The sequence below is a fragment of the Mercurialis annua genome, linkage group LG6 (assembly GCF_937616625.2).
Source record: "Mercurialis annua linkage group LG6, ddMerAnnu1.2, whole genome shotgun sequence".
Lineage (NCBI taxonomy): Eukaryota > Viridiplantae > Streptophyta > Magnoliopsida > Malpighiales > Euphorbiaceae > Mercurialis > Mercurialis annua.
The window spans coordinates 18,081,409-18,225,587 of NC_065575.1; positions in this window are offsets into that span (position 1 = coordinate 18,081,409).

A 144,179-nucleotide genomic window follows, 5' to 3' on the forward strand; every position below is an offset into this window, starting at 1 on the left:
AGCCAAACAATTAAAACATTATGAAACCAATCCAAACGTTTAAAACGTTATGAAACAAATCCAAACGTTTCTCCTTTTTAGCGATTTAAGCCAAACGTTTACAAACATTACGAAACAAATCCAAATGTTTCTCCTTTTTAGCGATTTAAACCAAATGTTTAAAACTTTACTAAACCAATTCAAACGTTTAAAATGTTACGAAACAAATTCAAACGTTTCACCTTTTTAGCAATTTAAGCCAAACGATTACAAACGTTACGAAACAAATCAAAATGTTTCACCTTTTTAGCAATTGAAGCCAAACATTTACAAATGTTACGAAACAAATCCAAACGTTTCACCATTTTAGCGATTTAAGCCAAACGTTTACAAATGTTACGAAACAAATCCAAATGTTTCACTTTTTTGGAGATTTAGGCCAAACGTTTAAAACGATACGAAACAAATCCAAACGTTTGAAACGTTATGACTCATATCTAATTCTTTCTCCATTATAGCGATTTAAGTTAAACATTTACAAATGTTACGAAAACAAATTCAAACGCTTCACCTTTTTAGCGATTTAAGCCAAATGTTTAAACGTTACGAAACCAATCCAAACGTTTAAAATGTTACAAAACAAATCCAAATGTTTTACCTTTTTAGCGATTTAACCCAAACGTTTACAAACGTTAAAGAACGAATCCAAGCGTTTCACTGTTTTAGCGATTTAAGCATAACATTTAAAACGTTACGAAACCAATACAAACGTTTAAAACGTTAACAAACAAATTCAAACATTTAACCTTTTTATCAATGTAAGCCAAATGTTTACAAATGCTACAAAAGAAATCCAAACTTTTCACTTTTTAGCGATTTAAGCCACACGTTTACAAACGTTACGAAAAAATCCAAATGTTTGACCTTTTTAGAGATTTAAGCCAAACATTTAAAACGTTACGTAACCAATCCAAACGTTTAAAATGTTACAAAAGAAATCCAAACATTTCATCTTTTTAGCCATTTAAGCCAAATGTTTACAAACGTTACGAAACAAATCCACCTTTTTAGTAATTTAAGCCAAACATTTAAAATGCTACGAAACAAATCCTAACATTTCACCTTTTTAGCAACGTTACGAAACTAATGCAAACGTTAAAAACGTTACGAAACAAATCCAAACGTTTCTAGTTTTTTAGCTAAACGTTTACAAACATTAAGAAACAAATCAAAATGTTTCACCTTTTTAGCGATTTAAGCCAAATGATTAAAACATTACGATACCAATCCAAATGTATAAAACGTTACGAAACAAATCAAAACATTTAACTTTTTTAGTGATTTATGCCAAATGCTTACAAACATTACGAAACAAATCAAAATGTTTCACCTTTTTAACGATTTAAGCCAAACGTTTACAAACGTTGTGAAACAAATCCAAATGTTTTCACCTTTTTAGCGATTTAAACCAAATGTTTAAAACGTAGCGAAACCAATCCAAATGTTTAAAACATTGTGAAACAAATCTACACGTTTCTCCTTTTTAGCAATTTAAGCCAAACGTTTACAAGCGTTGCAAAACAAATCTAAACGTTTCTCCTTTTTAATGATTTAAGCCAAACGTATAAAATGTTACGAAACCAATCCAAACGTTTAAAACGTTACGAAACAAATCCAAACATATTACCTTTCTAGCGATATAAGCCAAATGTTTAAAACGTTACAAAACAAATACAAACGTTTCACCTTTTTAGTGATAGAAGCCAAATGTTTATAAACGTTACGAAACAAATCCAAACGTTTCACCTTTTTAGCGATTTAAGCCAAAGGTTTAAAACTTTACGAAACCAATCAAAATGTTTTATCTTTTTAGCGATTTAAGACAAACATTTACAAACGTTACGGTCCAAATCTAAATGTTTCTCCTTTTTGCCAATTTAAGCCAATCCTTTAAAATGTTACGAAACCAATCCAAACGTTTAAAACGTTAAGAAACAAATCCAAATGTTTCACCTTTTTAGCGATTTAAGTCAAACGTTTACAAACGTTATGAAAAAAATCCAAGCGTTTCACCATTTTATCAATTCAAGCTAAATGTTCAAAACACTACAAAACCAATCCAAACATTTAAAACGTTACGAAGCAAATCCAAATGTTTCACCTTTTTAGCGATTTAAGACAAACATTTACAAATGTTACGAAATAAATCCAAACCGTTCACCTTTTTAGTGATTTAAGCCAAACGTTTAAACGTTTTGAAATAAATCCAAACATTTAAAATGGTATGAAACAAATCCAAACGTTTCCCCTATTTAGAGATTTAAACCAAACGTTTACTAACGTTACAAAACAATTTCAAACGTTTCACCGTTTTAGCGATTTAAGCCAAACATTTAAAACGTTATGAAACCAATCCAAACATTTAAAACGTTACGAAACAAGTCTAAATATTTCACCTTTTTAGCGATTTAAGCCAAACATTTACAAACGTTACAAAACAAATCCAAATGTTTCACATTTTTAGCGATTTAAGCCAAACGTTTACAAACATTACGAAACAAATCCAAACGTTTCGCCTTTTTAGCAATTTAAGCCAAACGTTTAAAACGTTACGAAACCAATTCAAACGTTTAAAACGTTACGAAAAAATACAAACATTTCCCCTTTTAGCGATTTAAGCTAAAAGTATACAAATGTTACGAAACAAATCCAAACGTTTCACCTTTTTAGCAATTTAAGCCAAACGTTTTAACGTTACGAAACCAATGCAAACGTTTAAAACATTACGAAACAAATCCAAACGTTTCTCCTTTTTAGCTATTTCAGCCAAACGTTTACAAACATTACACAACAAATCTAAACGTTTCACCTTTTTAGCGATTTAAGAGAAACGTTTAAATGTTACGAAACCAATCCAAACGTTAAAAATATTACGAAAAAAATCCATATGTTTCACCTTTTTAGCGATTTAAGCTAAACGTTTACAAACGTTACGAAAAAATCCAAATGTTTCCCCTTTTTAGCAATTTAAGCCAAACGTTTACAAACGTTACAAAACAAATCTAAATGTTTCTCCTTTTTAGTGATTTAAGCCAAACATATAAAATGTTATGAAACCATTCCAAACATTTAAAACGTTACGTAACAAATCCAAACATTTCACCTTTTTAGCGATTTAAGCCAAACGTTTAAAACGTTACAAAACAAATCCAAACGTTTTAACCTTTTAGCAATAGAAGCCAAATGTTTATAAACGTAACGAAACTGTCACGACCCAAATTCATAGATCGTGACCGGCGCTAGGGTATGCGTATGGTTGTACCAAAACCCGTAGCAAGTCTTGCGGAAAACAACCAATCAGATAAACCTGCAGAAAAATCCAATACTCGGGGGCAACCGAGACTCCAATTTAAACTAACAGTTTAAATATAGTTACCTCCATTGAATAATGAATCACCCGAGTTAAACAATAATAATGCCAAAGTATTAAATAAAGCCAGTCAGACCAATCCGACAAGTAAACTAAAATAATAAAGACTTCTAATTTACTATTGCGGTCTAAGAATAAAATTTGTTTAACAATTTATTAAAATAAAATAAACCTCCGAGGAATAAAGATTCGGAGATTAGCAGACTCGCTCAAAATAATAAACCTGGAAAATTTGGGAAAACAACGGGGTCAGATATACTGAGATGAGTTCGCAATACTATTTACAGTTATTAAGTTTAAAACCCTTAAATCAAAACCTTTTATACTAATATAATATGATTATGGAATAACAGTATTGAAATGATCCCAGTGTAAGTATGACATAGCATATTGAAAAAAAAAAATAAACCCAGAGTGGACGGGAACAAATCCTCGTCAAATCACCAACGTAAGCAAGACCATAGTCTGCCGATCCCAGAGTATATACCGGTGCACACAGTCTCAATACAAGCCTATCGAGTAGCTCGTTTCAATCCAGATCCATAATCGCTTAAAACAATTCAAAAATATTTATAATACTAAAATATGATGCGGTACTTAATAAAGCGGTAAATATGCTTATCCACGTGAAACTTTGACAAGCAGCTAACCCTGGTTCGACTCCGGAGCGCGAGTAGTCAAAGAGTCTATAAATAAATTATAAGTTAAAATCACTCCAACCCCTAACTCTAAGAGTACTAGACACCACGTAGGACTAGCACAATTAATAAGTTAGATAAAATAACAGAGAAACACAATTCTCAAATAAATTATAATGTCGTAAATAATTCAAGACTATTGAGTTCACACTTAAAATCCAATCCGAAAATATTATTAAATACTATTTAAATGATCGCTTAAAATAAATTCCTCAAATAGTGAGTTAGCCGAGTTTCTAAAACTACCAAGCTAAACCACATGTCGGGTGAACCAAGTCTAACACGACTCAACCATTAATCCATAATTATAAACCATAGTTATAATTATAATTTAAAAATATTAATCAAATATCAATATGGAACTCAATAGCTTGAAACCCAAGTAATCGAATATCACCGACAAAATACTTCTCTAAAAAAATTAATAAACAATTAAAAGGCTAAACTATAAATTTAGCCAAATTGGCTCGCTAAGCCAAAATCTCAAAAATAATAATTATCACCCGAGAATTTATGAAATTATAGATTAATAATAAATATACACTTTTAATTTATATATAATAATCAAAATAATTTAAATTATAATCGATACTAATATTATTATTATTATTATTTAAATTAAATAATATTATCAAATAACAATTTAGACATTAAAAGATAATTGAAAGTCCGGTAAAGTCGGTATTTAACCAAAATTAATAATTTCAATTTTTATTAATTTAGCATCACAAATAATAATATAAGAAATAACAATATGCATGCATGGTAATAACATATTTGAGTTAAGAGCCAATAGGATTAACACACATGAACACAATTTCATAATCAATTAACGAATTAAATAGTCATTAATTATGAAATTTGCGGGTGGCCAATCTTCATCCTGCCAACATGAGTTCAATAACAAACCAAATTAAGACCCTCAGAGTTGCAGAAATAAACCCAGGAATCATATAACAATAATGAACAACCATAAGACACGAATAATAAACCAATTCCAATAGATCAATTACACAAACTATGGCAGCCACATGAAATATCAAAAGAACATTAACATAACAAATTGGCATGCAGCAAGAACTCCATGGAGAAGCAGCAGCCAACAAATTCGAGGGGAAAGAAGAATAAATCAACAGGAGTCACCACAATCAAAATAAATCAAATAACAATAATCATACATGAGATTTTAATCTAAACCAACGTGAATCATAACAGAAAAAGAGTGAACCATCGGCAGAACATCACTAAGGCAAAACAGCTAATAAAATCTATTAAAAATGCTAAAACGACGACGTTTAGTACGGAGAGATTAACGTACCAAATTTGATTCCAAAGCTAAGGGATTGTAGAGGATCGAGTCTACTACGGCTGAGACGAAACGGATATCCAAACAAAGCTAAAATGAATGAGATATCGCTTAAGAACGAAGGTGTCGATATATAACTAAAACTGAGATTTAAGATTTAGAATCTTACCGAGTTGTAGAGGAAATTGAGAGGGATTTGGAGAGTATATTTTTCAAAGGTTTGAAGACAAGGGTGACGGCTAGCGTTTTGTGTAAAGTGTGGGGAAGATTTAGGTTAGAAACGTACCTAATAAACATGGAAATATAGAGGACGCAATAAGCCACCGTGAAGTGAAATAGATACAAGGTATTCACTGTTAAGTGAATAAAGTGCATGGGCCCGAGACACTTTAATAATTCATGGGCTTTGCATGAGTTATCATGGCCTTGCATGGATTTAGTAATTTATGGGCAAAACCCACTTAATCCAAGTCGAAAGTGAATCGAACCACGCACGAATCAATGAACGACTAAAATAAAATTTAATAAAAATATATATAATAATAAATTACCTAAACTTGACGGAATGCAAAAATTTAAAATTAAAATTTGAAATAATTTAATAATAATAAAAAGAAAAATACGGAATATTACATTCTCCCCAACTTATAAAAAATTCGTCCTCGAATTTACCATAAACCAAAGTAATATAAAATCAATTATATCACGCAAAAAAAAGAAAAAAGAAAATCACACGTAACTCAAAAATACGAAGCAACACATTCTCAACGGAATGAATGAAAACAACTAATCGTAACAATTTCAGATTTCCAAAATCACTTTACGACCAGGTGACAATTTAACGGAAACAAAATAACACCGCCTAATTCAACCTAAGAAAAACACAACCGCAATCTCATTAGATTAAACAAACTCTCATCAAGGGTAATCCTACCACAATGAAAACTGAGGAGAGTCAAAGCGAAACGAAACATAAATCAAACGAAAACACGCTGAATAATATATGGGGTATTACATTCTCCCCAACTTAGAAAAATTCGATCTCGAGTTTAAAACTGATTTAAAAACTCGAATGGTCACCACACACATACGCGAAATAATTCTTAGTTCACCAATTTGGTACATCAACAACTTCTCAAACACCACGGGTGAACGAATTAAAAATTTATTTTCTAACCGGGAATAACTAAAACGCTATACGAGGAAAAATTTCAAAAATAACAGGCTCAAGTCTCAAAGACTGCCAAAGCAACACTACACGTGTAGGAAAAATCCTAAAATTCAAGTCGTAATCTTACTAAGCCAAACTCTAATGCTACAAACCGAAACATACAGACACTCTCACTGAAAATAATCTTACATCTCTTAACGCCTATGCACTATATCATCCCGTGATCACAACACCAAATACCTCATGAGAAACTTAAAACTCCCATTAACAAGCATACAACAACCAAAAATGTCTTCCTGATTATATAAGCTCTCACAACTAACGGCTGAAAATTAAACACCACTAAAATCGTCTCCGTTCAACTAACTAAAATCAGTTCAACAATATCATCAACTTCGTGAACCAAGATGTACGAAAACACATAAATTTATAAGGAAATCTTAACTTAAACTTCTGATAACAAAATTTTTCATCCTCAAATTTTTTTTATCAAACACATAACCTCGAATTCTATAAAAGATCATTTAGATCAAATCGCAATTAATCGGATTATTTGTTATGCTCAAAACAAATTTTTTCTAGAAAGGAACTTTCCGTAAACACAAATATACAATAACAATGTTCACACAAGTTTGTCACGACCCAAAATATTTAATAATATCATCCGCCTTTAATTTGAAATTACTAACATCTTTAGTTTAATTTCATTTTCAACTGAAAATAATTAACCCGATGAAATATTTTTTTTGTTTCGTATACGCATCCACAAAATAAAACACTCTCACTTTGAAATCATAACTAAACCTTACTTTCATAATAAAATTCACGATTTTATAAAATTATTCATTTAGAAAAAAAAATTAAAATCAACTTTTAGTCAAAACTGACAAAATTTCATCTCTTTCTCAATAAAATAAAATTTTGCAAATAAGAATCCCTTCGTTTACGAAATATTCCCACACTGGTACCCAAACTTTTTAAACAGAAATCGAATTTATAAAAGCAAAATTCCTTTTAAGTTTTTCAGTGTAAATGAACACGCAGAGCATAACCAATTTCCTTAAAACAAAAATCCCCAACTTATATACTCTAAGCTGACACAATTCTTTAATCTGAACTCAAAATTTTCCCGCACTTACCACAACCAAACCTCGAGTGCGACCTTATAACCATAGCTCCTATTTACCAAACACTGATACTCCCACAATATAGAACAAATCCTTACAATGCACCTTTTAAATCACCACCGTCATCATAGAGTATTTGTCTAGACACCAACTAGATAAAATTTTCAAAATCATTTGATATTTATCAACTTTTTATAGACCATTTTCACAATGTAACTCGAGAGTTTATAACAAAATATTTTTCTCAAAAACCTTACTGATAAAAATATATTTTACATAATTGTGCACCAGGGTGATGACAGCTCTCATCCCCAAAGAGTTGCATTCAACCCTAATCATTTAATGCCGTGATGAATGTACTAAATGCATGTATCAATTATTTATTTCTCTTTTAATTAGTGATCATACTCAATGCTCAATGCAGTTTCCTATTAGTGGCATTTCAAATGCATGCTCATGACATGTCTGGGCACAATTATGTGATAAGAACATTTCAATTACTTTAACAAGTTACTATTTGAAATCAATTTCCTTCGAAAAATTTTCTAGACATTACACTCTGTGAGACGTGCACTCGTCATCTTGACATATTTTCCCATCTCCATTATCCTAGTCCACCAATTTAAACTGTTAGTAGCGAAATGACCCAAATCAACAATGAAACTAAAATTTACCTAAAACGAGTTCCACCTCAAATCAAATTGAATTTTTTTTTTCTCCAAAGACTTCAAAGCAACACGATCGCCTTCACAGCTCCACCTTTAGTTTCTGTATTTCACCGATCCACCTAATAAAAAATACCAGTGTATTACTACACAGATCAGCCTCGAAACGGAGTTTCCACATCCTTCTCCAGAATGCTAAAAGATGAAAATTTTTGATACACTAAACTTCCACAACGGACCCGATTTTTGAAACGCCTAATGCTCGAAGCTTAACGCGCGAGGCAAACACTTACAAGTAGAATTATTCCATCGGTGCTGAGTGATATAACTCAAATCACCTTCCTCTAACAAAGATAGGTTCTTAAACAAGATCTACTACTGATCCGAAAAGTCGCTCCTCAAATTCCTTGATACTAAATTCAAACACCTAAAATCTCTAGAGTTCAAACTATAGATTTGGCTAAACCAATTACAACATGTAGAAATAACCGCAGGGTCTAAACAAAGGTTCGAATCGCACATTGACACCAACGCCAAAGTTAAGCCAAAGAAAAACTAGCGAGAAAAATCCTCCCGTGATACTCCACACAACGAGGCCAACGAGGACAAAAACTTATATGACATAACTTTAATTAAACATGAGAGACAAACATAATAACACTTAAACATCTCGTAGTAAAACAATTACTCATTAGGATGGATAAACAATATAAATATCAAAGGATTGAGCATAGAACATCTTATATGATCAACAGATTTCCTATCGACATGCTAACAACTCAAACAACCCGGAAATGATCAAAATATGAAATCATATAATAACATGCTCAAAATGTCAAATCAAATCACAATAAATTAAGATATTGATCAAAATTACTTATCAAAACCCATTTCGAAAGATAAAATCAACAAAATAGATTTCGCGTTCTTGTCGAGCTACACAGTTTAAAAGTTATTTTCCGAAAAACCTCTTTACTAAAAAAATGGTTAAAAATTCATTTCCAAATGCCTAAATTTAACATCATTGAGTAAGCCAAGTGATTACAACTTCCAAACTCAACTCCAAATTTGGGTGACCCAAGTCAACTCACAATAGCCGTTTATAAGATGTAAACCACACATTTTTAAATCCGGAAAAATGTATTATAAAATAAATATTTTCAAAATAGGTAGCTCGACGTCACCCAATAACAACATCAGACTCATTACCCAAGTGAGAAAACAACTATTCTTTAACAACCTTTTCAGAAACAAAAGCTTCAGTCAAAAACTAGTAAATCGAGCACCAGACCAACAACACCAAAGTGTTGACAAACCAAAAATATGGTAAAATTACAAAAATGATAAATTGTCAAATCGGTATCGCCTAAAAAAATTAATTTTATTTCAAAATAATCATTTTGAAAACACCAAGCTAGACGTAACATTTTAATTTTAAGAATACGAGAAATTCATTTTATTCCAAAAGAACAACCTTTTTTTCAATCCTTAGTCAAATATAAAATTTTGAAATATATGAATTTCATTTTTATTGGCAAGATACTAAAAATAATATTTGAGGGTGTCGTGTCCAGGCTACCCATTTAACTTTTTGCGTTTAAACACTAGTTAGAAAAAAATAATTTCATTAAGGTAATTTAAAACTAATACATGGCCAACAACGTAATTCACAAAACATGGAAAAGATTTTTCGGTCAAAAATCATTTAAACTCAAAACATTGTCAAATCCTAACAAAATATTAATTTTTTAGAAATCAAAGCTCGCGGTCAAAGCCAAAAGTACTCACAAAACAATTCAACCTCAACAATTTATTAGAGGCATAAAAGTCAGAATACTATCACCTAGTAAAACGCATCAACAACATGATAAGAAAAAAATAACATCATGCCCAAGCATGAATTAAAGCAATTTATCAAAATAAGATTTCCCTAGAAATCAAAAGAAATTAAAATCACCCAAGTGAAACGGCATCAACAGCAAAAATACTAGCATCAAATCAAGACATAAAAATAACTGACTCGACATGTTCCTATCGGTTAGGCAAAAAGTTTAAAATTAAAAGATGACGTTTCAAAAGACAAGACATGAATCCTAATTCCGCAGTAGTACCTATGACTTACTAACAAACTTAACAGAGTAAACACATAGCATGCAAATGGCCTTGGTTTGAAACCAAAGCTCTGATACCAAGTTTGTCACGACCCAAATTCATGGATCGCGACCGGCGCTAGGGTATGCGTATGGTTGTACCAAAACCCGTAGCAAGCCTTGCGGAAAACAACCAATCAGATAAACCTGCAGAAAAATCCAATACTCGGGGGCAACAGAGACTCCAATTTAAACTAACATTTAAATATAGTTACCTCCATTGAATAATGAATCACCAGAGTTAAACAATAATAATGCCAAAGTATTAAATAAAGCCAGTCAGACCAATCCGACAAGTAAACTAAAATAATAAAGACTTCTAATTTACTACTGCGGTCTAAGAATAAAATTTGTTTAACAATTTATTAAAATAAAATAAACCTCCGAGGAATAAAGATTCGGAGATTAGCAGACTCGCTCAAAATAATAAACCTAGAAAATTTGGAAAACAACGGGGTCAGATATACTGAGATGAGTTCGCAATACTATTTACATTTATTATGTTTAGAACCCTTAAATCAAAACCTTTTATACTAATATAATATGATTATGGAATAACAGTATTGAAATGATCCCAGTGTAAGTATGACATAGCATATTGAAAAAAAATAAACCCAGAGTGGACGGGAACAAATCCTCGTCAAATAACCAGCGTAAGCAAGACCATAGTCTGCCGATCCCAGAGTATATACCGGTGCACACAGTCTCGATACAAGCCTATCGAGTAGCTCGTTTCAATCCAGATCCATAATCGCTTAAAACAATTCAAAAACATTTATAATACAAAAATATGATGCGGTACTTAATAAAGCGGTAAATATGCTTATCCACGTGAAACTTTGACAAGCAGCTAACTATAATTCGACTCCGGAGCGCGAGTAGTCTATAAATAAATTATAAGTTAAAATCACTCCAACCCCTAACTCTAAGAGTACTAGACACCACGTAGGACTAGCACAATTAATAAGTCAGATAAAATAACAGAGAAACACAATTCTCAAATAAATTATAATGCCGTAAATAATTCAAGACTAATGAATTCACACTTAAAATCCAATCCGAAAATATTATTAAATACTATTTAAATGATCGCTTAAAATAAATTCCTCAAATAGTGAGTTAGCCGAGTTTCTAAAACTACCAAGCTAAACCACATGTCGGGTGACCCAAGTCTAACCCGACTCAACCATTAATCCATAATTATAAACCATAGTTATAATTATAATTTAAAAATATTAATCAAATATCAATATGGAACTCAATAGCTTGAAACCCAAGTAATCGAATATCACCGACAAAATACTTCTCTAAAAAAATTAATAAACAATTAAAAGGCTAAACTATAAATTTAGCCAAATTGGCACGCTAAGCCAAAATCTCAAAAATAATAATTATCACCCGAGAATTTATGAAATTATAGATTAATAATAAATATACACTTTTAATTTATATATAATAATCAAAATAATTTAAATTATAATCGATACTAATATTATTTAAATTAAATAATATTATCAAATAACAATTTAGACTTTAAAAGATAATTGAAAGTCCGGTTTTAAAGTCGGTATTTAACCAAAATTAATAATTTCAATTTTTATTAATTTAGCATCACAAATAATAATATAAGAAATAACAACATGCATGCATGGTAATAACATATTTGAGTTAAGAGCCGATAGGATTAACACACATGAACACAATTTCATAATCAATTAAGGAATTAAACAGTCATTAATTATGAAATTTGCGGGTGGCCAATCTTCATCCTGCCAACATGAGTTCAATAACAAACCAAATTAAGACTCTCAGAGTTGAAGAAATAAACCCATGAATCATATAAGAATAATGAACAACCATAAGACACGAATAATAAACCAATTCCAATAGATCAATTACACAAACTATGGCAGCCACATGAAATATCAAAAGAACATTAACATAACAAATTGGCATGCAGCAAGAACTCCATGGAGAAGCAGCAGCCAACAAATTCGAAACGTTTCCCCTTTTTAGCAATTTAAGCCAAACATTTACAAACGTTACAAAACAAATCTAAATGTTTCTCCTTTTTAGTGATTTAAGCCAAACATAGAAAATGTTATGAAACCATTCCAAACATTTAAAACGTTACGTAACAAATCCAAACATTTCACCTTTTTAGCGATTTGAGCCAATCGTTTAAAACGTTACAAAACAAATCCAAACGTTTTAACCTTTTAGCAATAGAAGCCAAATGTTTATAAACGTAACGAAACAAATCCAAACGTTTCACCTTTTTAGCAATTTAAGCCAAACGTTTACAAACGTTATAAAACAAATCTAAACGTTTCTCGTTTTTATAGATTTAAGCCAAACGTATAAAATGTTACGAAACCAATCCAAACGTTTAAAACATTATGAAACAAATTCAAACATTTCAGCTTTTTGGCGATTTAAGCCAAACGTTTAAAATGTTAACAAACAAATCCAAACGTTTCACCTTTTTAGCGATAGAAGCCAAATGTTTATAAACGTTACGAAACAAATCCAAACGTTTAACCTTTTTACCGATTCAAGCCAAAAGTTTAAAACTTTACGAAACCAATCCAAACGTTTCACCTTTTTAGCGATTTAAGCCAAACATTTACAAATGTTACAGTCCAAATCTAAACGTTTCACCTTTTTAGCGATTTAAGCCAAACCTTTAAAACGTTACGAAACCAATCCAAACGTTTAAAATGTTAAGAAACAAATCCAAACAGTTCCCCTTTTTAGCGATTTAAGCCAAACGTTTACAAACGTTACAAGAAATCCAAACATTTCACAATTTTATCAATTTAAGCTAAACGTTCAAAACATTATAAAACCAATCCAAACATTTAAAATGTTGCGAAACAAATCCTAATGTTTCACCTTTTTAGCGATTTAATCCAAACATTTGCAAATGTTATGAAACAAATCCAAACGTTTAACCTTTTTAGTGATTTAAGCCAAACGTTTAAACCTTTCGAAACAAATCCAAACATTAAAAATTTTATGAAACAAATCCAAACGTTTCACCTTTTTAGAGATTTAAGCCAAACGTTTACTAACGTTACAAAACAATTCCAAACGTTTCACCGTTTTAGCTATTAAAGCCAAACGTTTAAAACCTTATGAAACCAATCCAAAGATTTAAAACGTTACGAAACAAGTCCATACATTTCACCTCTTTAGCGATTTAAGCCAAATGTTTACAAACGTTATAAAACGAATCCAAATGTTTCACCTTTTTAGCGATTTAAGCCAAACGTTTACAAACATTACGAAACAAATCCAAACGTTTCCCCTTTTTAGCGATTTAAGCCAAACATTTAAAACGTCGCGAAACCAATCAAAACGTTTAAAACGTTACGAAAAAAATCCAAATGTTTCACCTTTTTTGCGATTTAAGCTAAACATTTACAAATGTTAGGAAACAAATCCAAACGTTTCACTTTTTTAGCAATTTAAGCCAAACGTTTAAACGTTATAAAACCAAGCGTTTACAAACGTTACACAACAAATCAAAACGTTTCACCTTATTAGAGATTTAAGCAAAATGTTTAAACGTTACGAAACCAATACAAACGTTTAAAACGTTACTAAACAAATCCAAATGTTTCACCTTTTTAGCGATTTAAGCCAAACGTTTATAAACGTTACGGAAAAAATCCAAACGTTTCCCCTTTTTAGCAATTTAAGCCAAACGTTTACAAACATTACGAAACAAATCCAAACGTTTTCCTTTTTAGCGATTTAAGCCAAACGTTTACAAACGTTATGAATTAAATCCAAACGTTTCTCATTTTTAGTGATGTATTTCAAAAATTTAAAATATTAGGAAACCAATCCAAACGTTTAAAACTTTACGAAACAAATGCAAACATTTCACCTTTTTAGCAATTTAAGTAAATTATTTACAAACGTTTACGAAACAAATCCAAATGTTTCAACTTTTTAGCGATTTAAAGCAAACGTTTACGAACGTAACGAAACTAATCCAAACGTTTCACATTTTTAGCAATTTAAGTCAAACGTTTACAAACGATACGAAACAAATGCATACGTTTCACCTTATTAGCGATTTAAGCCAAACATTTAAATGTTACGAAACCAACCCAAACGTTTTAAACTTTACGAAACAAATTCAAAAGTTCCATCTTTTTAGCGATTTAAGACAAACGTTTACAAAAGATACGAAATCTTAACGTTTCTCCTTTTTAGCGATTTAAGCGAAACATTTAAAACGTTATAAAACAAATATTAACGTTTCCCCTTTTTAGTGATTTAAGTCAAACGTTTGCAAACGTTCTGAAAGAAATCCAAATGTTTCTCTTTTTCAGCGATTTAAGCCAAACGTTTCATTACGTAATCAATCCAAACGTTTAAAACGTTAGGAAACGAATCGAAACGTTTCTCCTTCTTAGCAATTTAAGCTAAACGTTTACAAACGTTATACAAATGTTTCTCCTTTTCAGCGATTTTAGCCAATTGTTTAAAATATTACAAAACCAATCCAAACGTTGAAAACATTACGAAACAAATCTATGTGTTTCACCTTTTTAACGATTTAAGCCAAACATTTAAAACGTTACGAAACAAATCCAAACGTTTCAACTTTTTAGCGATTTAAGCCAAACATTTAATACGTTATGAAACCAATCCAAATGTTTGAAGCGTTACGAAAGAAATCCAAAACTTTTACCTTTTTAGCGATTTAAGCCAAACGTTTACAAACGCTACGAAACAAATCCAAAGGTTCACCTTTTTAGCGATTTAAGCCAAACGTTTCCCTTTTTTAGCGATTTAAGCCAAATGTTTAAAACATTACAAAATCAATCCAAACGTTTAAAACGTGACGAAACAATCCAAAACGTTTCTCCTTTTTAGATATTTAAGCCAAACGCTTACAAACGTTACGAAACAAATCAAAACATTTCAACTTTTTAGCGATTCAAGCCAAACATTTAAAACGTTACGAAACCAATCCAAAAGTTTAAAATTTTACGAAAAAAATCCAAAAGTTTTAACTTCTTGGTGATTTAAGCCTAACGTTTACAAACCTTATGAAAGAAATCCAAACATTTCACCTTTTAGGCGATTTAAGCCAAACATGTGACTTGTTAAAAACGTTACAAAACCAATCCAATCGTTTCACTTGTTTAAAACATTACGAACCAATCAAAACATTTAAAACGTTATAAAACAAATCCAAACATTTCTCATTTTTAGTGATTTAAGCCAAACGTTTACAAACGTTGCGAAACAAATCCAAACGTTTCTTCTTTTTAGCGATTTAAGCCAAACGTTTAAAATGTTACAAAACCAATAGAAACGTTTAAAATGTTACGAAACAAATCCAAACGTATCACCTTTTTAGCGATTTAAGCCAAATGTTTACAAATGTTGCGGAAAAAACCAAACGTTTCTCCTTTTTAGCGATTTAAACCAAACGTTTAAAATGTTACGAAACCAGTCCAAACGATTAAAACATTATAAAACAAATCAAAACGTATCATCTTTTTAGTGATTTAAGCCAAACGTTTATAAATGTTACGAAAAAATCCAAACGTTTCTCCTTTTTAGCGATTTAAGCCAAACGTTTAAAATGTTACAAAACCAATCCAAACGTTTATAAAGTTACGAAACAAATCCAAACGTATCACCTTCTTAGCGATTTAAGCCAAATATTTACAAATGTTACGAAAAAATCCAAACGTGTCACCTTCTTAGCGATTTAAGAAAAATGTTTAAAACGTTACGATACCAATGGAAACATTTACAAACGTTACAAATAAAATCCAAACGTTTCACTTTTTTAGCGATTTAAGCCAAACGTTTACATACCTTATGAAACAAATCCAAACGTTTCTAACGTTACGAAACCAATCCAAACGTTTAAAACGGTACGAAACAAATCCAAACGTTTCACCTTTTCAGCGATGGAAGCCAAATATCTAAAACATTATGAAACCATTCCAATCAGTTTACCATTTTGTTGCGTAATGTTTGCAAATATTTGGATTAGTTTCTTAATGTGTGAAACGTTTGACTTAAATTGCTAAAAAGGTGAAACGTTAGGATTTGTTTCGTAATATTTTAAACATTTGGATTAGTTTCGTAACATTTTAAACATTTGGCTTAAATTGCTAAAAATGTGAAATGTTTGGATTTGTTTCGTAACGTTTTAAACGTTTGGCTTAAATTACTAAAAAGGTGAAACTTTTGGATTTGTTTCGTAACGTTTGTAAACGTTTGGCTTAAATCGCTAAAAAGAGTAAACGTTTGGATTTTTTTCGTAACGTTTTAAAAATTTGGATTGGTTTCATAACGTTTTTAAACGTTTGGCTTAAATCGCTAAAAAATGAAATGTTTGGATTTTTTCGTGACGTTTGTAAACGTTTGACTTAAATTGCTAATAAGGTGAAACAGTCGGTTTTGTTTCATAACGTTTGTAAACGTTTGGCTTAAATCACTAAGAAGGTGAAACATTTGGATTTGTTTCGTAACGTTTGTAAATCAATGGCTTAAATTACTAAAAAGGGGAAACGTTTGGATTTCTTTCATAACGTTTGTAAAAATTTGGCTTTAATCGATAAAAAGGTGTAATGTTTGGTTTTCTTTCTTAACATTTGTAAACGCTTGGCTTCAATCGCTAAAAAGGTAAAATGTTTGGATTTGTTTCATAACGTTTGTAAATGTTTTGCTTAAATCGCTAAAAGGAAAAACGTTTGGATTTATTTCGTAACGTTTTAAACGTTTGGATTAGTTTCATAATGTTTTAAACGTTTGGCTTAAATCGCTAAAAAGGTGAAATGTTTGGATTTGTTTCGTAACGTTTGTAAACGTTTGGGTTAAATTGCTAAAAACGTGAGTTTAGATTTGTTTTGTAACGTTTGTAAACGTTTGGCTTAAATCGCTAAAAATGTGACACGTTTGGTTTTCTTTCGTAACGTTTGTAAATGTTTGGCTTAAATAGCTGAAAATATGAAACATTTGGATTTGTTTCGTAACATTATAAACGTTTGGATTTGTTTCGTACCGTTTGTAAACGTTTGGCTTATATCGCTAAAAAGGTGAAAAGTTTAATTTTGTTTCATAACGATTGTAAACGTTCGGTTTAAATCGCTATAAAGGCGAAACTTTTGGATTTGTTTCGTAATGTTTGTAAACGTTTGGCTTAAATCACTAAAAAAGTGAAACGTTTGGATTTGTTTCGTAAAGTTTGTAAAAGTTTGGCTTAAATCGCTAAAAAAGGGAAACGTTTGGTTTTGTTTCGTAACATTTGTAAACGTTTGGCTTAAATTGCTAAAAAGGTGAAACATTTGGATTTGCTTCGTAAAGTTTTAAACGTTTTGCTTCAATCGCTAAGAAGATGAAACGTTTGGATTTGTTTCGTAACGTTTGTAAACGTATGGCTTAAATTGCTAAAAAGGTGAAACGTTTGGATTTGTTTTGTAAATTTATTTCATAACGTTTTAAACGTTTGGACTGGTTTCGTAACGTTTTAAACGATTGGCTTAAATCGCTTAAAAGGGGAAACGTTTGGTTTTGTTTCGTAACGTTTGTAAACGTTTGGCTTAAATCGCTAAAGAGGAGAAACGTTTGTTTTTTTTTTGTAACGTTTGGCTTAAATCTCTAAAAATTTGAAACATTTGGATTTGTTTCGTAACTTTTTAAACGTTTTATTTTGTTTTGTAACGTTTTGTAATATCCCATATTTTTCTTTTATTATTTTTAAATTATTTTTTTAAATTAGTGCATTCCGTCGAGCTTTAGGTAATTTATTATTATTATTATTATTATTATTAAATATATTAATTTTATTTTATTTGAGTCGTTCGTTGATTGGGTCGTGATTCGATTCGTATTCGGTTGAATTATTAGTTAGGCATGTGCGTTGATATTAGTTAGCTATGCAATTGTTATTTTGGCCCATGAATTGTTAATTAGGCCATGCATTGTTTAAACCCTACTGGCCCATGCATTGTTATACTATCCAATTTCATGCAGCCATATATTCACGCGAAACTCTTTTTTTTTTAGTTTGTTATGAGCAGGTCTTGCTCAAAGATAGAATTGGAAACAGAATCACGCAAATTATGCTGCAACCGTTTTTTTTATTCTTTCTTATTTAAATTGGTTTTAAACCCTAATTTCATTAGCAAACCATATCCGTCCTCCCTACTCCAAATCTTTATGATTTCTTGTGCAAATCATCAACCAAAGTCTAGTGTTCATCGTGTATTTTCAGTTCTGTTTCGTCCTAGCGATTGTAGACTCACGCCTCTACGATTCTCATCTTTGTTTTTTCCAAACGACTCGTCGACTACACGTGCTTCGGAGTCGAACCAGGTTCTTTCGCTTGCCAGGTTTTCACGTTGATTCGCAAGCATTGAGTTTGTAGTGCTATTTACCGCTTTATTAAGTACTATGAATGTTTTTGAATTGTTTTAGCGATTATAGATCTGGATTGAAACGAGCTACTCGATAGGCTTGTATCGAGACTGTGTGGACCGGTAAGTACTATAGGATCGGCAGACTAAGGTCTTGCTTACGCTGGTAATTTGACGAGGATTTGTTCCCATCCACTTTGGGTCTTTTGGTATGCTATGTCATACTCACGTTGGGATCATTTCAATACTGTATTCCATAATCATATATTATTGTCACGACCCATTTTCATGAATCGCGACCGGCGCTAGGGTATGGGTAATGTAGTACCGAAACCCGTAGCTAGCCTTCCATATAATTCATAAACACATAAACCTGCAGAAAACCAATGCTCGGGGGCAACCGAGACTTCAACCTAATCTAGCAGATATAATAATCAACAGTTAATATAACATGCTTATCCAATTCCGAAACTAAAATAGATTTATCATAAATAAACCAAAATAAATACATAACATGCCAGAGCAATATAACTAGTCAGACCAATCCGACAAACAACTGTAATAGTAATAAAGACGTCTAGTCAACTACTGCGGTCTAAGAATAAAATAGTTTGACAGTTTATCAAAATAAAGGAACCTCCGAGGAAAAGTAAATGCGGAGATCTCCAGACTCTCTCAGATCACAACCCTGGGAAAATTGGGAAAACAACGGGGTCAGATATACTGAGATGAGTTCATACCACTATTTACATTTATTAAGTGGAAAACCTTTAAAACGTTTAAAACATTTAATAACGATATTACAGATAATAGTTGGAACCCTAATCCACAATTCTAAATAATAATCATACTCCAATAGGTCTGGTCCCGAGAGCTGAGCTACACCGAGTTACCACTGACCACACTTATACCAGAGTCCCGAGAGCTGAGCTACACCGAGTTACTCTACCTGGTCCCGAGAGCTATGCTCACACCGAGTTACCACATTTCCACATATACCTTACCCAGATCAACACCGGTGCGCACGCAGTCCTAATGATGCCCATTAGGTAGCACGTTCCAACTAAGAGCCATAATATAAAAACAGTTCGAAATATACGTACAATATATATATTTAATATTAAAATAACAATTTACTTAATAAAGCGGTAAATAGTAAATATAAACTCACTGCTTGCTAATCCGCGTGAAATACCGGCAAGCAACTAACTCTGGTTCGCCTCTGAAGCACGAACAGTAGACGAGTCTATACAAATAAAATAATTATTAAAATCAGACCCTAACTCTAGAGAGTACTAGACACCACAGAAGACTAGCACAATTAGCACGTAGTAAATAAACAATCCAAAGTACACAAATATATCCAAAAGGTAATAAAACCCAATTAATATAAGTCTATTGAGTTCTCACTTTAAAATCCAATTTATAAATATTATTTAATAACTTTAAATAATAAATAATTTACAAATAGTGGGTTTGCCGAGTTACCAATAACTACCAAGCTAACCTCACTTGTCGGAGGACCCAAGTCTAATCCGACTCAAAACGTTTATCAAATATAAACCCGAGTTTATATTTATAAAACAATTTAACAAAATATTAATCTATTTTAAAAGCGGAACTCAATAACTTCAATTCCAAGTAGCCCAACTTACAAATCAAAAACTTACATTTTAAGTTCATAAAAGTTTAGGGACTAAATCGTACTTTAACCAATTAGGGGCTAAACTGTACTTTTGCCAAAAAGGGACTAAATTGTACTTTAGTCAATTTGATATCCGAAATCAATTTAATTGCTTTTGTTTATAATTACAACAAAACATAGAATTACTAATTAAAAACTTAAGTTAAATAAGTTTTAAAACGTTTAGGGACCAAATTGTAATTTAGCCAATTTAAACCAATTTGAAATTTGAATTTAATTATAATTACCCGAGTAATTATATTAGCTAAATTTATAAATAGCAATCGTTTTCAATTTTATAACTATAATCAAATTTAAATTTAAAAGTTAATATTAGACAATTGTTAAATTCTAACTTTAAGGGTTTAGTTGATTTGGTCAAAATAACTCAAGTAATCAAAATGGCTATTAAGCCATCTTCTCCCTTTCAAAAGAAAAGGAATTCCCCCCCTTGCCTAAACCCAAGCTGCCATTGCCGAACCTTACCAACCTTCTATGATTCAACACCAAACTCAACCCAAAATACATAAGCAATCATAAGGGTTCACTATAATCACCAAGGGTGGGAATAAAGCCATGGATCCTATGAACTTAGAATCAAACAAAGCAACACAGTAACTTAAAAAAAAACGAAACCGAGAATTGTGAACATGACGGTTACGAAACTATGGATTCAACCCACAACCGAAAGCTAAATACAACTAACTGGCATTCCATGATTCACAATCATGATCTTAGCAAAATCAAGCCAAAGAAGAAGAAGGCATACGGCAGAAACAAGAAAACTAAAACAGAGATTAAAAAGCTTTAAAACGTAAACCGTACGGCGATTGAAACGAGATCGACGGCGTACCGTTCAGCGAAATTGAGGTAGGGAAACGTAGATACGTGAGTCTAGATCGTCTGGAATCAAACGGTTCTGATTTCGATCTAGAAACGAGAGAGAACGAACCAAATTACGTAATGTCGTTCATTAGAAAAATCTGGAAATCAAAGAATCAGAAAACTTACCGAACATCGATCTTTGGAAGATGATAACAGCTTCGATACTCAGCGAAATGACAAGCGGAAAACGGCTAGGGTTTCAGTGATGAGTGGTGAAGATTTTCTCTTTAGAAGTCGACTTTAAATATCGAGGGGAGATGGGTCGAAAATGAGTACGAAGTGGGCTGGGCGAAGGGGTCAAAAAGGAAGGCCTGTTCCCGAACGGGAATGGCCAAATTTGGCCTGATCCCGTTCGAGAAAGGGCCTGGTCCCGAACGGGATCAGGCCTGAAAATGGGTTCTCGTTCGAGAATCCTTGGATTCTCGAACGAGAACCACAAAAATTACTCAGGTCTCGATTTGAGGCCTGAGTTAACCAGAAGTGGTTCAACCACTTCGGTTGAACCACAAACCAAGGAGAAATCATTTTTTTTTAAAACCGAACCAAAACGAATCGAACCACGAAAATCTACGAAACTTCAAATACCCCTCAAAATACATCCGGAACCACGTCGGAAATTACAAAAAATAACATTAAAATTTTACGGGATATTACATTCTCCCCAACTAATTAAAAATTCGTCCTCGAATTTAACACGATAAGCAATTACCATCAGAACAACGCGTAACACAAGTAAAAATCATAAAAGTCACATAAATCAAGATATTGTACCTCACGGAAATAGAAAAGGATAGCGATTCCGCATATCCAACTCGGTCTCCCAAGTACACTCCTCTACAGAATGATTGCGCCAGAGAACTTTGACCATCGGAATCTCCTTGTTCCGCAATTTACGCACCTGCGTATCAACAATCTCAACTGGCTGTTCCTCATAGGACAGCTCCTGGTCAATCTCAACACTCTGAGGCACAATCACGTGTGAAGGATCAGAAATGCACTTTCTCAATATAGAAACGTGAAACACCGGATGTACTAACGACATGTCTGGCGGTAGAACCAGACGATAAGCCACAGCTCCAATCCTCTCCGAAATCTCATAAGGACCAATATACCTCGGTGCCAACTTTCCCTTGACACCAAAACGAACCACGCCTTTCATAGGCGAAACCCGAAGAAATACGAAATCACCGACCTGGAACTCAATGTCTTTCCTCTTCGGATCAGCATAACTCTTATGCCGACTAAAAGCAGTCTCTAACCTCCGCTTAATCAACGGTACCTTCTCAGAGGTAATCTGAATAATCTCCGCTCCCGAGAGTTTACGCTCTCCGACCTCCTCCCAACAGATAGGAGATCTACACTTGCGCCCGTACAAAGCCTCATACGGCGCCATCTCGATACTCGCATGATAACTGTTGTTATAGGAAAACTCAATCAACGGCAAATGAGTATCCCAGCTACCCTGAAAATCGAGAACACACATCCTGAGCATATCCTCCAACGTCTGAATAGTCCTCTCAGACTGACCGTCAGTCTGAGGATGAAAAGCTGTACTGAAATCCAACCGAGAACCCAAGGATTCCTGTAACGCTTTCCAAATCCTCGAAGTAAACACAGAACCTCTGTCTGAAACAATGGAAACCGGTACACCATGCAAACTGACAATCCTGTCGATGTACAACTGAGCCAACCTCGAAGCAGTATACGAAACCTTAATCGGAAGGAAATGAGCTGACTTGGTCATACGGTCAACTATCACCCAGATGGAATCGTATCCCTGTCGAGTACGTGGTAACCCAACCACAAAATCCATAGCAATTCGCTCCCACTTCCACTCTGGAATAGGTAGTGGCTGCAGATAGCCAAAAGGTCTCTGATGCTCCAGCTTCACCTGCTGGCACGTCAGACACTTAGAAACATACTCAGCGACATCCTTCTTCATCCCGCTCCACCAGTAGGTACCCTTAAGATCATGGTACATCTTGGTAGAACCCGGATGAACACTATAAGCAGACTTGTGCGCTTCTTCCAGAATCTGGTCCCTCAAACCATCTGAATCCGGAACACACAATCTCGAACCATGTCTCAGAACGCCATCCACAAAAGTAAACTCAGAATTTCCATCCTGCTGAACTTCCTCAATAATCCGTTTCAACTGTGGATCCTCAGCTTGTAAAGCTTTGATCCGATCAATCAAAACGGGTTGCACTTGCAACTGTGCTAACAAACAACCAGTCTGAGAAATCTGAAAACCATAGCCCGAAGCTATCAAACTGTGCCACTCTCTAACCATGGGTCTACGGCCAATCTCAGAAATATGAGCCAAACTGCCTGAAGACTTGCGACTCAACGCATCGGCTACCACATTAGCCTTACCAGGATGGTACTGAATAGTACAGTCGTAGTCTTTCAGCAACTCTAACCACCTCCTCTGTCTCAAGTTCAACTCTCTCTGATCAAAGATATATTTCAGACTCTTATGATCAGTGAAAATCTCACAAGTAGCACCATACAAATAATGTCTCCACATTTTCAGCGCAAAAACCACAGCTGCCAACTCTAAATCATGAGTAGGGTAATTCACCTCATGCTTCTTCAACTGTCTGGAAGCATAGGCAATCACCTGTCCATGTTGCATCAGAACGCAACCCAAACCAATCCGAGACGCATCACAATACACTGTGAAACCATCAATGCCAGAAGGCAATGCCAAAACCGGAGCTGTAGTCAAAATCTCCTTGAGCTTCTCAAAGCTCGCCTCGCACTTGTCAGTCCACTCAAACTTGACACCCTTCTGTGTCAGTTTAGTCAAAGGTGCAGATATTCTGGAGAAATCTTGCACGAACCGACGATAGTAGTCAGCTAAACCCAGAAAACTTCTGATCTCGGTAACTGACCTTGGCCTCTGCCAATCCATGACCGCCTCAATCTTCTTCGGATCAACCTTGATCCCATCTTTCGACACCACGTGTCCTAGAAAGGTAACCTGATCCAACCAGAACTCACATTTTGAGAACTTAGCATACAACTGATGCTCACGCAACGTCTGTAGTATAGTCCTCAAATGATAAGCATGCTCCTCCTCACTCCGAGAATAGATCAAAATGTCATCAATGAAGACGATAACAAATTGATCCAAAAACGGCTTGAACACTCGGTTCATCATATCCATAAACGCTGCTGGTGCGTTCGTCAGACCAAAGGACATAACCAGAAACTCAAAATGTCCATAACGAGTCCGAAAAGCAGTCTTAGGCACATCTGCATCACGGATCCGTAGCTGATGATACCCAGACCTCAAATCAATCTTGGAAAAACACTTCGCACCCTGCAACTGGTCAAACAGATCATCGATGCGAGGAAGAGGATATCTGTTCTTGACAGTAGCCTTATTCAACTGTCTGTAGTCGATACACAGCCGAAAGGAACCGTCTTTCTTCTTTACAAACAGAACTGGAGCACCCCACGGAGAAGTACTCGGTCTGATGAACCCGCTATCCAACAACTCTTGTAACTGGTCCTTCAACTCCTTCAGCTCTGCAGGAGCCATCCGATACGGCGGTATCGAAATCGGAGCTGTACCAGAAACCACATCAATGCAAAACTCAATATCACGATCAGGTGGTAATCCAGGCAATTCCTCTGGAAACACATCAGTGAACTCATTCACTATCGGAACACTATGCATATCACCACTACTAGTCTCCAAATCACGAACCACAGCAAGAAAACCCTGGCAACCCTTGCCTAACATCCGCTTCGCCTTGATGGCGGAAATCAGATTCTTAGGTGTCTCTGCCTTTTTTCCCTGAAAGGAAAAAGGTAGACCACCTGGAATCCTGAACTCGACTGACTTCCCTCGACAGTCAATAGAAGCATAATGGCGTGACAACCAGTCCATCCCCAAGATAACATCAAAAGAAAGAACGTCAAGCACAATCAAATCAGCACATAATTCTCTACCCTGAATAACCACTGGACACGAAAGATAAACAACGTCCACTACTACACCTTCAGACATAGGTGTAGACACAGCTAGAGGTTCACTCAAAACAGATGGTGCTCTACCCAATTTCCCAGCAAAACAAGTAGAAACAAACGAATGGGTCGCACCCGCATCAAATAATACCAAAGCATCAGTAAAAGAAATCGGAATGGTACCTTGCACCACAGCATTTGATGCACGCGCATCCTGAGGAGTAAGTGCGAACACTCTGGCCTGACCCTGCGGCTGCTGCTGCGAACTCTGTCCAGTACCATAACCGTTGGAACCTCTACCTCCGTTACCACGGCCACCAAAACCTCTGCCACCAGTACCACGGCCCCGCTGGCCACCAAAAGATGTTGCAGGTTGAGGGTACCCTACAGACTGTGTAAACGCAGGTCTCTGCTGCTGATAAGATGACTGCGCCACACTGGAGTTAGACATCTGCTGCCCAGATGTCGGACACTCCCTAGAAAAATGACCCGGCTGGCCACAAGTGAAACAACCTCCAGGAGCTAACTGGCACTGACCATAATGCCTACGTCTGCAATTCTGGCAGAATGGAATATTCGATCCACCACTAAACCCGCGTCCTGAACCACGGTTGCTCCCACTACTACTGGAACTGTACGGAGCACTCCTGGCACTATGCCTCCCTTTGTTGTGAGTCCGTCGACTCCCCCTGTTGGCCTGAGAAGAGCCACTGTAGTAGTTCCCACTACCATGCTGCACTGGGGCCTGCTGCCCCCCACTAGGAACGTCATTCTTCCCCTTCTGATTCTGGAAAGGGTCAGAGATCGTCCCAAACTGAACCATCGAATTCTCCATCCGCCGCGCACTATCCACTAACCGGGCAAACTCCATGTTTGTCCCTATCAGCAAAGGGAGAAACTCCGAGCCTAAACCCCTAATATAACGGTCGTTCACTCGCTCTTGATCGCCCTGTAGATCTGTAGCAAACCGCCCCAAACGTACAAACTCAGTAGTGTAGTCTGTCACCGATCTATCCCCCTTCTTCAAAGTGAGCAGCTTTTCTCTGAAACTCTCAGTAACCGAGAAGGGTAGATAGTAACCTCTAAACCTGATCACAAAATCAGCCCAAGGCAAAGTATCCATAACTGGCCTGATGTTATCGCGATACCAATCCTTAGCTGGACCCTTCAGCGACATTTCCACAAGCATCACTGATTGACGATCAGACGCTTGAATCCTCTGTCTGTTGTACTCAAATTCCTCCAAAAAGTCAAGAGCATCCCCAGTACCATCAAAAGAAGTCGGATTCAACTTCAAGTAGATCATCACCAACTCTCTGTCAGTCGGAATGTGACCGACACCAGCAAGTCCACCATCACCAGCTACAGCACCAGCCTGAGGTTGCTGTTGCTGCGCTAACTGACCCAGTATATTACACTGATTCTGCAGTAGAGCCTGATTGTTCTGCATCTCGACGACGCCAGCCAAGAAAGTAGTGAAGTCGAACGCTTGCATATTTGGTGCCTGCTGCACCCCTGGTGCTTGCTGCACGTTCGGTGCCTGCTGCACATCCGGTGCCTGAACGCCTGCCGCACCACGTCCTCCAGCTCCACCTCTACCAGCACCAGCTCCTCTGCCTCTACCTCTACCTCTGCCAGCACCTCTACCCCTACCACGTCCAGCATTGGCCGGAACTGGTGGTACGTTCTGATCGACTTCCATGGAAATCGCATCATCAGCCACAGCTTCTTGCTCTGCCGCAGCACGAGCACGAGTACGAACAACGTTGTCCATATCCTAAGATTTAACAACAACAATTTAAATAACACATAATTCATACCCAAGTATGAAACAAAATAGTTAAAAAATTAGGATTTCCCGAGAAATCAACAGCAATAAAATACTCACCCAAGTGAAATAGCATTTACAATTTACAGCATCAAATCAACAAATAATGACTGACTCGACGCAATCCTATTGGTGTAGGCAGAATATTTTAAAATCAAAAGATGACGGTTTTTAAAGACATGACAGAATCCTATATCCGCAGTAGTTCCTAAGACACAACCATACTTAACAGAGTAAACACATAGCAAGCAATGGCCTTGGTTTTGAAACCAAAGCTCTGATACCAAGTTTGTCACGACCCATTTTCATGAATCGCGACCGGCGCTAGGGTATGGGTAATGTAGTACCGAAACCCGTAGCTAGCCTTCCATATAATTCATAAACACATAAACCTGCAGAAAACCAATGCTCGGGGGCAACCGAGACTTCAACCTAATCTAGCAGATATAATAATCAACAGTTAATATAACATGCTTATCCAATTCCGAAACTAAAATAGATTTATCATAAATAAACCAAAATAAATACATAACATGCCAGAGCAATATAACTAGTCAGACCAATCCGACAAACAACTGTAATAGTAATAAAGACGTCTAGTCAACTACTGCGGTCTAAGAATAAAATAGTTTGACAGTTTATCAAAATAAAGGAACCTCCGAGGAAAAGTAAATGCGGAGATCTCCAGACTCTCTCAGATCACAACCCTGGGAAAATTGGGAAAACAACGGGGTCAGATATACTGAGATGAGTTCATACCACTATTTACATTTATTAAGTGGAAAACCTTTAAAACGTTTAAAACATTTAATAACGATATTACAGATAATAGTTGGAACCCTAATCCACAATTCTAAATAATAATCATACTCCAATAGGTCTGGTCCCGAGAGCTGAGCTACACCGAGTTACCACTGACCACACTTATACCAGAGTCCCGAGAGCTGAGCTACACCGAGTTACTCTACCTGGTCCCGAGAGCTATGCTCACACCGAGTTACCACATTTCCACATATACCTTACCCAGATCAACACCGGTGCGCACGCAGTCCTAATGATGCCCATTAGGTAGCACGTTCCAACTAAGAGCCATAATATAAAAACAGTTCGAAATATACGTACAATATATATATTTAATATTAAAATAACAATTTACTTAATAAAGCGGTAAATAGTAAATATAAACTCACTGCTTGCTAATCCGCGTGAAATACCGGCAAGCAACTAACTCTGGTTCGCCTCTGAAGCACGAACAGTAGACGAGTCTATACAAATAAAATAATTATTAAAATCAGACCCTAACTCTAGAGAGTACTAGACACCACAGAAGACTAGCACAATTAGCACGTAGTAAATAAACAATCCAAAGTACACAAATATATCCAAAAGGTAATAAAACCCAATTAATATAAGTCTATTGAGTTCTCACTTTAAAATCCAATTTATAAATATTATTTAATAACTTTAAATAATAAATAATTTACAAATAGTGGGTTTGCCGAGTTACCAATAACTACCAAGCTAACCTCACTTGTCGGAGGACCCAAGTCTAATCCGACTCAAAACGTTTATCAAATATAAACCCGAGTTTATATTTATAAAACAATTTAACAAAATATTAATCTATTTTAAAAGCGGAACTCAATAACTTCAATTCCAAGTAGCCCAAGTTACAAATCAAAAACTTACATTTTAAGTTCATAAAAGTTTAGGGACTAAATCGTACTTTAACCAATTAGGGGCTAAACTGTACTTTTGCCAAAAAGGGACTAAATTGTACTTTATTCAATTTGATATCCGAAATCAATTTAATTGCTTTTGTTTATAATTACAACAAAACATAGAATTACTAATTAAAAACTTAAGTTAAATAAGTTTTAAAACGTTTAGGGACCAAATTGTAATTTAGCCAATTTAAACCAATTTGAAATTTGAATTTAATTATAATTACCCGAGTAATTATATTAGCTAAATTTATAAATAGCAATCGTTTTCAATTTTATAACTATAATCAAATTTAAATTTAAAAGTTAATATTAGACAATTGTTAAATTCTAACTTTAAGGGTTTAGTTGATTTGGTCAAAATAACTCAAGTAATCAAAATGGCTATTAAGCCATCTTCTCCCTTTCAAAAGAAAAGGAATTCCCCCCCTTGCCTAAACCCAAGCTGCCATTGCCGAACCTTACCAACCTTCTATGATTCAACACCAAACTCAACCCAAAATACATAAGAAATCATAAGGGTTCACTATAATCACCAAGGGTGGGAATAAAGCCATGGATCCTATGAACTTAGAATCAAACAAAGCAACACAGTAACTTAAAAAAAAACGAAACCGAGAATTGTGAACATGACGGTTACGAAACTATGGATTCAACCCACAACCGAAAGCTAAATACAACTAACTGGCATTCCATGATTCACAATCATGATCTTAGCAAAATCAAGCCAAAGAAGAAGAAGGCATACGGCAGAAACAAGAAAACTAAAACAGAGATTAAAAAGCTTTAAAACGTAAACCGTACGGCGATTGAAACGAGATCGACGGCGTACCGTTCAGCGAAATTGAGGTAGGGAAACGTAGATACGTGAGTCTAGATCGTCTGGAATCAAACGGTTCTGATTTCGATCTAGAAACGAGAGAGAACGAACCAAATTACGTAATGTCGTTCATTAGAAAAATCTGGAAATCAAAGAATCAGAAAACTTACCGAACAGCGATCTTTGGAAGATGATAACAGCTTCGATACTCAGCGAAATGACAAGCGGAAAACGGCTAGGGTTTCAGTGATGAGTGGTGAAGATTTTCTCTTTAGAAGTCGACTTTAAATATCGAGGGGAGATGGGTCGAAAATGAGTACGAAGTGGGCTGGGCGAAGGGGTCAAAACGGAAGGCCTGTTCCCGAACGGGAATGGCCAAATTTGGCCTGATCCCGTTCGAGAAAGGGCCTGGTCCCTAACGGGATCAGGCCTGAAAATGGGTTCTCGTTCGAGAATCCTTGGATTCTCGAACGAGAACCACAAAAATTACTCAGGTCTCGATTTGAGGCCTGAGTTAACCAGAAGTGGTTCAACCACTTCGGTTGAACCACAAACCAAGGAGAAATCATTTTTTTTTTAAAACCGAACCAAAACGAATCGAACCACGAAAATCTACGAAACTTCAAATACCCCTCAAAATACATCCGGAACCACGTCGGAAATTACAAAAAATAACATTAAAATTTTACGGGATATCACGCAAATTATGCTGCAACCGTTTTTTTTATTCTTTCTTATTTAAATTGGTTTTAAACCCTAATTTCATTAGCAAACCATAGCCGTCCTCCCTACTCCAAATCTTTATGATTTCTTGTGCAAATCATCAACCAAAGTCTAGTGTTCATCGTGTATTTTCAGTTCTGTTTCGTCCTAGCGATTGTAGACTCACGCCTCTACGATTCTCATCTTTGTTTTTTCCAAACGACTCGTCGACTACACGTGCTTCGGAGTCGAACCAGGTTCTTTCGCTTGCCAGGTTTTCACGTTGATTCGCAAGCATTGAGTTTGTAGTGCTATTTACCGCTTTATTAAGTACTATGAATGTTTTTGAATTGTTTTAGCGATTATAGATCTGGATTGAAACGAGCTACTCGATAGGCTTGTATCGAGACTGTGTGGACCGGTAAGTACTATAGGATCGGCAGACTAAGGTCTTGCTTACGCTGGTAATTTGACGAGGATTTGTTCCCATCCACTTTGGGTCTTTTGGTATGCTATGTCATACTCACGTTGGGATCATTTCAATACTGTATTCCATAATCATATATTATATTAGTATAAAAAGGATTTGATTGAAGGGGTTTTAAACTTAATAAATATAAATAGTATTGTGAACTCATCTCAGTATATCTAACCCCCGTTGTTTCGCCATTTTCCAGGTTTATTATTTTGAGCGAGTCTGCTGATCGCCGAATCTTTATTCCTCGGAGATTTATTTTATTGTAATAAATTATCAAACTAATTTTATTCTTAGACCGCAGCAGTAAACTAGAAGTCTTTATTATTCTAATTTGTTTGTCAGTTTTGTGTTACTGGCTTTATTTTATGCTTGGAAATACTGATTGTTTAACTCTAGTTATTCATTATTTAATCTAAGTAATTATATTTAAGTTGTTATATTATTTATATGTTTGAGTGTTTATCCGCGAGGCTTGCTACGGATTTTGGTACGACCATACACATACCTTAACGACGGTCGCGATCCATGAAATTGGGTCATGACAAACTTGGTATCAGAGCTTTGGTTTTAAACAAAGGCCATTTTCATGCTATGTGTTTACTTTGTTAAGTTTGTTATTAAGTCATAGGTACTACTGCAGAATTAAGTTCATGTCTTGTCTTTGAAACGTCATATTTTGATTTTGAAATTTTTGCCTACACCGATAGGATTATGTCGAGTCAGTCATTTTTATGTCTTAATTTGATTCTAATATTTTTGTTGTTGATGCTCTTTCACTTGGGTGATTTTGAATTGCTTTTGATTTCTCGGGAAGTCTTATATTGATAGTTTGCTTTAATTCATGCTTGGGAATGATGTTGTTTTCCTTATCTTGATGATGTTGCGTTCACCTGGTGATAAATTTTTGGCTGTTTTATGCCTTTAATGAAATTGTTGATGTTAATTTATTTTGTGAATACTTCTGACGTTGGCCGAGAGCATTGATTTTAAAAAATGATATTTTTTCAGGTTTTGACATTGGTTCGAGTTTAAATGATTTTTGACTGATTTTTTTTCCACGTTTTGTGGATTACTTTGTTGGCCACGTATTGGTTTTAAATTCCTTAAGAAAATTATTTTTGGCCTAACTGGTGTTCTGACGTAAATAGTCTAATGGGAGTCTAGACATTACACCCTGTAATATATTTTCAGTATCTTGCCAGTAAAAATGAAATTTTTGTATTTTAAAATTTTACATTTGACTAAGAATTTAAAAAAGGTTGTTCTACTGAAAAAAAAAAGAATTTCTCGTATTTTAAAAATTAAAATGTTACTTCTAACTTGTTGTTTTCAAAATGATTGTTTTGAATTAGAATTATTTTAAAAGGTGTTACAGTTTTAGTAAATTAATATTACTTTTGTAATTTTACCATAATTTTTTATTTGTCAACACTTTGGTGTTGTTTGTATTATGCTCGATTTACTAGTTTTTGACTGAAGCTTGTGTTTCTGAAAAGGTTGTTAAAGAATAATTGTTTTTCTCACTTAGGTAATGAGTTTGATGTTGTTATTGGGTGACGTCGAGCTACATATCTTTAAAATATTGAGATTTGTTTTGTAATGCGTTTCTCAGGATTTGAAAATGTGTGGGTTACGTTTTATAAATGGTTATTGTGGGTTGACTTCAGTCATCCAAATTTGGAGTTGAGCTTTGAAGTTGTAATCACGCGGCTAACTCGATGATTTTAAATTAAGACGTTTGGGAACAAATTTTAGGCATTGTTTTGTAAAGAGGTTTTCCGGAAAATTATTTTTTGAAACTGCGGGGCTCGACATAGACTTGAAATCTATTTTGTAAATACTATCTTTCAAAATTGGTTTAGATGCGTACTTTTCGATCAATATCTTTATTTTTTTTTATTATGATTTGACGTTTCGAGCATGTTATTTTATGATTTAGTGTTTTAATCATTGTCAGACTGTCTGAGTATTTGCTATGTCGGTAGGAATACGTTGATTGGATAAGATGTTGTTTGCTCAATCATTTATGAATTATATTGTTTACCTACCCTAATGAGTAATTGTTTTACTGCAAGATGTTTAAGTGCTTTTCGGTTGTGTGAAAATTCATGACCTATATTATGGTGTTGTTATTTTTGTCTCTCATGTTTGGTTAAGCTATGCCACAGTAGTTATTGTTCTCGTTTGCCTCATTGTGTGAAGTATCACGTGAGGACACTACTCGCTAGTTTTTCTTTGGCTTAACTTTGGCGTTGGTGTCGATGTGCGATTCGAATCCTTATGTTTTGACCCTGCGATCAGCTTAGATGTTCTATTTGGTCTAGCCGGATCTAACGTTTGGACTTTGGAAATCGAATTGATTTATTTTGTTATCAAGAAATTTGGAGGAGCGATTCTCAAGAGCTGTTCGTTAGACTCGAATTCCGATTCTGTCCTGGTCAGAGGGAGGCGGTTTGAGTTATATTACTCAGCACCAGTGGAATAATTCTTCTCATGAGCATTTGCCTCATGCGTGAAATTTTGAGCGTTATGCGTTTCTACGTCAGGCTTGTTTGTGATAAATTGTAGTATCCAAGTTTCGGATGTTAGCATTCTGGAATTAGATATGGAATATGTGAATCGAGGTTGATCAGTGTAGTAATACTGTCACTACCCATTTTTATGAATCGTGACCGGCACTATAGCATGGGTAATGTAGTACCAACACCCGTAGCTAGCCTTCCTTATAACATACAAATCAATTAAACCTGCAGAAAACCAATTCTCGGGGGCAATCGAGACTTCAGCCTAATTCTAGCAGTTATAGTATTCAACATTTAAATATAACACGCTTTCCAATACTGAATTATAATTAGGCGTAACATAAATAATTCTGAATAATTATATAACATGCCAAAATAATAATAATTCAGTCGGACCAATCCGACAACAACTAGAATAAAATAAAGACGTCTAGTCAACTACTGCGGTCTAAGAATAAAACAATTTGACAGTTCTAGTGAAATAAATGGAACCTGCGAGGAAAAGTAAATACGAAGATCACCAGACTCTCTCAAATCATAACCTTGGGAAAAATTGGGAAAACAACGGGGTCAGATATACTGAGATGAGTTTATACCACTATTTACATTTATCAAGTGGAAAACCTTTAAAACCATTTAAAACATTTAATAATGATATTACGAATAATAGTTGGAACCCTAATCCACAGTTCTAAATAATAAACATAATCCAATAGGCCTGGTCCCAAGAGCTGAGCTACACTGAGTTACCACTGACCATACTTATACCATATCCAGATTCCCGAGAGCTGTGCTACACCGAGTTACTCTATTTGGTCCCGAGAGCTATGCTCACACCGAGTTACCACATTTCCATATATACCTTACCCAGATCATTACCAGTGCGCACGCAGTCCTAATGATGCCCAATAGGTGGCATGGTCCAACTAAGAGCCATAATATAGAAATAGTTCGAAATATACGTACAATATATATATTTAATATTTAAAATAACAATTTACTTATTAAAGCTGTAAATAGTAAGTACAAACTCACTGCTTGCTAATCCACGTGATAACCGGCAAGCAACTAATCCTGGTTCGCCTCTGAAGCACGAACAGTACACGGGCCTAGACAAATAAAATAATTATTAAAAATAGACCCTAACTCTAGAGAATACTGGACACCACATAGAACTAGCACAAATAACACGTCGGAATTAAACAATCCAGAACAACACAAAAATACCCAATAGGTAGAAACGCCCAATTAATACAAGTCCATTGAGTTCTCGCTTTAAAATCCAATTTACAAATATCATTTAAAAGTCTTTAAATAAAAATTAATTTCCAGATAGTGGATTAGCCGAGTTACCAATAACTACCAAGCTAACCTCACTTGTCGGGTGACTCAAGTCTAACCCGACTCAAACGTTTATCAAATATAAATCCGAGTTTATATTTATAAAATAATTCTATAAAATAATAAACCATTTTAAAATCGAAACTCAATAACTTCAATTTCAAGTAACCCAAGTTACAACCATAACTTAACCATTCTAAGTTATAAAAGTTTAGAGACTAAACTGTACTTTAACCAAATTAGGGACTAAACTGTACTTTAGCCAATTTGATATCCGAAATCAATTTAATTACTTTTGTTTATAATTAAAACAAAATATAAGGTTACCAACCAAAAGCTTACTTAAATAAGTTATAAAAACGTTAAAGGGCTAAATTGTAATTTAGCCAATTTATGCCAAATTGATTTTCTTAATTAAATATAATTATCCGAGTAATTATATTAACTTAATTTATAAATAACTATCGTTTTCAATATTTAATTTATAAGTAAAAATAAAATGCAAGTTATTAGTTAAAGTTTAACTTTACAGATTTATTTTATTTAAGTAAAAGACTTTGGTGATCCTATAGAGTATTTAACCATCTCCTACATTCAAAACAAAAACAAACCCGCCATAGCCTACAATCACCATCTTCATCAAGGATTCAATTACAGGAACAAAGAATTTCTCAGTTTCAAAACAACAACTCCATAACTTTCAAACAAACCTATAACTAAGCAAACTTGGTAATCCATATGCCCCCTAACATCAACAACACAATAACTCATTTACAAAACGAAACCGAGAATCGTCAATTATCAATAGATCCAAATTGATGGATTCAACCCACAACCGATAGCTTAAACAACAATTAACTAACACCCCCTTAAGACTTATAATCATGAATATGATAATTTCATAGCCAAGGAAGAAGAAAAATAATCGGCAGTAGCTAAATCAATCAAGGAGCAGTTTATATAACTCTAAAACGGTAAACAATGCAGCGATTAAAACGAGGTCGATTACGTACCGTTTTGTAAAAATGAGATAGAGAATCGAAGGTACGAGAGTCTAGAATCTCTAGGAGGAAAAATAATTAATTTTGATCTACAAACGAGAGAGAACGATCAAAAATTCAAAGGTATCATTTATAAGCATAAACTGAAATTAACTAAAACGGTAAAACGGCGATGGCTCAAACGAATAAAATAACGTACCGTTTCCGATTCCGAAACTTTAGAATCGTAGAGGATCGAGTCTACAATCTCAGGGATCAAACGATTTTGATTTCGATCCAAAGACTAAGGAGAATGAATTAGAAAACTAAAGTAACATTTTAAGCCAAAACAGAAAATAAGAGACGAGGAACTCATGATGAACACCAAGGTTTTGAGAATGATTTGCAGCGTTAATCTCTAGAGCATCGATTGAAATAAGACGGCTAGGGTTAGTTTGTTGTATGGTGAATAATTTCTGTTTAGAAAACGTTCTTAAATACCGAAAGAATCTAGGTTAAAATCGAGTTGGAAAGGGATAGGAAAACACGAGCCAAACTGCTCGTTTGTGCAGTTCAAGTCTCGAACGAGACCAGGCCAAAATCATTAAGGTCTCGTACGAGACACACAAATAATCAGGTCTCCTTTGAGACCTGATTTAAAAGGGGTGGTTCAACCCTTTTAGTTGAACCACAAACCGAACCAATTACCCTTACCACAAAAAAAAAAACAAAAACGACCAGAAAACTATTGGAAATTTATCGGAAAATAAACTAAAATTTTACGGGATATTACAAATACACTAGTGTTTTCTTTAGATGGATCAGTGAAATATCAAAACTCATAGTGGAGTTGTGAAGGCGGTCGTGTTTCGTTGATGCCTTTGGAAAATTTTCAATTCAATTGAGGGGGAATTCGTTGTTAGGTAAATTTTAGTTTTGTTGTTTATTTTGTTAATGACAATGCAAATTGGTGGACTAGGATAATAGAGATGGACAAATATGTCAAGATGGATGAGTGCATGTCTCACAGAGTGTAATGTCTAGAAAATGTTTCGAAGGAAAATTAATTTCAAATGTTAACTTGTTAAAGTAATTGAAATGTTTTAAAAACGCAATTGTGCCCAGACATGTCATAAATATGCATTTGGAATGCCACGAATAGGAAACTGCATTGAGCATTAAGTATGATAACTAATTAAAAGAGAAATAAATAATACATGCATTTAGTACACTGATCACGACATTAGATGATTAGGGTTGAATGCAACTCTTTGGGGATGAGAGCTGTCATCACCCTGGCGCACAATTATGTAAAAATAAATTTTATCAGTGAGACTTTTTCAAGAAAAATGTTGTGTTATAAACTCGCGAGTCATATTGTGAAAATGATGTTTAAAAGTTTTTAAATTTCAAACGGTTTTGAAATTTTTATCTGGTTGGTATCTAGATAAATACTCTGTGATGACGGTGGTGATTTAAGAAAAAATTGCATTGGATGGATTTGTTCATATTGTTGGAGTATTCATACTTGATAAAGAAGAGCTATGGTTATAAGGTTGTACTCGAGGTTTAGTTGTGGTGAATGCGGAAAAATATTAAGTTCGGATTAAAGAATTGTGTCAGATTCGAGTATATAATTTGAGGATTTTAGTTTTAAGGAAATTGGTTATGCTCTGCGTGTTCATTTACACTGAAATATTTAAAAGGAATTTTGCTTTTACAAATTCGATTTCAGTTTAAAAAGTTTTGGTACCAGTATGGGAATATTTCGTAAACGAAGGGATTTTTATTTGCAATTTTTTTTAAGAAAGAGGTGAAATTTTGTCAATTTTGATTAAAAATGGATTTTAAAATTTTCTAAATGAACGATTTTCTAAAATCGTGAATTTTATAGTGAAAGTAAGGTTCGGTTATGATATCAAAGTGAGAGTGTTTTATTCTGTGAATTCGTTTACGAAACTAGAAGAATTTTTCAACGACTTAATTAATTTTGGTTGAAAATGAAATTAAACTGATGATGATGTTAGTAATTTCAAATTAAGGCGGATGGTATTATTACATATTTTGTGGTTGCGGAAAGCATTTTTCTATAAATTTTTCCTTTTGAGCAGAACCAATAAACCGATTGATTGTGATTTGAATAAATGATCTTTGGTAGGATTCGAGGTGTTAGTGATTGAAAAAAAATTGAGGATGAAAAATTTTGTTATCTGAAGTTTAAGTTAGGTTTTCCTTAGAAATTTTTGTGTTTTCGTAAATCTTAGTTCGCGAAGTTGATGGTATTGTCGAGCTGATCTTAGTTGGTTGAAGCGAAACGATTCTAGTGGTGTTTAGTTTTTGGTCGTTATTTTGTGAGAGCATATTTGATTAGGATGACATTTTGATTTGTTGATAAGTTTTCTCGTTTGAGGTAATTGGTGTTGTGACCACTAAGTGATATAGTGCTTAGGCGTTAAGTGATGTAAGATTAATTCCAGTGAGAGTGTCTGTATGTTGTATGTTGTGGTTTGTAGCATTGGAGTTTGGCTTAGTATGATTACAATATGAATTTTGTGTTTGTCCCTACACTTGTAGTATTACTTTGGTAATCTTTGGGACTTGAGCCTGTTATTTTAACATTTTACTCGTTTAGCGTGTTGATTCTTTCCCGATTGGAAATAAGTTTCTAATTTGTTCACACGTGGTGTTTGAGAAGTTGTTTGAGGTGACAAATTATTGAACTTAAAAATTTTCGCGTATGATTGTGGTGATCATTCGAATTTTCAACTCAGTTTTAAATTTGAATTCATATTTCAATAAGTTGGGGAGAATGTCCGTAATTGTTTTTTAGAATGTTTTTGGTTAAATTATGTTTCGTTTCGCTTTGACTCTCCTCAGTCTTCTTCGTGGCAGAATTATCTTTAGGAGAGTTTTTTTTAAATCTTTTGAGATTGCAGTTTTATTTTGCTTAAGTTGAGTTATGCGGTTTTTATTTTGTTTCCTTGGGTTATCACCTGGTCGTAGAGTGATTTTGGGAATCAAAAATTTAATTTGTTGTTGTTTCTTTCGTTCCGTTGGGGATGCGTTGTTCCATAATTTGAGTTACCTGTGATTTCATACGTGTTATAATTAATTCTATATAATTTTTTTGTTGTGATAAATTCGAGCACGAATTTTTAATAAGTTGAGGAGAATGTAATATCTCGTATTTATCTTTTATTATTTTTAAATTAGTGCATTCCGTCGAGTTTTAGGTAATTTATTATTATTATTAAATATTTTTATTTAATTTTATTTGAGTCATTCGTTGATTGGGTCGTGATTCGATTCGTATTCGGTTGAATTATTAGTTAGGCATATGTGTTGATATTAGTTAGCTATGCAATTATTATTTTGGCCCATGAATTGTTAATTAAGCCATGCATTGTTTAAAGGGCTTTTTATATGTTTTACGGGATTTCTTAACCCAATAACTTTTATACGGGCCAAAAATTTTCTTTACTTTTCATACAGCCTTTTATTACTTTCTTGACCTAAATTTTTAAATTCTTCTCTTTTTTATGAACTTCTTTCTTAGCTATCTGATATTGCTGATTTCTTTTTCGTTTTTCTTTGAAAGTAGCGGTTTCTTTTCTTCTTCTCCCCACGATTTCTTCTTGTGATAGTCGTCGACTTTCATCAAGTCTCAGTGTCGCTCCACTGCCGCCTTCGTTGTGCCGTCGTTGTTCTTTTATTTTTGTATTTTCTTTTCAGATCTGAATCGGAGTTTATTGTCGGAAGGAAGAATATATATCAGAAGTTTTTAACAATTTTAAAAAGTTTTTTAAAGGCATATCATCAGATTTTGAGACAAAAAGATTCACTGTTCTTCTTCTTCTTCTTTCTCATTTTCAGATCTAGAAATTGATTTAATAACTGTTTTTAAGTCACAATAATTTTTTTACGATTAAACATGTGTAAAGATTATCTTTAAGGAATGTAATACTAATTTTCATGTACATAAAATAATTTTATAATTTTATGGAATGAAAATATGTCATTTCTGCAGTTTTACTATGTTATTTATGCGTTTTTTTAATTCTGCGGCACGATTTGTTGATGATGGTAGATTGATAAAATTATTGTAATGTTTCAGTGTTGTTGATTTTATGTTAATTTTATGTCGATAATCAGTTGATATTTATTAATTTTAACATTGACAAATAAGATAATGATGTCCGTGAAATAAACTAAAAAAATAAAAATTTAATTGAGATTAGATAATGATATGTTAGCATTGGGAAAGTAGACAAATAAAAATATTGAATTATTGTAATGTTACTATGTTGAAATTGTGTTGATTTTCGGTTAATATTTTGTTGATTTTAACATTGGTGAAAAAGACAATAATAATATTGAATTATTATAATGTTATAATGTTGATCTTGTGTTGATATTGTGTTGATGTTATGTTGATATCAACATATATAATAAACTAACTGATTTAAATTTTTAATCTTTTTTATACTAATTTTTATTTTTTCAATTTAATTTCAATTTTTTTATTTTATTTTCACATATAATGTGTTCTTTTTCGTTAATGATAAAATGAACTAAATATCAACATAATATTAACGCAATATCAACATAAGATCAACATTGTAACACTATAATAATTTAACATCATCATTTTCTTTTTCACCAATGCTAAAATCAACAAAATATCAACAGAATATTAACATAATGTCAACACTATATTATTACAATAATTCAACTTCATTATTTGTCTTCTTCCATGATGCTGTCATATCATTATCTAGTCTCAATTTAATTTAATTTAATTTTTTAGTTTATTTCACAGACAATATTATTTTATTTGCCAATGTTAAAAAAAAAAACAGTCGATATCAACATAATATCAACATAAAGTCAACATAAAATCAACAAAACTGTGATATTACAATAATTCAGTAGTCAATCATCATCAACAAATCGTTTTGCAGAATTAAAAAAACGCAGAAACACAAAAAAAATGCAGAAATAACAATATTTTATTCCATAAAATCACAAAATTATTCTACATAACATGAAATGAGTATTAGATTCTCTAAAGATATTCTTTTATACATGTTTAATGGTGAAAGAACAGTAAAAAATTAACAAATTACAGATCTGAAAATGAAAAAAAAGAACAAAAAAATTCAGATCTGAAATCAAAACGATAAAAGAAAGATGACGGCGAGACGAAGACGGAACGACGGAGGTGGCACAACGGAGTTGGAACGACGGAGGTGGAACAATGGAAGAGAAATGATGGAAATGGAACAGCGGAGACGGATTGGTGCGAAGAACAAAAGGTGAGTTGAGAGAGAGAAAGGAGAGAGAAATTTGAGGAGAGAGAAAATTATTTGGTTTATGAGGTTTGACTTGGAGTAGTATATATATTTGTTCCGTATAAAAGTAATAATCTGCAGCGTGGATGGTAGTTTTCATATTGAAAACTCTTACCCGTATAAAAGTAATATTTTTGCAAATATTAGATGTTTATGTAAAAAGCCCTTGTTTAAACCCTATTGGCCCATGCATTGTTATTTTATCCAATTTCATGCAGCCATATATTCACGCAAAACTCTTTTATTTTAGTTTGTTATGAGCAGGTCTTGCTCAAAGATAGAATTGGAAACAGAATCACGCAAATTATGCTGCAACCGTTTTTTTTATTCTTTCTTATTTAAATTGGTTTTAAACCCTAATTTCATTAGAAAACCGTAGTCGTCCTCCCTACTTCAAATCTCTGTGATTTCTTGTGCAAATCATCAACCAAAGTCTAGTGTTCATCACGTTATTTTAAGTTCCGTTTCGTCCGAACGATTGTAGACTCACTCCTCTACACATGCTTCGGAGTCGAACCAGGTTTAGTCGCTTGCCATGTTTTCACGTGGATTAGGAAGCAGTGAGTTTGTAGTGCTATTAAGTACATCAATTTATTTTTGTATTATGAATGTTTTGAATTGTTTAAAGAGATTATGAATATGGATTGAAACGAACTACTCGATAGGCTTGTATCGAGACTATGTTCACCGATATATACTCTGGGATCGGCATACTAAGGTCTTGCGTACGCTGGTAATTTGACGAGGATTTGTTCCCGTCCACTTTGTGTTTTTCGGTATGATATGTCATACTCACGCTGGGATCATTTTAATATTGTATTCCATAATCATATATTATATTAGTATAAAAAGGCTTTGATTTAAGGGTTTTAAACTTAATAAATATAAATAGTATAGCAAACTCATCTCAGTATATCTGACCCCCGTTTTTTCCCCATTTTCAGGTTTATTATTTTGATCGAGTCTGCTGATCTTTGAATCTTTATTCCTCGGAGGTTTATTTTATTGTAATAAATTATCAAACTGATTTTATTCTTAGATCGCAGTAGTAAACTAGAAGTCTTTATTATTCTAGTTTGTGTGTCGGTTTGGTCTGACTGGCTTAATTTTATGCTTGGGAATATTTATTGTTTAACTCCGGTTATTCATTATTTAATGTAAGTAATTATATTTAAGTTGTTATATTATTTGTATGTTTGAGTGTTTATCCACGAGGCTTGCTACGGTTTCTGGTACGACCATACCCATACCGTAGCACCGGTCGCGATCCATAAAATTTGGTCGTGGAACGTTTGTAAACGTTTGGCTTAAATGGCTAAAAGGGCGAAACGTTTGAATGTTTCATAACAATTGTAAACTTTTGGCTTAAATCGCTAAAAAGGTGAAACGTTTACGTTTTAAATGTTTGGATTGGTTTTGTTAGGTTTTAAACGTTTGGCTTAAATTGCTAAAACGGTGAAACACTAAGATTTATTTTGTAACGCTTGTAAGCGTTTGGCTTAATTCGCTAAAAAGGTGAAGCGTTTTGATTTGTTTCCTAATATTTTAAATGTTTGGATTGGTATCGAAACGTTTAAAGGTTTGGTTTAAATCGCTAAAAAGGTGAAACATTTGGATTTGTTTTGTAAATTTGTTTGTAAAGCTTTTTAAACGTTTGCATTGGTTCCCTAATGTTTTAAATGTTATGCTTAAATCGCTAAAGAGGTGAAACATTTGGTTTTGTTTCTTAGCGTTTGTAAACGTTTGGTCTAAATCGCTAAAAATATGAAACGTTTGGTTTTATTTCGTAATGTTTGTAAGCATTTGGCTGAAATTGCTAAAAATATGAAACGTTTGGATTTATTTCGTAACGTTTTAAACGTTTAGTTTTGTATCTTAACGTTTGTAAACGTTTGGCTTAAATCACTAAAAAGGTGAAACGTTTGGATTTGTTTTGTAGCGTTTGTAAACATTTGGCATAAATTTCTAAAAATGGGAAACGTTTGGATTGTTTCGTAACGTTTGTAAACTTTTGGCTTAAATCGCTAAAAAGGTGAAACATTTGGATTTATTTCATAAATTTTTTTCGTAACGTTATTAACGTTTGGATTGGTTTCGTAATGTCTTAAACGTTTGGCTTAAATCTCTAAAAAGGTTAAACGTTTGGTTTTGTTTGTAAACGTTTGGCTTAATTTGCTAAAAAGGTGAAACGTTTGAATTTGTTTCGTCATGTTTGTAAACGTTTGACTTAAATCGCTAAATAGTTGACAATGTTTGGATTTGTTTCGTAACATTTTTAAACGTTTGGATTGGTTTCATAACGTTTTAATTGTTTGGATTGTTTTCCTAACGTTTTAAGCGTTTGGCTTAAATCGCTAAATCATGTGAAACGCTAAAAAGGTGAAACGTTTGGTTTTGTTTCGTAACGTTTGCAAACGTTTGGCTTAAATCGCTAAAAAGGTTAAACATTTGGTTTTGTTTCGTAACATTTGTAAATGTTTGGCTTAAGTCGCTAAAAATTAGAAATGTTTGGATTTGTTTCATAACGTTTTAAACCTTTGGATTAGTTTCGTGACGTTTTAAATGTTTGGCTTAAATCGCGAAAAAGGTGAAACGTTGGGATTTGTTTCATAAAGTTCGTAAACGTTTGGCTTAAAATCACTAAAAAGGGGAAACGTTTGTATTTGTCTTGTAACGTATTAAACGTTTGGATTGGTTTTGTAACGTTTTAAACTTTTTGCTTAAATTGCTAAAAAGGTGAAACTTTGGATTTGTTTCGTAACGTTTGTAAACGTTTGGCTTAAATCGCTAAAAGGGGAAACTTTTCGTAATGTTTGTAAGCATTTGTCTTAAATCGCTAAAATGGTGAAACGTTGGGATTTGTTTCATAAAGTTTGTAAACGTTTGTCTTAAAATCACTAAAAAGGGGAAACATTTGTATTTGTCTTGTAACGTATTAAACGTTTGGATTGGTTTTGTAACGTTTTAAACTTTTTGCTTAAATTGCTAAAAAGGTGAAACTTTGGATTTGTTTCGTAACGTTTGTAAACGTTTGGCTTAAATCGCTAAAAAGGGGAAACTTTTCGTAACGTTTGTAAGCATTTGGTTTAAATCGCTAAAAATGTGAAACGTTTGGATTTGTTTTGTAACGTTTTAAATGTTTGTCTTAAATCACTAAAAAGGTGAAACGTTTGGATTAGTTTCGTAAAGTTTGTAAACGTTTGGCTAAATCGCTAAAAAGGGGAAACGTTTGGATTTGTTTCGTAACGTTTGTAAACATTTGAATTTGTTTGGTAACATTTTAAACCGTTGGATTTGTTTCGTAACGTTTGGCTTAAATCGCTAAAAAGGTGAAGTGTTTGGATTTGATTCATAACGTTTTAAATGTTTTGATTGGTATGGAAACGTTTAAAAGTTTGGCTTAAATGGTAAATAGGTGGAACGTTTGGATTTGTTTCGTAAATTCGTTTCGTAACGTTTTAAACGTTTGGATTGGTTTCGTACCCTTTTAAACGTTTGGCTAAAATCGCTAAAAAGGTGAAACGTTTGGTTTTGTTTCGTAACGTTTGTAAACATTTCGCTTAAATCGCTAAAAAGGTGAAACGTTTGGTTTTGTTTCGTAACGTTTTTAAAGGTTTAACTTAAATCGCTAAAAAAGTGAAACGCTTGGATTTGTTTCGTAAAAATTAAATGTTTGGATTGGTTTCATAATGTTTTAAACGTTTGGATTGGTATTGTAAGGTTTTAAACGTTTGGCTTAAATCGCTAAATCAGATGAAACGAAAAAAAGGGGAAATGTTAGGTTTGGTTTCGTAACGTTTGTAAAAGTTTGGCTTAAATCGCTAAAAAGGGGAAACGTTTGGTTTTGTTTCGTAGCGTTTGTTAACGTTTGGCTTATGTCGCTAAAAAATGGGAAACGTTTGGATTTGTTTCGTAACGTTTTAAACCTTTGGATTAGTTTCGTTACGTTTTAAATATTTGGCTTAAATCACTAAAAAGGTGAAACGTTGGATTTATTTCGTAACGTTTTTAAACGTTTGGCTTAAATCGCTAAAAAGGTGAAACGTTTGGATTTGTTTCGCAACGTATTAAAAGTTTGGATTGGTTTTGTAACGTTTTAAACTTTTGACTTAAATTGCTAAAAAAGGGAAACGTTTGGATTTGTTTCGTAAAGTTTGTGAACGTTTGGCTTAAATCGCTAAAAAGGGCAAACGTTTCGTAACGTTTGTAAACGTTTGGTTTAAATCTCTTAAAATGTGAAACATTTGGATTTGTTTCGCAACGTATTAAAAGTTTGGATTTGTTTTGTAACGTTTTAAATGTCTAGCTTGAATCGCTAAAAAGGTGAAACGTTTCGATTTTTTTTCATAACGTTTCTAAATGTTTGTCTTAAATCGCTAAAAAGGTGAAACGTTTTGATTAGTTTCGTAACGTTTTAAACATTTGGCTTAAATCGTTCAAAATGTGAAACATTTGAATTTGTTTCGGAACATTTATAAACGTTTTGCTTAAATCGATAAAAAGGTGAAACTTTTGGATTTGTTTTGTAATGTTTGTAAACGTTTGGATTGGTTTTATAACGTTTTAAATTGTTTGTATTTGTTTCGTAACATTCTAAACGATTGGATTGGTTTTACAACGTTTTAAACTTTTCTCTTAAATTCCTAAAAATACGTTTTTACTTAGCGATTTTAGCCAAACATTTAAACAGTAACGAAACCACTCCAAACGTTTAAAACGTTATGAAACCAATCCAAACGTATAAAACATTACAAAAAAAATCCAAACGTTTAAGACCTTAAGAAACAAATGCAAACGCTTTACCTTTTTTGTGATTTAAGCCAAACGTTAAGAACGTAACGAAACAAATTCAAACGTTTAAAACAGTACGAAACCAATCCAAACGATTCACCTTTTTAGCGATTAAAGCCAAACGTTTACAAACGTTACGAAACAAATCCAAACGCTTCACCTTTTTAGCGATTGAAGCGTACGTTTACAAACATTACGAAACAAATCTAAACGTTTCATATTTTTATCCATTTAGGCCAAACGTTTACAAACGTTACGAAACAAATCCAAATGTTTCACTTTTTTAGCGATTTAAGCCAAACCTTTAGAAACATTACGAAACAAATCCAAACGTTTCACCTTTTTAGCGACTTAAGCCACAAGTTTAAAACATTACAAAACAAATCCAAATGTTTCACATTTTTAGTGATTTAAGCAAACATTTACAAACGTTACGAAACAAATCCAAATTTTTCCCATTTTTAGTGATTGAAGCCAAACGTTTACAAATGTTACAAACCAAAACTAAGCGTTTCACCTTTTTAGCGAGTTAAGCCAAATGTTTACAAAAGTTACAAAACAAATCCAAAAATTTCACATTTTTAGCGATTTATGCCAAAAGTTTAAAACATTACAATACAAATCCTAATGTTTAAAACGTTACGAAAAATCCAAACATTTCACCTTTTTGGTGATTTAAGCCAAACGTTTACAAACGTTACGAAACAAATCCAAATGTTCCCCCTTTTAAGAGATTTAGGCCAAAAGTTTAAAAAGTTACAGAACCAATCCATACTTTTCAAACGTTACGAAATAAATCCCAACGTTTCACATTTTTAGCAATTTAAGCCAAACGTTTACAAACGTTACGAAACAAGTCCAAACGTTTACAAACGTAACAAAACAAAACCAAATATGTCACTTGTTTAACAATTTAAGCCAAGCGTTTACAAATGTTACGAAACAAAACCAAACGTTTCACCTTTTTAGCAATATAAGCCAAACATTTACAAACATTACAAAATAAATCCAAACGTTTCATCTTTTTAGCGATATAAGTCAAACGTTTAAAACGTTACGAAACAAATACAAACAATTAAAACGTTACGAAACAAAACCAAAGTTTCACCATTGTAGCGATTTAAGCCAAACGTTTATAAACGTTACGAAACAAATCCAAACGTTTAAAATGTTACGAAACAAATCCAAATGTTAACAAATGTTATGAAACAAATCCAAACGTTTACAAATGTTATGAAACAAATCCAAATGTTTCAAATTTTTAGCAATTTAAGCCAATCGTTTAAAACGTTATAAAACCAATCCAAACGTTTAAAACGTTACAAAACAAATCCAAATGTTTCACCTTTTTAGCAATTTAAGCCAAACATTTACAAACGTTACGAAACAACTCCAAACGTTTCACCTTTTTAATGATTTAAGACAAATGTTTACAAATGTTACAAAACTAATCCAAACGTTACGAAACAAATCCAAACGTTTCACCTTTTTAGCGATTTAAGCCAAACATTTACAAACATTACGAAACAACTTCAAACGTTTCACCTTTTTAGCGATTTAAGCCAAACGTTTATAAATGTTATGAAACCAATCCAAGCGTTTAAAATGTTACGAAACAAATCCAACCGTTTCACCTTTTTAGCGATTGAAGCCAAACAATTATAAACGTTACGAAACAACTCCTAACGTTTCCCCTTTTTAGCGATTTAAGCCAAACGTTACGAAACCAATCTAAACGTTTGGATTAGTTTTGTAACAATTTAAACGTTTGGCTTATATCACTAAAAAGGTCCAAACATTTACAAACGTTACGAAACAAATCGAAACGTTTCACCTTTTTTGCGATTTATGCCAAACGTTTACAAACGTTATGAAACAAAACCAAATTTCCCCTTTTTAGCGATTTAAGCCAAACGTTTACAAACGTCACGAAACAAATCCAAATGTTTCACCTTTTTAGCGATTTAAGCCAAACGTTTAAAACTTTACGAAACCAATCCAAACGTTTAAAACGTTACGAAACAAATCCAAACTTTCACCTTTTTAGCGATTTAAGCAAAATATTTGAAACGTTTCGTAACCAAGCCAAATGTTTACAAACATTACGAAACAAATCCAAACGTTTCACCTTTTTAGCGATATAAGCCATACGTTTAAGACTTTACAAAACAATCCAAACGTTTAAAACGTTATGAAACAAATCCAAATGTTTCACCTTTTTAGCGATTTAAACCAAATGTATAAAACGTTACGAAACCACTCCAAACGTTTAAAACATTATGAAACCAATCCAAACGTTTACAAACCTTACGAAACAAATCCAAACGTATCACCTTTTTAGCGATTGAAGTCGAACGTTTAAAACCTTGAGAAACCAATCCAATCGTTTAAAATGTAATGAAACAAATTTAAACATTTCCCCTTTTTAGCGATTTAAGCCAAACGTTAACAAACGTTACGAAACAAATTCAAACGTTTGACCTTTTTAGCGATTCAAGCCAAACATTTACAAATGTAACAAAACCAATCCAAACATTTAAAACGTTACGAAACAAATCCAAACATTTTACATTTTTATAGATTTAAGCCAAACGTTTACAACGTTAAAAAACTAATCCAAACGTTTAAAACGTTCAAAATAAATCCAAATGTTTCCCTTTTTAGCGATTTAAGCCAAACGTTTACAGAAGTTACGAAACAAATCCAAGTGTTTCACCTTTTTAGCGATTTAAGCCAAACGTTTAAAACGTTACGAAACCAATCCAAACGTTTAATACATTACTAAACAAATCCAAACGTTTCACATTTTTAACGATTTAAGCCAAACGTTTAAAATATTACGAAACTAATCCAACCATTGAAAATTTTACGAAAGAAATGCAAACGTTTCACCTTTTTAGCGATTTAAGCCAAACGTTTACAAACGTTACGAAACAAATCCAAATGTTTCACCTTTTTAGCTATTTAAGCCAAAAGTTTAAAACGTTACGAAACCAATCCAAATGTTTAATAAATTACGATACAAATCCAAACGTTTCACATTTTTAGCGATTTAAGCCAAACGTTTAAAATTTTACGAAACCAATCTAAACATTTCACCTTTTTCGCACTATAAGCTAAACGTTTACAAACTTTACGAAACAAAACCAAACGTTTCACCTTTTTAGCGATTTAAGCCAAACATTTACAAATGCCACGAAACAAATCCAAATGTTTCATCTTTCTAGCGATTTAATTCGAACGTTTAAAATTTTACGAAACCATTCCAAATATTTAAAATGTTACGAAACAAATCCAAATTTTCATTTTTTTATCGATTTAAGCAAAACTTTTGAAACGTTACGAAACCAAGCAAAATGTTTACAACGCTACAAAACAAATCCAAACACTTCACCTTTTTAGCGATTTAAGCCAAACATTTAAAACGTTAACAAACCAATCCAAACGTTTAAAATGTCACGAAACTAATTTAAATGTTTCACCTTTATAGCGATTTAAGCCAAACGTGTAAAACGTTACAAAATCAATCCAAACGTTTAAAACGTTACGAAACAAATCCAAACGTTTCACCTTTTTTAGGGATATAAGCCAAACGTTTACAAACGTTACAAAACAAAACCAAACGTTTCACCTTTTTAGCGATTTAAGCCAAACATTACGAAACAAATCCAAACATTTCATCTTTTTAGCGATTTAAGCCAAACATTTAAAACGTTACAAAACCAATGCAAACATTTACAAACGTTACGAGACAAAACCAACGTTTCACCTTTTTAGCAATTTAAGCCAAACTTTTAGAAACGTTACTAAACAAAACCAAATGTTTCACCTTTTTAGCGATTTAAGCCAATCATTTAAAATGTTACGAAACCAATCCTAAAGTTTGAAACATTTCATCTTTTTAGCAATTTAAGCCAAACATTTACAAACATTACGAAACAACTCCAAACGTTTCACCTTTTTGGCGATTTAAGCCAAACATTTACAAATGTTACGAAACCAATCCAACGTTACGAAACAAATCAAAACGTTTCACCTTTTTTAACGATTTATGCCAAACATTTACAAACGTTACGAAACAACTCCAAACGTTTGACCTTTTTAGCGATTTAAGCCAAACGTTTATAAATGTTACGAAACTAATCCAAACATTTAAAACGTTACGAAACAAATCGAAACGTTTCACCGTTTTAGCGATTGAAGCCAAACATTTACAAACGTTACGAAACAACTCCAAACGTTTCACCTTTTTTAGCGATTTAAGCCAAACGTATGCAAACATTACGAAAAAAATCAAAACGTTTGGATTGGTTTTGTAACGTTTTAAACGTTTGGCTAATATCGCTAAAAAGGTCCAAACGTTTACAAACATTACGAAATAAATCCAAACGTTTCCCCTTTTTAAGTGATTTATGCCAAACGTTTACAAACATTACGAAACAAAACCAAACGTTTCACCTTTTTAGCGATTTAAGCCAAACCATTACAAACGTCACGAAACAAATCCAAACTTTCACCTTTTTAGCGATTTAAATATAATTTTAAAATTTTACTAAACCAAGCCAAATGTTTAAAATATTACGAAACAAATCAAAACATTTCACCTTTTTAGCGATTTAAGCCAAACATATACAACGTTACAAAACAATCTCAACATTTAAAACGCTTCAAAACCAATCCAAACGTTTACAAAGTTACGAAGCAAAACCAAACATTTCATCTTTTTAGCGATTGAAGCCAAACGTTTACAAACAAAACGAAACAAATCCAAATGTTTCACCTTTTTTGCGATTTACGCCAAACGTTTATAAACATTACAAAAAAAACCAAACATTTTACCTTTTTAGAAATATAAGCCAAACGTTTACAAACGTTACAAAATAAATCCAAACGTTTCATCTTTTTAGCGATTTAAGCTAAACGTTTACAAAACAAATAAAAACGTTTGGATTGGTTTGGTAACGTTTTAAACGTTTGGCTTAAATCGCTAAAAAGGTCCAAACGTTTACATACTATACGAAACAACTCCAAACGTTTCCCCTGTTTAGCGAATTAAGCCAAACGTTTACAAACGTTACGAAACAAATCCAAAACTTTCACCTTTTTAGCGATTTAAGCCAAACGTTTACAAACGTTAAGAAACAAATTGAAACGTTTTCCCTTTTTATCAATTTAAGCCAAACATTTAAAACGTTACGAAACCAAGCCAAATGTTTAAAACGTTACGAAACAAATTCAAACATCTCACCTTTTTAGCGATTTAAGCCTAACGTTTACAAATGTTACAAAACCAATCCAAACGTTACGAAACAAATCCAAATGTTTCCCCTTTTTAGCGATTTAGGCCAAACATTTACAAACGTTACGAAACAACTCCGAACGATTCACCTTTTTAGCGATTTAAGCCAAATGTTTATAAATGTTACGAAACCAATCCAAACATTTAAAATGTTACGAAACAAATCCAAATGTTTCACCTTTTTAGCGATTGAAGCCAATCATTTACAAACGTTACGAAACAACTCCAAACGTTTCACCTTTTTAGCGATTTGAGCCAAACGTTTGCAAACGTTACGAAACAAATCTAAACATTTGGATTGGTTTAGTAACGTTTTAAACGTTTGACTTATATCGCTAAAAAGGTCCAAACGTTTACAAACGTTACGAAACAAATCCAAACGTTTCCCCTTATTAGCGATTTATGCCAAACGTTTACAAATGCTACGAAACAAAACCAAACGTTTCCCCTTTTAGCGAGTTAAGCAAAACCTTTACAAACGTCACGAAACAAATCCAAATGTTTCACCTTTTTAGCGATTTTAGCCAAACGTTTAAAACATTACGAAACAAATCCAAACTTTCACCTTTTTAGCAATTTAAGCAAAACTTTTAAAATGATACGAAACCAAGCCAAATGTTTACAAACTTTACGAAACAAATCAAAACGTTTCACCTTTTTAGCGATTTAAGCCAAACATTTAAAACGTTATGAAATAAATCCAAACGTTTAAAACGTTACGAAACAAATCCAATTTTTTAGCAATTTAAGCCAAATGTTTAAAACGTTACGAAACAAATCCAAACGTTTAAAACGTTACGAAACAAATCCAAACGTTTCACATTTTTAGCGATGTAAGCAAAACGTTTAAAACGTTATGATACCAATCAAATGTTTAGTAATGTTACGAAACAAATCCAAACGTTTAAAACCTTGCCAAACCAATCCAAACGTTTAAAGCGCAGCGAAACAAATACAAACGTTTCACCTTTTTAGCGATTTAATCCAAACGTTTAAAACGTTACGAAACTAATCCAAGCGTTTAAAACATTACAAAACAAATCCAAACATTTCGCCTTTTTAGCGATTTGAGCTAAACGCTTACAAACATTACGAAACAAATCCAAACGTTTCACCTTTTTAGTGATTTAAGCCAAACGTTTACAAATGTTACGAAAAAATCCAAATGTTTCACCTTTTTAGCGATTTACGCCGAACGTTTAAAACATTACGAAACCAATCCAAACGTTTAATGCATTACGAAACAAATCCAAACGTTTATCATTTGTAGCAATTTAAGCCAAACATTTAAAATGTTACGAAACCAATCTAAATGTTTCACATTATTAGCGATTTAAGCAAAACGTTTACAAACTTCACGAAAAAAAACCAAATGTTTCCCCTTTTTTGCGAGTTAAGACAAACGTTTACAAACGTTACGAAACCAATCCACACGTTTCACATTTTTAGCGATTTAAGCCAAACGTTTACAAACGTTACGAAACAAATCCAAACGTTTCACCTTTTTTAGCGATTTAAGCCAAACGTTTGCAAACGTTGCGAAACAAATCTAAACATTTGGATTGGTTTAGTAACGTTTTAAACGTTTGGCTTATATCGCTAAAAGGGTCCAAACGTTTACAAACGTTACGAAACAAATCCAAACGTTTCCCCTTTTTAGCGATTTATGCCAAACGTTTGCAAACGTTACGAAACAAATCTAAACATTTGGATTGGTTTAGTAACATTTTAAACGTTTGGCTTATATCGCTAAAAGGGTCCAAATGTTTACAAACGTTACGAAACAAATCCAAATGTTTCACCTTGTTAGCGATTTAAGCCAAACATTTACAAACTTTACGAAACAACTCCAAAATATTCACCTTTTTAACGATTTAAACCAAACGTTTATAAATGTTACGAAACTAATCCAAACATTTCAAATGTTACGAAACAAATCCAAACGTTTCACCTTTTTAGCGATTGAAGCCAATCATTTACAAATGTTACGAAACAATTCCAAACGTTTCACCTTTTTTAGCGATTTAAGCCAAAAGTTTGCAAACGTTACCAAACAAATCTATACATTTGGATTGGTTTAGTAACGTTTTAAACGTTTGGCTTGTATCGCTATAAAGGTCCAAACGTTTAAGAACGTTACGAAACAAATCCAAATGTTTCCCCCTTTTTAGCGATTTAAGCCAAACGTTTACAAATGTTACGAAACAAAACCAAACGTTTCCCCTTTTAGCGAGTTAAGCCAAACCTTTACAAACGTCACGAAACAAATCCAAATGTTTCACCCTTTTAGCGATTTTAGCCAAACGTTTGAAACTTTACAAAACCAATCCAAACGTTTAAAACATTACGAAACAAATCCAAACTTTCACCTTTTTAGCGATTTAAGCAAAACTTTTAAAATGATACGAAACAAAGCCAAATGTTTACAAACTTTAAGAAACAAATCAAAACGTTTCGCCTTTTTAGCGATATAAGCCAAACATTTAAAACGTTACGAAATAAATCCAAACGTTTAAAACGTTACGAAACAAATCCAAATGTTTCACCTTTTTAGCAATTTAAGCCAAATGTTTAAAACGTTACAAAACAAATCCAAACGTTTAAAACGTTACGAAACAAATCCAAACGTTTCACATTTTTAGCGATGTAAGCCAAACGTTTAAACGTTATGATACAAATCAAATGTTTACTAACGTTTAAAACCTTGCCAAACCAATCCAAACGTTTAAAACGTAGCAAAACAAATCCAAACGTTTCACCTTTTTAGCGAATTAATCCAAACGTTTGAAACATTACGAAACTAATCCAAGCGTTTAAAACGTTACAAAACAAAACCAAACGTTTCGCCTTTTTAGCGATTTGAGCCAAACGTTTACAAACGTTACGAAACAAATCCAAACGTTTCACCTTTTTAGTGATGTAAGCCAAATGTTTACAAACGTTACAAAAAAATTCCAAATGTTTCACCTTTTTAGCGATTTAAGCCGAACTTTTAAAACGTTACGAAACCAATCCAAACGTTTAATGCATTACGAAACAAATCCAAACGTTTCACATTTCTACCAATTTAAGCCAAACATTTAAAATGTTACGAAACCAATCTAAATGTTTCACATTATTAGCGATTTAAGCAAAACGTTTACAAACGTTACAAAATAAAACCAAGCGTTTCACCTTTTTATCAATTTAAGCCAAACATTTACAAACTTTATGAAACAAAACCAAACGTTACCCCTTTTTTGCGAGTTAAGACAAACGTTTACAAACGTTACTAAACCAATCCACACGTTTCACATTTTTACGATTTAAGCCAAACGTTTACAAACGTTACGAAACAAATCCAAACGTTTTACCTTTTTTAGCGATTTAAGCCAAACGTTTCCAAACGTTACGAAACAAATCTAAACATTTAGATTGGTTTAGTAACGTTTTAAACGTTTGGCTTATATCGCTAAAAGGGTCCAAACGTTTACAATACGAAACAAATCCAAACTTTTCCCCTTTTTAGAGATTTATGCGAAACGTTTACAAATGTTACGAAACAAAACCAAACGTTTCCCCTTTTAGCGAGTTAAGACAAACCTTTACAAACGTCACGAAACAAATCCAAATGTTTCACCTTTTTAGCAATTTTAGCCAAACGTTTAAAACTTTACAAAACCAATCCAAACGTTTAAAACATTACGAAACAAATCCAAACTTTAACCTTTTTAGCGATTTAAGCAAAACTTTTAAAATGATACGAAACCAAGCCAAATGTTTACAAACTTGATGAAACAAATCAAAACGTTTCACCTTTTTAGCGATTTAAGCCAAACATTAAAAACATTACGAAATAAATCCAAACGTTTAAAACGTTACGAAACAAATCCAAATGTTGTACCGTTTAAGCGAATTTAAGCCAAATGTTTAAAACATTACGAAACAAATTCAAACGTTTAAAACGTTACGAAACAAATCCAAACGTTTCCCATTTTTAGGGATGTAAGCCAAACGTTTAAAACGTTATGATACCAATCAAATGTTCACAAATGTTACGAAACAAATCCAAACGTTTCACCTTTTTGGCGATTGAAGTCAAACGTTTAAAACCTTGCCAAACCAATCCAAACGTTTAAAACGTAGCGAAACAAATCCAAACGTTTCACCTTTTTAGCGATTTAAGCCAAACGTTTAAAACATTACGAAACTAATCCAAGCGTTTAAAACTTTACAAAAAAAATCTAAACGTTTCGCCTTTTAGCAATTTGAGCCAAACGTTTACAAATGTTACGAAACAAAACCAAACTTTTCACTTTTTTAGAGATTTAAGCCAAACGTTTACAAATGTTATGAAAAAAAATCCAAATGTTTCACCTTTTTAGCGATTTAAGCCAAACGTTTAAAACGTTACGAAACCAATCCAAACGTTCAATGCATTACGAAACAAATCCAAACGTTTCACATTTCTAGCAATTTAAGCCAAACATTTAAAATGTTACGAAACCAATCTAAATGTTTCACATTATTAGCGATTTAAGCAAAACATTCACAAACGTTACGAAACAAAACCAAACGTTTCACCTTTTTATCAATTTAAGCCAAACGTTTACAAACTTTACGAAACAAAACCAAACGTTTCCCCTTTTAGCGAGTTAAGCCAAACCTTTACAAACGCCACGAAACAAATCCAAATGTTTCACCTTTTTAGCGATTTTAGCCAAACGTTTACAAACGTTACAACATAAATCCAAATGTTTCACCTTTTTAGCAATTTAAGCCAAATGTTTAAAACGTTACGAAACAAATCCAAACGTTTAAAACGTTACGAAACAAATCCAAACGTTTCACATTTTTAGCGATGTAAGCCAAAGGTTTAAAACGTTATGATACCAATCAAATGTTTACAAATGTTACGCAACAAATCCAAACGTTTCACCTTTTTAGCAATTGAAGTCAAACGTTTAAAACCTTACCAAACCAATCCAAACGTTTAAAACATAGCGAAACAAATCCAAACGTTTCACCATTTTAGCGATTTAAGCCAAATGTTTAAAACGTTTCGAAATTAATCCAAGCGTTTAAAACGTTACAAAACAAATCCAAACGTTTCGCCTTTTTAGCAATTTGAGCCAAACGTTTACAAACGCTACGAAATAAATCCAAACGTTTCACTTTTTTAGTGATTTAAGCCAAACGTTTACAAACGTTACGAAAAAATCCAAATGTTTCACCTTTTTAACGATTTAAGTCGAACGTTTAAAACGTTACGAAACCAATCCAAACGTTTAATGCATTACGAAACAAATCCAAACGTTTCACATTTCTAGCAATTTAAGCCAAACATTTAAAATGTTACGAAACCAATCTAAATGTTTCACATTATTAGCGATTTAAGCAAACCGTTTACAAACGTTACGAAACAAAACCAAACGTTTCACCTTTTTATCAATTTAAGCCAAACGTTTAGAAGCTTTACTAGGATATCCAATGAACGAAGAATTTTGCCATTGATCTCACCAAGAGTATAGTGCTTACCGAGTTTGTTGAGATTGGTAGTGATGGAGATAAGACGATTGGTAATCTCGGTAATAGTCTCATTAGGCTTGTTCTTGAAACTCTCATATTCACTAATGAGAAGCTCCACCTTCTTGTTTTGAACTTGAATTGTACCTTCATGATAGTTGCCAAGAATCTTCCACATCTCCTTAGCGGTTGTGCAAATGTTGAACTCTATATTGCTCCTCCTTGCACAAAGAAGATATGATCACACAAATAGCCTTCCGGTTGAAGCCATTTGCTAGAGTTTGCTCTCTTTTCCATTCATTTCTTGGCCAAGGCACTTCAATACCATCTTGTTCCTTTGTTTGAGCCTTGTAGCCACTTAGCACAATATCCCAAAGATTAACACCATCCATGTCAAGATAGTTTTCCATACAAAGCTTCCAATTAGAAAAATCCGTACCATCAAAGAAAGGACGAAGTGTATGAACGAAGTTTTCGGTTGCCATAGATCGATAAGCTCGCAATTAAGCAAGGAAATGAGCAACTTAGCTCTGATACCAATTGAAATCCCTAAATAGCTACCTTAGAGGGGGGTGAATAAGGTTTAGTGGGTATTTAAAATTTAAGTTAGAGTTTGAGAAGAGAGAAATTGACAAAAGCAATTTACAGTGGTTCGGATCACAAATCGATCATACTCCACAACTCAATCAAAGATTGAGATTTTAGAATCTACTAATAGAGATAGTGTTTTAGAGATAAACACAAACTTTACAAAGAGATTTCTAAGAGATAATCTCAAACTCACAATGTGCTTTTCTAAGGCTAAACACAAACCTACAACACTAATGATTGAATCACAAAGATTAATCAATCAACAAAGAGAATAAGCAATCAATAAATGATTCACAATAAATTTAGAGAGAATAAATTGAATGCTTGAGAATGTTTGTTTTTGCTAGAGTGTCTAACCTCATAAATGAGGCCGACAAGGGGTATTTATAACCCCAACAACAAACCCTTGAATCTTCTAGAAGAAAAGTCAAGTTTGTGCTGAAAAACATTCGGTCGCGCCCGAGATCCCCTACGTCGCGCCCGAGATCTTTGAATATCAGGAATTCAGCCAATGGTTGAAGGCCACTTGTCAAGCAACTGATGGAAGACTCTGAACTAGCCGTTAGACCTTCAACGGTCATATGCATCGCGCCCGTGATGCATATGTCGCGCCCGCGATACACTTGAAGAACAAAGGTGTTTAGATTAGCTAGTATATCGTGCCCGTGATTTGTTTTGTCGCGCCCGAGATCAATGGATCTCGCCCGTGATGCTTGAGGCATCTCGGGCGCGAAAACCTACTGTAACTATTGGGAATTCTGATTTTTTGATTCTCGCTAGAAAGCTCCGATTTGACCTGGGATGGTTTCTATATGTTCCTACACACTAATAAACATGATTAGGCTCTTAAAATTGATTGTCAAACTCAAAATTAGGGTTCAAATGGGACTTGTTCCAACAATCTCCCCCTTTTTGATTTTGACAATCAATTTACTCAAATGGTTAAGTTTGTGGGAGTTCAAAAGAATTTTGGCTCCCCCTCACTTTATGCACTCAAAATTTAAATGAATTGAGACAAGCATGAAATAAATGCGATTTTCAAAACTTAGTCATTTTCGTAAAATTTGCAATTTAGAGAGATATGAAAAAAATATGCAAGTATCTCTCCCCCTTTGTCAAAAACAAAAAGAGTAAAAACCTAGAGATCATAGGAACTTAATTGCGGAAAAAAATAGAAACATTAAGTGCGATAAATAAAAAGTTCAATACTTAACAAAATAAGCACAAAACACAATTTTATTCAATTGACAAGGCAAGACAAGAGCTGGGAATAATAAAAACACATAAGTAATGTAATCCAAATAATGGTAGGAATTACAAGGCATTTTTGACAAAATGAACAATGCAAGAAAAATAAAGCATAAAACAAATGAAAGAGAATGCATGAAATGAATGAGATGCAAATGGTCAATCCTCTTCATCAATGTCATCAAAATCTTCTTCCTCAAGGACCGGAGTATGAACCGGAGAAGGCAGGAATTGAGCATCGAAGCGGTTCCGCAAATTGCCAAAATCGGACCGTAAACCACTAAACTCCGTTTCCATTCTTCCAAAGCGACTCTCCAAATTGTTGAAACGAGAATCCACATTCGTTTCCATCAAATTCATACGTCCAAACATCCGCTCATTTTGACTATAAATGAGTGAGAGTATCTCTTTAGTACTTGCACCTTGAGGAGGTAGCCAAGTAGGATCCATAGCCGGGGCCGGAATTTCCGCACCTTGAAAGCCCATTTGAGCCTCTTCCTCTACTTGTGCCCCAAACTCCTCCGGATGAGCCGGTTCCCCCAATTGCCGTTGTCGATTTCTTGCAAGCCTTCGCACTTCTTGTCCAATAACCCTATCTCCAAAAAGGTAGTGGTAATGATCACCAACAACATTAAAAGCCCCCACTCGATTAACAAAGTAATCAAGATCGAGGAGGGACGTATTCCATCCAATAACAACGCCATGATTTTGACGTAGAGCCGAAGTGTAGGCTTTGGCCTACTTGACCATTTCCGTGAAGAAGGAGCCGACGCGAAGTGTGCCTCTCTTCCTTCCAAGTGCATGAAGATGTTCCATAAAATACCTAGCGCAAGAAAAGCGCTCTCCTTTGACCGCACACCACATAAAAAATAGGTCTTTGATGGGGACCTTCTCATTGCCTTCATGTCTTCCATTGATCGAATAAGTGATGATTCGATGGAAAACGAACAAAGGGAGAGTGGCAATAGACTTGGCAATTGCGGTGCGAGATTCGTGCCTCACGTCGGTGCTAACTTCCGCCCAAAAATCATGAATGGTGAACTCCTCAACACGAAGATAGTTTGTAGCAAAACCATCTTCAAACTCGAAGCACTCATCGATCTCCCTTGGTGTAAGCTTGTAGGTCTTTCCTTGAACTTGAAATGTCACTCCATAGAATCCAGAGCGATGATTTTCATTTGTGATCAAGTGAAGCGAAGCAATCACTTCCTTTGTCAAATCCTCAATGGTTTCTTCTCTATTTTCAAGAAAAAAATTTCTCCATCCCAAGGCATCAATGTAGGCTTCAACTTGAGCCCTCAATATGTCAAAAGCAATATCCACAAGAGAAGGAAAACGAGTGCCTTCGATTTCCGCTTGTTCCATGTTACCCCTTCGAATGGCCAATTCCTCCATTTCCAATGTAGGAAGTTGAGTAGAAGCTTGAGCCGGAGCCTTTACCTTCGATATAGAAGAAACCTTGGGTGCCATGATGTATGAATGAATGAAATGAGGATGACAAATGCAAGAGATTTTGAAATTTTGAGGGGTTAAAAGACTATTTTGTAAAAAAAAATATTAGAAAGGTTTGAGAGGTTTTGTAAAGAAGAAATGCTCTCAAAGGGAGTATTTATAGGGCTTAAGGAGTCCTAAAAACGGTCATAAACGGCTAGTTTTTGAAAAACTAGCTGTTTTGACAAGTGTCAAAACGGGCAGATTTTTGAAAAATCTGCACGAATCGCGCCCGAGATATGTTTATCGCACCCGAGATACATCAAACTAGCCGTTAAATTCAAACGGTCGGATGTATCGCGCCCGCGAGAAAGATATCTCGCCCGAGATTCATGCAGAAAAAAAATCATACTCTCTGTCTGTATATCACGCCCGAGATATGAAGATCGCGGCCGAGATACTAGCAGAGGGAAAAAAAATTTATTTCAGTTTGAAGATCTCGCCCGCGATATGTAAATAGCGGCCGAGATTCATTGAAATCATGATTTTTAACAATTTTCGAAAAGTTTGCACAATGCCAAGCCTTAATTCCAACACACATGGATAATTTATTATGGACAAACATCAAAATCATGTAACCATCATACAAAAGAGATTAACATGTATATTGGTCCAATCAATTAAAAGAAAGCACATAGTTAATTAAGAAGAATTTGAATCAAATAAGGCAATAAGCACATTAGTTCAAAGTACTCCCATCAAGCATACCAAGCTCTCAAATGATAAAATGCATACGATCCTCATTTAGAGGCTTGGTAAAAATATCCGCAAATTGATTAGTAGTATCGATGAATTCGATTACTACATCACCTTTATGCACATGATCACGAATAAAATGATGTCGGATATCTATGTGTTTACTTATAGGATGTTGAATTGGGTTCTTTGATAGGTTTATTGCACTAGTGTTGTCACATTTGATGGGAATGTGATCAAGTGCAATACCATAATCAATAAGTTGTTGCTTAATCCATAGGATTTGAGCACAACAACAACCGGCCGCTACATATTCGGCCTCCGCGGTTGACAAAGCCACGAATACTTGTTTCTTACTACTCCAAGAGATCAAACTTTGACCTAGAAATTGGCAAGTCCAGGAGTTACGTTTACGATCAATAAGACAACCCGCATAGTCGGCATCGGAGTAGCCAAGTAACCTAGGGTCCATATTTCTAGGGTAATAGATTCCTAGGTGTATAGTGCCATGCAAGTATTTCAAAATATGTTTAACGGCATGCAAGTGGGATTCCTTAGGACAAGCTTGAAAACGAGCACATAAGCACACACTAAACATAATGTCGGGTCTACTAGCGGTAAGATAAAGGAGAGATCCTATCATACCTCGATACATTGTAATATCAATGCATTTACCCGATTCGTCTTTGTCCAATTTAGTTGTGGTACTCATTGGTGTTTTGCTACTAGAAGAGGTCTCCATGCCAAACTTTTTGAGCATCTCCTTTGTGTACTTGGATTGATTGATGAAGATTCCATCCTTATCTTCTTTGATTTGAAGTCCAAGGAAGAACTTGAGCTCTCCCATGTTGCTCATTTCAAACTCCCTAGTCATACACTTAGAAAAATCTCTACATAGAGACTCATTAGTAGCACCAAAGATGATATCATCAACATAAATTTGCACAAAGAGAATATCATGCTTATGAGTCTTTGTAAAAAGAGTAGTATCAACCTTGCCTTTGGAAAAACCATTTGCAATCAAAAAGCTACTCAACCTATCATACCAAGCTCTAGGAGCTTGTTTTAAACCATAAAGAGCTTTGTTGAGTTTAAAAACATAGTTAGGATGTTGAAAGTCTTCAAAACCGGGAGGTTGTTTAACATAAACTTCCTCCTCAATAAAACCATTTAAAAAAGCACTTTTCACATCCATTTGAAAAAGTTTGAAATTCATGCATGATGCATAAGCTAAAAACATACGAATTGCTTCTAATCTAGCAACCGAAGCAAATGTCTCCTCATAATCAATGCCTTCCTCTTGGTTATAGCCTTGGGCAACCAATCGGGCCTTGTTCCGAGTTATCACTCCACTTTCGTCCAACTTGTTCCAGAAAACCCATTTTGTCCCAATAATGGTATGACCATTAGGACGGGGGACTAGCTCCCAAACTTCATTCCTCACGAATTCATTGAGTTCCTCTTGCATATCAATCACCCAATGTTCATCAACTAAAGCTTCACTAACTTTAGTGGGCTCTAATTGTGAAAGGAAAGAAAAATTAGCTATATTGCGGAAATGAGAGCGAGTACTTACACCTTTAGAGGTATCACCAATAATCAACTCTTGAGGATGGCTTTTATTAAAAGCCCACTCCTTTGGTAGATCATAGTTCACCACTTGGTGTTGAGCCGGAGGAGATGATTCGGCTTCCACCTTGTTACCACCTTGAGTTGGTTGAGGGGCTTCCACTTTTCCTAAGGTATTGACTTGATTTTCAACAAGTGTTAGATCCTCAAATGTACCTACAAAATCATTAACAAACGAGTCCTTTTCCGGAAAGTCCTTGGAGGACTCATCAAAAACCACATGCATAGACTCCTCAACAACTAAAGTACGCTTGTTAAACACTCTATAAGACTTGCTAGTAGAGGCATAACCCATAAACACGCCTTCATCGGTTTTGGAGTCAAATTTTCCAAGGTCATCCTTGGTGTTTAATATGAACCACTTGAATCCAAATACTCTAAAGTAAGAAATCATGGGCTTTCTTCCTATCCGTAACTCATAAGAAGTTTTATTCAAAATGGGCCTTATAAAGACTCGGTTTGCAACATAGCAAGCGGTGCTAACGGCCTCCGCCCACAAGTATTGAGGTAAATCATACTCATGAAGCATAGAGCGGGCCATTTCCACCAAAGTGCGGTTTTTCCTTTCAACAACCCCATTTTGTTGAGGTGTTCTAGGAGAAGAAAAATTATGATCAATACCATTTTCTTCACAAAACACTTTGAAAGACTCATTTTGAAATTCGGTTCCATGATCACTTCTAATACTAGAAATTTGCAAATCTTTTTCTTTTTGAATACGTTTTGCAAGACTAGAAATTTTTTTAAAAGCTTCATTCTTATGAGTTAGGAACATAACCCAAATGAATCTAGAGTAGTCATCAACAATCACATATGCATAGTGCATGCCACGCAAGCTAGCAAATCTAGTAGGTCCAAACAAGTCCATGTGTAGCAATTGTAATGGTCTTGTAGTTGAAACAACATTTTTAGACTTAAAAGAAGACTTGTGTTGCTTTCCCTTTTGACAAGGTCCACACACTTTGTCTTTGGAAAATTTTAGCTTAGGCAATCCTTTGACTAGTTCATCCAAGCTAGCATGTCCTAGTCTCCGGTGCCATAGCCAAGATTCATCGCTAAGTGATAGTAAACACTTGCCATCTTGGTTTTCAAGCGTTTCAAAGTCAATTAGATAAATATTTCCCTTTCGATATCCCTTAAAGACTACTTCATTATTCATTGGTTGAATAACATAGCAAGCTCTAGAGTCAAAAGATACTCTATAACCTTTATCACATAATTGACTCACACTTAAAATATTATGCTTTAGACCATTAACAAGCCACACATTTTCTATACCGGGAGAATTAGAGTTACCTATCTTGCCTATCCCCACAACTTGGCCTTTAGCATCATCTCCAAAAGTGACGCTTCCTCCATCTATGCTCTTCAAGTTAGCAAAATTGGAGATTTGGCCCGTCATGTGCCTAGAGCAACCGATATCAACATACCATAAGGTTTTATGGGAGACGGTCTTCTTTGGCACCTATAAAAGGAACAAACTCAAGATTTAGGTACCCAAATCACATTGGGTCCTTTGAAGTTAGCATTGGAGTAGTCCAAGGGAATTAACCTCAATTAAACTTTCCTCACATAACAATCCAGATTTTGTGACCATATCTCATGCAATACACACATTGTAGCCTAGAAGTCATATGGGCATAGCTAGAATGAGTGTTAACTCTAGGAGCCTCACAAGAGTGGGCATAGCAATGAGCACATAAGAAATCATGAGAAAAAGCATGAGCATTGGTATGAGAATATGCATGAGGATATGAATGCACATGATTCTTTTTCATACTCCTCTTTTCCCATTTGTGACTATATTGGGAGGCATGAGCATGTCTAGTGGGTTTGCACCCCTCTTGCTCTTAGGCTTAGGATCCAAAAATGGCTTGGCCTTAGGAGTTTGAGCATGCTTCTTCTTCACCTCTTTTGGCTTAGACATAGAAGGAGGAACTTCTTTAGAAGCAGTTCAAGATGAGGAGGCCTTCACAAAAGTAGTCACACTTGGGATAGAGTTTTTGAGACTAAAACCAAGCCCAAATTTTATGGTAGGGGATCTTTGAGAATCTAAAAGATTTTCTAAAGCTCCCTTCCCTTTATGAAATCTTGAGATAGAATCATTTAGAGCAAGAATTTCATTCTTTAGTTTTTCATTTTCCTCAAGCAAAATATTTACATCTTGTTTGGGGATAGATTCAAAAGATGACTGAAAGTCTTGACCTTCGTTCTTTAAATTAAGGATCTCAACTTTAGCCATTAAGGCTTCCTTTTTAAAACCTTTCATTTTGGTAAAGTAGTCACCACATTTTTTATTAAGTTCATTAATCATGTCACATTCATCATCACAATCATCAATAATAGAGTCATCAAGCAAGCCAACATCATTAACAACATTATCAACAACAACAATATTGCTAGAGCTATCATGTGTTTCAACACCTATACCATCCCAAGATAGAAAGGGTAGAGGACTTACCTTAGGAGTAGATTCCTCCTCAAATTACATGAAGCAAAGAGTTGCTCTATCTTCTTCTTGACATTCATTATCGGAATCCTCCACTTCATCATCCCAAGTAGCCGCTAGACCCTTATTTTCTTTGATTGGGAAGGTTCTTTTAGCTCCCACTCTACAATCCGGTTTAGTATGACCCGGTTTACCACATCCATAGCAAGTAACATCTCTTCTAGGAGAGGGTTTAGAAGACTCATTCTTAGGAGTGAAAGGCTTCTTGAAGTTAGAAGAATCACCTTTTTGTCATATCTTTGGAATTGACCTTTCTTTCTTAGCTTCCACTCCCTCACTCTCTTTGCCATCAAAACCATATCTTCATCATCTTCATCATCACTCATGTTGAGCTCCTTCTCAACCTTGCTTTCAATTGCCTTAGCTTTCAAAGCAATTTCCTTGTTCTTCTCATCTTGAGCCTTCTTGAGATTATTGATTTCCTTTATGTAAGTCATCTCATGAAGAAGCAAGTTTCCTATGAGCTCATCGGTTCTCAAGTTTTTAATATTACTTGACTCCTCAATAGCGGTTATCTTCGGTTGCCAATCTAGGATATCCAATGAACGAAGAATTTTGCCATTGATCTCACCAAGAGAATAGTGCTTACCGAGTTTCTTGAGATTGGTAGTGATGGAGAGAAGACGATTGGTAATCTCGGTAATAGTCTCATTAGGCTTGTTCTTGAAACTCTCATATTCACTAATGAGAAGCTCCACCTTCTTGTTTTGAACTTGAATTGTACCTTCATGATAGTTGCCAAGAATCTTCCACATCTCCTTAGCGGTTGTGCAATGTTGAACTCTATATTGCTCCTCCTTGCACAAAGAAGATATGATCACACAAATAGCCTTCCGGTTGAAGCCATTTGCTAGAGTTTGCTCTCTTGTCCATTCATTTCTTGGCCAAGGCACTTCAATACCATCTTGTTCCTTTGTTGGAGCCTTGTAGCCACTTAGCACAATATCCCAAAGATTAACACCATCTATGTCAAGATAGTTTTCCATACGAAACTTCCAATTAGGAAAATCTGTACCATCAAAGAAAGGACAAAGTTTATGAACGAAGTTTTCGGTAGCCATAGATCGATAACCTCGCAATTAAGCAAGGAAATGAGCAACTTAGCTCTGATACCAATTGAAATCCCTAAATAGCTACCTTAGAGCGGGGTATATAAGGTTTAGTGGGTAATTAAAATTTAAGTGAGAGTTTGAGAAGAGAGAAATTGACACAAGCAATTTACAGTGGTTCGGATCACAAATCGATCCTACTCCACTACTCATTCAAAGATTGAGATTTTAGAATCTACTAATTGAGATAGTGTTTTAGAGATAAACACAAACTTTACAAAGAGATTTCTAAGAGATAATCTCAAACTCACAATGTGCTTTTCTAAGGCTAAACACAAACCTACAACACTAATGATTGAATCACAAAGATTAATCAATCAACAAAGAGAATAAGCAATCAATAAATGATGCACAATAAATTTAGAGAGAATAAATTGAATGCTTGAGAATGTTTGTTGTTGCTAGAGTGTCTAACCTCATAAATGAGGAAGACAAGGGGTATTTATAACCCCAACAACAAACCCTTGAATCTTCTAGAAGAAAACTCAAGTTTGTGCTGAAAAACAGTCGGCCGCGCCCGAGATCCCCTACGTCGCGCCCGAGATCTTTAAATGTCAGGAATTCAGCCAATGGTTGAAGGCCACTTGTCAAGCAACTGATGGAAGACTCTGAACTAGCCGTTAGACCTTCAACGGTCATATGCATCGCGCCCGTGATGCATATGTCACACCCGCGATACACTTGAAGAACAAAGGTGTTTGGATTAGCTAGTATATCGCGCCCGTGATTAGTTTTGTCGCGCTCGAGATCAATGGATCTCGCCCGTGATGCTTGAGGCATCTCGGGCGCGAAAACCTACTGTAACTATTGGGAATTCTGATTTTTCGATTCTCGCTAGAAAGCTCCGATTCGACCCGGGATGGTTTCTATATGTTCCTACACACTAATAAACATGATTAGGCTCTTAAAATTGATTTTCAAACTCAAAATTAGGGTTCAAATGGGACTTGGTCCAACATAACGTTTTGAACATTTGGCTGAAATCGCTAAAAAGGTTAAACGTTTGGTTTTGTTTCGTAACGTTTAGATTGGTTTCGTAACGTTTTAAATGTTTGGCTTAAATAGCTAAAAGTTGAAACGTTGAGATTTGTTTTGTAACGTTTTAAATGTTTGGATTGGCTTCGTAATGTTTTAAACGTTTGGCTTAAATTTCTAAACCAATCCAAACGTTTAAAACTTCACCAAATAAATACAAACGTTTCACCTTTTTATCGATTTAAGCTTAATGTTTATAAACGTTACGAAATAAATCCAAACGTTTATAAACGTTACGAAATAAATCCAAACGTTTCAAATTTTTTGCGATTGAAACCAAACGTTTACATACAAAACAAAACAAATCCAAACGTTTCACATTTTTAGCGATTTAAGATAAACGTCTATAAACGTTACAAACCAATCCAAACGTGTCACCTTTTTAGCAATTTAAGTCAAACGTTTACAAGCATTACGAAACAAAACCAAACGTCTCCCCTTTTTAGCGATTTAAGCCAAACGTTTACAAAAAAACGAAACAAATCCAAATGTTTCACCAAGTTTGCGATTTACGCCAAACGTTTATAAACATTACGAAAAAAACCAAACGTTTCCCTTTTTTAGAAATTTAATCCAAACATTAACAAACGTTACAAAACAAATCCAAACGTTTCATCTTTTTAGCGATTTAAGCCAAACGTTTACAAAACAAATTAAAACGTTTTGATTGGTTTTGTAACGCTTTGAACGTTTGGCTTACATTGCTAAAAAGGTCCAAACATTTGGCGATTTAAGCCAAACATTTAAAACGTTAAGAAACCAAGCCAAACGTTTAAAACGTTTTGAAACAAATTCAAACATTTCACCTTTTTAGCAATTTAAGCCAAACATTTACAAACGTTACGAAACAACTCCAAACGTTTCACCTTTTTAGCAATTTAAGCCAAACGTTTACAAATGTTGCGAAACTAATCCAAATGTTACAAAACAAATCCAAACGTTCCACCTTTTTAGCGATTTAAGCCAAACATTTATAAACATTTCGAAACAACTCCAAACGTTTCACCTTTTTAGCGATTTAGGCCAAATGTTTATAAATGTTACGAAGCCAATCCAAACGTTTAAAATATTATGAAACAAATCCAAACGTTTCACCTTTTTAGCGATTGAAGCCAAATATTTACAAACGTTACGAAACAACTCCAAACGTTTCACCTTTTTCAGCGATTTACGCCAAACATTTACAAACGTTACAAAACAAATCTAAACGTTTGGATTGGTTTTGTAACGTTTTAAACGTTTGGCTTATATCGCTAATAAGGTCCAAACGTTTACAAATGCTACGAAACAAATCCAAACGTTTCCCCACTTTATCGATTTATGCAAAACGTTTACAAACGTTACGAAACAAAACAAAACGTTTCACCTTTTTAGCGATTTAAGCCAAACCTTTACAAACGTCTCGAAACAAATCCAAATGTTTCACATTTTTAGCGATTTTAGCCAAACATTTAAAACTTTACGAAACCAATCCAAACGTTTAAAACGTTACGAAACAAATCTAAACTTTCACCTTTTTAGCGATTTAAGAAAAACTTTTAAAACGTTACGAAACCAAGCGAAATGTTTAGAAACGTTACGAAACAAATCAAAACGTTTCACCTTTTTAACGATTTAAGCCAAACATTTAAATCGTTACAAAACAATCCAAATGTTTAAAACGTTACGAAACAAATCCAAATGTGCCACCTTTTTAGCGATTTAAGCCAAACGTTTAAAACGTTACGAAACCAATCCAAATGTTTAAAACATTAGGAAACAAATCCAAATGTTTCACCTTTTTAGCGATGTAAGCCAAACGTTGAAAACGTTATGAAACCAATCCAAATGTTTACAAACGTTACGAAACAAATCCAAATGTTTCACCTTTTTAGCGATTTTAGCCAAATATTAACAAACGTTACGAAACAAATTCAGACGTTTCACCTTTTTAGCGATTTAAGCCAAACGTTTACAAATATAACAAAACCAATCCAAACATTTAAAACGTTACGAAACAAATCCAAACGTTTCACATTTTTAGCGATTTAAGCCAAACGTTGAAAAAGTTACAAAACTAATCCAAGCGTTTAAAATGTTACAAAACAAATCCAAACGTTTTGCCTTTTTAGCGATTTTAACCAAACGTTTACAAACGTTACTAAAAAAATCCAAACGTTTAACCTTTTTAGCGATTTAAGCCAAACGTTTACAAACGTTACGAAACAAATCCAAATGTTTCATCTTTTTAACGATTTAAGTCGAACGTTTAAAACGTTATGAAACCAATCCAAACGTTTAATGCATTATGAAACAAATCCAAACGTTTCACATTTTTAGCAATTTAAGCCAAACGTTTAAAACGTTATGAAACCAATCTAAATGTTTCACATTATTAGATATTTAAGTCAAACGTTTACAAACGTTACGAAACAAAACCAAACGTTTCCCCTTTTTTGCAATTTAAGCCAAACGTTTACAAATTTTACGAAACAAAACCAAACATTTCCCCTTTTTTGCGAGTTAAGACAAACGTCTACAAATATTACGAAACCAATCTAAACGTTTCCCGTTTTTAGCGATTTATGTCAAACGTTTATAAACGTTACGAAACAAATCCAAATGTTTCACCTTTTTAGAGATTTAAGCCAAACGTTTACAAACGTTACGAAACAAAACCAAACGTTTCACCTTTTTAGTGATTTAAGCCAAATGTTTACAAACAAAACGAAACAATTCCAAATGTTTCACCATTTCAGCTATTTAAGCCAAACGTTTACAAATGTTGCGAAACAAATCCAAATGTTTAAGGTGTTACGAAGGAAATCCAAACGTTTAAAACGTTAGGAAACGAATCCAAACGTTTCAACTCTTTATTGATTTAAGCCAAACTTTTACAAACGTTACGAAACAAAATCCAAACATTTCACCTTTTTATCGATTTAAGCCAAACTTTTACAAACATTAAACAAATCCAAAAGTTTCGCCATTTTTAGCAATTGAAGCCAAACGTTTACAAAATTTACAAAACAAATCCAAACGTTTCACCTTTTTGGCGGTTGAATCCAAACGTATACAAACATTACAAAATCTAATCCAAACGTATAAAACATTACAAGACCAATTCAAACGTTTACAAAGTTACGAAACAAAACCAAATATTTCATCTTTTTAGCGATTTAAGACAAACGTTTACAAACGTTACGAAACAAATCCAAACGTTCCCCTTTTTAGCAATTTAAGCCAAACGTTTAAAACGTTACGAAACAAATCCGAACGTTTCACCTTTTTAGCGATTTAAACCAAATGTTTCACCTTTTTAGCTATTTAAACCAAAAGTTTACAAACGTTACTTAACTAATCCAATTGTTTAAAACGTAACAAAACAAATCCTAACGTTTCACCTTTTTGGCGATTTAAGCCAAACGTTTAAAACGTTACGAAACAAATCCTAACGTTTCACCTTTTTAGCGATTTGAGCCAAACGTTTAAAACGTTACGAAACAAATCCAAACGTTTAAAATGTTACAAAACAAATCCAAATGTTTAATACGTTACGAAACAAATACAAATGCTTCACCTTTTAATCGATATAAGCCAAACGTTTACAAATGTTACGAAACAAATTCAAACGTTTCAAAACGTTACGAAACAAATCCAAACGTTTGAATTTCTTTCGCAAAGTTTGTAAACGTTTGTCTTAAATTGCTAAAAAGGTTGAATGTTTGGATTTGTTTCGTAACATCTGTAAAGGTTTGGCTTATATTGCTAAAAAGGTAAATGTTTGGTTTTGTTTCATAATGTATGTAAACGTTTAGCTTTAACTGCTGAAAAGGAAAAATGTTTAAATTTGTTTCGTAACGTTTTGAACATTTGGATTCATTGTTAAAAAGGTGAAACATTTGGATTTGTTTCTTATAGTTTGTAAACGTTTGGATTGGTTTTGTAACTTTTGAACTTTTGGCTGAAATAGCTAAAAAGGTTAAATGTTTGGTTTTGTTTCGTAACGTTTAGATTGGTTTCGTAATGTTTTAAACGTTTGGCTTAAATAGCTAAAAGTTGAAACGTTGGGATTTGGTTTGTAATGTTTTAAACGTTTGGATTGGTTTCGTAACGTTTTAGGGTTTGTAGTTGAATGGGGGCTAGGGTTTGCAACTTAAGGGGTCTATTTATAGACTCCTATGGGCTTTACTTGGGCTGCAATTAAAGCCCACGGTTTAACAGGTATTTTTAGAGTTAGAAACCTCCAAATAACAATCCAACCGACCAGATTTTTGCAAATTCTCTTAGGCACAACATATCCAAAGATGAGCCCGATCCGACCGTTCAATTGTGAGATATAAACGTTTTATTAGCACATGACAGTTTTCGAAAACATGGGAAAACAACTTCAATATATACCCGAAAATGAATCGAATCAATATCTACTACCCACACGATACATATGACATATACAAGATACAAAAAACGACTTAATCAAGGTGTCACAATGCTCAACCCAATCGGAAACCATGTCGAAAACATAACAAAAAAATAAGGGGTATTACATCGCTAAAAAGGTAAAACGTTTGAATTTGTCTCGTAACATTTTAAGCGTTTTGATTAAATTGCTAAAAAGGTGAAGTGTTTGGATTTGTTTCTTAACGTTTGTAAACGTTTGGATTGGTTTTGTAACGTTTTAAACTTTTGGATTAAATCGCAAAAAAGGTTAAACGTTTGGTTTTGTTTCGTAACGTTTAGATTGGTTTCGTAACGTTTTAAACTTTTGGCTTAAATAGCTAAAAGGTGAAACGTTAGGATTTGTTTTGTAACGTTTTAAACGTTTGGATTGGTTCGTAACGTTTTAAACGTCTGGCTTAAATCACTAAACCAATCCAAACGTTTCAAACTTCACAAAACAAATCCAAACGTTTCACTTTTTTAGCGATTTGAGCCAAACATTTATAAATGTTACGAAATAAATCCAAACGTTTCACCTTTTTAGCGATTGAAACCAATGGTTTACAAACAAAACAAAACAAATCCAAACATTTCACATTTTTATCGATTTAAGCCAAACGTTTCCTCTTTTTAGCAATTTAATCCAAACGTTTACAAATGTTACGAAATAAATCCAAAAATTTCATCTTTTTAGCTATTTAAGCCAAACGTTTACAAAACAAATCAAAACATTTCGATTGGTTTTGTAACGTTTTAAACGTTTGGCTTAAATCGCTAAAAAGGTCCAAACGTTTACAAACATTACGAAACAAATCCAAATGTTTCCCCTTTTTAGCGATTTAAGCCAAACGTTTACAAACGATACGAAACAAATCCAAGAGTTTCACCTTTTTAGCGATTTTAGCCAAACGTTTACAAACGTTAAGAAACAAATCCAAACGTTTTCCATTTTTATCAATTTAAGCCAAACATTTAAAATGTTACGAAACAAGTCCATATGTTTCACATTTTTAGCGATTTAAGTCGGATGTTTACAAACATTACGAAACAAAACCAAACGTTTCACCTTTTTTAGTGATTTAAGCCAAACATTTAGAAAAGTTACGAAATAAATCTTAACGTTTCACATTTCTAGCGATTTAAGCCAAACGTTTACAAACGTTACGAAACAAATTCAAACGATTTACCTTTTTAGCGATTTAAGCCAAACGTATACAAACGTTACGAAACAAATCCAAACTAAATGTTTCACCTTTTCAGCGATTTAAGCCAAACGTTTAAAACATTACGAAACGAATCCAAATATTTCATCTTTTTATCAATTTAAAGAAAACGTTTACAAACGTTACGAAACAAATCCTAACGTTTTGCATTTTTACCGATTTAAGCCGAAAGTTTAAAACTTTACAAAACCAATCTGAACGTTTATAATGTTACGAAATAAATCCAAACGTTTCACCGTTTTTAGCGATTTAAGCCAAACATTTACAAAATTACAAAACAAATCCAAACGTTTCACCATTTTAGCGATTTAAGCGAAACATTTATAAAGTTCTGAAACTAATCCAAACGTTTAAAACGTTAGAAAACAAATCCAAACGTTACACATTTTTAGCGATTTAAGCCAAACATATACAAACGTTATGAAACAAAACCAAACGTTGCATCTTTTTAGCAATTTAAGCCAAACATTTACAATGTTACAAAACAATCCAAACGTTTAAAACGTTACGAAACAAATCCAAATGTTACACCTTTTTAGTGATGTAAGCCAAACGTTTAAATCGTTATGAAACCAATCCAAACGTTTACAAAAGTTACAAAATAAATTCAAACGTTGTCGAACGTTTAAAACCTTACGAAACTAATCCAAACGTTTAAAACGTAACGAAACAAATCCGAACATTTCACCTTTATAGCAATTTAAGCCAAACGTTAACAAACGTTACGAAACAAATTCAAACGTTTCACCCTTATAGCTATTTAAGCCAAAAATTTACAAATGTTAAAAAACCAATCCAAACATTTAAAATGTTACGAAACAAATCTAAACGTTTCACATTTTTAGCGATATAAGCCAAACGTTTAAAACGTTACGAAACTAATCCAAGCGTTTAAAACGTTACGAAACAAATCCAAACATTTCACCTTTTTAGCAAATTAAGCCAAACGTTTACAAACGTTACAAAAAAAATCCAAACGTTTCACCTTTTTAGCTATTTAAGCCAAACGTTAACAAACGATACGAAACAAATTCAAAAGTTTCACCTTTTTAGCTATTTAAGCCAAACGTTTACCAATGTTACAAAACCTATCCAAACATTTAAAACGTTACGAAACAAATCCAAACTTTTCACATTTTTAGCGATCTAAGCCAAACGTTTAAAACATTACGAAACTAATCCAAGCGTTTAAAACGTTATGAAACAAATCCAAACGTTTCACCTTTTTAGCGAATTAAGACAAATGTTTACAAACATAAAGAAACAAATCCAAACGTTTCACCTTTTTAGCGATTTAAGGCAAACGTTTACAAACGTTACAAAACAAATCCAAATATTTCACCTTTTTAGCGATTGAAGCCAAACATTTAATACGTTACAAAACCAATCAAAATGTTTAATACATTACGAAACAAATCCAAACGTTTCACATTTTTAGCGATTCAAGCCAAACGTTTAAAACGTTAGAAAACCAATCTAAACGTTACACTTTTTTAGCGATTTAAGCCCAACGTATACAAACTTTACGAAACAAAACCAAACGTTTCAACTTTTTAGCAATTTAATCTAAACATTTTCAAACTTTACGAAACAAAACAAAACTTTTCACCTTTTTTGCGAGTTAAGACAAACGTTTACAAACATTACGAAACCAATCTTAACGTTTCACATTTTTAACGATATAAGCCAAACGTTTACAAACGTTACGAAACAAATCCAAATGTTTCTCATTTTTAGCGATTTAAGCCAAACGTTTACAAACGTTACGAAACAAAACCAAACGTTTCACCCTTTTTAGCGATTTAAGCCAAACGTTTACAAACAAAATGAAACAATTCCAAATGTTTCACCTTTTTAGCTATTTAAGCCAAACGTTATAAACGTTACGAATCAAATCCAAATGTATAATCGTTACGAAGGAAATCTAAACGTTTAAAACGTTACAAAACAAATCCAAACGTTTCACCTTTTTATCGATTTAAGCCAAACGTTACGGAACAAATCCAAACGTTTAACCTTTTTATCGATTTAAGCCAAACTTTTACAAATGTTGGAAAACAAATCCAAAAGTTTTGAATTTTTAGGGATTGAAGCCAAACATTTACAAAAGTTACAAAACAAATCCAAACGTTTCACCTTTTTATCGATTTAAGCCAAACGTTTTCAAACATTACGAAATCCAATCCAAACGAATAAAACGTTACAAAACCAATCCCAACGCTTACAAAGTTACGAAACAAAACTAAACATTTCATCTTTTTAGCGATTTATGCCAAACGTTTACAAATGTTACGAAACAAATCCAAAGTTTCCCCTTTTTAGCAATTTAAGTCGAACGTTTAAAACGTTACAAAACAAATACGAACGTTTCACATTTCTAGCGATTTAACCCAAACGTTTCACCTTTTTAGCTATTTAAACCAAAAGTGTACAACGTTCCTTAACTAATCCAAATGTTTTAAACTTTACGAAACAAATCATAACGTTTCACCTTTTTGGCGATTTAAGTCAAACGTTTAAAACGTTACGAAACAAATCCTAACATTTCACCTTTTTACCGATTTAAGCCAAACGTTTAAAACGTTACGAAACAGATCCAAACGTTTAAATAATTACAAAACAAATCCAAACTTCTAAAACGGTACGAAACAAATACAAACGCTTCACCTTTTAAGCGATTTAAGCCAAAAGATTAAAATATTACGAAACAAATTCAAACGTTTTAAAACGTTACGAAACATATCAAAACGTTTGATTTCTTTCGTAACGTTTGTAAACGTTTGTCTTAAATTGCTATAAGGTGAAACGTTTGGATTTGTTTCGTAACATCTGTAAATGTTTGGCTTATATAGCTAAAAAGGTGAAACGTTTGGTTTTGTTTCATAACGTTTGTAAACGTTTAGCATAAATCGCTGAAAAGGTAAAACGTTTGAATTTGTTTCGTAACGTTTTAAGTGTTTCGATTAAATTGCTAAATAGGTGAAGCGTTTGGATTTGTTTCTTAACGTTTGTAAACGTTTGGATTGGTTTTGTAACGTTTTAAACTTTTGGCTTAAATCGCAAAAAAGGTTAAACGTTTGGTTTTGTTTCGTAACGTTTAGATTTGTTTCGTAACGTTTTAAACTTTTGGCTTAAATAGCTAAAAGGTGAAACGTTAGGATTTGTTTTGTAACGTTTTAAACGTTTGGATAGGTTTCATGATGTTTTAAACGTTTGGCTTAAATCTCTAAACCAATCCAAACGATTCAAACTTCACGAAACAAATCCAAATGTTTCACTTTTTTTAACGATTTGAGCCAAACGTTTATATATGTTACAAAATAAATCCAAACGTTTCACATTTTTAGCGATTGAAACCCATGGTTTACAAACTAAACAAAACAAATCCAAACATTTCACATTTTTAGCGATTTACGCCAAACGTTTACGAACTCTACGAAAAAAACCGAACGTTTCACCTTTTTAGCAATTTAATCCAAACGTTTACAAATGTTACGAAATAAATCCAAAAAATTCATCTTTTTAGCGATTTAAGCCAAACGTTTACAAAACAAATCAAAACGTTTGGATTGGTTTTGTAATGTTTTAAACGTTTGGCTTAAATCGCTAAAAAGGTCCAAACGTTTACAAACATTACGAAACAAATCCAAACGTTTCCCCTTTCTGGCGAATTAAGCCAAACGTTTACAAACGATACGAAACAAATTCAAGAGTTTCACCTTTTTAGCGATATAAGCCAAACGTTTACAAACGTTAAGAAACCAATCCAAACGTTTCCCCTTTTTATCAATTTAAGCCAAACATTTAAAACGTTAAGAAACCAAACGAAACGTTTAAAACGTTACGAAACAAATCCATATGTTTTACATTTTTAGCGATTTAAGTCGGACATTTACAACCGTTACGAAACAAAACCAACCGTTTCACCTTTTTTAGTGATTTAAGCCAAACATTTATAAAAGTTACGAAATAAATCCAAACTTTTCACATTTCTAGCGATTTAAGCCAAACGTTTACAAACGTTACGAAACAAATTCAAACGATTTACCTTTTTAGCGATTTAAGCCAAACGTTACGAAAGAAATCCAAACTAAATGTTTCACCTTTTTAGCGATTTAAGCCAAACGTTTAAAATTTTACGAAACCAATCCAAATATTTCATCTTTTTATCAATTTAAAGGAAACGTTTACAAACGTTACGAAACAAATCCTAACGTTTTGCATTTTTACCGATTTAAGCCGAAAGTTTAAAAATTTACAAAACTAGTCTGAACGTTTATAACGTTATGAAACAAATCCAAATGTTTCACCTTTTTAGCGATTTAAGCCAAATATTTACAAACATTACGAAACAAATCCAATTGTTTCACCATTTTAGCGATTTAAGCAAAACATTTATAATGTTTCGAAACTAATCCTAACGTTTAAAACGTTAGGAAACAAATCCAAACGTTACACATTTTTAGCGATTTAGGCCAAACATATACAAACGTTACGAAACAAAACCAAACGTTGCATCTTTTTAGCAATTTAAGCCAAACATTTACAACGTTACAAAACAATCCAAACGTTTAAAACGTTACGTAACAAATCCAAATGTTACACCTTTTTAGCGATGTAAGCCAAACGTTTAAATCGTTATGAAACCAATCCAAACGTTTACAAACGTTATGAAACAAATCCAAACGTAATTGAACGTTTTAAACCTTAAGAAACCAATCCATACGTTTAAAACGTAACGAAACAAATCCAAACGTTTCACCTTTATAGCGATTTAAGCCAAACGTTAACAAACGTTACGAAACAAATTCAAACATTTCACCCTTATAGCTATTTAAGCCAAACGTTTACAAATGTTAAAAAACAAATCCAAACATTTAAAACGTTACGAAACAAATCTAAACGTTTCCCATTTTTAGTGATATAAGCCAAACGTTTAAAACGTTACGAAACTAATCCAAGCGTTTAAAACGTTACGAAACAAATCCAAACGTTTCACCTTTTTAGCAAAGTAAGCCAAACGTTTACAAACGTTACGAAACAAATCCAAACGTTTCACCTTTTTAGCGATTTAAGCCAAACGTTAACAAACGATATGAATCAAATTCAAACGTTTCACCTTTTTAGCTATTTAAGCCAAACGTTTACAAATGTTACAAAACCTATCCAAACATTTAAAACGTTACGAAACAAATCCAAACGTTTCAAAATTTTAGCGATTTAAGCCAAACGTTTAAAATATTACGAAACTAATCCAAGCGTTTATAACATTATGAAACAAATCCAAACGTTTCCCCTTTTTAGCGAATTAAGACAAACGTTTACAAACATTACGATACAAATCCAAACGTTTCACCTTTTTAGCGATTTAAGCCAAATGTTTACAAACGTTACAAAACAAATCCAAATATTTCACCTTTTTAGCGATTGAAGCCAAACGTTTAAAACGTTACAAAACCAATCAAAATGTTTAATACATTACGAAACAAATCCAAACGTTTCACATTTTTAGCGTGTCACGACCCATTTTCATGTATCGCGACCGGTGCTAGGGTGTGGGTAATGTAGTACCAAAACCCGTAGCTAGCCTTTCATTTAATACATAAACACATAAACCTGCAGAAAACCAATGCTCGGGGGCAACCGAGACTTCAGCCTAAATCTAGCAGTTACAATATTCAACAGTTAATATGACATGCTTATTCAATTCTGAGTATAAAATAGATTTATCATAAACCAATGTAAATAATATAACATGCCAAAACAATATAACCAGTCGAACCAATCCGACAAAATATATAAAAATAATAAAGACGTCTAGTTACTACTGCAGTCTAAGAATAAAACAATTTTGCGGTTTATTAAAAATAAAAGGAACCTCCAAGGAAAAGTAAATGCGGAGATCACCAGACTCTCTCAGATCATAACCCTGGGAAAAATTGGGAAAACAACGGGGTCAGATATACTGAGATGAGTTTATACCACTATCTACATTTATTAAGTGGAAAACCTTTAAAACCATTTAAAACATTTAATAACGATATTACGAATAATAGTTGGAACCCTAATCCACAATTCTAAATAAATAACATAATCCAATAGGTCTGGTCCCGAGAGCTGACCTACACCGAGTTACCACTGACCACACTTATACCAGAGTCCCGAGAGCTGAGCTACACCGAGTTACTCTACTTGGTCCCGAGAGCTATCAAGCTAACCTCACTTGTCGGGTGACCCAAGTCTAACCCGACTCAAAACGATTATCAAATATAAACCCGAGTTTATATTTATAAAATAATAACCATTTTAAAAGCGGAACTCAATAACTTCAATTCCAAGTAACCCAAGTTACAACCCAAAAATCTAACCATTTTAAGTTTATAAAAGTTTAGGGACTAAATTGCACTTTAGCCAATTAGGGACTAAACTGTACTTTTGCCAATTAGTGACTAAATTGTACTTTAGCAAATTTGGTATCCAAAATCAATTTAATTACTTTTGTTTATAATAAAAACAAAATATAAAATTACCTATTACAAATCCACTTAATTAAGTTATAAAAATAAGTTCAGGGGCTAAATTGTAATTTAGCCAACTTTTGACAAAACGACATTTGAAGGCAAATATAATTACCCGAGTAATTATATTAACTTAAATTATAACAACTATCATTTACAATTTGTTAATTAAAAATCAAATCAAAATCCTATTTATTATCGAATAATTGACAAAGTTTAACCTAAGGGATTTCTTTGAATTAAACAAAACAATATTCATGACCAATATGGCCATTTGTCCATCTTGTCATTTTCAAATCATCAACAGACCACGCCATACATAACCCATCTCCATTTCATTAACAAACTCAAAATCTTTGACACGGGATTCATTATTTTCAAAGCAACAAATTCCATAACTCCTAACAAATCCATAACTAATAAATCTTGATAATTCAAATCCATAACAGCAGAGTTTGGATGATGATTTCGGCTTCGTTTCTCAGCGAATGAACAAGAGAAAAACGGCTAGGGTTTATTTGCAGCGTGATCAAGGTTTTCTATTTAGAAAGCGATCTTAAATATCGAGAGGAACTAGGTCGAAAATGAGTTGGAAGAGGGCCGGACGCAAGGCTCGTAAGGCCTGCTATGTTCTCGAACGAGAACAGCCCATTTGGGCTTGGTTCTCGTTCGAGAACCACCTGGTCTCGTACGAGACCAGGCCTTGAATCATGATTCTCGTTCGAGAATCTCAATTTCTCGAACAGGAAATCATTAAATCTCTTTTTTTTTTCTTTTTGATTTAAAAAAATAAATGATTGAATCAATAAATCAATCCCAATCCGAACCACATCGAATCAAACCGCTAACATCGAAATTACTTCAAAACTACCAGAAAATTGTCGGAAATTATTAAAAAAATAAATTAAAATTTTACAGGATATTACATTCTCCCCAAGCAATTAAATATTCGTCCTCGGATTTAACACGATAAGCAAATACCACAAGAACAACACGAAACACAAGTAGAAATCATAAAATTCACCGAAAAACAAGATATCGTACCTCACGGAAAACGAAAAGAATAGCGATTTCGCATATCCAACTCGGTCTCCCAGGTACATTCTTCGACAGAATGATTGCGCCAGAGAACTTTGACCATCGGAATCTCCTTGTTCCGCAATTTACGCACGTGCGTATCAACAACTGGCTGTTCCTCATAGGACAGCTCCTGGTCAATTTCAACACTCTGAGGCACAATCACGTGCGAAGGATCAGAAATGCACTTCCTCAACATAGAAACATGAAACACAGGATGTACTAACGACATGTCCGGCGGTAGAACCAGACGATAAGCCACAGCTCCAATCCTCTCTGAAATTTCATAAGGACCAATATACCTCGGTGCCAACTTTCCCTTGACACCAAAACGAACCACGCCTTTCATAGGCGAAACCCGAAGAAACACGAAATAACCAACATGAAACTCAATGTCCTTCCTCTTTGGATCAGCATAACTCTTATGCCGACTAAAAGCAGTCTCCAACCTCCGTTTGATCAACGGTACCTTCTCTGAGGTAATCTGAATAATCTCAGCTCCCGAGAGTTTACGCTCTCCAACCTCCTCCCAACAGATAGGAGATCTACACTTGCGCCCGTACAAAGCCTCATACGGCGCCATCTCGATACTCGCGTGATAATTGTTGTTGTAAGAAAACTCAATCAACGGCAAATGAGTATCCCAGCTACCCTGAAAATCGAGAACACACATCCTGAGCATATCCTCCAACGTCTGAATAGTCCTCTCAGACTGACCGTCAGTCTGAGGATGAAAAGCTGTACTGAAATCCAACCGAGAACCCAAGGATTCCTGTAACGCTTTCCAGAACCTCGAAGTAAACACAGAACCTCAGTCTGAAACAATAGAAACCGGTACACCATGTAAACTGACAATCCTGTCGATGTACAAATGAGCCAACCTCGAAGCAGTATATGAAACCTTAATTGGTAGGAAATGAGCTGACTTGGTCATACGGTCAACTATAACCCAGATGGAATCGTACCCCTGTCGAGTACGTGGTAAACCAACCACAAAATCCATGGCAATCCGCTCCCACTTCCACTCTGGAATAGGTAGTGGCTGGAGATAGCCAAAAGGTCTCTGATGCTCCAGCTTCACCTACTGGCAAGTTAGACACTTAGAAACATACTCAACGACATCCTTCTTCATCCCGCTCCACCAGTAGGTACCCTTAAGATCATGGTACATCTTAGTAGAACCCGAATGCACACTATAAGCAGACTTGTGTGCTTCCTCCAGAATCTGGTCCCTCAAACCATCTGAATCCGGAACGCACAGTCTCGAACCATGTCTCAGAACACCATCCATAAAAGTAAACTCAGAATTACTGTCCTGCTGAATCTCCTCAATAATCCGTTTTAACTGTGGATCCTCAGCTTGTAAAGATTTGATCCGATCAATCAAAACGGGTTGCACTTGTAACGAACAAAGGATCATTTCACCCCCTCAACTTGGCACGAAATATCAAAAAAGTCATTTTTGGAGTTTTTGGATCAAATTAACCCGCAACTATGCCAAACCGGATCAAACACACCCTCATCCACTCTCACCTCTGCGTTTGAAACTCACTCTCCATTAGAAAATGGAAAAAAGTTAAAAATGATCCTTAATATTAATCAAATTCGTTAATTTAATACTTAATAATTTTTAATTATCTATTTAGTCCATATAATTTAAAAAATTCATATATCGTTTAAAGTTTTATATAAAAATATAGGAAACTTATTGCACTTTTTACATTTTTAATGAAACCAAAGTTTATATGACCTAACCCTAATCATCTTCTCAAATTCACTCCGCCGCCACTTCCATCACCAGCAGCCACCGCGTCGACCTTCTTCAGAACCTCTACTCAGGCGATTGTGACTATACGATTGCATCTCGTTGGACGAAGCAAAACTACTCCTCCGACTTCCTGAGGATCTCGTTCTCGATAGGCGTAATTCGTCTGCTATCGCCTCCGCCATTTCCGGTTGTTCGTAATTCTTGTCGAGCAGCAACCGTCGTTTTCTTCTAGCAACCAGCGTCGCCATCACCTGCTTCCGTTCATCGATTTTTGAAGTTCGTTGCTTTATTTTTGTTTGAATTGGTTTGACTTACTGGAAATTGGTTGGTTGTTTTTTTTGTTTCAATTTTATTGATTTGCTGAAATGAAACAATAATTTTGCTCTTCTTTTATTGATCCTTTTGTTATGAATCATGGAGGCAGGCGATAGTTTAGTTTGGGAATTGAGAGTAGTGGTGGTGGCGACGGTGGGTAGTTCTAGGTGTTAGGTTAGGTTAATCCAGTTTGGCTGCTCGGCAAGGGATGGAAGGAATTGTGGCGGCGGCGGCAACTTGAGTTTAGGTTTAATTAGTTTTTTTTAATGTTAAATTAGAATAATTAAGTTTAATTAGTGTTAATTATAATTTTGATTGGGTTTAATTATAATTAATTAGAATTAATTTTTGGGTATCTCACTCTCTTTTTGGGGTGTTTTTGTGTCAGAGGTGCTGATTTGAGCGAAAAACGCAAGTTGCGGGTCTGTTTGACCTAAAAACGTTCAAAATGACTCATTTGATATTTCGTGCCAAGTTGAGGGGGTGAATTGATCCTTTATTCCACTTGTAACTGTGCTAACAAACAACCAGCTTGAGAAATTTGAAAACCATAGCCCGAAGCTATCAAACTGTGCCACTCTCTAACCATGGGTCTACGCCCAATCTCAGAAATATGAGCCAAACTGCCTGAAGACTTGCGACCCAACGCATCGGCTACCACATTAGCCTTACCAGGATGGTACTGAATAGTACAGTCGTAGTCTTTCAGAAATTCTAACTACCTCCTCTGTCTCAAGTTCAATTCTCTCTAATCGAAGATATACTTCAGACTCTTATGATCAGTGAAAATCTCACAAGTAGCACCATACAAATAATGCCTCCAAATTTTCAGCGAAAAAACCACAGCTGCCAACTCTAAATCATGAGTAGGGTAATTTACCTCATGCTTCTTCAACTGTCTGGAAGCATAGGCAATCACCTGTCCATGTTGCATCAGAACGCAACCCAAACCAATCCGAGACGCATCACAATACACTGTGAAACCGTCAATGCTAGAAGGCAATGCCAAAACCGGAGCTGTAGTCAAAATCTCCTTGAGCTTCTCAAAGCTCGCCTCGCACTTGTCAGTCCACTCAAACTTAACACCCTTTTGTGTCAGTTTAGTCAACGGTGCAGATATTCTGGAGAAATCTTGCACGAACTGACGATAGTAGCCAGCTAAACCCAGAAAACTTCTGATCTCGGTAACTGACCTTGGCCTCTGCCAATCCATAACCGCCTCAATCTTCTTCGGATAACCCTTGATCCCATCTTTCGACACCACGTGTCCTAGAAACGTAACCTGATCCAACCAGAACTCACATTTTGAGAACTTAGCATACAACTGATGCTCACGCAACGTCTGTAGTATAGTCCTCAAATGGTAAGCATGCTCCTCCTCACTCCGAGAATAGATCAAAATGTCATCAATGAAAACGATAACAAACTGATCCAAAAACGGCTTGAACACTCTGTTCATCATATCCATAAACGCTGCTGGTGCGTTCATCAGACCAAAGGACATAACCAGAAACTCAAAATGTCCATAACGAGTCCGAAAAGCAGTCTTAGGCACATCTGCATCACGGATCCGAAGCTGATGATACCGAGACCTCAAATCAATCTTGGAAAAATACTTCGCACCCTGTAACTGGTCAAACAAATCATCGATGCGAGGAAGAGGATATCTGTTCTTGACAGTAACCTTGTTCAACTGTCTGTAGTCGATACATAGTCGAAAGGAACCGTCTTTCTTCTTCACAAACAAAATTGGAGCACCCCACGGAGAAGTACTCGGTCTGATGAACCCGTTATCCAACAACTCTTGTAACTGGTCCTTCAACTCCTTCAGCTCTGCAGGAGCCATCCGATACAGCGGTATCGAAATCGGAGTTGTACCAGAAACCACATCAATGCAAAACTCAATATCACGATCAGGTGGTAATCCAGGCAATTCCTCTGGAAATACATCAGTGAACTCATTCACTATCGGAACACTATGCATATCACCACTACTAGTCTCCAAATCACGAACCACGGCAAGGAAACCCTGGCAACCCTTGCCCAACATCCGCTTCGCCTTGATGGTAGAAATCAGATTCTTAGGTGTCTCCGCCTTCTCTCCCTGAAAAGAAAAAGGTAGATCACCTGGAATTCTGAACTCGACTGACTTCCCTCGACAGTCAATAGAAGCATAATGGCGCGACAGCCAATCCATCCCCAAGATAACATCAAAAGAAAGAACGTCAAGCATAATCAAATCAGCACATAATTCTCTACCCTGAATAACCACTGGACAAGAAGGATAAACAACGTCCACTACTACACCTTCAGACATAGGTGTAGACACAGTTAGAGGTTCACTCAAAACAGATGGTGCCATACCCAATTTCCCAGCAAAACATGTAGACACAAACGAATGGGTTGCACCCGCATCAAATAATACCAAAGCATTAGTAAAAGAAATCGGAATGGTACCTTGCACCACAGCATTTGATGCACGCGCATCCTGAGGAGTAAGAGCAAACACTCTGGCCTGACCCTGCGGCTACTGCTGTGAATTCTGCCCAGTACTATAACCGTTGGAACCTCTACCGCCGTTACCACGGGAACCAAAACCTCTACCACCAGAACCACGGCCCCGCTGGCCACCAAAAGATGCTGCAGGTTGAGAGTACCCTACAGACTGTGTAAACACAGGTCTCTGCTGCTGATAAGATGACTGCGCCACACTCGAGTTAGACATCTCCTGCCCAGATGTCGGACATTCCCTGGAAAAATGACCCGGCTGGCCACAAGAGAAACAACCTCCGGGAGCTAACTGACACTGTTCATAGTGCCTGCGTCTGCAATTCTGGCAGAACGGAATGTTCGATCCACCACTATACCCGCGTCCTGAACCACGGTTACTCCCACTGCTACTGGAGCTGTACGGAGCACTCCTAACACTATGCCTCAGTTTGTTGTGAGTACGGCGACTCCCCTTATTGGCCTGAGAAGAGCCACTGTAGTAGTTCCCACTACCATGCTGCACTGGGGCATGTTGCCCCCCACTAGGAACATCCCTCTTTCCCTTCTGATTCTGGAAAGGGTCAGAGATCGTCCCAAACTGAATCAACGAATTCTCCATCCGTCGAGCACTGTCCACTACCCGAGCAAACTCCATGTCTGCCCCTATCAGCAAAGGAAGAAATTCCGAGCCTAAACCCCTGATATAGCGGTCGTTCACTCGCCCACGATCACCCTGTAGGTCTCTAGCAAACCGCCCCAAACGGACAAACTCTGTAATATAGTCTGTCACTGACCTATCCTCTTTCTTCAAACTCGGCAGCTTTTCTCTGAAATTCTCAGCAACAGAGAAAGGTATATAGTAACCTCTGAACCTTGTCACAAAATCATCCCAAGACAATGTAGCCATATCTGGTCTGATGTTATCGCGAAACCAGTCCTTGGCTGGACCCTTCAGCGACACCTCCACAAGCATCACTGATTGACGATCAGTAGCTTGAATTCTCTGACTATTGTACTCAAACTCTTCCAAGAAGTCAAGAGCATCCCCAGTACCATCAAAAGAAGTCGGATTCAACTTCATGTAGGTTATCACCAATTCTCTGTCTGTCGGAATATGACCGACACCAGCAAGTCCACCCATACCAGCTACAGCACCAGCCTGAGGTTGTTGTTGCTGCGCTAACTAACCCAGTACAGTATACTGATTCTGCAAAAGAGCCTGGTTGTTCTGCATCTCGACAATCCCAGCCAAGAAAGTAGTGAAGTCGAACGCCTGCATATTCGGTGCCTGTTACACCCCTGGTGCCTGCTGCACATTCGGTGCCTGAACACCTGCTGCACCACGTCCTCGAGCTCCACCTCCACCAGCACCAGCTCCTCTGCCTCTACTTCTTCCTCTGCCAGCACCTCTACCTCTACCACGTCCAGCATTGGCCGAAACTGGTGGTACGTTCTGATCGACTTCCATGGAAATCGCATCATCGGCCACAGCTTCTTGCTCTACCGCAGCACGAGTACGAACAACGTTGTCCATATCCTATGATTGAACAACAACAATTTAAATAACAGTTATTTCATACCCAAATATGAACAAAACAAGCAACATATAGGATTTTCCAAGAATTCAACAACAATAAAATATTCACCCAAATGAAATAAAATTAACATTTAACTACATCAAATCAACATATAATGACTGACCCGATGCAACCCTATTGGTGTAGGCAGAATGTTTTAAAATCAAAAGATGATGTTTTTAAAGACATGACAGAATCCTATATCCGCAGTAGTTCCCAAGACACAACCATACTTAACAGAGTAAACACAGAGCAAGCAATTGGCCTTGGTTTGAAACCAAAGCTCTGATACCAAGTTTGTCACGACCCATTTTCATGAATCGCGACCGGCGCTAGGGTATGGGTAATGTAGTACCAAAACCCGTAGCTAGCCTTTCATTTAATACATAAACACATAAACCTGCAGAAAACCAATGCTCGGGGGCAACCGAGACTTCAGCCTAAATCTAGCAGTTATAATATTCAAAAGTTAATATAACATGCTTATTCAATTCCGAGTCTAAAATAGATTTATCATAAACCAAGGTAAATAATATAACATGCCAAAGCAATATAACCAGTCGAACCAATCCGACAAAATATATAATAATAATAAAGACGTCTAGTTACTACTGCGGTCTAAGAATAAAACAGTTCTGCAGTTTATTAAAAATAAAAGGAACCTCCGAGGAAAAGTAAATGCGGAGATCACCAGACTCTCTCAGATCCTAACCCTGGGGAAAATTGGGAAAACAACGGGGTTAGATATACTGAGATGAGTTTATACCACTATCTACATTTATTAAGTGGAAAACCTTTAAAACCGTTTAAAACATTTAATAACGATATTACGAAAAATAGTTGGAACCCTAATCCACAATTCTAAATAAATAACATAATCCAATAGGTCTGGTCCCGAGAGCTGAGCTACACCGAGTTACCACTGACCACACTTATACCAGAGTCCCGAGAGCTGAGCTACACCGAGTTACTCTACTTGGTCCTGAGAGCTATGCTCACACTGAGTTACCAGATTACCATAATTACCTTTCCCAGATCATTACCGATGCGCACGCAGTCCTAATGATACCCATTTGGTAGCATGTTCCAACTAGAAGCCATAATATAAAAACAGTTCGAAATATACGTACAGTATATATACTTAATATTAAAATAACAATTTACTTAATAAAGCGGTAAATAGTAAGTACAAACTCACTGCTTGCTAATCCACGTGATAACCGGCAAGCAACTAATCCTGGTTCGCCTCTGAAGCACGAACAGTAGACGGGTCTAGACAAATAATTTTTTTTTATTAAAAACAGACCCTAACTCTAGAGAGTATTAGACACCACATAGGACTAGCACAAATAACACGTCGGAATAACACAAGCCAGAACAGACAAAAATACCCATTAGGTAATAAAGCCCAATTAAAATAAGTCTATTGAGTTCTCGCTTAAAATCCAATTTATAAATATTATTTAAAAATCTTTAAATAATAAATAATTTTCCAAATAGTGGGTTAGCCGAATTATCATTAACTACCAAGCTAACCTCACTTGTCGGGTGACCCAAGTCTAACCCGACTCAAAACGTTTATCAAATATAAACCCGAGTTTATATTTATAAAATAATAACCATTTTAAAAGCGGAACTCAATAACTTCAATTCCAAGTAACCCAAGTTACAACCCAAAAATCTAACCATTTTAAGTTTATAAAAGTTTAGGGACTAAATTGCACTTTAGCCAATTAGGGATTAAACTGTACTTTTGCCAATTAGGGACTAAATTGTAGATTAGCCAATTTGGTATCCAAAATCAATTTAATTACTTTTGTTTATAATAAAAACAAAATATAAAATTACCTATCACAAATCCACTTAATTAAGTTATAAAAATAAGTTTAGGGACTAAATTGTAATTTAACCAACTTTTGACAAAACGACATTTGAAGGCCAATATAATTACCCGAGTAATTATATTAACCTAAATTATAACAACTATCATTTATAATTTGTTAATTAAAAATTAAATCAAAATCCTATTTATTATCGAATAATTGACAAAGTTTAACCTAAGGGATTTCTTTGAATTAAACAAAACAATATTCATGACCAATATGGCCATTTGGCCATCTTCTCATTTTCAAATCATCAACAGAGCCCGCCATACATAACCCATCTCCATTTCATTAACAAACTCAAAATCTTTGACACGGGATTCATTATTTTCAAAGCAACAAATTCCATAACTCCTAACAAATCCATAACTAAGAAATCTTGATAATTCAAATGCCCTTAAACACCAACAATGCAGTAACTCTTTAACAAAAATGAAACCGAGAAACGTTCATTACAAGGGATCCGAATTGACGGATTTAAAACTGCAACACAAAAGCTTAAACCATTAAGGACCAATCCTCCAAGATATTTATAACATAAATGAAGTCAAAATACAAGCCAAAGAGAAGGAATGGTTCGGCAGAAACCATATCGAACAATAACAGTTATGACATTTCTAAAACGACAACCGTACGGCGAATGGAAACGAGGTCGATCACGTACCGTTCAACGAAAACGAGGTGGGGAATCGAAGGTACTCGAGTCTAGAATCCACGGGATCAAACGAAACCAATTTCGATCTAGAAACGAGAGAGAACGATCCAAAATACGGAATGTCGTTCAAGCCGAAAACTGAAATTTGAGGAATTATAAAACTTACCAGAATAGCAGAGTTTGGATGATGATTTCGGCTTCGTTTCTCAGCGAATGAACAAGAGGAAAACGGCTAGGGTTTATTTGCAGCGTGATGAAGGTTTTCTATTTAGAAAGCGATCTTAAATATCGAGAGGAACTAGGTCGAAAATGAGTTGGAAGAGGGCCGGACGCAAGGCTCGTAAGGCCTGCTATGTTCTCGAACGAGAATAGCCCATTTGGGCTTGGTTCTCGTTCGAGAACCACCTGGTCTCGTACGAGACCAGGCCTTGAATCATGATTCTCGTTCGAGAATCTCAATTTCTTGAACGGGAAATCATTAAATCCCTTTTTTTTATTTTTGATTTAAAAAAATAAATGATCGAATCAATAAAATCAACCCCAATCCGAACCACATCGAATCAAACCGCTAACATCGAAGTTATTTCAAAACGAGCGGAAAATTGTCGGAAGTTATTAAAAAAATAAATTAAAATTTTACGGGATATTACATAGCGATTCAAGCCAAACGTTTAAAACGTTACGAAACCAATCTAAACGTTACACATTTTTAACGATTTAAGCCCAACGTTTACAAACGTTACGAAACAAAACCAAACGTTTCAACTTTTTAGCAATTTAATCCAAACGTTTACAAACTTTACGAAACAAAACAAAACATTTCACCTTTTTTGCGAGTCAAGACAAACGTTTACAAACACTGCGAAACCAATCCTTACGTTTCACATTTTTAGCAACTTAAGCCACGTTTACAAACGTTACGAAACAAATCCAAACGTTTCTTATTTTTAGCGATTTAAGCCAAACGTTTACAAACAAAATGAAACAATTCCAAATATTTCACCTTTTTAGCTATTTAAGCCAAACGTTTACAAACGTTACGAATCAAATCCAAACGTTTAAGGCGTTACGAAGGAAATCCAAACGTTTAAAACATTAGAAAACAATTCCAAACGTTTCACCTTTTTATCAATTTAAGCCAAACTTTTACAAACGTTACGAAACAAATCCAAACGTTTTACCTTTTTATTGATTTAAGCCAAACTTTTACAAACGTTGGAAAACACATCCAATAGTTTTGCATTTTTAGCGATTGAAGCCAAACCTTTACAAAAGTTACAAAACAAATCCAAACGTTTCACCTTTTTAGCGATTTAAGCCAAACGTATACAGACATTATGAAATCCAATCCAAACGAATAAAACGTTACAAAACCAATCCAAACGTTTACAAAGTTACGAAACAAAACCAAACGTTTCATCTTTTTAGCGATTTATGCTAAACATTAACATATGTTACGAAACAAATCCAAACGTTTCCCCTTTTTAGCAATTTAAGTCGAACGTTTAAAACGTTACAAAACAAATACGAACGTTTCACCTTTCTAGCGATTTAAACCAAACGTTTCACCTTTTTAACTATTTAAACCAAAAGTGTACAACGTTACGTAACTGATCCAAATGTTTTAAACTTTACGAAACAAATCATAACATTTCACCTTTTTGGAGATTTAAGTCAAGCGTTTAAAATGTTACGATACAAATCCTAACATTTTACATTTTTACCGATTTAAGCCAAACGTTTAAAACGTTACGAAACAAATCCAAACGTTTAAAACGTTACAAAACAAATCCAAACGTTTAAAACGCTACGAAACAAATACAAACGCTTCACGTATTAAGCTATTTAAGCCAAAAGTTTAAAATATTGCGAAACAAATTCAAACGTTTTAAAACGTTAAGAAACATATCCAAAAGTTTGATTTCTTTTGTAACGTTTGTAAACGTTTGTCTTAAATTGCTAAAAGGTGAAACATTTGGATTTGTTTCGTAACATCTGTAAATGTTTGGCTTATATTGCTAAAAAGGTGAAACGTTTGGTTTTGTTTGATAACGTTTGTAAAGTTTAGCTTAAATCGCTGAAAATGTAAAACGTTTGAATTTGTTTCGTAACATTTTAAGCGTTTCGATTAAATTGCTAAAAAGGTGAAGCGTTTGGATTTGTTTCTTAACGTTTGTAAACGTTTGGATTGGTTTTGTAACGTTTTAAACTTTTGGCTTAAATCGCAAAAAAGGTTAAACGTTTGGTTTTGTTTCGTAACGTTTAAATTAGTTTTGTAACGTTTTAATTTTTTGGCTTAAATAGCTAAAAGGTGAAACCTTAGAATTTATTTTTTAACATTTTAAACGTTTGGATTGGTTTCATAACGTTTTAAACATTTGGCTTAAATCTCTAAACCAATCCAAACGTTTCAAACTTCACGAAACAAATCCAAACGTTTCACCTTTTTAGCGATTTGAGCCAAACGTTTATAAATGTTACGAAAAAAATCCAAACGTTTAACTTTTTTAGCGATTGAAACCAAAGGTTTACAAACAAATCCAAACATTTTACATTTTTAGCGATTTACGTCAAACGTTTACAAACTCTACGAAAAAACCAATCGTTTCACCTTTTTAGCAATTTAATCCAAACGTTTACAAATGTTACGAAATAAATCCAAAAATTTCATTTTTTTAGCGATTTAAGCCAAACGTTTACAAACCAAATCAAATCGTTTGGATTGGTTTTGTAACGTTTTAAACGTTTGGCTTAAATTGCTAAAGAGGTCCAAACATTTACAAACATTACGAAACAAATCCAAACGTTTCCCCTTTTTAGCGATTTAAGCCAAACGTTTACAAACGATATGAAACAAATCCAAGAGTTTCACCTTTTTAGCGATTTAAGCCAAACGTTTACAAACGTAATCCAAACGTTTCCCCTTTTTATCAATTTAAGCCAAATATTTAAAACGTTATGAAACCAAACGAAACGTTTAAGCGTTACGAAACAAATCCAAATGTTTCACATTTTTAGCGATTTAAGTCAGACGTTTACAAACCTTACGAAACAAAACCAAGAGTTTTTTAGTGATTTAAGCCAAACATTTAGAAAAAATACGAAACAAATCCAAACATTTCACATTTCTAGCGATTTAAGCCAAACGTTTACAAACATTACGAAACAAATTCAAACAATTTACCTTTTTAGCGATTTAAGCCAAACGTTTACAAACGTTACGAAACAAATCCAAACTAAATGTTTCACCTTTTTAGCAATTTAAGACAAAAATTTAAAACGTTACGAAACCAATCCAAATGTTACATCTTTTTATCGATATAAGCCAAACGTTTACAAATATTACGAAACAAATCCTAACGTTTCGCATTTTTACCGGTTTAAGCCGAAAGTTTAAAACGTTACAAAACTAATCTGAACGTTTATAACGTTTCGAAACAAATCCAAACGTTTCACCTTTTTAGCAATTTAAGCCAAACATTTACAAACATTACGAAACAAATCCAAACATTTCACCATTTTAGCGATTTAAGCGAAGATTTATAATGTTTCAAAACTAATCCAAACGTTTAAAATGTTATGAAACAAATCCAAACGGTTCACCTTTTTTAGCTATTTGAGCCAAACATTTACAAACATTACGAAACAAAACCAAACGTTGTATCTTTTTAGCAATTTAAGCCAAACATTTACAAACGTTACGAAATAAAACCAAACATTTCACCTTTCTAGCGATTTAAGCTAAACGTTTACAAACGTTACGAAACAAATGCAAACGTTTTAAATGTTACGAAACAAATCCAAACGTTTCCATTTTTTGTCAATTTAAGCCAAACGTTTAAAACGTTACGAAACCAATCCAAACGTTTAAAATGTTACGAAATAAATCCAAATGTTTCCCCTTTTTAGTCATTTAAGCCAAACATTTATAAAGGTTACGAAACAAATCCAAACATTTCGCCTTTTCAGCAATTTAAACCAAACGTTTACAAATGTTATGAAACAAATCCAAACATTTCCCCTTCTTAGTGATATAAGCCAAACATTTACAAACGTTACGAAACAAATCTAAAAGTTTCACTTTTTTGGCGATTTAAGCCAAACATTTAAAACGTTACGAAACCAATCCTAATGTTTTAAACGCTACGAAACAAATATAAACGTTTCACCTCTTTAGCGATTTAAGCCAAACGTTTACTAACATTACGAAACAAATCCAAACGTTTCACCTTCTTAGCGATTTAAGCCAAACATTTACAAACGTTACGAAACAAAAAGAAACGTTCCACCTTTTTACCGATTTAAGCCAAACGCTTAAAACATTACGAAACCAATCCAAATGTTCAAATCTTTACAAAAAAATCCAAAGTTTCACATTATTAGCGATTTAAGCCTAACGTTTACAAACGTTACGAAACAAATCCAAATGTTTTGCTTTTTTAGCGATTTAAGCGAAACGTTTACAAATGTTATAAAACCAATCTAAACGTTTCACCATTTTAGCGATTTAAGCCAAACTTTTACAAACGCTATAAAATAAATCCAAACATTTCACCTTTTAAGCAATTTAAGGTAAAAGTTTAAAACGTTACGAAACAAATCCAAATGTTTCACATTTTTAGCGATTTAAGCCAAACGTTTACAAACTTACGAAACAAAACCAAATGTTTCCCCTTTCTAGCTATTTAAGCCAAATGTTTAAAACGATATGAAACCAATCCAAACGTTTAAAACATTACGAAACAAATCCAAACGTTTCCCTTTTTTAGCGATTTAAGATAAACGTTTACAAACGTTACGAAACCAATCCAAATGTTTAAAATGCTACAAAACAAATCCAAACGTTTCATAATTTTAGCGATTTAAGCCAAAACATTTACAAACGTTATGAAACAAATTCAAACGTTTCACCTTTTTAGCGACTTAAGCCAAACGTTTATATACGTTACAGGACAAATCCAAACGTTTCACCTTTTAAGAGATTTAAGCTAAACATTTACAAACGTTACGAAACCAAGCCAAACGTTTCCCATTTTTAGCAATATATGCCAAACATTTACAAACGTTACAAAACAAATCCAAACGTTTCCCCTTTTTAGCGATTGAAGCCAAAAGTTTAAAAATATTACGAAATAAATCCAAACGTTTCACCTTTTTACCGATTTAAGCCAAACGTTTACAAACGTTACGAAACAAAACCAAACGTTTCACCTTTTTAGCGATTGAATCCAAACGTGTGTTTGGTTTTGTTTTGCTTAAATAGCTAAAAAGGTGAAATGTTAGGATTTGTTTCATAACGTTTGTAAACGTTTGGGTTAAATCGCTAAAAAGGTGAAACGTTTGGATTTGTTTCATAACGTTTGTAAACGTTTTAAATGTTTGGCTTAAATTGCTAAAAAGGTGAAACGTTTGGTTTTGTTTTGTAACGTTTGTAAATGTTGGCTAAAATCGCTAAAAAGGTGAAATATTTGGATTTGTTTCGTAACAGTTTAAACGTTTGGATTTTTTCGTAACGTTTGTAAACGTTTGGCTTAAATTGCTAAAAAGGTGAAATGTTTGGATTTTTTTTCGTAACGTTTGTAAACGTTTGGCTTAAATTGATAAAAAGGTGAAACATTTGGAATTTTTTCGTAACGTTTTAAACGTTTGGATTGGTTTTCTAACGTTTTAAACTTTTGTCTTAAATCGCTAAAAAGGAGAAATATTTGGTTTTGATTCGTAACGTTTGTAAACGTTTGGCTTAAATCACTAAAAAGGGGAAACGTTTGATTTTGTTTCGTAACGTTTGTTTGTTTGGCTAAATAGCTCAAAATGTGAAACGTTTTGATTTGTTTCCTAACGTTTGTAAAGGTTTGACTTAAATCGCTAAAAAGGAGAAATATTTTGATTTATTTCGTAACGTTTGTAACGTTTGACTTAAATTGCTAAAAAGGGCAAACGTTTGGATTTGTTTCGTAACGTTTGTAAACGTTTGGCTTAAATCGCTAAAAACGTGAAACATTTGGATTTTTTTCTTAACGTTTGCAAACGTTTCGATTAAATCGCTAAAAAGGTGAAATGTTTGGATTTTTTAGTAACTATGTAAGCGTTTGGCTTAAATCATTAAAAAGGGGAAATGTTTGGTTTTGTTTCGTAACGTTTGTATACATTTGGCTTCAATCGCTAAAAAGGTGAAACGTTTGGATTTGTTTCGTAACGTTTATAAACATTTGGCTTAAATTGCTAAAAAGGGGAAATGACGTTTGGATTTGTTTCGTAACGTTTATAAACATTTGGCTTAAATTGCTAAAAAGGGGAAATGTTTAACGTTTGTAAACGTTTCGCTTAAATCGCTAAAAAGGTGAAATACTTGGATTTTTTTAGTAACATATGTAAACGTTTGGCTTAAATCATTAAAAAGGTGAAACGACTGGATGTGTTTCGTAACGTTTTAAATGTTTGGCTTAAATCGCAAAAAGGGTGAAACATTTGGATTTATTTCGTGACGTTTGTAAACGTTTGGCTTAAATTGCTAAAAAGGTGAAAGGTTTGGATTTGTTTCGTAGCGTTTGTAAACGTTTGGCTTAAATCGCTAAAAATGTGAAACATTTGGTTGTCTTTCGTAACGTTTATAAACGTTTAGCTTCAATCCCTAAAAAGGTGAAACGTTTGGATTTGTTTCGTAACGAAATAAATCCAAATTATTCACCTTTTTAGCGATTTAAGCACAAACGTTACGAAACTAATCCAAAGGTTTCAGCTTATTAGCGATTTAAGCCAAACGTTTACAAACGCTACGAAACAAATCGCTAAAAAGGTGAAACGTTTGGATTTGTTTCGTAACGTTTGTAAACGTTTGGCTTAAATCGCTAAAAAGGGGAAACGTTTGTTTTGTTTCGTATCGTTTGGCTTAAAACGCTTAAAAGGTGAAACATTTGGTTTTTTTTCGTAACGTGTGTATACGTTTGGCTTAAATCGCTAAAAAGGGAAACGTTTGGATTTGTTTCGTACTTTTTGTAAACGTTTGGCTTCAATCGCTAAAAAGGTTAAACGTTTGGATTTGTTCCGTAACGTTTGTAAACGTTTGGCTTAAATCGCTAAAAAGGTGAACGATTGGATTTGTTTCGTAATGTTTGTAAACATTTGGCTCAAATCGCTAAAAAGGTGAAACGTTTGGTTTTGTTTCGTACCGTTTGTAATCCTTTGGATTGGTTTTCGTAACGTTTTAAATAATTGGCCTTAATCGCTAAAAAGGTGAAACGTTGGGTTTTGTTTCGAAACGTTTGGCTTAAATCGCTAAAAACATGAAACGTTTGGATTTTTTTCTTAACGTTTCCAAACGTTTCGCTTAAATCGCTAAAAAGGGGAAATGTTTGGATTTTTTAGTAACTATGTAAGCGTTTGGCTTAAATCATTAAAAAGGGGAAATGTTTGGTTTTGTTTCGTAACGTTTGCATACATTTGGCTTCAATCGCTAAAAAGGTGAAACGTTTGGATTTGTTTCGTAACGTTTATAAACATTTGGCTTAAATTGCTAAAAAGGGGAAATGACGTTTGGATTTGTTTCGTAACGTTTATAAACATTTGGCTTAAATTGCTAAAAAGGGGAAATGTTTAACGTTTGTAAACGTTTCGCTTAAATCGCTAAAAAGGTGAAATACTTGGATTTTTTTAGTAACATATGTAAACGTTTGGCTTAAATCATTAAAAAGGTGAAACGACTGGATGTGTTTCGTAACGTTTTAAATGTTTGGCTTAAATCGCAAAAAGGGTGAAACATTTGGATTTATTTCGTGACGTTTGTAAACGTTTGGCTTAAATTGCTAAAAAGGTGAAAGGTTTGGATTTGTTTCGTAGCGTTTGTAAACGTTTGGCTTAAATCGCTAAAAATGTGAAACATTTGGTTGTCTTTCGTAACGTTTATAAACGTTTAGCTTCAATCCCTAAAAAGGTGAAACGTTTGGATTTGTTTCGTAACGAAATAAATCCAAATTATTCACCTTTTTAGCGATTTAAGCATAAACGTTACGAAACAAATCCAAACGTTTCACCTTTTTAGCGATTTAAGCCAAACGTTTACAAACTTTACGAAACAAATCGCTAAAAAGGTGAAACGTTTGGATTTGTTTCGTAACATTTGTAAACGTTTGGCTTAAATCGCTAAAAAGGGGAAACGTTTGTTTTGTTTCGTAACGTTTGGCTTAAAACGCTTAAAAGGTGAAACATTTGGTTTTTTTTCGTAACGTGTGTATACGTTTGGCTTAAATCGCTAAAAAGGGAAACGTTTGGATTTGTTTCGTACTTTTTGTAAACGTTTGGCTTCAATCGCTAAAAAGGTTAAACGTTTGGATTTGTTCCGTAACGTTTGTAAACGTTTGGCTTAAATCGCTAAAAAGGTGAACGATTGGATTTGTTTCGTAATGTTTGTAAACATTTGGCTCAAATCGCTAAAAAGGTGAAACGTTTGGTTTTGTTTCGTACCGTTTGTAATCCTTTGGATTGGTTTTCGTAACGTTTTAAATAATTGGCCTTAATCGCTAAAAAGGTGAAACGTTGGGTTTTGTTTCGAAACGTTTGGCTTAAATCGCTAAAAACGTGAAACGTTTGGATTTTTTTCTTAACGTTTCCAAACGTTTCGCTTAAATCGCTAAAAAGGGGAAATGTTTGGATTTTTTAGTAACTATGTAAGCGTTTGGCTTAAATCATTAAAAAGGGGAAATGTTTGGTTTTGTTTCGTAACGTTTGTATACATTTGGCTTCAATCGCTAAAAAGGTGAAACGTTTGGATTTGTTTCGTAACGTTTATAAACATTTGGCTTAAATTGCTAAAAAGGGGAAATGACGTTTGGATTTGTTTCGTAACGTTTATAAACATTTGGCTTAAATTGCTAAAAAGGGGAAATGTTTAACGTTTGTAAACGTTTCGCTTAAATCGCTAAAAAGGTGAAATACTTGGATTTTTTTAGTAACATATGTAAACGTTTGGCTTAAATCATTAAAAAGGTGAAACGACTGGATGTGTTTCGTAACGTTTTAAATGTTTGGCTTAAATCGCAAAAAGGGTGAAACATTTGGATTTATTTCGTGACGTTTGTAAACGTTTGGCTTAAATTGCTAAAAAGGTGAAAGGTTTGGATTTGTTTCGTAGCGTTTGTAAACGTTTGGCTTAAATCGCTAAAAATGTGAAACATTTGGTTGTCTTTCGTAACGTTTATAAACGTTTAGCTTCAATCCCTAAAAAGGTGAAACGTTTGGATTTGTTTCGTAACGAAATAAATCCAAATTATTCACCTTTTTAGCGATTTAAGCATAAACGTTACGAAACAAATCCAAAGGTTTCACCTTTTTAGCGATTTAAGCCAAACGTTTACAAACTTTACGAAACAAATCGCTAAAAAGGTGAAACGTTTGGATTTGTTTCGTATCGTTTGTAAACGTTTGGCTTAAATCGCTAAAAAGGGGAAACGTTTGTTTTGTTTCGTATCGTTTGGCTTAAAACGCTTAAAAGGTGAAACATTTGGTTTTTTTTCGTAACGTGTGTATACGTTTGGCTTAAATCGCTAAAAAGGGAAACGTTTGGATTTGTTTCGTACTTTTTGTAAACGTTTGGCTTCAATCGCTAAAAAGGTTAAACGTTTGGATTTGTTCCGTAACGTTTGTAAACGTTTGGCTTAAATCGCTAAAAAGGTGAACGATTGGATTTGTTTCGTAATGTTTGTAAACATTTGGCTCAAATCGCTAAAAAGGTGAAACGTTTGGTTTTGTTTCGTACCGTTTGTAATCCTTTGGATTGGTTTTCGTAACGTTTTAAATAATTGGCCTTAATCGCTAAAAAGGTGAAACGTTGGGTTTTGTTTCGAAACGTTTGGCTTAAATCGCTAAAAACGTGAAACGTTTGGATTTTTTTCTTAACGTTTCCAAACGTTTCGCTTAAATCGCTAAAAAGGGGAAATGTTTGGATTTTTTAGTAACTATGTAAGCGTTTGGCTTAAATCATTAAAAAGGGGAAATGTTTGGTTTTGTTTCGTAACGTTTGTATACATTTGGCTTCAATCGCTAAAAAGGTGAAACGTTTGGATTTGTTTCGTAACGTTTATAAACATTTGGCTTAAATTGCTAAAAAGGGGAAATGACGTTTGGATTTGTTTCGTAACGTTTATAAACATTTGGCTTAAATTGCTAAAAAGGGGAAATGTTTAACGTTTGTAAACGTTTCGCTTAAATCGCTAAAAAGGTGAAATACTTGGATTTTTTTAGTAACATATGTAAACGTTTGGCTTAAATCATTAAAAAGGTGAAACGACTGGATGTGTTTCGTAACGTTTTAAATGTTTGGCTTAAATCGCAAAAAGGGTGAAACATTTGGATTTATTTCGTGACGTTTGTAAACGTTTGGCTTAAATTGCTAAAAAGGTGAAAGGTTTGGATTTGTTTCGTAGCGTTTGTAAACGTTTGGCTTAAATCGCTAAAAATGTGAAACATTTGGTTGTCTTTCGTAACGTTTATAAACGTTTAGCTTCAATCCCTAAAAAGGTGAAACGTTTGGATTTGTTTCGTAACGAAATAAATCCAAATTATTCACCTTTTTAGCGATTTAAGCACAAACGTTACGAAACAAATCCAAAGGTTTCACCTTTTTAGCGATTTAAGCCAAACGTTTACAAACTTTACGAAACAAATCGCTAAAAAGGTGAAACGTTTGGATTTGTTTTGTAACGTTTGTAAACGTTTGGCTTAAATCGCTAAAAAGGGGAAACGTTTGTTTTGTTTCGTATCGTTTGGCTTAAAACGCTTAAAAGGTGAAACATTTGGTTTTTTTTCGTAACGTGTGTATACGTTTGGCTTAAATCGCTAAAAAGGGAAACGTTTGGATTTGTTTCGTACTTTTTGTAAACGTTTGGCTTCAATCGCTAAAAAGGTTAAACGTTTGGATTTGTTCCGTAACGTTTGTAAACGTTTGGCTTAAATCGCTAAAAAGGTGAACGATTGGATTTGTTTCGTAATGTTTGTAAACATTTGGCTCAAATCGCTAAAAAGGTGAAACGTTTGGTTTTGTTTCGTACCGTTTGTAATCCTTTGGATTGGTTTTCGTAACGTTTTAAATAATTGGCCTTAATCGCTAAAAAGGTGAAACGTTGGGTTTTGTTTCGAAACGTTTGGCTTAAATCGCTAAAAACGTGAAACGTTTGGATTTTTTTCTTAACGTTTCCAAACGTTTCGCTTAAATCGCTAAAAAGGGGAAATGTTTGGATTTTTTAGTAACTATGTAAGCGTTTGGCTTAAATCATTAAAAAGGGGAAATGTTTGGTTTTGTTTCGTAACGTTTTCATACATTTGGCTTCAATCGCTAAAAAGGTGAAACGTTTGGATTTGTTTCGTAACGTTTATAAACATTTGGCTTAAATTGCTAAAAAGGGGAAATGACGTTTGGATTTGTTTCGTAACGTTTATAAACATTTGGCTTAAATTGCTAAAAAGGGGAAATGTTTAACGTTTGTAAACGTTTCGCTTAAATCGCTAAAAAGGTGAAATACTTGGATTTTTTTAGTAACATATGTAAACGTTTGGCTTAAATCATTAAAAAGGTGAAACGACTGGATGTGTTTCGTAACGTTTTAAATGTTTGGCTTAAATCGCAAAAAGGGTGAAACATTTGGATTTATTTCGTGACGTTTGTAAACGTTTGGCTTAAATTGCTAAAAAGGTGAAAGGTTTGGATTTGTTTCGTAGCGTTTGTAAACGTTTGGCTTAAATCGCTAAAAATGTGAAACATTTGGTTGTCTTTCGTAACGTTTATAAACGTTTAGCTTCAATCCCTAAAAAGGTGAAACGTTTGGATTTGTTTCGTAACGAAATAAATCCAAATTATTCACCTTTTTAGCGATTTAAGCATAAACGTTACGAAACAAATCCAAAGGTTTCACCTTTTTAGCGATTTAAGCCAAACGTTTACAAACTTTACGAAACAAATCGCTAAAAAGGTGAAACGTTTGGATTTGTTTCGTATCGTTTGTAAACGTTTGGCTTAAATCGCTAAAAAGGGGAAACGTTTGTTTTGTTTCGTATCGTTTGGCTTAAAACGCTTAAAAGGTGAAACATTTGGTTTTTTTTCGTAACGTGTGTATACGTTTGGCTTAAATCGCTAAAAAGGGAAACGTTTGGATTTGTTTCGTACTTTTTGTAAACGTTTGGCTTCAATCGCTAAAAAGGTTAAACGTTTGGATTTGTTCCGTAACGTTTGTAAACGTTTGGCTTAAATCGCTAAAAAGGTGAACGATTGGATTTGTTTCGTAATGTTTGTAAACATTTGGCTCAAATCGCTAAAAAGGTGAAACGTTTGGTTTTGTTTCGTACCGTTTGTAATCCTTTGGATTGGTTTTCGTAACGTTTTAAATAATTGGCCTTAATCGCTAAAAAGGTGAAACGTTGGGTTTTGTTTCGAAACGTTTGGCTTAAATCGCTAAAAACGTGAAACGTTTGGATTTTTTTCTTAACGTTTCCAAACGTTTCGCTTAAATCGCTAAAAAGGGGAAATGTTTGGATTTTTTAGTAACTATGTAAGCATTTGGCTTAAATCATTAAAAAGGGGAAATGTTTGGTTTTGTTTCGTAACGTTTGTATACATTTGGCTTCAATCGCTAAAAAGGTGAAACGTTTGGATTTGTTTCGTAACGTTTATAAACATTTGGCTTAAATTGCTAAAAAGGGGAAATGACGTTTGGATTTGTTTCGTAACGTTTATAAACATTTGGCTTAAATTGCTAAAAAGGGGAAATGTTTAACGTTTGTAAACGTTTCGCTTAAATCGCTAAAAAGGTGAAATACTTGGATTTTTTTAGTAACATATGTAAACGTTTGGCTTAAATCATTAAAAAGGTGAAACGACTGGATGTGTTTCGTAACGTTTTAAATGTTTGGCTTAAATCGCAAAAAGGGTGAAACATTTGGATTTATTTCGTGACGTTTGTAAACGTTTGGCTTAAATTGCTAAAAAGGTGAAAGGTTTGGATTTGTTTCGTAGCGTTTGTAAACGTTTGGCTTAAATCGCTAAAAATGTGAAACATTTGGTTGTCTTTCGTAACGTTTATAAACGTTTAGCTTCAATCCCTAAAAAGGTGAAACGTTTGGATTTGTTTCGTAACGAAATAAATCCAAATTATTCACCTTTTTAGCGATTTAAGCATAAACGTTACGAAACTAATCCAAAGGTTTCACCTTTTTAGCGATTTAAGCCAAACGTTTACAAACGTTACGAAACAAATCGCTAAAAAGGTGAAACGTTTGGATTTGTTTTGTAACGTTTGTAAACGTTTGGCTTAAATCGCTAAAAAGGGGAAACGTTTGTTTTGTTTCGTATCGTTTGGCTTAAAACGCTTAAAAGGTGAAACATTTGGTTTTTTTTCGTAACGTGTGTATACGTTTGGCTTAAATCGCTAAAAAGGGAAACGTTTGGATTTGTTTCGTACTTTTTGTAAACGTTTGGCTTCAATCGCTAAAAAGGTTAAACGTTTGGATTTGTTCCGTAACGTTTGTAAACGTTTGGCTTAAATCGCTAAAAAGGTGAACGATTGGATTTGTTTCGTAATGTTTGTAAACATTTGGCTCAAATCGCTAAAAAGGTGAAACGTTTGGTTTTGTTTCGTACCGTTTGTAATCCTTTGGATTGGTTTTCGTAACGTTTTAAATAATTGGCCTTAATCGCTAAAAAGGTGAAACGTTGGGTTTTGTTTCGAAACGTTTGGCTTAAATCGCTAAAAACGTGAAACGTTTGGATTTTTTTCTTAACGTTTCCAAACGTTTCGCTTAAATCGCTAAAAAGGGGAAATGTTTGGATTTTTTAGTAACTATGTAAGCGTTTGGCTTAAATCATTAAAAAGGGGAAATGTTTGGTTTTGTTTCGTAACGTTTTCATACATTTGGCTTCAATCGCTAAAAAGGTGAAACGTTTGGATTTGTTTCGTAACGTTTATAAACATTTGGCTTAAATTGCTAAAAAGGGGAAATGACGTTTGGATTTGTTTCGTAACGTTTATAAACATTTGGCTTAAATTGCTAAAAAGGGGAAATGTTTAACGTTTGTAAACGTTTCGCTTAAATCGCTAAAAAGGTGAAATACTTGGATTTTTTTAGTAACATATGTAAACGTTTGGCTTAAATCATTAAAAAGGTGAAACGACTGGATGTGTTTCGTAACGTTTTAAATGTTTGGCTTAAATCGCAAAAAGGGTGAAACATTTGGATTTATTTCGTGACGTTTGTAAACGTTTGGCTTAAATTGCTAAAAAGGTGAAAGGTTTGGATTTGTTTCGTAGCGTTTGTAAACGTTTGGCTTAAATCGCTAAAAATGTGAAACATTTGGTTGTCTTTCGTAACGTTTATAAACGTTTAGCTTCAATCCCTAAAAAGGTGAAACGTTTGGATTTGTTTCGTAACGAAATAAATCCAAATTATTCACCTTTTTAGCGATTTAAGCATAAACGTTACGAAACTAATCCAAACGTTTCACCTTTTTAGCGATTTAAGCCAAACGTTTACAAACGCTACGAAACAAATCGCTAAAAAGGTGAAACGTTTGGATTTGTTTCGTATCGTTTGTAAACGTTTGGCTTAAATCGCTAAAAAGGGGAAACGTTTGTTTTGTTTCGTATCGTTTGGCTTAAAACGCTTAAAAGGTGAAACATTTGGTTTTTTTTCGTAACGTGTGTATACGTTTGGCTTAAATCGCTAAAAAGGGAAACGTTTGGATTTGTTTCGTACTTTTTGTAAACGTTTGGCTTCAATCGCTAAAAAGGTTAAACGTTTGGATTTGTTCCGTAACGTTTGTAAACGTTTGGCTTAAATCGCTAAAAAGGTGAACGATTGGATTTGTTTCGTAATGTTTGTAAACATTTGGCTCAAATCGCTAAAAAGGTGAAACGTTTGGTTTTGTTTCGTACCGTTTGTAATCCTTTGGATTGGTTTTCGTAACGTTTTAAATAATTGGCCTTAATCGCTAAAAAGGTGAAACGTTGGGTTTTGTTTCGAAACGTTTGGCTTAAATCGCTAAAAACGTGAAACGTTTGGATTTTTTTCTTAACGTTTCCAAACGTTTCGCTTAAATCGCTAAAAAGGGGAAATGTTTGGATTTTTTAGTAACTATGTAAGCATTTGGCTTAAATCATTAAAAAGGGGAAATGTTTGGTTTTGTTTCGTAACGTTTGTATACATTTGGCTTCAATCGCTAAAAAGGTGAAACGTTTGGATTTGTTTCGTAACGTTTATAAACATTTGGCTTAAATTGCTAAAAAGGGGAAATGACGTTTGGATTTGTTTCGTAACGTTTATAAACATTTGGCTTAAATTGCTAAAAAGGGGAAATGTTTAACGTTTGTAAACGTTTCGCTTAAATTGCTAAAAAGGTGAAATACTTGGATTTTTTTAGTAACATATGTAAACGTTTGGCTTAAATCATTAAAACGGTGAAACGACTGGATGTGTTTCGTAACGTTTTAAATGTTTGGCTTAAATCGCAAAAAGGGTGAAACATTTGGATTTATTTCGTGACGTTTGTAAACGTTTGGCTTAAATTGCTAAAAAGGTGAAAGGTTTGGATTTGTTTCGTAGCGTTTGTAAACGTTTGGCTTAAATCGCTAAAAATGTGAAACATTTGGTTGTCTTTCGTAACGTTTATAAACGTTTAGCTTCAATCCCTAAAAAGGTGAAACGTTTGGATTTGTTTCGTAACGAAATAAATCCAAATTATTCACCTTTTTAGCGATTTAAGCATAAACGTTACGAAACTAATCCAAAGGTTTCAGCTTATTAGCGATTTAAGCCAAACGTTTACAAACTTTACGAAACAAATCGCTAAAAAGGTGAAACGTTTGGATTTGTTTCGTATCGTTTGTAAACGTTTGGCTTAAATCGCTAAAAAGGGGAAACGTTTGTTTTGTTTCGTATCGTTTGGCTTAAAACGCTTAAAAGGTGAAACATTTGGTTTTTTTTCGTAACGTGTGTATACGTTTGGCTTAAATCGCTAAAAAGGGAAACGTTTGGATTTGTTTCGTACTTTTTGCAAACGTTTGGCTTCAATCGCTAAAAAGGTTAAACGTTTGGATTTGTTCCGTAACGTTTGTAAACGTTTGGCTTAAATCGCTAAAAAGGTGAACGATTGGATTTGTTTCGTAATGTTTGTAAACATTTGGCTCAAATCGCTAAAAAGGTGAAACGTTTGGTTTTGTTTCGTACCGTTTGTAATCCTTTGGATTGGTTTTCGTAACGTTTTAAATAATTGGCCTTAATCGCTAAAAAGGTGAAACGTTGGGTTTTGTTTCGAAACGTTTGGCTTAAATCGCTAAAAACGTGAAACGTTTGGATTTTTTTCTTAACGTTTCCAAACGTTTCGCTTAAATCGCTAAAAAGGTGAAATGTTTGGATTTTTTAGTAACTATGTAAGCGTTTGGCTTAAATCATTAAAAAGGGGAAATGTTTGGTTTTGTTTCGTAACGTTTGTATACATTTGGCTTCAATCGCTAAAAAGGTGAAACGTTTGGATTTGTTTCGTAACGTTTATAAACATTTGGCTTAAATTGCTAAAAAGGGGAAATGACGTTTGGATTTGTTTCGTAACGTTTATAAACATTTGGCTTAAATTGCTAAAAAGGGGAAATGTTTAACGTTTGTAAACGTTTCGCTTAAATCGCTAAAAAGGTGAAATACTTGGATTTTTTTAGTAACATATGTAAACGTTTGGCTTAAATCATTAAAAAGGTGAAACGACTGGATGTGTTTCGTAACGTTTTAAATGTTTGGCTTAAATCGCAAAAAGGGTGAAACATTTGGATTTATTTCGTGACGTTTGTAAACGTTTGGGTTAAATTGCTAAAAAGGTGAAAGGTTTGGATTTGTTTCGTACCGTTTGTAAACGTTTGGCTTAAATCGCTAAAAATGTGAAACATTTGGTTGTCTTTCGTAACGTTTATAAACGTTTAGCTTCAATCCCTAAAAAGGTGAAACGTTTGGATTTGTTTCGTAACGAAATAAATCCAAATTATTCACCTTTTTAGCGATTTAAGCATAAACGTTACGAAACTAATCCAAAGGTTTCAGCTTATTAGCGATTTAAGCCAAACGTTTACAAACTTTACGAAACAAATCGCTAAAAAGGTGAAACGTTTGGATTTGTTTCGTATCGTTTGTAAACGTTTGGCTTAAATCGCTAAAAAGGGGAAACGTTTGTTTTGTTTCGTATCGTTTGGCTTAAAACTCTTAAAAGGTGAAACATTTGGTTTTTTTTCGTAACGTGTGTATACGTTTGGCTTAAATCGCTAAAAAGGGAAACGTTTGGATTTGTTTCGTACTTTTTGTAAACGTTTGGCTTCAATCGCTAAAAAGGTTAAACGTTTGTAAACGTTTGGCTTAAATCGCTAAAAAGGTGAACGATTGGATTTGTTTCGTAATGTTTGTAAACATTTGGCTCAAATCGCTAAAAAGGTGAAACGTTTGGTTTTGTTTCGTACCGTTTGTAATCCTTTGGATTGGTTTTCGTAACGTTTTAAATAATTGGCCTTAATCGCTAAAAAGGTGAAACGTTGGGTTTTGTTTCGAAACGCTTGGCTTAAATCTCTAAAAATGTGAAACATTTGGATTTATTTCGTAACGTTTCTAAATGTTTGACTTCAATCGCTACAAAGGGGAAACGTTTGATTTGTTTCGTAACGTTTGAAAATGTTTGGCTTAAATCGCTAAAAAGGTGAAACGTTTGGATTTTTTTTCTAACGTTTGTAAACGTTTGACTTTGTCACGACCCGATTTCATGAATCGTGACCGGGGCTAGGGTTTGGGTATGGTCTTACCAAAACTCGTAGCAAGCCTCGCAAAAAACAATTAAACATATAAACATGCAGAAACACTGCTCGGGGGCAACCGAGACTCCAACCTAAGTCTAGCGATTTATATCACAGTTCTAATATGTTCAACTTAAATATCTGAAATGTTCAACAGGATGCCTTAAATATAACAATAAAATAATCCAGAGTAAACATGCCAGTAAAAATCAATCAGACAAACCGACAATCCCAAAGTGCAATAACCAAAGTAATATATAAACTAGTTCTGCTGCGGTCTAAGAGTTCGAAAACAGTAACTAGTTTAAATAACATAAAACCTCCGAGGAATCAAATGAATCGGAGTGAACCAGCTTTCAAATCATAAACCTGAAAAATCTGGGAAAAACAACAGGGTCAGATATACTAAGATGAGTTTGCAATACTATTTACATGTATTAAGTTTAAAACCCTTAAATCAAAACATTTTATGCTAATATAGTATGATTATGGAAAACAGTATTGAAATGATCCCAACGTAAGTATGACATAGCATACTGATAAACCCAGAGTGGACGAGAACATATCCTCGTCATATACCAGCGCAACCAAGACATTCGTCTGCCGATCCCAGAGTACTTACCGGTGCACACAATCTCTATACAAGCCTATCGAGCAGCTCGTTTCAATCCAGATCCATAATCCGTAAAAACGTTCAAAACATTTATAATACTAAAAATATGATGTGATACTTAAGAAAGCGGTAAATAGCACTACAAACTCACTGTTTGCTTATCCACGTGATTCTTGGCAAACAGCTAACCCTGATTCGACTCCTGAGCGCGAACAGTAAGAGTCTAAAAATAGATCATAAGTTAAAATCACTTCAACCCCTAACTCTAAGAATACTAGACACCATGTAAGACTAGCACAAACAAAAAAGCCAGATAAAATCACAGAAAAACACAATTCTCAAATAAATTATAATGCCGTAAATAATTCAAGACTATTGAGTTCACACTTAAAATCCAATGAGAAAATATAATTAGAATAATATTTAAATGATAATTTAAATAAATTCCTCAAATAGTGGGTTAGCCGAGTTTCTTAAAACTACCTAGCGAAACCCACATGTCGGCGACACCAAGTCTAAACCGACCCAACTGATATTCCACAATTATAAATCACAGTTTATAATTATAATTTTAATAAAATATTAATTAATATCAAAGTAGAACTCAATAGCTTGAAACCCAAGTAATTAATAATTATCGGCAAAATATCTCAAATAATTAAATAACAAAATAACGCTAAAATATAACTTTAATCACAAAAGCATTCTTAAGCCAAAAATCTCAAATTATAAATTAGATAATAATTAATAATAATTATTAATTTAATTTTTTTAAATAACTCAAATATTATTTTTAGGTCTTAAAAATAATATAACTAATTTGAAACTTTCCAAATTAAATAAAATCTTCAATTCCCATTTAATATAGTCCAAATAAATAATTTAATTTAAAATTATTTAAATTACAATAAGATTAATATTAATTCTAGATTTAAAATGATGATACCCAAAGTAATTTTAAAATCATAATTAATAATTAAATCGCCGAAGTAATAGTCGAGACTAAATTCGTAAATTAAAATCAAAATCAATTATAAAATAATTATTAAATAAGTTAAGGAATCAATATGTTTTAAGCATAAGTAATCAATGACCTAAAAGAAGCTTTGACCATTAAGAAATTAAAATAGCAAATGAGCACCCGCCACCTCATCACCTTCTCCATATTACCAAACTTAATATTTGCAGAAACCAAAAAACGAATCCAAGCTTCACAATTAAAAACCATGTCAATCTATCTCTACTTTTCCTTTACTAATTTTTATCCTAACATTAATGAATCAATACTTAATCAAATTTGGAAAAGAATCCAGAACAAAGAAATCAATATCAAATTTTTCAAGAACTCGGAAACCGAATCCAACAAGCAACGAAGAACATATAATAAAATGAGAAATCCATCGGTTATGAGTTCAATGATCCGAAGACTCAAAACACAAGAGTCTAACATCCTAGATACTATAATCAACAACCCAAAAGAATGAATGTATTCGGCAGAGAAAAATCACAGTTAATAGCAAAACATTACGGTGAGACGGCGGCTATTGAAACTAGATTATTTAGGTACCGTTTGACAAAACTCGAAAAAAAAAAAGTTGTAGAGGAATGAGTCTACTTTCACGGGGACGAAACGAATTTGAATTCGATCTCCAAACGGCAACGAATGACGTGAAGAACGAAGGTATCGTTTTAGAATCGAATAACAAATAACTTAAAAACGGTAAAACGGGGGCAGCTAATACGAGAAATATAACGTACCGTTTTATGAAAACTAAGCTCCGACTTGTAGAGGGTTGAGTCTACAATCTCAGAAACCAAACGGAGTTGAAAATAATGCTATAACAAAAGAGAACAACTCAGCAAACGGAAGTGTCATTATAAGCAAAAACTGAAATTTGAATGAGAAGAACCTACCGATGAATAACAATCACCCAAATCGAATCATACCCCTGTCAGGTACGTGGCAAACCAACCACGAAATCCATAGCGATTCGCTCCCATTTCCACTCTGGAATAGGTAGCGGTTGCAGATATCCAAACGGTCTCTGATGTTCCAACTTTACCTGCTGGCAAGTCAAACACTTAAACACAAACTTTTTAACATCCTTTTTCATTCCGCTCCACCAGTACGTACCCTTGAGATCATGATACATCTTGGTAAAACCCGGATGAACATTGTAAGCTGACTTGTGCGCTTCCTCCGGAATCTGATCTCTCAGACCATCCGAATTCAGAACACACAGTTGAGAACCTTACCTGAGAACTCCATCCGCTAGAACAAACTAAGAATTCCCATCCAAATAGATCTCATCCATTATCCATTTCGATTGTGGATCCTCAGCTTGTAAAGCTTTGATCCTATCAATCAAAACCGGTTGCACTTGCAACTGTGCCAACAAACAACCTCTCTGCAAAACCTGAAATCCGTATCCCGAAGCTAACAAACTATGCCACTCACGAACCATGGGTCTCCGCCCAACCTCATAAACATGGGCCAAACTGCGATGACTTGCGAGTCAACGCATCGGCTACCACATTAGCCTTACCCAGATGGTAGTGAATAGAACAATCGTATTCTTTCAGTAACTTCAACAATCTCCGCTGCCTCAGATTCAACTCACGATGATCAAAGATGTACTTCAGACTCTTATGATCAGTAAAGATCTCGCAAGTCGCACCGTACAAATAGTGCCTCCAAATCTTGAGAGTAAAAACCACAGCTGCTACAGATCATGAGTAGGATAATTCACCTTATGCTTCTTCAACACAGTGAACCCCTCGATGCCAGATGGCAAAGCCAACACAGGAGCTGTAGTCAAAATCTCTTTGAGCTTCTCAAAGCTCGCCTCGCACTTGTCAGTTCATTCCATTTTAACACCCTTCCGTGTCAGTTTAGTCAACGGTGCAGATATTCTGGAGAAATCCTGCACGAACCGACGATAGTAGTCAGCTAACCCCAGAAAACTTCTAATCTCAGTAGCCGACCTGGCCTTTACCAATCCATAACCGCCTCAATCTTCTTCGGATCAACCTTGATCCCATCCTTTGACACCACATGTCCTAAGAAAGTAACTTTGTCCAACCTGAATTGGCACTTCGAGAACTTAGCATACAAATGATGCTCACGCAAAGTCTGTAGTATCGTCCTAAAGTGGAAAGCATGCTCCTCTTCATTCCGAGAGTAAATCAGTATATCATCAATAAACATGATAACAAACTGATCCAGAAACGGCTTGAATACCCGATTTATCATATCCATAAATGCTACTGGTATGTTAGTTAACCCAAAAGACATGACCAGAAACTTGAAATGCCCATAACGCGTTCTGACAGCGGTCTTAGGCACATCGATGTCTCGAATCCGAAGTTGATGATACTCGGATCTCCAGTCAATCTTCGAAAAGTTCTTAGCACCCTCCAACTGGTCAAACAAATCATCAATGCAAGGAATAGGATATCTGTTCTTGATAGTAACCTTGTTCAGCTGTCTATAGTCGATACACATCCGAAAAGACCCATCCTTCTTCTTGACAAACAACACAGGAGCACCCCAAGGAGAAGTACTCGGTCTGATAAAACCACTATCCAACAATTCTTATAACTGTTCCTTCAACTCTTTCAGCTCTGCAAGATCCATCCGATACGGAGGTATCGAAATAGTAGTTGTTCCAGGAGCAACATTAATACAGAACTCAATGTCACGATCAGGTGGTAATTCTAGCAACTCCTCTGGAAAAACATCATTGAACTCATTCACTATCGGAACACTATGAACATCACCACTGTCAGCCTCTAAATCAAAAACAACCTCTAAGAAACCCTGGCAACCCTTGTCCATCATACGCTTGGCCTTGATCGCCAAAATTAGATTCTTAGGTGTTTCCGCCTTCTCCCCTTCGAAAGAAAAAGGCATATCACCAGGAATCCCAAACACAACCGACTTCCCTCAACAGTCAATAGAAGCAAAATGGTGTGAAAGCCAATCCATCCCCAAGATAACATTAAAAGACAACACGTCAAGCATAATCAAATCAGCACTAAAATCCCTACCATGTATAACAATAGAACAAGAAGGATAAACCACGTCCACCACAACACAGTTAGGCAAAGGCGTAGATACAGATAAAGACTCTAACATCCTAGATGGTGTCACACCCAACTTAGCAGCAAAACTCAAAGAAACAAAAGAGTGGGTTGCACTCGCATCAAATAAGACTAAAGCATCTACAAATGAAATGGGAATAGTACCTTGCACCACGGCGTCTGATGCACGAGCATCCTGAGGAGTCAAAGAAAACACTCTAGCCTGACCCCATCCCTGCTGCGGTGCTTGAGAAGAACAGTAACTACTCGAGCCTCTACCACCGTTTCCACAACCACCAAAACCATGTCCTCCTGAACCACGGCCCCGCTGGCCACCAAACGAAGCGGCAGGTTAAGAATACCCTACCAAAGGAGTGAAAACAGGTATTTGCTAGTGAAAAAGGGCTGAGCAACACTAGCCGACGACGTCTGCTGCCCAGACGCCGGACACTCCCTAGCAAAATGACCCTGCTGGCCACAAGCATAGCAACTGCCTGGTGCCATTTGGCACTGTCCCAGATGTCTACGCCTGCAGTTCTGACAAAACAGAACACTAGAAGTACCACTTTAACCGCGACCAGATCCACAGCTACTCCTACTGTAACCAGAACTGTGAGAATATGGCTGATACCCTTTTCGACCACCCCCTTTATGACTCTTGTATTGGGAAGGCTTGTACTGATAGCTGCTGCTACCACTCTGCTGCCCACTACTCTGAACAACACCGCCCGCCTTCTTGGTCTCAGGCTTTTTCCCAAAATCTAGTAATGTACTCTTCATACGACGAGCAATGTCCACTACACTGGTGAAGTCTCTGTACATCTCATTCAGAAGACTAATAAACTCAGCACCTAGACCCTTCACGTACCTGTCGTTCACTCTCTGCTATTCAGTCTGCAGATATGGGGCAAAGCGACTAGGCCTAACAAACTTTGTCATATACTCATGTACCGACCTTTCTCCTCTCTTCCAAACCAGCAATTTGTCTCTGTGACCCTCTGTCACTGGAAAAGGCAAGTAGAAATCTCCGAATCGAGTTACAAACTACGCCCAGGAAATAGTAGCCATATCAACACGAATTTCCCTGCGAAACCAGTCATTTGCAGGATCCTTCAAAAACATTTCCACTAGCATAACTGTCTGCCTCTCAGAAGCCTGCAATCTCTGAGCATTCCGCTCAACCTCCTCCAAAAAGTCTAGGGAAACACTGTCGCCCGCAAACTCAGTCGGCTCAAGCCTTGAATAAGCCAACACCAAGTCCATGTGAGTGATTCCGGCACCATCAACCGCAACACCACCATCTTGTGGTACCTGCTTCTGTACAATCTGTCCCAGCATAGCATACTGGTTCTGCATGGCGATCTGTCCCGCCTGCAGTTGCACTTGATTATCCTGGAGTGTAGTTATCTCAGCTGGAAATGTCGTGAAGTCGAATGGATCCATAGGAACTTGTGGTACACCTGGTGCCTGAACGCCTGTACCAAGACGTCCTCTACCTCTGCCTCCAGTAGCCTGACCTCTGCCATTCCGTCCTCTGCCGGCCTGACCTCTGGCAGCTCGGCCTCTGCCAACCTGAACTCCTCCTGCACGTCCCCTGCCAGCTTGAACCATCGGTTCATGCTGATCAACCTCAATCGACATAGCGTCGTTAGCTTCAGCCTCAGCCTGAGCTGCAGAACGCCCACGAGTATTCTCCTATGAATGAAACAACAAATCTCAAACAATGCACATATGGCAACACCCAGAGTATAACTTAAATAGCTCAAAAGTTAACAATTCACCCAAAGTAATAAAGATAATATACCAATGTAAATCATAAACTTTTCAAAATAAAGCATCAGTAACACATAAGACCGACGCAAAACACTCCTAAAGGTGAAGGTAGAAAGTTTTGAAAACAAAAGATGACGTTTCAAAAGACAAGACTCGAATCCTAATTTCCACAGTAGATCCTATGACACAATACAACACTTAACATGCCTCAAAGCGGTAAACACATAACATGCAAAATTTGGCCTTAGTTTGAAACTAAATCTCTGATACTAACTTTGACATGATCCAATTTCATCAATCGTGACCGGCGCTAGGGTATGGGTATGGTCATACCAAAACCAGTAGCAAGCCTCGCGTAAAACAATGAAACATATAAACCTGCAGAAACACTGCTCGGGGGCAACCGAGACTCCAACCTAAGTCTAGCAATTTATATCACATTTCTAATATATTCAACTTAAATATCTGAAATGTTCAACAACATGCCTTAAATATAGCAATAAAATAATACAGAGTAAACATGCCAATAATAATCAATCGAACAAACCAACAATCCCAATGTGCAATAACCAAAGTAATATATAAACTTGTCACGACCCCATTTCATGGATCGCGACCGGCGCTAGGGTATGGGTATGGTCGTACCAAAACCCGTAGCAAGCCTCGCGGAAAACCTTATATTCAATATAAACCTGCAAGAAAACCAATGCTCGGGGGCAACCGAGACTTCAGCCTAAGTCTAACAGCTTATATAGTAGTTTTAATATAATTACTTAATAGCAATTCGAAACTATGAAACATGCCTCATATATAAATAATCCAATGTAAGATACCAAAGTATAACAATATAAAAGTCGTACCACTATGCCAAACCAAAGTACAAGAACAGAGACAACTATTTCTACTGCGGTCTAAGAAGTAAAATAGTTGACTAGTCTGATAACATAAAAAGACCTCCGAGGAATCAAAAGATCGGAGATGACCAACGCTCTCGAAATCATAAACCTGGAAAGTTTGGAAAGCAACGGGGTCAGATATACTGAGATGAGTTCATAATGCTATTTACATTTATTAAGTTTAAAACCCTTAAAACAAATCCTTTTATACTAAGATATATATTTGATTATGGAAAACAGTATTGAAATGAAATCCCAAAGTATTTAACCCAAAGTAGATGGGAACATATTCTCATCGATTCCCAAAGTAGGTCAGACATTAGTCAGCCAATCTCAAAGTACTTACCGGTGCACACAGTCTCGATACAAGCCTATCGAGTAGCTCGTTTCAATCCAGATCCATAATCCTTAAAATAGTTCACAAACATTTGATATACCAAAATAATGTGCGGTACTTAATAAAGCGGTAAATAACACTATAAACTCACTGCTTGCTTGTCCACGTGAACCTTGGCAAACAGCTAACCCTGCGTAGACCCCGAAGCACGAGAAGTCGACGGGTCTAAAACATTATATAAGTCAAAATCCGAACAACCCCTAACTCTAAGAATACAAGACTCCACATAGGACTAGCATTCCACAACACAACCAAAGATTCAAACAAGGTAATCACATAGCCCTTAGTAACTTGATTAAAATCACCCTAAGTATGTCTCAAAGCTAGGGCAAAACCACAACACTTAGCAAATTAAGCCAACAACCAAAAGAGACCTAAAGTATTCGATTTTACATTATAAAATAAATTCCTAAACTTACAAATTTCCAGCCACATATATATGTTCTTAAAACAACGATTTAATCCATCAAAACCATATTTAACATATGTTTTAGACATTAGAAAATTACCTTAAATCACTCAATGAAACAATTGTTAACAAACACCCTTTTAACCTTTTTAAAAGCAATTTCCAGATTTTAGTTTTTAAATCAAAACAGAGTTTAGCCCAAAAACTTTAATCAAATGCAACACCAATCCACTTAAACGATTTCTCCAAGCCACCCAAAGTATTGTTAAGTATCTAACACATTATGATTCATTTGCTTGAAATTTCCAGATTTTATTAGAGTTTCAAAACAGAATTTACAACCCAAAAATGTTAGCAATTAGATAAACCTTTCAATTGTAACATCTAAACCAAACCACCCAAGGTACAAGTAATATGAACAAGCCAATAACACCTTAAATCAACCATTTACAGATTTAACATCAATACAAACAGAAAAATATACTCAAACCACCCAATGTATCGGATCCAATCGAAAAGCTAACAATCTCAACAACACAAAATAAGGGATTAGATCTACTAACCTTTTAAGATAACACACAACAAGAAAACCCAGCAATAAGAACAATCAAAATCAGCCTAAGAACGAACAACAACCCAAAGCTAATGAGCACGCAACCCAAGGGTAGATAAAACATGAATTAAACCTTAAAGAAATGATAAAAATACTTACTAATGATCACCAAAGGTTTAGGAATAGGTGGAATATTAAAATCAGAGAGTATGTGTCGTTTTAGGGTTTTGAGAAAAGTGAGTTTAAATAGAAATCAGCGAACTGAAGAGTCACGCTTCTTGCCCGCTAAACATCCTTCGCGTCCGCGAACCATGCTTCGCGCCCGTGATCCATACAGATCGCGCCTGCGAAACGCTACTGCCTCCGATGAAAAATTGAGATTTTGAAATTCAATTCGAAAATGTTTCAAACTCCGAGATTACTCCTAATACATCTTAACACACATTTTAAAAGGTTTGGAACCTTCGAAACGCGAATCTAAGCGGTCGAACCACTCAAACGAACCCAAGGTACCGTTTAGGCTTAACGGAACAAGTTAGAAAAATACGGGGTATTACATTCTCCCCAACTTATATAAAATTCGTCCTCGAATTTAAAACATAAAAACAACCCACGTAAAACATAATATAATATTACATAAAAGCCGAACAATAAAAAAAACGCGCATCACCAACGTGAAAATGCATAAACAAGATACCCCAAGTAACCAATGAAGGTAAAAAGTAACAATTCAACAAAACGAGTTCTGTCTCCCAAGTACATTTCTCAAATGAGTGATCAAATCAACTGGACCATAGCAGTACCTTTACTCATCAACTTATAAACTTGCATAAACACAACTTAACAAGTTGTACCTCAAAAGATAACTCAAAACACCACTTACATAAATCAACAAATTCAAATCGACACAACGCACATGTGCGCAAAATTATAAATTTGGTAGTTCGGTGCTCCAAACTATTACTTGATTAAACAAAATATAAACCTCCAAGATTATTCAACTATAAACATTAAACATGCTCATAAGGGAGGTTACCAAAATTCGCTCGAGTTTTAACAGCTATCATAACAACCTAAAAAAAAATTCAAGGACAAATCTTAAACTCGAATCGCAATCTATACCGTACCAAAAATCTATCACTCCAAAACAGAAACCTTTAAATACCAACTGTTAAAGGTCATGCATCCATTGCCACTTACTTAAGCACTCAACACCGAGTATCTCATATCTAAGCATTTAAAATATCACAAGAATCGAGTTATCCAAACAACAAGGACTAAACTTGACAAGACCATCAACCTTAACGAATCAAGAACACAATTCATATGCTATCATTCAAAAGAATATACCACTTTAACTTATGATAACAAAATCTCCAAATTACATACAAACCTACTTATTCAAAAAGATCCTTCCACTCATACAATAAGAAAGCATATAGCCGGAAGTTTCCCAAGGAAATTAACACTAACATACATACAAAATTTTACACCAACCAAAATTTTTATGCCTCACACTAAAGGTTCGACAACTAGACGAAACGATATCCCACTTTTAATAGCAAAAATTACAATCAATAGTATCGATCAAGCGACCTTTATATCGAAACCTTTTTATCACGATTCTCGAATCAACTAACCCATAAATCCGAGCCAAACTGAAATTCTCAAAATTGTTTCACCAAATATTACAATAACCTTGCTAACAAGAGTTCACCTAAATCACATTCACCAGTAATCAGATCATTGGTTATGCTCTAAACCAAACTTATGGGGAAATAATTCAGATCACAAAACATTACAACTTCCCACTTCTCTTTAAAAGAATTTAATATCTTATAACTCCTTTTATATTTAAAACCAAAATACTTTTACTGTTGGAAAAACCTTCAATTTTGTAAACACATTAATTTTTTTTTAAAACATACGAATTTTGAATTTCGTAGTTATACCTTACTTTTAAGTAAGTTTGCAAATATATAAAATAGTTCAACTAACAAAATTAGTATTCTCTTTAGTTCAAACTTGATAAATTTTTATCCTTTGTCAAAATGGGAAAATAAATTTATATTGAAAATATCCTCGGTCGCACAATATTCCATTTGAGTATACCAAAATGTTTAAACAAAATCGAACATGTAAAAACCAAACTTCTTTTAAAATCACAATATATACACACACGTGGAGCATAACCAAATCTCTAATCCAACAACTCTCAAATCATAACTCGGAAGTTAGCACGTAAGCCTTCCAATCTGACCTCAAAATTCTATCATACTTGTTACAACAATAACTCGAGTGCAACCTTATATCTAATACTACTTCCTACGAACACAAAATTATGATACTACAGACCAATCAATCATAACGTAATTGTCCTCAATTCGGCACCATCATCACAGAGTATTTGTCTAGCTACCTTTCGGTAAAAATTTCAAAACCATTTGAAATTCATCAACTTTATAAATACATTTATCCCAAGGTGACTCGCGAGTTCGTTTCAAAACATTTTTCTCGAAACATTTAATTGCCAAAAATTCATTTTACATAACTGTGCGCCAGGGTGATGACAGCTCTCATCCCCAAAGAGTTGCATCCAACTCTAACCATTTTAATGCACGTGATGCATGTACTATTATGCATATATCAATTTTGTTATTTATCCTTTACTTAGTGAACATACTTAGTGCAAAATGCAATTTTCTATTCGTGACATACAAAAATGCATGTTCATGATATGTCTGGGCACAATTACGTGATAAAAACATTTCAAATACGTTTAAAAAATTAACGTTTGAAATCAATTTCCCGATAAAACATTTGCTAGATTGTCACGACCAAAATTCGTGGATCGCGGCCGGCGCTAGGGTATGGGTATGGTCGTACCAAAACCCGTAGCAAGCCTCGCGGAAAACCTTATAAACAAATAACCTGCAAGAAAACCAATGCTCGGGGGCAACCGAGACTTCAGCCTAGGTCTAACAACTTATATAGCAGTTCTAATATACGCTTTTAATAACAATCCGAAACTATGAAACATGCCTCATATACGTATAAATAATCCAATGAAACATACAAAAGTATAATAATATAAAAGTCGTACCACTACGACAAACCCAAGTATAATATTATGACACTAGTTCTACTGCGGTCTAAGAGGTAAAACAGTAACTAGTCTGATATCATAAAAAGATCTCCGAGGAATCAAAAGATCGGAGATGACCAACGCTCTCAAAATCATAAACCTGGACAGTTGGGAAACAACAGGGTCAGATATACTGAGATGAGTTCATAATGCTATGTACATTTATTAAGTTTAAAACCCTTAAAACAAATCCTTTTATACTAATATATATACTTGATTATGGAAAACAATATTGAAATGAAATCCCAAAGTATTTAACCCAAAGTAGATGGGAACATATCCTCATCGATTACCAAAGTAGGCCAGACATTAGTCAGCCAATCCCAAAGTACTTACCGGTGCACACAGTCTCGATACAAGCCTATTGAGTAGCTCGTTTCAATCCAGATCCATAATCCTTAAAACAGTTCACAAACATTTGATATACTAAAATAATATGCGGTACTTAATAAAGCGGTAAATAACACTATAAACTCACTGCTTGCTTATCCACGTAAGTCTTGGCAACAACTAACCCTGCGTAGACTCCGTAGCACTAGCAGTAGACGGGTCTAAAACATAATATAAGTTAAATTCCGAACAACCCCTATATCTAAGAATACTAGACACCACATAGGACTAACATCTCAAAACGCAACCAAAGAACAACCAAGGTAAGCAAAGTACATCCAACGTATATCCAAACTATTCCATTCAAACCAAGTAACAAGTTAGGCAAGTTAAGCTTAGGTGAGTTCTTATCTTTAAAACAAAACCAAAGTTCTTTCATAACTTAAATACTTTATTTAAAATCAAAAGATTTCCCAAGGTAGTGTGTTAGCCTTAACTGCAGCATAGCTCAACATCACATGTCGGCGACGCACGTCTAACCCGACTCGACCATAATCCAAAGTAAAAACCAAAGTCTTAAATCAATCCTTAAATAAAATCAAGATTGAAGTAAGAACTCATTCCCTAACTTAAATAAGCCAAAAAAATAATAAGCAATTAAACCAAATAACTCGCAAACACTTGGCAAGTAACACCCAAGGTATATACACTTAAATGCATCACTTAAATGGAATCAAATAGATTCAATCACCTTTCAATTATCAAATAGAAACTAAAATAGTTTGGCTAACCATCATATAATAATATACACCTTTCATGCCTTTAAATCCATTGTTAAACCACAACCTAAGATAAACTAATATCTTTCACTTATTTCAAAACAAAGTAGTATCATTCGATTTCCAGCCCTTAGTTAACCTTTTAAAACAGCGATTTATTCCAATTAGATCCACATTTAACATATAATATATCTTTAGCCAATTATCTCAAATCACCCAAGGTAAGAATTGTTAACTAATAACCTTTTAACTTCCATAAGAACATTTACAGCTTTCACCAAAACAGATTTTTAAGTTCAAAAACTCAAGTCAAGAAATACCTTAATCATTTAAACGATTTATCCAAGTCACCCAAAGTATTGTTAGGCATCTAACAACCTATGATTCAAACTTATAAAATTTCCAGATTTTAGTTTAACCTTTAAACAAAATTTTCAAATCAAAGACATCAATCATTTTATATACCTAAGCACTTAAACCATTATTTCAATTCACCTAATGAATATGTGACATGAACAAGCCCACAACAACACTAATTATCATTTACAGATTTTTGAGTTAAGGCAAAACAGAATATAAGTCCAATAACACCCAAAGTATGAATCTAGCACAAAAATCATCGAATCTCTAAGCGAAAACACAAGAGGAAGAGTTTACATACCTTTAAAATAGGATAAGAACAATAATAATAGGAAAAACCCAGAACGTTGATGATCCAAATCAGCCTATAAACGAACAACAACCCAAAGCTAATGATTACACAACCCTAGGATAGATAAAACATGAATTAAACCTTAAAATAATTGTGAAAATACTTACAAATGATCACAATAGGCTTAGGAATAGGTAGGAGATGATATTCAGAGAGTAGTGGCCTTTTTAGGGTTTTTAGAAAAGTGTAAAATCAGTTTAGGTTGAATTAGGTGAGTTTAAATAGAAATCAGTGAACTGCACAGTGCACGCGTCGCGCCCGCTACACCTCCTTCGCGCCCGTGATACATGAATCGCGCCCGTGATTCATGCATGTCGCGCCCGCGAAATGCTACTGCCTCCGATGAAATTTTGAGATTTTGAAATTTAAATCGAAAACGTTTCAAACTCCAAGGTTACTTCTAATACATCTTAAAACACATTTTAAAATGTTTGGAACCTTCGAAACGCGAATCTAAGTGGTCGAACCACTCAAACGAACCCAAGGTACCGTTCAGGCTTAACGGAACAAGTTAGAAAAAAATACGGGATGTTACATTCTCCCCAACTTAAAAACAAAATCGTCCTCGATTTTACAACAACGAAACTAAACAACAACTCACATAAACACACCAAAATAATGCACATAATACAAATACCCAAAATATCACTCACCAAGTAGCACATAAATACACACATAACCCAAAGTACTAACATGTCATAAAAGCAACCAACAATACCAACGTACCTCAAGGAAAGAGGAAAGGATAACGGTTCCTCATGTCGGGCTCCGTCTCCCAAGTGCATTCTTCTACAGAGTGATTCCGCCACAGAACCTTGACCATCGGAATCTCTTTGTTCCGTAACCTACGCACCTGCGTATCGACAATCTCGACAGGCTGTTCCTCATAAGATAGCTCTTGGTCAACCTCAACACTCTGTGGTACAATCACTTGAGAAGGGTTAGAAACGCACTTCCGCAACATCGAGATATGAAATACTGGATGCACCAAAGACATGTCCGGCGGCAAAGCCAAACGATAAGCAACTGCCCCAACTCTCTCCGTAATTTCATACGGACCAACAAACCTAGGTGCTAACTTTCCCTTAACACCAAAACGTACAACGCCTTTCATAGGCGAAACTCGAAGAAATACATAGTCGCCAACCTGAAACTCAAAGTCCTTCCGCTTAAGATCAGCATAGCTTTTATGACGACTAAAAGCAGTCTCAAGCCTACGCTTGATCAAAGGTACCTTCTCAGAGGTAATCTGGATGATCTCAGCTCCAGAAAGTTTATGCTCGCCAACCTCTTCCCAACATATAGGAGATCGAAACTTGCGCCCGTACAACGCCTCATAATGTGCCATCTCAATACTAGCGTGATAACTGTTGTTGTAGGAAAACTCAATCAAAGGCAAATGAGTATCCCAGCTACCCTGAAAATCCAGGACACACATCCTGAGCATGTCCTCCAAAGTCTGAATTGTCCTCTCAGACTGTCCGTCAGTCTGAGGATGAAATGCAGTGCTGAAATCCAATCTCGTACCCAAGGATTCCTGCATCGCCTTCCAAAACCGAGAGGTAAAAATTGATCCTCTGTACGAAACTATCGACACTGGGACACCATGGAGACTAACAATCCGATCGATGTACAACTGTGCCAACTTCGAAGCCTGATAAGTAACCTTGATCGGTAAGAAGTGAGCTGACTTGGTCAAACGGTCAACTATCACCCAAATCGAATCATACCCCTATCGGGTACGTGGTAAACCAACCACAAAATCCATAGCGATCCGCTCCCATTTCCACTCTGGAATAGGTAGCGGTTGCAGATATCCAAACGGTCTCTGATTTTCTAACTTTACCTGCTGGCAAGTCAAACATTTAGACACAAACTCTGCAACATCCTTTTTCATTCCGCTCCACCAGTACGTACCCTTGAGATCATGATAAATCTTGGTAGAACCCGGATGAACACTGTAAGCTGACTTGTGCGCTTCCTCCAAAATCTAAACTCTCAAACCATCTGAATCCGGAACACACAGTCGAGAACCGTACCTGAGAACTCCATCCGCCAGAACAAACCCAGAATTTCCATCTAGATGGATCTCATCCATAATCCGTTTCAATTGTGGATCCTCATCTTGTGAAGCTTTGATCCTATCAATCAAAACTGGTTGCACTTGCAACTGTGCCAACAAAACAACCTTTCTGTGAAACTTGAAATCCGTATCCCGAAGCTAACAGACTATGCCACTCACGAACCATGGGTCTCCGCCCAACCTCAGAAATATGGGCCAAACTGCCCGAAGACTTGCGACTCAACGCATCGGCTACCACATTAGCCTTACCAGGATGGTACTGAATAGAAGAATCGTAGTCTTTCAGTAGCTCCAACCATCTCCGCTGCCTCAGATTCAACTCCCGCTGATCAAAGATGTACTTCATACTCTTATGATCAGCAAAGATCTCGCAAGTAGCACCGTACAAATAGTGCCTCCAAATCTTAAGAGCAAAAACCACAGCTGATAACTCCAGATCATGAGTAGGATAATTCACCTCATGCTTCTTCAGCTAACAAGAAGCATAGGCAATCACCTTACCATGTTGCATTAACACACAACTCAAATCGATACGAGAAGCATCACAGTATACAGTGAACCCCTCAATGCTTGATGGCAAAGCCAACACAAGAGCTGTAGTCAAAATCCCTTTGAGCTTCTCAAAACTCTCCTCACACTTGTCAGTCCATTCAAACTTAAGACCCTTCTGTGTTAGTTTAGTCAACGGTGCAGATATTCTGGAGAAATCCTGCACGAACCGACGATAGTAGCCAGCCAACCTGAGAAAACTTCTGATCTCAGTAACTGACCTTGGCCTCTGCCAATCCATAACCGTCTCAATCTTCTTTGGATCGACCTTGATCCCATCCTTCGACACCACATGTCCTAAGAAAGTAAATTGGTCCAGCCAGAATTCGCACTTTGAGAACTTAGCATACAGTTGATGCTCACGCAACGTCTGCAGTATTGTCCTCAAGTGGAATGCATGTTCCTGCTCACTCCGAGAGTAAATCAGTATGTCATCAATAAACACAATAACGAACTGATCCAGAAAAGGCTTGAACACCCGGTTCATCATATCCATAAACGTTGCTGGTGCGTTCGTTAACCCAAAAGACATGACCAGAAACTCGAAATGCCCATAACGCGTTCTGAAAGCGGTCTTAGGCACATCGACGTCCCGTATCCGTAGTTGATGATACCCGGATCTCAAGTCAATCTTCGAAAAACACTTAGCACCCTCTAACTGATCGAACAAATCATCAATACGAGGAAGAGGATACCTGTTCTTGATAGTAACTTTGTTTAGCTGTCTGTAGTCAATACAAAGCCGAAAAGAACCATCCTTCTTCTTGACAAACAACACAGGAGAACCCCACGGAGAAGTACTCGGCCTGATAAAACCATTATCTAGTAACTCTTGCAACTGTTCCTTCAACTCTTTTAGCTCTGCAGGAGCCATCCGATACGGAGGTATCGAAATAGGAGTTGTTCCAGGAAAACATCGATACAAAACTCAATATCACGGTCAGGTGGTAATCCAGGTAACTCTTCTGGAAACACATCAGTGAACTCATTCACTATCGAGACACTATGCACATTACCACTGACAGCCTCTAAGTCACGAACCACCGCTAAGAAACCCCGGCAACCCTTGCCCATCATGCGCTTGGCCTTGATCGCTGAAATAAGATTCTTTGGTGTCTCTACCTTCTCCCCATGGAAAGAAAATGGTACATCACCAGGAGTCCCAAATACAACCGACTTCCCTCGACAGTCGATAGAAGCAAAATGGCGTGAAAGCCAATCCATCCCCAATATAACATCAAAAGATAACACATCAAGTACAATCAAATCAGCCCTGAGATCTCTACCATGAATAACCACATAACAAGACGGATAAACCACGTCCACCACAACACAGTCAGACAAAGGTGTAGATACAGATAAAGGCTCTAGCAACCTAGATGGTGTCACACTGAACTTAGCAGCAAAACTCGAAGAAACAAAAGAGTGAGTTGCACCCGCACCAAACAAAACCACTGCATCTACAAAAGAAATCGGAATAATACCTTGCACCACGACGTTTGATGCACGAGCATCCTGAAGAGTCAAAGCAAACACTCTAGCCTGACTCTGTCCCTGCTGCGGTGCCTGAGCAAAACTGAAACTACCCGAACCTCTACCACCATTACTACGGCCACCAAAACCACGTCCTCCTTAACCACGGCCCCGTTGATCACCAAACAAAGCGGCGGGTTGAGAATACCCCGCCGAAGGAGTAAAAGCAGTTCTCTGCTGCTGAAAAGACGGCTGAGAAACACTAGCCGATGACACCTGCTGCCCAGATGTCGGACACTCTTTCGCAAAATGACCCGGTTGGCCACAAGCATAGCAGCTACCCGGTGCTACTGTACAAACTCCAAAGTGCCTGCACCTGCAGTTCTGACAAAAAGGAACACTGGATGCTCCACTGTTACCCTGCCCAAAACTACGGTTACCACCGCTGTAACTAGAACTGTGGGAATACGGATGATATCCCCTCCGTTCACCCCCTCTCTTACTCTTGTACTGGGAAGACTTGGACTGATAGCTACTACTACCACTCTGCTGCCCACTACTCTGAGTAACACCGCTCACCTTCTTGGTCTCCGTCATTTTTCCAAAGTGAAATAAATTTGTCTCCATCCGACGGGCACTATCCACTAGAACCGGAAATTCCTTGCTCGTCTCAGTCAGAAGGCTGATAAAATCTGAGCTTAAACCTTTCACATACCTGTCGTTCACCCTTTGCTGCTCAGTCTGCAGATATGGGGCAAAATGACACAGCCTCACAAATTCGGTAGTGTACTCGTTCACCGACCTGTCTCCCCTTCTCAAAACCAGCAATCTATCTCTATGACCTTCAGTCACTGAAAAAGGCAAGTAAAAGTTCTTGAATCGAGTCACAAAATCCTCCCAAGTAATAGTAGCCATTTCAGCACGAATGGCACTACGAAACCAATCATTTGCAGAACCCTTCAAGGACATTTCCACTAACATGACAGTTTGCCTCTCAGTAGCCTGCAATCTCTGAGCATTCCGCTCAACTTCCTCCAAAAAGTCTAGGGCATCACCGTCGTCCGAAAACTCAGTCGACTTTAGCCTTGCATAAGCCAACCCCAAATCTTTGTCAATGCTTCCGCCACCACCAACTGCCACACCACCAGCTTGTGGCACCTGCTGCTGTACAATCTGTCCCAGCATAGCATACTGGTTCTGCATGGCGATCTGTCCCGCCTGCAGTTGCACTTGATTATTCTGGAGTGCAGTGATCCCAGCTAGAAACGTCGTGAAGTCAAACGGATCCGTAGGAGATTGTGGTACACCTGGTGCCTGAAAGCCTACACCACCAAGTCCCCTACCTCTGTCTCCAACAGCCTGTCCTCTACCACCCCGTCCTCTACCAGCTCGGCCTCTACCAGCCGGAACTCCGCCTGCACGTCCCCCGCCAACTTGAACCCCTGGTTCATGCTGGTCAACCTCAATCAACATAGCGTCATCAGCTTCAGCCTCAGCCTAAGCTGCAGCGCGTCTACGAGTGTTCATTCCTAAGAATGAAACAAATGATTCTCAAAACAAAGCCCTCAAGGCAACACCCAAAGTAAATTTAAATAGCTCAAAAATCAACCATTTAACCAAAGTAATAACAATAACATTTCAAAGTAAGCATAAACTTTGCAAAGTAACATTAGTAACACATAAGACCGACTCAAACATCCCTAAAGGTGAAGGTAGAAAGTTTTGAAAACAAATGATGACGTTTCAAAAGACAAGACCTGAATCCTAATTCCGCATTAGATCCTATAACTCAACAGTAACACTTAACATGCCTTAAAGCGATAAACACATAACATGCAATAATTTGGCCTTAGTTTGAAACTAAAGCTCTGATACCAACTTTGTCACGACCCAAATTAGTGGATCGCGACCGGCGCTAGGGTATGGGTATGGTCGTACCAAAACCCGTAGCAAGCCTTGCAAAAAACCTTATAAACAAATAACCTGCAAGAAAACCAATGCTCGGGGGCAACCGAGACTTCAGCCTAGGTCTAACAACTTATATAGCAGTTCTAATATACGCTTTTAATAACAATCTGAAACTATGAAACATGCCTCATATACGTATAAATAATCCAATGAAACATACAAAAGTATAATAATATAAAAGTCGTACCACTACGACAAACCCAAGTATAATATTAAGACACTAGTTCTACTGCGGTCTAAGAGGTAAAACAGTAACTAGTCTAATATCATAAAAAGACCTCCGAGGAATCAAAAGATCGGAGATGACCAATGCTCTCAAAATCATAAACCTAGAAAGTTGGGAAAACAACGGGGTCAGATATACTGAGATGAGTTCATAATGCTATTTACATTTATTAAGTTTAAAACCCTTAAAACAAATCCTTTTACACTAATATATATACTTGATTATGGAAAACAGTATTGAAATGAAATCCCAAAGTATTTAACCCAAAGTAGATGGGAACATATCCTCATCGATTCCCAAAGTAGGCCAGACATTAGTCAGCCAATCCCTAAGTACTTACCGGTGCACACAGTCTCAATACAAGCCTATCAAGTAGCTCGTTTCAATCCAGATCCATAATCCTTAAAACAGTTCACAAACATTTGATATACTAAAATAATGTGTGGTTCTTAATAAAGCGGTAAATAACACTATAAACTCACTGCTTGCTTATCCACGTAAGTCTTGGCAACAGCTAACCCTGCGTAGACTCCGTAGCACGATCAGTAGACGGGTCTAAAACATAATATAAGTTAAATTCCGAACAACCCCTATATCTAAGAATACTAGACACCACATAGGACTAGCATCTCAAAACGCAACCAAAGAACAACCAAGGTAAGCAAAGTACATCCAACGTATATCCAAACTATTCCATTCAAACCAAGTAACAAGTTAGGCAAGTTAAGCTTAGGTGAGTTCTTATCTTAAAAACAAAACCAAAGTTCTTTCATAACTTAAATACTTTATTTAAAATCAAAAGATTTCCCAAGGTAGTGTGTTTGCCTTAACTGCAGCATAGCTCAACATCACATGTCGGCGACGCACGTCTAACCCGACTCGACCATAATCCAAAGTAAAAACCAAAGTCTTAAATCAATCCTTAAATAAAATCAAGTTTGAAGTAAGAACTCATTCTCTAACTTAAATAAGCCAAAAACATAATAAGCAATTAAGCCAAATAACTCGCCAACACTTGGCAAGTAACACCCAAGGTATATACACTTAAATGCATCACTTAAATGGAATCAAATAGATTCAATCACCTTTCAATTATCAAATAGAAACTAAAATAGTTTGGCTAACCATCATATAACAATATACACCTTTCATGCCTTTAAATCCATTGTTAAACCACAACCTAAGATAAACTAACATCTTTCACTTATTTCAAAACAAAGTAGTATCATTCGATTTCCAGCCCTTAGTTAACCTTTTAAAACAACGATTTATTCCAATTAGATCCACATTTAACATTTAATATTGCTTTAGCCAATTATCTCAAATCACCCAAGGTAAGAATTGTTAACTAATAACCTTTTAACTTCCATAAGAACATTTACAGCTTTTAGTTTTCCACCAAAACAGATTTTTAAGTTCAAAAACTCAAATCAAGAGATACCTTAATCATTTAAACGATTTATCCAAGTCACCCAAAGTATTGTTAGGCATCTAACAACCTATGATTCAAACTTATAAAATTTCCAGATTTTAGTTTAACCTTTAAACAAAATTTTCAAATCAAAAATCATTTGATATACCTAAGCACTTAAACCATTATTTCAATTCACCTAATGAATATGTGACATGAACAAGCCCACAACAACGCTAATTATCATTTACAGATTTTTGAGTTAAGGCAAAACAGAATATAAGTCCAATAACACCCAAAGTATGAATCTAGCACAACAATCATCGAATCTCTAAGCGAAAACACAAGAGGAAGAGTTTACATACCTTTAAAATAGGATAAGAACAATAATAATAGGAAAAACCCAGAACGTAGATGATCCAAATCAGCCTATAAACGAACAACAACCCAAAGCTAATGATTACACAACCCTAACATGAATTAAACCTTAAAACAATTGTGAAAATACTTACAAATGATCACAATAGGCTTAGGAATAGGTAGGAGATGATATTCAGAGAGTAGTGGCTGTTTTAGGGTTTTTAGAAAAGTGTAAAATCAGTTTAGGTCGAATTAGGTGAGTTTAAATAGAAATCAGCGAACTGCACAGTGCACGCGTCGTGCCCGCTACACCTCCTTCGCGCCTGCGATACATGAATCGCGCCCGTGATTCATGCATGTCGCGCCCGCGAAATGCTACTGTCTCCGGTGAAATTTTGAGATTTTGAAATTTAAATCGAAAACGTTTCAAACTCCGAGGTTACTTCTAATACATCTTAAAACACATTTTAAAAGGTTTGGAACCTTCGAAACGCAAATCTAAGTGGTCGAACCACTCAAACGAACCCAAGGTACCGTGCAGGCTTAACGGAACAAGTTAGAAAAAAATACGGGATGTTACATAGACATTACCAAAAAAATACGGGATGTTACATAGACATTACCCTCTGTGAGATGTGCACTCGATGGCCTCCAAATATTTCTCAAACTCTATACTTGCAATCCACCAAATGATATGATACTAACATAACAATTTAAACCGATAACTACTATAAAATCTCTTATGCGACAATAAACTCCCATTAAGCTTAAACATAACTCAAAGAAAAACAATACATCACATATGTTTCTACAAAACAACCCACCAGTTCGCGCATCGCATCATCCAATCTTAATGAAAAACACTAGTGTAATAATACATCGATCTATCTCTTCGAATAAGAATTTCCAACATCCTTGTTTAGGATAATCTAAAACCACCAAGGAAACACTTTCTTTATCTTACTCATCTCAAAACCTTAGAACCTCGATCCACAAAACAACACACTAAACCCGACGTAACTCGAAACAAAAATTAAAGCAATATAGAGTTTAAACGAAGGTTCTACTCATAAAATAAAATCATACAACAAGGTAAGCCAACCATGACCGCGCGGAATAATACATCTCACGTGCTACTCCGCACGAAGAGGCAAAGCAAAACAATTAATATAATTCAACCCAAACGTGCGAGTTATGCAACACAATTATCACCAAGAGATTACGAATTCTACAATTCATAAGCTATCCAAGCATGCCATACAGCCAATTAACTCAACATACCTAAAAGAAAAAATCAAGACAATGCTACAACCAGTTTTGAATTTTCGTAACAAAATCAACCTATAATATATCATCTTTCAAAAGTATGCATCGAAATTCATTTGAAGTTTAAAGTCAATCAGAAGAGTTCCAAATTTAGTTGAGTCCCACGGTTAAAAACAAAATCAATATCCGAAGATATCTCCTCAATTTAATCAATTGCTTTGAAATTTCTAAGGTATCTCAATCCATAAAACCATCGAGTTAGCTGAGTCATTATAACTACCAAGCTCAACTCCCAAATTTGGGTAACCCATGTCAAACCCGAAATAACCTTTTATAAAACGTATTCAAAACATTTGTAAATTCGAAAAAAACATTTTAATAAAAACACAATCTTTTCAAAATAAGAGCTCAAGCAACCTGAGTATCAAAAATCAAAGCATTTGAAAAACATAAGTGAGAAAATCTTTGATATAAAATAATCATTCTGTAAGCACCTAAGCAAGCCAACATAATTACTAAACATATGACCAAATGAAGCTTCAAAAGTCGACATACCACAACATGGTAAAATAACAGCCAAAAATATTGAATTTTTACACGGTGGGAAAATCCCATAAATAATATTGTTTTTGAAAACAACCCTTTGTCAACACCAAGTCAAACGTAAGATTCTGAGATACGAGAAATTGTTTTTACTTAAAAAGTATTTAAAAATCACACACATATTTTTTTTTTACAATCAGACTTTTCTTCCGATTCTCGTGTCAAAACACAAATCAAATCAAAATAGTTTTCTCAATAAAACCATGAAACCAACGCGTGACCAAACAACGTGTAACCACAACACAAGCTTAAAGATTTATCACAAAAATCCTTTAAAAACCACATATGGCCAACGCCTAACGTATCATAGTACGTGTCAACCTATTTGGCACCCAACCACACAGCAAAACCAAACTATGCTCACGGACAAGGTGAAAACAATCCAATTATAATCAAAATCATCCAAGGCGTAAAAGCCAAGAACTAATCACCCAAGGTAAAAATCATATAACGAACAACATCGTAGAAAGCATCACCCTAAGTAGACACCATATAAGGCACAACAGCCAACCAAAACGTCACCCGAAGTAAACACCATATAAGGTGCAAAAGCCGACAAAATATCACCCAAAGTATATCTCATATATGGCACAACAGCCAACAAGTCAGCGAATGTATAAGCAGTAAACATTCCAAAGCAAGGCATCAGTAACACATAAGACCGACACTCAACATCCCTATAGATGAAGGTAGACAGTTTTGAAAACAAATGATGACGTTTCAAAGACAAGACTTGAATCCTAATTCCGCAGTAGATCCTATGACACAACAACAACATGCCTTAAAGCAATAAACACATAGCATGCAAAAATTTGGCCTTAGTTCGAAACTAAAGCTCTGATACCAACTTTGTCACGACCCAATTTCATGGATCGCGACCAGCGCTAGGGTATGGGTATGGTCGTACCAAAACCCGTAGCAAGCCTCGCGGAAAACCTTATATTCAATATAAACCTGCAAGAAAACCAATGCTCGGGGGCAACCGAGACTTCAGCCTAAGTCTAACAACTTATATAGCACTTTTAATATAATTACTTAATAGAAATTCGAAACTATGAAACATGCCTCATATATAAATAATCCAATGTAACATACTAAAGTATAACAATATAAAAGTCGTACCACTACGACAAACCAAAGTACAATAATAGAGACAACTATTTCTACTGCGGTCTGAGAAGTAAAATAGTTGACTAGTCTGATAACATAAAAAGACCTCCGATGAATCAAAAGATCGGAGATGACCAACGCTCTCAAAATCATAAACCTGGAAAGTTTGGAAAGCAACGGGGTCAGATATACTGAGATGAGCTCATAATGCTATTTATATTTATTAAGTTTAAAACCCTTAAAACAAATCCTTTTATACTAAGATATATATTTGATTATGGAAAACAATATTGAATGAAATCCCAAAGTATTTAACCCAAAGTAGATGGGAACATATCCTCATCTATTCCCAAAGTAGGCCAGACATTAGTCAGCCAATCCCAAAGTACTTACTGGTGCACACAGTCTCGATACAAGCCTATCGAGTAGCTCGTTTTAATCCAGATCCATAATCCTTAAAATAGTTCACAAACATTTGATATACTAAAATAATGTGCGGTACTTAATAAAGCGGTAAATAACACTATAAACTCACTGTTTGCTTGTCCACGTGAACCTTGGCAAACAGCTAACCCTGCGTAGACCCCGAAGCACGAACAGTCGACGGGTCTAAAACATTATATAAGTCAAAATCCGAACAACCCCTAACTCTAAGAATACAAGACTCCACATAGGACTAGCATTCCACAACACAACCAAAGATTCAAACAAGGTAATCAAAATACCACCAAGTGTCCATATAACTAATTAGCAATTAAGACAAGTTAAGCTTAGGTGAGTTCTTATCTTTTAAAACGAAACCAAAGTACTTAAATACTTAAATAGTCTTTACAAAACAATTACAGTTCCCAAAGTAGTGTGTTAGCCTTACTGCAGTATAGCTCAACACAACATGTCGGGAGACCACGTCTAACCCGACCCATCCATAAATCAAGTTTAAAACCAAAGTCTTTAATCAAACCTTAAATGAAATCAAATTCAGTTTTTAAATAAGAACTCACACCGAAACTTAATAATGCCATAAACAATTAAGCTTGCTAACACCTAGCAAGTAGCACCCCAAGTACATTGAAATATAACACCTTAAAAGTTCTATTGCGGTCTAAGAGTTCGAAAACGGTAAATAGTTTAAATAACATAAAACTTCCGAGGAATCAAAAGAATCAGAGTGGACCAGCTTTCAAATTATAAATTTGGAAAATCTAGGAAAACAACGGGGTCAGATATACTAAGATGAGTTCGCAATACTATTTACATGTATTAAGTTTAAAACCCTTAAATCAAAACATTTTATGCTAATATAGTATGATTATGGAAAACAGTTTTGAAATGATCCCAGCGTAAGTATGACATAGCATACTGATAAACCCAGAGTGGACGGGAACATATCCTCGTCATATACCAACATAAGCAAGACATTAGTCTGCCGATCCTATAGAACTTACCGGTGCACCCAGTCTCGATACAAGCCTATCAAGCAACTCGTTTCCATCCAGATCCATAATCCGTTAAAACAGTTCAAAACATTTATAATACTAAAATATGATGCTAATGCGGTAAATAGCACTACAAACTCACTGCTTGCTTATCCACGTGATTCTTGGCAAACAGCTAACCCTGGTTCGACTCCTGAGCACGAATAGTCGAAGAGTCTAAAAATAGAGCATAAGTTAAAATCACTCCAACCCCTAACTCTAAGAATACTATACACCACTTAGGACTAGCACAAACAAATAAGCCAAATAAAATCACAGAGAAACACAATTCTCAAATAAATTATAATGCCGTAAACAATTCAATACTATTAAGTTCACACTTAAAATCCAATCCGAAAATATTATTAAAATAATATTTAAATGATAACTTAAATAAATTTCTCAAATAGTGGGTTAGCCGAGTTTCTTAATACTACCAAGTTAAACCCACATGTCGACGACGCAAGTCTAAACCAACCCAACTGATATTCCACAATTATAAACCACGTTTTATTATTATAATTTTAATAAAATATTAATTAATATCAAAGTAGAACTCAATAGCTTGAAACCTAAGTAATTAATAATTATCGACAAAATATCTCAAATAATTAAACAACAAAATAAAGCTAAAATATAACTTTAATCACAAAGGCATTCTAAGTCAAAAATCTCAAATTATCAATTAAATAATAATAGATAATAATTATTAATTTAATTTTTTTTAAATAACTCAAATATTATTTTTAGGTCTTTAAAATAATATAACTAATTTGACAAGCAAATTAAATGAAATTCCCAATTCCCATTTAATATAGTCCAAATAAATAACTTAATTTAAAATTATTTAAATTATAATAAGATTAATATTAATTATAGATTTAAAATGATAGTACCCAAAGTAATTTTAAAATCATAATTAATAATTAAATCACTGAAGTAATAATCGAGACTAAATTCGTAAATTAAAATCAAAATCAATTATAAAACAGTTATTAAATAAGTTAAGGAATCAATATGTTTTAAGCATAAATAATCAATGACCTAAAAGAAGCTTTAACCATTAAGAAATAAAAATAGCAAATGAGCACCCGCCACCTCATCACCTTCTCCATATTACCAAGCTTAATATTTGCAGAAACCAAAAAACGAATCCAAGCTTCACAATTCAAAACCATGTCAATCTATCTCAACTTTTCCTTTACTAATTTTTATCCAAACATTAATGAATCAATACTTAATCAAATTTGGAAAAGAATCCAGAACAAAGAAATCAATATCAAATTTTTCAAGAACTCAGAAACCGAATCCAACAAGCAACGAAGAACGGAAAATCAAATGAGAAATCTATCGGCTATGAGTTCAATGATCCGAAAACTCAAAACGCAAGAGTCTAATATCCTAGATACTATAATAAACAACCCAAAAGACTGAATGTATTCGGCAGAGAACAATCACAATTAATAGAAAAACATTACGGTGAGACGGCGGCGATTGAAACTACATTATTTACGTACCGTTTCAGGGAACTCGAAAAGCACAGTTGTAGAGGAATGAGTCTACTTTCACGAGGATGAAACGGATTTGAATTCAATCTCCAAACGGCTACAAACGGCTTGAAGAACGAAGGTATCGTTTTACAATCGAATAACAAATAACTTAAAAACGGTAAAACGGCGGCAGCTAATACGAGAAATACAACGTACCGTTTTATGAAAACTAAGCTCGGACTTGTAGAGGGATAAGTCTACAATCTCAGGAACCAAACGGAGCTGAAAATAATGCTATAACAAAAGAGAACGACTCAGCGAACGGAAGTGTCGTTATAAGCAAAAACTGAAATTTGAATGACAAGAACCTACCGATGAATATAAAACTTTGGATGATGATTAGCACAATAATACTAAGCATTTTTTAGTAGGAAAGACGGCTAGGGTTTAAGTGAAAGTGCGGTGAAGATTTTAGGTTAAAGAAAACGATTTAAATAGTTGAGAAATAGGGTGAAATCGGATATTAAACTCCCTGAGTCACTCAAGTCTCAGGAAATTTTAAAAAGATCACTAAAGTCAATTTTCTTACAAAGTGGTCACTGAACTATACCTTTTATTACAAAAATATTTGTATTGTTACGAAAAGAACACTAAACTTTTTGTGAACTACAAAATAATCATTGGGTTATTCCTTTAGCTACAAAAAGGTCACTAAACTATGTTCCTTTTTGTAATTTTGGCATGCCACGTAAGCAAAAATGTTAGGTTTTTACGTCGTTTTATATGGGTGAACCCTTTTGTAATAAAAAGTATAATTCAGTGACCATTTTGTAAGAAAATTGACTTTAGTGATCTTTTTGAAATTTCCTGAGACTTGAGTGACCCAGGGAGTTTAATATCCGGGTGAAATCGCTGCTAGAAAATAGGAGGGGAAACAAGCCGTGCTTGGCTAAGGCTGGTCTCGAACGAGACCAGCCAAAAGAATGAATGTCTTGTTCGAGACATGTTGTCTCGAGACTCTTCATACAATTGAAGGTCTCGTCGAGACCAACACCAATCAACAAGAGGGTCTCGTTTCAAATTAGACCCGAACCAATGGTTCCACCTAAATTTGGTTGAACCACAACTCCAAATAAAATTGTAATTTTAGACCGAATACCCAAACGAATTACAAATACGTAAATGACTCGAAATATTACCGAAACTCATAAAATAAATTTCAAAAATTTAAAAAATATTACAGAAACTCCTAAAATGTTTGGATTTGTTTCGTAACAATTGTAAACGTTTGGCTTAAATTGCTAAAAAGGTGAAATGTTTGGATTTGTTTCGTAACGTTTGTAAACATTTTGCTTAAATCTCTAAAAACGTAAAACGTTTGGATTTGTTTCGTAACATTTGCAAACGTTTCGCTTAAATCACTAAAAGGGTGAAACGTTTGGATTTTTTAGAAACGTATGTAAACGTTTGGTTTATATCGCTAAAAAGGTGAAAAGATTGGTTTTGTTTCGTAACGTTGGTATACGTTTGGCTTCAATCGCTAAAAAGGTGAAACGTTTGGATTTGATTCCTAACATTTGTAAACGTTTGGCTTAAATCGCTAAAAAGGTGGAACGTTTGGATTTGTTTCGTAACGTTTTAAATGTTTGGCTTAAATCGCTAAAAGGGTGAAACGTTCGGATTTGTTTCGTAACGTTTGTAAACGTTTGGCTTAAATATCATAAAAGGTGAAACGTTTGGATTTGTTTTGTAACGTTTGTAAACGCTCCGCTTAAATCGCTAAAAATGTGAAACATTTGGTTTTGTTTCGTAACATTTGTAAACGTTTGGCTTAAATCGCTAAAAATATGAAACGTTTGGATTTGTTTGGTAACGTTTTAAACGTTTGGCTTAAATCCCTAAAAAGGGGAAACGTTTGATTTTCTTTCGTAACATTTGTAAACGTTTGGCTTAAATCGCTAAACATGTTAAGCGTTTGGATTTGTTTCGTAACATTTGTAAATGTTTGGCTTCAATCGCTAAAAAGGTGACACGTTTGGATTTGTTTCATGACGTTTGTAAACGTTTGGCTTAAATCGCAAAAAAGGTAAAATGTTTGGATTTTGTTTCGTAAATTTGTTTCATAACGTTTTAAACATTTGGATTGGTTTCGTAAAGTTGTAAATGTTCGGCTTAAATCGCTTAAAATATGAAACGTTTGGATTGGTTTTGTAACGTTTGTAAATGTTCGGCTTAAATTGCAAAAAATGTAAAACGTTTGGTTTTGTTTCGTAATGTTTTTAAAACGTTTGCCTTAAATCGCTACAAATGTGAAACGTTTGGATTTTTTTCGTAATGTTTTTAACGTTTGGTTTTGTTTCGTAACGTTTGTAAACGTTTGGCTTAAATCGCTATAAAGGTGAAACTTTTGGATTTGTTTCGTAACGCTTGTAAACGTTTAGCTTAAATTGCTAAAGAGGTGAAACGTTTGGATTTGTTTCGCAACGATTATAAACATTTGGTTTAAATTGCTAAAAATGAGAAATGCTTGGATCTGTTTCGTAATGTTTTCAGCGTTTGTTTTTTTTTTCGTAATGTTTTTAAACGTTTAGCTTAAATTGCAAAAAAGGTGAAACGTCCTGTTTTGTTTCGTAACGTTTGTAAACGTTTGGCTTAGATCGCTAAAAAGGTGAAACGCTTGGATTTGTTTCATAACGTTTGTAAACGTTTGGCTTAAATCGTTAAAACGGTGAAACATTTGGATTTGTTTCGTAAATTTGTTTTGTACCATTTAAAACATTTAGATTAGTTTCGTAACGTTTTAAATGTTTGGCTTAAATCGCTAAAAATGTTAAACATTTGGCTTTGTTTCGTAACGTTTGGAAACATTTGGCTTAAATCGCTAAAAATATGAAATGTTTTGTTTTGTAACGTTTGTAAACTTTTGGCTTAGATCGCTATAAAGGGGAAACGTTTGGTTTTGTTCCGTAATATTTGTAAACGTTTGGCTTAAATCGCTAAAAATGGGAAACATTTGGATTTGTTTCGTATCGTTTTAAATGTTTGGAATGGTTTCGTAACGTTTTGAATCGTTTGGCTTATATCGTTGAAAAGGTGAAACATTTGGATTTGTTTCGTAACGTTTGTAAACGTTTGGCTTAAATCGCGAAAAAGGGGAAACATTTACATTTCTTTCGTAACGTTTGTAAACGTTTGGCTTAAACCGCTAAAAAGGTGATGTAATAATCCATATAATTTTTGAATTTTTTTCTGATGGGTTTCCGGTATTAATTCGAGTCGTTTTTGGGTTGGTGATTTGATTTGATATTTGGTTCGAGGTTCGGTTAGATTTTTGGTTTGGTCTTTGGTTCTTTTGGTTTGTCGTTCAGCTAACTGGTTGAACCACGTGTGAAAATCTCAGGTCTCACAAGGAGATCTGAAATTTCACGATGCTCCCATTCTAGACCATGCGGTCTCGAACATGACCTCACAAGTTTTCAGCTAGTCTCGTTCGAGACCAGCAAGGTCTCGAACAAGACCTCAGCTAAATTTTATGGTCTCGTTCGAGACCAGCGTGGTGCCATCAGGGCTCAGCTTGGCCCTTGATTCTCCTCCTTATTCTATCACATTTCTAACCTAAATTTTTTCCTTATTGAAATCGTTTTCTAAACCTAAATATCCTCTACACTTCCATCAACCCTAGCCGTCACTTTCCTCTAGTTTTCCCTGAACAAAATCGCTGCAATCCCCTCTTAATACCTTGCTGAAAATAGGTAAGTCTTGTTCTTGATTTTCAGTTTTCTTCTTTTGCGCTATTTCCGTTCTTAACCGTTTTTCACATGCTTTTCAGAAACAAATTGTGTTCTAATTCTTTCTAGCGATTGTAGACTCATTTATCATTGAGACCGAGATTCGTTTCCGTAAAACAGTACGTTATTGTCACGACCCAAAATATTGAGCCGCAACCGGCGCTAGGGAAAGGGAGTGGTAGCTCCGGAACCCGTAGCAAGCCTCAAACCACTATTAATTTTTCGCAAATAATAAACAAACAACAGTAAACAACGGAAGCCAAGTATACATAACATGTATACACAAACATTTACACTAACTGTTCAAAAACCTCGCGGGCTCTAGTTACCGTATCTCGTACGAACTGGCCTCGCGGTACTATATACATCAGTTAGTGTATCCAACATATCACTGGCACCTAGTGCCATGCACCACATATAAAACACGTAGCCTACAAAAACATCTAAACTGGACAGCAAGTAATATGTACACTCAATGTGTACTGCTGTCTAGGCTACGACTCTGTCAACATGGGACCACTACTGCAGCATTCACAGAAGTCAGATACTACACATACACAGCTGACTTCTGGACTTCAAAATTGGCCTCTAGCTAGGTCCACATACTAAGTACCTGAAAACATCAAAGGTGAGGGGTCAGTATTTGGGAAAATACTGAGTGAGTTTGCATTTACTAACGGTATTATTATAAAAACATAGCATCGCATCCCAATAAAACAATAATATAAAACATATAAACAGGTATTTGATCCGTACGAAACTAATATCCTAGCATGCGACACATCTCTCGAATAATCATATATCGTTCAACCCAATCATAAATCTCAAGTTGTGAGTCCAACTCACTGGTGGGCCCAGCCCACTAGATACGGGGACTTCCAGGCTACACCGTAGCCGAGTTCACTCTGCGTATCGAAATCATATCATATCATACATATCCAATCATTTCTTAAATGCAAACACACTAGACTGACTCAATACTGGTGATCACACAGCCTATTGACACCCAATAGGTAGCTAGTTTCTTCGGATCGCATACTAGTTCTCGTATATACATTTGATAGAATCATATAATATTTAATCAAACCATCTAACATGCGATGCGTAAAAATCAGTATACATAACAATATAAAATGACTTTATATATATAATACACGAAAGTAAAGTGCAACTCACAGTGACCGCAATCCAGTCAATAACGTGATCAATGAAATGACATGCTCTCGCTATCCCACGTCTACTGACCTCTTTACTTGCTGACACGTCTGGTAAAACTTCTAATAGTTAGACGTGGATTTCATGTTTATATGTATAATACTTTTAAGTTCATAGTTTAGGTTGATTAGATTTCACTTCTAGTTTGCTCGAAAACTCGATGATCCTTAGTCGTACTTACGACTTATCGAGTACTATTCCTCGTACTTAGGAATTATATAATTTTCTTAACCGACTTCTTACTTATTATATTAGTATTCACTTCTATAATGTTTTACATCCATTTCAAGACATTTGACTGAGTTTCATACCTAAATCAAACTATCGGAAGCTCATTTTCACTCCCGGAGGTCCCCCGGAGATCCGGGTCAAGTTAGGGCACGTCGTGTCACCTTGGCACGTCGTGCCCTTCCATTTTTGTGAAGGGCACGTCGTGCCCTTCATGGTGCACGTCGTGCACCCTTGTGGTGCACGTCGTGCACCCTGTGGTGCACGTCGTGCGCCTGCACGACGTGCTGAAGTGCAGCACGTCGTGCACCGACGTGTGCAGCGTTTTTCCAACGCTTCCGAACCATTTCCGGGGCTATAAAACTCCCAAAACTCATACCAATACATACCCAAATCATTTTAATCCATAATCCATCATTTTACACTTCAAAATCAATCCAAAACGCTCCAAAACGTCGAATTCAATATGATCACGATAGAAACGGTAAAACAGCCACTAAATATTCATTTTTCATGGTAGAAACGTGTAACTAACCTTGTTTTGATGCTTGGGAGAGATAGAGGCTTGAATTCCGAAGAGATCGACGCGAAAATCGTTCGAAACGGACGCCGAACGGCGAAACGGCGACGGAACGATCGTAATCGGCGATGGTTTGAAGCTTCTGGAGTCCTTTCCTTCTCGCTGATTCCTTTCTTCACTCAAATGGTAAACTCTTATATTAAATGGCTAAAAGCTCACTTTGATCCTTGTTCTTTTTGTTTCTTATCATCATCCTTTAAACTTTTCTTTTATACGATTTAGTCCATACCTAAATCGATAAACTCTTTTATTACGACTTATAAGTATTATTTATATCCGATAAATAATACAAAGCTCGATATTAACACTTTCCCGTCAAAATCCAGTATTTCATTTTTCGACACAAAGTGGCTAAATTACCACTTTGGTCCCTGCACTTTATTTTGGGCTTTTCTTGACATTTTTCTTTTCAATTCCAATTCTGTCTTTAGAATTGAAATATATTATTAAATTCCTCGCATATAATCCTTTCCAAAACCGACCTACTAAAACTTATTTATCGGAAAACTTTCCGATTTTGCCACTCTGGCAAATCCAAAATGGACACGTGGTCCAATTAAATAATTAAATATTTTGGGGTATTACATTCTTCCCCCCTTATAAAAATTCGTCCTCGAATTTTCATAAACTTGTTGGGACTTTTAAATTATTCTTATATCTCCCTTGACGCCCATTACTATGTGTTAATCATAGCTTTTTCTTTTGCTTTAACTCTTAGCTTTCCGCCTAAAGCCGTGACTTTACACTTATCACTAATCGATTATTTATCTTGCTCATAGTAGTCTCCTATTGTAGCATAGCTGAGAATCTTCTTATTGTTGCTCTCATCTCGTCTTCTTTCGTCATGTACAACTGGTCGTGATCTTCCTGATCATCATTAGCGTCGATTAATCCTCACTTGATACTTTCCAACTCTATTGTCTCATTCTTAATCGTCATCGGGTCGCTACTTATCTCTTTTATACGTGAATAGTCATGACGTATCGATTACACCTTTAATGACGTACTTACTTCATTCGTACTTCTATGAGTATTTACTTTTATAAGCACAATCTACGACTTTTAATCTTTGTTATCATCTGACAATATCACCTTTCTTTCTTAACTGGTTATCGTCGTTTCTTACTTCTCTCTACTGTCATCTGACATCTCCTTCCTTATTAGCTAATCTTTCTCAACTTGTACCTTGTTTATCACACATGTTGTTTCTTAACGTAGTTGGGTCTGATACATCTTTTACTATCTTCAATTTATCCTTTCTTTGCTTATTTAAGAAATCGTGAATTTCACGTTGCTCTGTTGGTCGTGATCCTTCATCCTTTACCATTGTCTTAAACGTTGCATTTCACGTTACCTTTGATTATATAGCTTATACAGTTGTCCTTGCTTACTAGTACTATTCGTATTCTTATCCTCTTCACTATTTTATAGTTACTCCTTTGAGGTTCGCCTCGAATCTCTTATTGACTTTTTCGCTTACGAAGTTTTTCCTTTACATCACCTCAATCTCTGACTGATTCAACAGATCTTTAATATTTTATATATTCTTGTACTCAAATTTCTTATTGACTTATTAGTCAAAGCTATTTTTCCTTTATGTCACAATTCCTTATTCATGATGACCTCATAAAAATCTCATACATTTCTTAAATATTTAAATTTCTTAAGAATCCTTCTTACTGTATAATCAATTTTCTCTTTTGTCTCACATTTCTGTTTCTTACTTTCAAATGATTTTACGACTTTATTCTCACTTTTCAAGGTGTTGTTTTAGTACTAGTCATGATCATTTCTTAGCTTGTCCTTATTTTGTCTTTTATCTTCTTCTTGAAGTGTTCTCGATCACTCTTAGCATTTAGATCATACTTGACTTTGCAACTTCCAAAATTAGGGAATAGTTCCTATTTTTGTTGTCCTACATTCCTTATGCTTCTTCAGCATTTATGTCAAGATTCTAAAACAACTCACTTTCTTTGTACTAGTATGATATCGTGATTTCTTAGATACAATTCACTCCTATCTGTCCAATAGTAATGAAGTATCATCTTGTCCTTTAATTACTGTATCCGCTATCTCTTTACTTCGTTTATAATAGCTCCATTATTGCTGTTCCACTCTGATAATCCTTCTGACGTATTTCTAGAACTTTCCACTTCTCTATTTATTTTACCAAATCTTAAGGGTATATAAGTTTCCTCATTATATTTTCTTTCATATTATCTATAATTCTTACATTTACTGACACGTATACCTATACGTGTGTTCTTTTCTCCTTATGCTAGAATTTTACAACTTACCTTCTCTCCTTTCTGTTAACGTAATCTATAGCTCTTAATGCTGATATTAGTGACTTCACTTAATATCAGTCAATTAGTATCATTATCTCTCTTATTCCGTCTAACTTTAAACCTTCACATTTTACAAAATCATCTGCTTCGTCGTTCGTATTCTTTACTTCCTTTTTAATGAGATTCTTTATATCCTCTAATGCTGACAATAATAGGGTTATGTATCCTTATAATATTACTTGATGATCATCATCCATATTACCGTCTTCTCGTCCTTTATACTTTTAATTTCTCTCCTCCGACGTGACTTTTGGTCACTATGTTACTTATCTTGACATAAAGATAATCATTATATTCTTCATCATTACATATTCATTACTTCCCTTTCGTCTAATTTAACTCTCTGACATTTCATTTTTCATTCTAACATAAGGATAATCATTGTATCCTTAAACATTGCCAGCGCATCGCATCCTAACTGCGTATGCTTTCCGGCGGTAACTCTTTATTCGAACTTTACTCTAGTCTTGTTAGCCTTGTCGCAATAATTGTTAACATGGCTTTATTTGGTTATTGGGATTTATTTTACAAGTCTTATTCTTATTTATTAGGATTCTTTTATTATTTGTCGCAGAGTTTCACATCTGAGTTCACTCATCAAACAAAAGATTCAAAACATCTTTTGGCTGGCCAGCTCTTTTAAATCACTTTTCATAAATCGTTCGAAATCATTGGTACAATTGTAGCTCAGAGTGATGACACCTCTCATCACCAAAGAGTTGCTCAAAATCGCATTTTGTGTACTATTACAAAGGTATGATGCATGATCTTGAGTTTGAAAATCATTTTCTTATGCATTTCTATCGTGATTATGCAATATTATATGCGACGTCTGAGCACAATCGTACTTTGAAAAATTTTAAAATTTCTTCATACTTTTCATAAAACATAAGTTTACTCTAGACTGTACACTCTGCGACTATCAACGGCTTTCTTTATGCTTATTAAGTATATTTCAAATTTTTGTATTGCTGTCACTTTCTGTCGTTTTACTGACTATTCTTTTATCATATCACTTCTTCTTCTTATTTCCGACAGCTCAATTCAATTCAAATTTTCTACTGCTGTAAACACCACATCCACTTCTTCAACATTCCGTATCATGTCATATGTAGACGCAGGTATCGATGTTTTACATCGATTCCCGGTTGGTAATTCATCTCTTTCTTCACAACCTCTAAAACATAATATAGGAATTACGTTTACAATAATATATATATTAGGCGGTGTTTATTATATTACTGCTTTTGTAAATTATGTTTATATATTCATTTTTTTTTAAGCACGTGTTTGTCAATATCGCTTCCTATAGGCCCTACCTATCTGAGGTATTATCCTATAGGTACATTCTACTCGTTATGCTCTATCATGCATGCAGTAAACATATACACAACAATGCAACATATAAACACAATTACTTAAAGCATATTAGTCATTTGATATCAGGGTTGCCTGATGTGGAACGC